Here is a 131,392-nt window from a genome sequence, read left to right on the forward strand (position 1 = left end):
TGTGTATATTTTTGGCTTGGAAAAGCCTTCTCTTAAAGATGTTTGTGGTTATCCTTGCAACAAGCAAAAACTAAATTAATAAATAAATAAATAAACTTCCTCGAAACCAAATCTATGAAGTATTGGTATCAGTTCTCGGTATCGGCTAGAACATAAATTAAAATACTCATATCGTTTTATAAAAAAATGGTATCGGTGCATCCCTAATAATCACTCAGTTTTCTAAAACACATACTGTAAATGACGCACTGTAAGCAGATCTAATCTCTAATTGAAATATGTAATTTTAAATCATATATTAAAAATACAGGTTAATGTTTAGATTTCACGGGGGAGAAACCAGGAAATAGTCACAAATCAATCTCGCACTTCCTAACCCCTCTGGCCGTGGATGACTGACCAGGTCCTGTGGCAGACACAGCAGATATTAGAGAGGAAACACTACGTTTCAGCTAAGTAATATTTTTTACTTGAATTATTTTTAAGATATCAATGCCTGATTTGTACTTAAACCCATGTAATCTGTGTGTGGATATATTTAATCCACATTGTTGGTGATAATGTTTTAGCTGTTTGCTGTGGGAGAACAGATTCATGGCCACATAACACTGGGTCAGTTGTAAGAATAAAAGCTAATAACTTGCTCGTAACGTCGGTGAAATGTTTCCACCAACCCCAAGCAGATTCAAAAATGTCTTTATATGATTTAATTTCAGTATTCCTATAGCTCTTTAAAGAGAAAGTCAAAAGTAGTTTGAGCTCAGTGTTTGAACTCTGTGGGCTCATGAAGGCTGCAAACACAAATAGTGTTCAATTGTTGAATCTGATGCACATTTTATTCAGCTTTGAAACACAGAGACACAAATTATATTGAAAGCTCAATGCTGAATGAAAAGCTTTCAAATCCATTTTTTAGGTCTTAATTCTTATTTTATAATGTTAAATTACCCAAATAACCCAAACTGTGGGCTGAATTGTACATTTCACTCCTCCTGTTTGAAACTAAAAAGAGTTCACGATTTCTGTATGCGCTGAAAATTAACTTATATGCAATTTAATAGCAGACACTTGTAAAGTAAGATCTTAAAGATCTGTAGAGAAATATAATAGAAGCACAACTATCCCTGGTCTCCCCCATTCAAATATATCATATGTACATGCAATTTGGTTTGTATATGATATGAATATGATGACATAAATTTATGAGGCCCGAGCTACATTTCCAGGTTTTGACGAATATAGGCTCCTATATGCTAATACTTTACCTTTAAGTACAGCATTTATTTATTTTTTTACTTTTTACGAATGGTAATGATTTTAATTAACTTAATTTAAACACATTTTATATAGGCATAGGTCGTACTTCGAGAGACAAATTCTTTCTAAAGTGAAAAAGTTTGAGAACCACTTATCTATACTTAACAACACCCCTTTCATCCTGGAAGGACTTCCATCGATGCAGCCGTCCATCTGTTTTTCCATTTCCAGTCGTTGCTGTGGTGTGTAATTTTCCTTTTTTTCTCCATGTGGTCCCTTCTGATCTGCAAAATACAATTAAAAAAGATGTCAAGTCCTTAATTAAACTTAACACCATTCTTTGAAGGTTTCATCTACCATTGTCTCCAGTCTGATTCTGTTCTAACTAATATTTCGCAGCTATAAGTAAATACTCTACTAGATGACAATCTATGAACTTATAATAAATAAATGTGTTACAATAATTAGTAAAGCTGTAAATAAAAGAAATAACAATCAAAAGCTACAAATGTTGAACAGGCCGCCGACATAAATTACAATTAAATAAAACAGTAAATAAATACAGCAGTAATATGGAATATGTGTTAAAGCTGACAGCATACAAATACATTATAACAGATCAATTAATCTGATGATATAACAAATAACAATCTGCAAATTTTAAATAGCAATATACAAATGAAGCATACAAACAAACAAAAATGTTTTATCTATCGGTTTACCAACTTGACAACATAACAAAAATCATTCTACGATAATGAATAAGCTGCTAAAGAAGACAACAGAATACACAAACTAGAAAAATAGATATATTCAAATGCCTAAAATTGACAAGTCGCCAAAATAAGTTAAGAAGGCAATCTCACATTCCAACCAACATTCAGTACAATCCACAGAGTAACTAGACAGAGAAATAGTAAAATCTTTGTCCGTCACCAAAAGCACGTAGAAACAACCAAATATAACAACTTAAAATGATACTTTTAGAAAGATCTTTACATACCGCTAATGTCAGCGATGGTCAGACACTTAATGCAGCTCACACTTTCTCAACGTCATCGACGGCTTTTCGAACACATTCTTTTTTAGAACGTCACTGATTATAGTAACCACAGCAACGCCACCGCGCCACCAAATGCAATTACCCTGATTAAACGTGCAGTGTATGATTTCCGTGAAGCACTGTAGAATATAATAATAATAATAATAATAATTCTGTTAGGATTTGGGTCCCTGTAACGCCATCTTTTAAGTATATAAGCAATGGCAATTTAATCATATCTTAATGTTAAAACGACTTCCATTATAAAATCAATATGTGGACCTTTTTGGATTCCTGGGAGCTAATTAAAAATGTAATCCAGGAAAGAATGAGAACCATTGTTGTTGTTTACGTCCCTCAATCGGTATCTAAGCTGTGTCTCTAATTTATATTTATTTATGTGTGTGTGTGTGTGTGTGTGTAAATACAGTTTAAGTCACCAGAGAACAATATAGTCACAACTTATAGACCATTTGTGTTGATATAACAGTAAATAAGCGTTTAACCTTTGAATAAATTGCAAACAGCATACATGTTCTACATTGCAAATAATCAAACAAAGGACACAATAAATAACAAAAAAAACATTTATTGATTAAACAAGTATTAAACAAATAATAATAAAATTGAATACATGTTGTACTGCTCAAGAATTAAAAATTTCAATAAAGCAATAACAATGAAGCTGCAGAATAATGACACATTATAAACAAATTTAAGTAAACAGGAAGATTTTTTAAAAATTCTGAAATTGCACATGCACAAAAGTTTCCAAATAGACTGTAAAAAAAAAGCTTAGAAACTGCACAAAATTAAAAAAAGGAAACAACTTAAAATACCCATGTAAAAATCTATGAAATTGCACAAGACATCTTAAAACAGCTATTTTTTTTATAAAAAACCTGAACAGAAACCAGTTTAAGAAATAGCAAATATAGTATAATATATATATATATATATATATATATATATATATATATATATATATATATATATATATATATATATATATATATATATGTTTGTATATATAAAGAAATAGCATGAATATATATAGCCAATATATATGAATATAGCATGAATATACTTTCTCTATATATAGAGAGAAAGTGAAAGAAACAAATTGCCCAAGTATCAGGGACCATCTTAATACACTTAAAATGTTGTTATAAAATAAAATAATTAAAAAAAATAAAGTGATTTAGACATTTGACACATTAGCTGCTCTCTTTCCTTCCTTCCATCAACCCTATCAGGATTTCTCCACCTCTTCATCAGTGGCGCTATTGGTATGGACATTTGTCCTCACTGCATCTGTGATTAAAAGATAAACAGATGATTTGTTGTGAACAAGTACAAATGTTAATCGAAAAAAAAAAAACAGATTCATGTTTGCTCTCACATAAGTACAACCTAAATGGGACTTAAAATCACATTATATAAAGATTCTTTGTTCCTCTGGTGATTTAAATACACATTCAGCATAAAAGGTATTTTGGCACAGATGAATAACAGCCTCTAAATGTATTGAAATGTATATTTAAAATCAACTTACTGACTACGACAGTCCTTAGGGTGAGTGCACGAAAAGCCACTTTTTGGTTTGCCCCACTCCAGTTCATTTGTTTAGCCAAGGAAAGCTTTCCTAGGATACGCCACACTGCTTCTTTAGTGGAAAACCTACCAATAAGTAAAATAAACTAACAAACAAAAAATAAATTAAAATAAAAAAAAAAATCTATGAAATACAAAAGAGCTTGAACTTACCACTTTCTTCCTTTGTTCGGGCTGCTCCTTTAGTTGATGTTCAAGCTTTTCTAAATCAAATAAATTGGACAAAGGAAGGTCAAATGTGCTTGCATCTGGAGTTTCATCCCGCTGCAGAGTACTGCTTTGTTTTTGCTGATTTTTGAGAATCAGGTCCAGTTGCTGCTTTATGACCTCTTGTGATTTTATAAGTTCAGTCAGTAATGCTAAAAAACACAAATAATGAATTAGTATAACATCTCATATATCTCAACAGTGGGATAGATACTGCTGTTGTTCTCTAGTTAATCTTTACTTTCTAGCTTTACATTAAGCCTTTACAAATTTACTGATGTTTTGAATTCTTACAAAGACATGACGAGTTGCAATAAGTTCTGTCTTGATCTCCAACTGCACTGGAACAAGGACTGTAAATGTTCCTAGGGGTACTGGAACGTAAAGTAACTGTGCATCTTGATGGTGTTCTTAAGGATTCTGCCATAGTCATTGGTGGTGATGGTACTTGCGGTGCTGCATCAATTTCTGAAAGATCCTCCATTCTGCCTTTCTTTTCCAGTCTCTTTTTTCCAAATAAATTTTCATCATCACAGTCACTATAGTTGTATCTGTTATGTCCCCTGATCAGATACATTTACAACACACAACATTTTAGTACAGTGCCAAGTTTTTACGCAGCGGATGCCCTTCCAGCCGCAACCCATCTCTGGGAAACATCCACACACACATTCACACACACACTCATACACTACGGACAATTTAGCCTACCCAATTCACCTGTACCTCATGTCTTTGGACTGTAGGGGAAACTGGAGCACCCGGAGGAAACCCACACAAAGGCAGGGAGAACATGCAAACTCCACACAGAAACCCCAACTGAGCCGAGGTTCGAACCAGCGACCTTCTTGCAGTGAGGCGACAGCACTACCTACTGCACCACTGCCTCGCCTGCCTAGCATGATGATTGGTCATTTTCTTAAAAAAATGTAAATACTTTTTTAGGATTTGCCATTTCCAGCAAAATGAAACAAGAAATTATTTGATGACACCTCAAACTTCAGATGCTCATCACATCTGCTGACCAATCAAATGCTCTTCTGGTATTTGATTTGTCCCACCCCATTCAAGATGCTGAAACTGGCCATTGTCTTCCTGTTTCAGAATAAAACTGCACATTTTAAAGCATTGCACATTACCGACCCAGTGTTTAAAGTGATAGAACTGCTCAATATGAGTAATGCTGTATGTGATGCATGATATTATAAATTCCCTTAATTGATCATCATTTATTGACGACTCATCAAACTTAATAACCATGAAATGTGTCTATTGCAGTGGCACACTGTCAGGAGGTGAGTACATTATCTGTAACGTTTTATTCTGGAAGTGAACTAATCATTTAAAGGGCACCTATTATTCACTTATTTTATTTTTGGTGTCCCCAGAATGTGTCTGTGAAATTTCAGCTTTAAATACTCTACATATCTTTATTTATATACATTGTTTTTGTTTTAAACTGTTGAAAATGTCAGTTGTTTTTTCAGATTAAAAAGTGCTGTTTCTGTGTATGTGCCTTAAATACAAATGAGTTGTCTCTCTGTGCCTCGTATTGGAAATAAAGTAGTGTTTGGACATGTCAACTACTGGTCCACAGTGACAGGCAATCACCCAGACACTGATGAAGCAGAGACCCAGTCTGAAATAACAATGTTACGGGACCTACAGTATTATGCCCCTTTTTACAAGATCTAAAATAAGTCTCCGATGACCCTGGGGTGTGTATGTGACGTTTCAGCTCAAAATACCATACAAAATTATTTTATAACTCTTTGAAACTGCCCCTTAAAGGTCTCTATTTTATCAATCTAAGCATAAAGTCTAAAGTGCATGGAACAAAAGCATTAAGACCATGTCCGAATCCAATTTTGCTATTTTAAGGACAGGAAAATATGTTCTGTGCTCTGGCGCATGGTCCGACAGGGTTGTGCTTATTCTCTTCATGAGTTATGGGTGTGTTTTCAGCAAAATGTGCATTAAACCAATCAGAGTCTCATCTTTAACCGTATGTTCACACCGAAAGCGGCGACAGCGCCAAAGTAGCCGGAATTCATTCATTTTCAATGAAAGTCGGCAGTGAGGAGTAGTGCAGCGCGCCTTCACCGGTGTGGGCGTCGAAGAGAGTTGAAATCAAGTTAACTTTTTGGTAATGAGCTATGATGTGGTTCGGCAGCAAGCAATCAGAATGTAGAAGTCTGCCGCACGAGAGCAGTCCAGAGAACACAGCCACAGTGAACTTTGGTTCTGACCACAGTTGTTTCCACAGGTTTGATTATTGCGGTCACTGGATTTCCAATTATTTGCAATGTTTTCTCACAGGAACATACATTAAAAAGTTACTGGTGAGTTACTCATGTGAATTAATGTTATATATATTTTCTCAGCACAAAACAGTATTGCTGCTTCAGAATATTTCAGACATATAGACACATTAGATAATTAAGTGCAGCAAAGCCACACCACATGCAACTTGATCTTCCATTGTTAAATAAATTTGATAAAAAGTGTGCAACATTTTCACGCTTGAAAGCATGTTTTATGTGGTAATGTGACTGATATGCTGCAACGGCCCCTTTAAATACAAGATCAATGTAGCGAATTTTGACGCTCTTGCCGCCAAAGGTGAAGGCAGACAGCGTTGTCACCAGGGCGCCCAAAGCGACCTTTGACGCTCTTGATGCTTTCGGTGTGAACGTGTAGTAAGAGTCAGCTGTGTTGCACCATGGCTCATTTTCTATATACATGGTGGACTTTGTAAGTGGAAAAACTAAACGCTTCACTAGTGAGAAAACAGTTAGACAAATCATCTGTTCGAGGATGAAGACTGAGCCTCCTCCAGTCGGCCTCTTTAATTTCTCTTTGCTTTACTTTTACTCTTTAACTTTAGCTAACGCTCTGCACAGGACTTTAAACCAGCATTCATCTGGTCAATAGCGTGGCCTATTTCAGTTCCTCAAAATAGCAATGCGCCAACAATACGCCTTAACACACCACATTTTTAGACCAGAACACCCATGAGTCCACAAAGTGGCACAAATGGATTTGCTATTTAAACAACGTGGTGCAAAGCATGAAAATTACAGTTGTGCTGATCTGAAAATAGCAACTAATCACGCCATACACACCTTGCACCTTATTGCGGTGAGTGTGTGATAGGGCCCTTAGGCTTTGATCCTAATTGTGTCATTTTGGTGACTGTTGCTTTGAAGATAATGTGAAATTAAAATATATTTTTTACATGTCAGCGAGTGACAGAATTTGTCTTTAGAAGATATAAAACTGATATAAGCATCCAAAGCTTGCAGTTTCTCACTTTCATCTAATTGGATCAATGATTTTTTCCCCATCACCTCATACTTCAGTTTCTCATCAAATCTTGATCATTCAAATGCTCTCTAGTATCTGACATAACCCGCCATTTTCAAGACGCTTCCCATTTGCTTTTCATTTGATGCGCTTGAGCTCAACCACCCTCACTGGCAGAGCTGTGATATGTGATATTGATATAAATACAATATTGGCTGATTGTTTTTTTTGTCTAATCTTTCCCACCCTCTCTCCATGTTTCAGTTGAGATTACGTCAAACATAGAATTAAAATGCTAAATTGAATCATCCAACTATGATGGAAAGACATTTACTGAAATAAATTCCAACATGCGCATCAAAGAAAGTCATGTAATTTTGTTTTAACAGATTATGTGATAACTAGGAGTGATGGTACAGCATTAGACAAACAAGTGGACCGACCACAATGTAGAGCATCTGACATGTTGTTTTGGTCATTCTAAAATCATTCAGCCAAAGTTCATCCTTAGACTGGTTCAGTATTATTATCTCCAGGCGCAAGTCATTTATTATATAAGAGAAAGGACCAGTGTCTTCTCCTACCACAGCAAATTCCCTTTTTCTTTTTTATATTTGGTGCCGGTTTATCAGGAAGTGACCAGTTTTGTTCTCTTAGATGGAAACAGTGCTTTATTCACAAATGTCTTATGCAATATTCCAGTTTTGTGGATAAATCTCTTTGGATGGAAACACAGCTAATGATAACTAGGTGTAAGTCTTCTTGCCGAACACACACTTGTCATCGTGGCTTTAATGTCCTTAGGAGACATCCAAATTCCAACTGCGCCAAGAAAGTTAAATAAATAAACTGACCCAAGTGTTTCTAATCCCGCTGAGAGTGGACTGATGGATGTTGAGACAATCCCTCAGATCCTGCTCTTTCTGACCAGCGACAGGTAAACCAGGAACAGGAGCCATTGGTCAGTCAGTGGAAGGCATTGGCTCTGGTGCGGAGCAGGAGTCTTCATGACAAAAATGATGATCATTACCTGGTAAAGTTAACAGACATTAACATCTCTGGTGTATTTTGTAAATAAAACATGACTTCAGATGAACAACAAATTCCACTGTATCTCACATTTCACAGTTTTATGGTCAAACCTTATTAACATCATTATAAACATTTCTCAAGTAACATCTAATCACAAATATAAAATATATCCCAAGTAAATAACTCAAAAATGAAATTACAAACATGTAAACACTTTAAGGAAATAAACAGTTGTTTTCCCCTTTAAAATACAAATATTACATTTCTTGTATAAAAATTTGTATGAATAAACTTTGTGATCCTTTTTGTTGAAAATATAAAGTAGTGATGAACAATATATTGTTTGAGCATCGATATCGCAATGTGCGTATTTGCAATAGTCACAATGCAGGATTAATTTTAATAATGATTAAAAGATAAAGATATTATTAAATTTGACATTATTTATCCAATGATGACCATGTTATTTTACATTTGATTGTCTTGTTTCTGTACTTGAATACTGTTCCACTCCCCAGAAAAGCATAAAGCACTGTTTATTTATTTATTATTGCTTGTAATTTGTTATAATTAATGCAGATGAACTGCATAGAAAAAGTCTTTTTCATCCAAGTCGATCTAAATTAATAAAAGCTTTCCAAATATAGCTATTCAAATCATCTGGTGAAATTATATTCCTATCGCAATGTGAGCTAACTACACCTACATTTCGAAATATAAACAGAATAGAAAACTCTTTTTCAGTACACATTTGATTCCACGGTAATGATATATACATCATACCATCCAGCCCCACTGCATTTATTTATTGCCATATTTATAGCAGAAATAATACCTGGTCATTTATGTCACGGAAACACATATGTATATTTATTATCAGTGTGTTACTGAAATGCAACATGATTATTTATTAACTGTACTCTGTTAGCCCTTACTGTAGTTTATTATAAAGCAGATGTTTGTAAACATGCTTTGTAACCCTTGTCATGAACTGATCAAAGTAACAAATTGTAAACATTTGGAGTAAGATATTGTAACTGAATGTTTAGTGTTTACTTTAGAATGGTTTTCTATGGGAAAGTGCTAAGCATGTAGTTTAGCATCTTGTGCTTGTATTCTAGCAACACTTATTTGCTGTATAAAGCATGTATTATATCAATAAATAATTTGATCTGTGTTTCCATTTCTCTTAAAGAATCATACTGATAGTGAGTGAGTCTCTGTTAATTTTAAAGTCCCCGTTAACTTATGACAAAATTAACAAGATTTTGTTAGCTCACATTGCTAGTGTTGTGGTGAACTATTTATCTGTGCATGTCATTAAAAAACAAAACTTGTTTGCCCTTAAAATCTTAATTGAAATACAAAAATGCCCTTCCTGTTTGTTTTTCTGTTAAATTGTCAGATTACGTATATCTTAGGAATTGGGGATGACTAACATATTTAACCACGCTGCTCCAACTGTCAGTTTTGACACTAAGCAGAAATGGTGAGCAGGATGTGTCTGTTAGGTTGTAATATCTTTGGCCAAACACTTTTCCCAATCTTACTAAATGAAATGCCTACTTTACTACATCCAATCAGCTCACAGTACAAAAAACAAGCCACACCCACTGTTGTGTCATTTAATATTAGGCTCGCTTGAGGTGCGCCTCGCCTTGACTGCATTGTAAACGAGAGCAGGCGTGTGCAGTAAGAGGAGGGCTCAAAAATTACATCAGAAGTCGGACACCTGCTGAATCTCGCTGTTTAGCTACCTGGAAACGTCACCAGTGGCGGAGATCTCGTTCGCGGTTTTTATCGCAGACGAATGACCTCATGAAAAAATACTATGGTGATTTATAGTAAATATTATTGCATTTTGAACATGCTTTTTCAGTATTGGGTTGTGTTTATAGTTGTTGTGATACCAGAGCAACTATACAATTTAAATAGACTATTTTATAACATGGTTCAAAAGCACTACAGTATACATTACTATAGTATTTTTAATATGGGAGTGGATGCAATAGAAATATCACAGTTTTTACAAAAAAAATGGTTCAGAATTACAGAAGATGAACAGCTCATTAACTAAAAGGGTGTATTTAAAATGTAATTCTGTATATTCAACAAACGTTAAAAGAATAACAAAATAAACAGCTTATACAGCAAGAAAACGTTCAAGAAACCTAATTTGGCTACATTATAAATGAAGTAGCCATAGATGCTTTTGAGTGACGGGTCATGACAAATGTTTGTTTGACAAATAAATTCTTAGGGGGTTAATTACATTGACATGCTTATTAGGTTTATATAAACTGATATTACTCCAGCCAGACTAAAATAAACAGCCCAAGACTTTCTTCAGAATAAAAACTATTAGACTGTAGGAAAAACTGTGAAAATATTCTTGGTCTATTAAACATTACTTTTGACTTCACATACACACACACACACACACACACACACACACATACATATATATATATATATATATATACATACATACATATGTGTGTGTGTCTTGTTTACTACACCTTTTTCACTTCTCATATGAAACCACACAAAGATGAGGCATAATGACAAAACAGTCTGATTTCCTTTGTATGTCTGAATATATGTATATATTGGATTGACTTTCATTGAATAACGCTGCATAAAAATTACTATACAAAATTCACACAAACATACAAAAAGTGAAAATGACAACAAACAGGACTTAAAACTGAGAGAGAAATAAAATACAGCACACACACATCCTAATGATGTATTAGCTACATTTAGTTATATTGGATAGGTCACGTTATGTTTTACAAAGATGTGTTTTGTTTTTGTTTGCGTGTAAATCTAAATAAATAACCATATTTAATGCTCTTTATGACTTTTTTTTTAATTATCAACGAAAATACAAAAAAAGGTATTAAACAAATCCAGGTATAAAGCTTAGTAAAACAAGATAATAAAGTGTAATGTGTCAGTCTTATCCAATCAGCATTAAGCTGTGTCGTTAGCCAGTCGTTTCCCATCATGCTTTTGGTAACGCAGTCTTTTGAGAGCAACTGCGGCCGACTGCTCTATCCGAGGTACCCGCCTCGCGATCGCGAGAGTTTTTTGGCGCACGTCAGCGTGACATCAGAGCGAGGCGAAGGCAAGGCGGACACATTTCTAACCGGCATGCATCTTGCGGTGATCACCGGTGATCCATTCTGCGCAGATTTTGGCCAAGTCAAACGAGCCTATTCAGTTTCTCTAGGAACTGTGTCACAATACAAAAAAAAGTCGCAACTTCAAGTTCATGCAAACTTTAAACATTTTGTTAACTGGAGAAGAAAAATGTTTAAGATTTATATTTTATTGAAAAGAGTAAAGACTCTTTTTTTTGGGTTATTGGGTATAAAATCTATTTTATTGTTCATTTTCTTTGAAAAGGACAGAATTCTTGTACAGAATATAAACAACCATTTTTAATTATGACAAACATTTAGATTACTCTTGGCTTGTTTTAATAATTTATATTATATATTTGTTTCATTGCATAGTCTCATTTTAAAAACACATACTAGTTTGCACTCTGAGCTGGTGTGTGTGCAGGTGTGTGTGTGTGTGTGTGTGTGTGTGTGTGTGTGTGTGTGTGTGTGTGTGTGTGTGTGTGTCTTCAGCTCGTACAGCTTCACACAGAGCCTTACAGATGCAGCAGAGGAAGCTCAGGATCAGGATCTGTTCTCCTCAGTTCCTCTGCCCCTCCTGCTCTCCTTCTACAAATCATTGACAGCGTTTATCTACACTGAACCTGACAATGCAACCCAAGCCATGACTGCTGGATTCAGATAAGTGTAATGTTACTGGCCACCTGTGCAGTGCAACCAGGGATGGCTCTTAAGATCAGCTAAACTGGGTCGATCAGCCGGTGCTGCACTGAGACACCAGCGAATCAGCTGACGGCACTCTGTTACACACAACACCGTCTTCAGAAACACACAACAACACACTTCTGCTCGCTCGCCAGGCTATCTCTGAATGTGTCTGAATCTCTTACCTGTTGACAAGCTCCTAGGGAAGGTCAGTCTGCTCTACACACATACGGACAATTTAGCTTACCCAATTCACCTATAGCACACGTCCTTGGACTTGTGGGGGAAACCGGAGCACCTGGAGGAAACTAACGTGAATGAGGGGAGAACATGCAAACTCCACACAGAAATGCCAACTGGCCCAGCCGGGACTCGATCCAGCGACCTTCTTACTGTGAGGCGACAATGCTAACCACTGAGTCACTGTGTTGCCCCAGCGTGTATATCAATTAAGAAAGATGTATACAAGCATTTAAATATCTACTGACTAATTTAACTTTTCTCTTTCGTCAGATGGGTTCAGGTAGTGCCTCTGTCCTGCTGCGCTTCAGGAAAATTCAGCATCACAAGCAAAATGACCACCTTGTGTCATATAACATATATTGATCAATCAGCACGGTTGTCAAGGCAGAATCTCAAGCACAACTAATCATTTTAAATGACATGGTGAATCATTTAAAGAAATTTAAATGTTAAGTTCAGAGAACTTACAATATGAATTAAATGTTTGTTGTTGCCTAATGAGTAAGTTAAACACACCTTTGATGCCAAAACTTGGTATTTTTATTAATGAAAAGTTATATTATCCGCTTAGGGCCCCAAGAAAGTCTGGAGGCCCACAATAAATACTAATAATGTAATTTTCTGTCATATTTTGTAGGATAAAGCTTTAACAAATACATTTTACCTTAAATAGCATGTGTGCAATTGTGTCCCCCCACCCCCAATCATGGATCAGTCCAGCAGTCAAATCAGATGAAAATTTAGTTTCAGAAAACAAATAGTTTGTTCATTAATTTTAGTTGTGAACTAATTTTAAGCAAACAAATCTTTTAAAATGTAGATATTGTGTTAAGATAAAAATATAGAAAGCAAGACAGAGTGATATAAGATAAAGACAGCTAAATAAATAAGCAAATATGAAAAGTGCTTATTACTGAAGGACTTCCGGGTCTCATGACTCGAATTGCTTAGGGCCCCCAAATCACCTAATCCAGCCCTGCTCATAACAAACAATCATCATGATCACGGTACAAAGTGTAGAGTAAACAATGTTATTAACACTATGAGCTGTATTTGTTAAAATAAATGTTAAATTATAGTGTGTTTCATTAGACAAACTGTTGAGATGATGAAAAACACGCAGTCTTATACGTTTTAGTTAAATTGTGATTCTCTGTGCTGAACATTGCCCCCTTGTGTTGTCTATGATCACTTACTGAGGAGAGACGTGACCCTGCACCACAAAAGCACTTTTTTACTTCTTTTAGTTTGAGCACATGCTTTTTAAAATGATTGAGCTGTTGAAACTTTGACCTACACATGAAAAAAAACATATTGTTTAAATAAAGTTATTTTTTAAATTATAATTGTATTCTAACCTGAAACTGAAGATCGTCCTAAAAAGAGATTTATTGCACTATATTGGGATAATTTGTAATTTGATGTGCACAAAAGAAGAAAAACACAGAAGTGTTTACTTTAAATTCTCGTAAGAAGTTTAGTATTTGTATTTTTTCTAACTTGGAATTGAAGATTAAATCAAAAAACTATTCAGCACTCTTCAATGTTGAAATTTTGTAGTTCAATGTCCACAAAAACACAATATTGTTCATTTTAAATTCTCATAGAAACTTTTCTTTTTTACTTAAATTGAAGATCACTCAAAATAAAAAAAAAACATTTGTTAAATATCAGCATGCGTGTATGGACATTTACTGAGTTTATTATCGACAGATCTGTGTTTAAGTAAAACAATTCGGCTAGTTTAGATTTTTATGATTTAAATTCAGACATCAAATATTGCAAATAAAGTTTTGGTCTAGTTAGTTCAGCACACTACAGACAGCATGATCATATCTGACTGAACAGAGTCTCCTAATTCCTCCAGTGTCTGTGTTACTTCATTCATTTTCCTTCAGCTTAGTCCCTTTATTCATCAGGGGTCGCCACAGGGGAATGAACCGCCAAAATATCCAGCATATGTTTTACACAGCAGATGCCCATCCAGCTGCAACCCAGTACTGAGAAACATCCACACACTCTCACATGCACAAACACACTATGGCCAATTTAGTTTATTCAATTCACATAAACCACATGTCATTGAACTGTGGGGGAAACCCATGCCAACACATGGAGAACATTCAAACTCCACACAGAAATGTCAACTGGCCCTGCTGGTACTCGAACCAGCGACCTTCTTGCTGTGAAGTTACAGTGCTAACCACTGAGTCACTGTGCTGCCCTTGGTTTGAACATTTACATTTTAGTGAAACCAGTAAAGACAAAAAAAACTGCTGTAATTGCGTATAAAATAACTTTATTGTTTATGATTTATTTAACACCTTCCCCTGTTTTTCTCTAAGTGGTCTAGAAACTGTACATTTGTCAACTGTAGACTAGCTTTTGTGTGTGTGTGTGTGTGTGTGTGTGTGTCTTCAGCTCGTACAGCTTCACACAGAGCCTCACAGATGCAGCAGAGGAAGCTCAGGATCAGGATCTGTTCTCCTCAGTTCCTCTGCCCCTCCTGCTCTCCTTCTACAAATCATTGACAGCGTTTATCTACACTGAACCTGACAATGCAACCCAAGCCATGACTGCTGGATTCAGATAAGTGTAATGTTACTGGCCACCTGTGCAGTGCAACCAGGGATGGCTCTCAATGTCAGCTAAACTGGGTCGATCAGCCGGTGCTGCACTGAGACACCAGCGAATCAGCTGACGGCACTCTGTTACACACAACACCGTCTTCAGAAACACGCAACAACACACTTCTGCTCGCTCGCCAGGCTATCTCTGAATGTGTCTGAATCTCTTACCTGTTGACAAGCTCCTAGGGAAGGTCAGTCTGCTTCTGGACGTGACCCTCTGTGCGCCTCTGAATGGGAAACGGTCACACAGGATGTTGTAGAGCGTCACTCCTACTGACCAGACTGTAGCTGGAGTCGCATGGTAGCGATGTCTACGAAACCACTCAGGAGGAGCGTATGCAGGAGTGCCTGAGAGACATAAGAAGACCACAAACATCTGCTCAACATGCTCCAGTACAGACAAATTCCCTTTAGTGGATCAGCAGAAGTTCACAAACATCAACAGAACGTTTCCTTCTGTAACTCAAACTCACCAGCAAAGTATTTGTAGGCCGATCGCTTCAGCACATCTCCACAGCCGAAGTCCAGCAGCTTGATGTCCTGGGACTCTGTGGAGATCAGGAGGTTTTCTGGTTTGACGTCCCGGTGCAGGACGCCGCGGCTCTCGCAGTGTTTAAGGGCCGCAATCAGCTGCACCAGCACTTTCTTTGCAAGACGCTCATCCAGACAGCCGTTCTCCTCACAGAAGCTCTGGAGATCTTGGCAAGGATCCGGTCGCTCCAGGATCAGGATGTAGCGCCTGGGACGGTCAAACCAGTCCAGCAGCTGCAGGACACTGGGGCAGGCAGGAGCTGATGTGACACGGGTCATCAATGCCACCTCCAGCGGCAGCCGACCCTGACCATCCTGCAGGACAAACCCTCCATTATATCCAGAACTCAATCAAACACAGCAAACACAACAGATTCACATCAAAACATACAACTTTCAGTCGCTCGGGGGTCCGGTCCTTCGACACGTACTTGATGGCCACCTGCAGACAGGAAAAGCAGAGTAAATCACACCTGCCTGATTGTGACACATGACATTTAATGACAGCAACATTTCTAAAGCATGTCTGAACAAAGGAGGGAAGAAAATCTCTTACTGGCAGTCCATCAGACCTGCGCATCCCAGCAAACACAGAGCCGAATCCACCTCGTCCCAGCAACGGGCCCTTCTGGTACAAGTCTGCAACACAGAAGAGCACAAGAAATGAAGAAAAGAGAGAAAGAGAAAACATGCTGCTGTCTCTTCAATGACAAATCATTTCCTAACTGAGCCATAAGATCTAGAAGATGAGCTGTGCTGACCTCTGCGAGAGCGTTTGGCTGGTCTGCTGGACGAGGTGGACGCTGTTTGCTGGCTGCTGCTCTGCCTTTTCCTCTTGCTGTTCCTCTGGTCTGTGGATGCAGAATCAGCCAAATGTGAAGGCAGAGGAGCCAAAAAACCAGGAAGCTCAGTGGTGCAGTCCCGTGTATCTTCTGTATATCAAGACATTTTTAATGAATCTTTTTTGTTAACTTCTGTAATCCTTTTCATATTAGTCAAACATCATACAGCATCATACAGTGATATACAATGACAAACAAATGAAAGATTAAAAACACTCACCTCCTCTTTCTTCACCCATGTGGGACATGGACAATCTCCTCCAACCTGCAATAAAACAGACAAATACAGACAAATATAAAAAATAAATGTAAAACAAAGTAAAGAAGAAGAAGAAGAAGAAGAAGAAGAAGAAGAAGAAGAAGAAGAAGAAGAAGAAGAAGAAGAAGAAGGAATGAAAAAAAGAGCAACAAAAATGTGTTTAAAAAAATATTCAGAAAAATAACTAAAATAAAGATGATTAGAGAATTTGTGCTCTTTAAAATAAGTCTTTTTCTCTCAGAAATCGCACAGAAATGCTCTGCAAAGTCGCCTCGTCTCTCAACCAACAGATTGCGATGGGTTTGATTGTTTTTATATGCGGTCAGAAATCATACAATAACACGCGTTGCTATAGCAACTAATAATGGCGTGACCTTGCGTGCCTGAGATATTTTTTTATTTTCATGAATACAATTCATGCAGTTATTCGATTTCCTAAATCTTAATTATTAATAATAATTAATTAAAAGCTCTTGTTATAAAATTAAATAACTATCATTTTAATTGGCCTATCAGCTTTGAGTAAAACTTGATAGCGTCACCACCGACATTAGCAGCAGAGAAATCTTTAACGAAAATCACACAGAAATTCAAGAATAAAGTTTTTAATAAACATTACCAAACAAACGAGCTCTTCTATAAATGTAACTTACTATAATGAAGAAGTGGACAAAGATGAAATTGTTCTCCATTCGGGAGATCTACAGGAATCATAAACTGTTTTCAGAAAAATTATTGTATTATTTTCTGAGGAACACATTTCTAGGAGTTTTTTTACGCTAAATTTTATGTTATTGCCGAATCACGCTGAAGCAGGGCATTAAGAAAGGTCATGTGACTGACGTCCCTGACGTCACTACTTGCGTAGTGAATGTATGGCCAACGCACAATTTAGGTATATTAATGAATTATATTTTTAAATAAAATAAATTGTATAATAAACAACAATAATATTAAATTAAATAAGGCTTTTAGCATTTCATTTCATTTAATTTCGATAGCTTAATCAGTGTATGTTGATGACGCAGTATTGATGAAAGCTGATTGGCCTATTGAAAATTATCCCGGAAATTAAATTTTTATACATTTTTAATTTAATAACAAGAGCTTTTAATTAGAACTAATCGGATTTATACCCCTTTTTGGCTATTTGTATTTTACAATTTTAGTTGCTATAGCAACGCGTGTTATGATATGAATTCTGACTGCATATAAAAAACAATCAAACCTATCGCAATCTGTTGGTTGAGAGACGAGGCGACTTTGCAGAGCATTTCTGTGCGATTCCTGAGATTTCTGAAGCTTTTGGAGGATTTCTGAGAGAAAAAGACTTATTTTAAAGAGCACAATTTCTCTAATCATCTTTTTTTCGTTATTTTTCTGATTATTTTTTTAATACAATTTTGTTGCTGTTTTTTCATTCCTTCTTCTTCTTCTTCTTCTTCTTCTCCTTCTTCTTCTTCTTTACTTTGTTTTACATTTATTTTCATATTTGTCTGTTTTTGTCTGTTTTATTGCAGGTTGGAGGAGATTGTCCATGTCCCACATGGGTGAAGAAAGAGGAGGTGAGTATTTTTAATCTTTCATTTGTTTGTCATTGTATATCACTGTATGATGCTGTATGGTGTTTGACTAAATGAAAAGGATTACAGAAGTTAACAAAAGAGATTTATTAAAAATGTTTTGATATACAGAAGATACACGGGACAGCACCACTGAGCTTCCTGGTTTTTTGGCTCCTCTGCCTTCACATTTGGCTGATTCTGCATCCACAGACCAGAGGAACGGCAAGAGGAAAAGGCAGAGCAGCAGCCAGCAAACACTGTCCACCTCGTCCAGCAGACCAGCCAAACGCTCTCGCAGAGGTCAGCACAGCTCATCTTCTAGATCTTATGGCTCAGAAATGAAATGATTTGTCATTGATGAGACCGCAGCATGTTTTCTCTTTCTCTCTTTTCTTCATTTCTTGTGCTCTTCTGTGTTGCAGACTTGTACCAGAAGGGCCCGTTGCTGGGACGAGGTGGATTCGGCTCTGTGTTTGCTGGGATGCGCAGGTCTGATGGACTGCCAGTAAGAGATTTTCTTCCCTCCTTTGTTCAGACATGCTTTAGAAATGTTGCTGTCAGTAAATGTCATGTGTCACAATCAGGCAGGTGTGATTTACTCTGCTTTTCCTGTCTGCAGGTGGCCATCAAGTATGTGTCAAAGGACCGGACCCCCGAGCGACTGAAAGTTGTATGTTTTGATGTGAATCTGTTGTGTTTGCTGTGTTTGATTGAGTTCTGGATATAATGGAGGGTTTGTCCTGCAGGATGGTCAGGGTCGGCTGCCGCTGGAGGTGGCATTGATGACCCGTGTCACGTCAGCTCCTGCCTGCCCCAGTGTCCTGCAGCTGCTGGACTGGTTTGACCGTCCCAGACGCTACATCCTGATCCTGGAGCGACCGGATCCTTGCCAAGATCTCCAGAGCTTCTGTGAGGAGAACGGCTGTCTGGATGAGCGTCTGGCCAAGAAAGTGCTGGTGCAGCTGATCGTGGCCCTAAAACACTGCGAGAGCCGCGGCGTCCTGCACCGGGACGTCAAACCAGAAAACCTGCTGATCTCCACAGAATCCCAGGACATCAAGCTGCTGGACTTCGGCTGTGGAGATCTGCTGAAGCACTCGGCCTACAAATACTTTGCAGGTGAGTGTGAGTTACAGAAGGAAACGTTCTGTTGATGTTTGTGAACTTCTGCTGATCCACTAAAGGGAATTTGTCTGTACTGGAGCATGTTGAGCAGATGTTTGTGGTCTTCTTATGTCTCTCAGGCACTCCTGCATACGCTCCTCCTGAGTGGTTTCGTAGACATCGCTACCATGCGACTCCAGCTACAGTCTGGTCAGTAGGAGTGACGCTCTACAACATCCTGTGTGACCGTTTCCCATTCAGAGGCGCACAGAGGGTCACGTCCAGAAGCAGACTGACCTTCCCCAGGAGCTTGTCAACAGGTAAGAGATTCAGACACATTCAGAGATAGCCTGGCGAGCGAGCAGAAGTGTGTTGTTGTGTGTTTCTGAAGACGGTGTTGTGTGTAACAGAGTGCCGTCAGCTGATTCGCTGGTGTCTCAGTGCAGCACCGGCTGATCGACCCAGTTTAGATGACATTGAGAGCCATCCCTGGTTGCACTGCACAGGTGGCCAGTAACATTACACTTATCTGAATCCAGCAGTCATGGCTTGGGTTGCATTGTCAGGTTCAGTGTAGATAAACGCTGTCAATGATTTGTAGAAGGAGAGCAGAGGAACTGAGGAGAACAGATCCTGATCCTGAGCTTCCTCTGCTGCATCTGTGAGGCTCTGTGTGAAGCTGTACGAGCTGAAGACACACACACACACACACACACACACGCACACACACACAAGCTAGTCTACAGTAGACAAATGTACAGTTTCTAGACCTCTTAGAGAAAAACGGGGACAGATGTTAAATAAATCATGAACAATAAAGTTATTTTATTCGCAATTACAGCAGTTTTTTTTCTTTACTGGTTTCACTAAAATGTAAATGTTTAAACCAAGGGCAGCACGGTGACTTAGTGGTTAGCACTGTAACCTCACAGCAAGGTTCACTGTGTAAAACATATGCTGGATATTTTGGCGGTTCATTCCCCTGTGGCGACCCCTGATAAATAAAGGGACTAAGCTGAAGGAAAATGAATGAATGAACACAGACACTGGAGGAATCAGGAGACTGTTCAGTCAGATATGATCATGCTGTCTGTAGTGTGCTGAACTAACTAGACCAAACCTTTATTTGCAAAATTTGATGTCTGAATTTAAAACATAAAAATCTAAACTAGCCGAATTGTTTTACTTAAACACAGATCTGTCGATAATAAACTCAATAAATGTCCATACACGCATGCTGATATTTAACAAATGTTTTTTATTTTGAATGATCTTCAATTTTAGGTAAAAAACAAAAGTTTCTATGAGAATTTGAAATGAACAATATTGTGTTTTTGTGGACATTGAACTACAAAATTTCAACATTGAAGCGTGCTGAATAGTTTTTTGATATAATCTTCAATTCAAAGTTAGAAAAAATACAAATACTAAACTTCTTACGAGAATTTAAAGTAAACACTACTGTGTTTTTCTTCTTTGTGCACATCAAATTGCAAATTATCCCAATATAGTGCAATAAATCTCTTTTTAGGACGATCTTCAGTTTCAGGTTAGAATACAATTATAATTTTGAAAATAATTTAAAATGTACATATTGTTTTTTTCATGTGTAGGTCAAAGTTTCAACAGCTCAATCATTTTAAAAAGCATGTGCTCAAACCAAAAGAAGTAAAAAAGTGCTTTTGTGGTGCAGGGTCACGTCTCTCCTCAGTAAGTGATCATAGACAACACAAGGGGGCAATGTTCAGCACAGAGAATCACAATTTAACTAAAACGTATAAGACTGCGTGTTTTTCATCATCTCAACAGTTTGTCTAATGAAACACACAATAATTTAACATTTATTTTAACAAATACAGCTCATAGTGTTAATAACATTGTTTACTCTACACTTTGTACCGTGATCATGATGATTGTTTGTTATGAGCAGGGCTGGATTAGGTGATTTGGGGGCCCTAAGCAATTCGAGTCATGAGACCCGGAAGTCCTTCAGTAATGAGCACTTTTCATATTTACTTATTTATTTAGCTGTCTTTATCTTATATCACTCTGTCTTGCTTTCTATATTTTTACCTTTACACAATCTCTACATTTTAAAAGATTTGTGTGCTTAAAGTGAGTTCACAACTAAAAATAATGAACAAACTATTTGTTTTCTAAAACTAAATTTTCATCTGATTTGACTGCTGGACTGATCCATGATTGGGGGTGGGGGGACACAATTGCACACATACTAATTAAGATAAAATGTATTTGTTAGAGCCTTGTCCTACAAAATATGACAGGAAATGACTTTATTAGTATTTATTGTCTGCCTCCAGACTTCCTTGGGGCCCTAAGCGACTGCTCTCTGAACTTAACATTTAAATTTCTTTAAATGATTCACCATGTCATTTAAAATGATTGGTTGTGCTTGAGATTCTGCCTTGACAACCGCGCTGATTTTTCAATATATGTTATTTGACTCAAGGTGGTCATTTTGCTTGTGATGCTGAATTCTCCTGAAGAGCAGCAGGACAGAGGCACTACCTGAACCCATCTGACGAAAGAGAAAAGTTAAATTAGTCAGTAGATATTTAAATGCTGATATATTTTTTTCTTAATTGATATACACGCTGGGGCAACACAGTGACTCCGTGGTTAGCATTGTCGCCTCACAGTAAGAAGGTCGCTGGTTCGAGTCCCGGCTGGGCCAGTTGGCATTTCTGTGTGGAGTTTGCATGTTCTCCCCTCGTTCACGTTGGTTTCCTCCAGGTGCTCCAGTTTTCCCCACAAGTCCAAGGACATGCGCTATAGGTGAATTGGGTAAGCTAAATTGTCCGTATGTGTGTATGTCCTGGTCCTCCAGGTTGAGGGTTAATCGTTGGGCTAACAACCCACCTCGTAAACATATTCAAGTATAAATCACTGGCGCAGAAAACAAACAAAACCTACGTGAGACCAAGAGACTTTATTGAAAGAAAAATCATGAAATGAAGTCATACAATGCGTCATTCAGCAGCAATCATAACTTAAAGATTGTAGTCAGTTCTTGTTTTCTAAGACCTTAAATAAATGATTATCTTTGCAAAACGCATGATCTATTTTGTATATGGTGACATAACCTGTTATATGATGTTATACTGGATAAAGACTGCCAAGGGTGTTAAGACATTCAGAATAACACTATTTTAGACTCAGAAGAATATAGATATGATTATACATTTATAAGTCACTGGAGCAAAATTAACTGTCTTTAGAAATAGATATGACAGAAGCAAATACATATTCATTTTTTACCTTCATAAGTATCCTTGCAATGACGTGAAAATTAGATCGCAATGAAAAAAAGAGATTTTATGTCATATTATTAATCACATAAAATCTTACAGCAGTCAACACTGAAATCCATACATAATACATTACGTTTGAATGAATCCCATTTCTGTGATATAAATAATAAACATTCTGAACAGAGAACTGTAACATTGAGCAAATACAGCAGAGATACAATAGAACTCACAATGTAGTCACTATCTATTGAAACCAAGTTTGGAAAAAAAAGAACTTAAATATATTTATTGATGCTGTAAGCTGTTTGTTTCAACTGAGTGAACATTTGACAAATTTAACAGCAAATGACCTGTTAAAAAGTCACAACATTACATTCAAATCAGCTTCTGTTACTTGCTGCTTTACTTTAATCACAGTTGCGTTGCTCTAAAGGTTCAGTTCTTAAATGATTAAATGAATCTTTATTAAGTATGTCTGGACGAATGTGACACTGTCACACTTTCAGATCCAAGTCAATGCAGCACATCACAGTAATAAACAAAGATGTAAACAAAGTACATTGCTTTATGAACTATTACAATTACTTGAAGCACAGTCAACATTAATGAAGTTGAGCCAAGTAAAAATGTCAAAGATTAAACAATCAGGCCCTTCTGAAGGCTGAAATAAATCATTAAACACTGACTATCATCTGGTTTGTAATCAACAACTATTTTCAGACCAAAGAATATCATGTGCTGAATGAAACAAACTGTGTTACTAAGAGTAAATCAAGAATAAATGTCACCTTCAAATGTAAAACATCATTTTGTTTCCTATAAAAAGCGATTAGTTACTTTAATGAAGGGATCAAAAACGCTGCCTTAAAAGTGACCAATTGACTTCCCTTAAAAATATGAGGACCTATTAAGTTGACTTAACTTACCTATTTATAGTCAACTAATTGCTTTTTACAGCATAATTAAAATGAGATTTTATTTTCTCAAAATCACAACATTTATGACTGCCCGTTTCGCCACTTACAAATTTAAATGAAGCATAATTTCATACAATTTATTGCTCACATTACATGTATGATAACTTAAATACATTTGAATATACTGTATAATATGAATAAAACAATTAGTTTGAAATAAATTAGAGTAATAACCGCTAGACATTCAGCATGCTAAGTTTCTGTGCTAATACTCTAAACTAGATTTAATTAAGAAGACGATGCATCATATTCTTGAACACAGACACGATTCCAAAACTGCCTAAATAATGCTTATTAGAATAATTTCAATGCAGACAATAGTAAATACAGTATATGCACAGAGATTTGTTTGTTTTGTGATGGAATGATTGATTTTAATCGGGTGAATTACAGTAAATGCGATTTCAGTAATCCTGAGAAACAATCTTCAGACTATATCCCAGATCAAGAGAATTGATGAGGCCCAAATAGTTCAAAGAGAGAGCAGAACATCTTCGATAAATAGAGCATAATGTGACTTCAGGAGGTGGTCATGGTTGAAGGGTCCGTCCACATGGCTGCCACATCTCTGAACCTGCACAGTAGAAAAAACACAGTTAAGCATGTAGAGCATAATGATCAGTGACTGACAAATAAGAGTGTTCACAGTCAAGAAAAGCCATTTTAAACACTCAATTATTACACTCCTCTGATTTTAAGAATGTAATGTCAGTTTTAATCCCATCCCCCACCTTTCTTATGAGAAACATTATTTTTAACAAAATGAAAATGTCGTAACTATAAGATTCAGTGCTTCCCACAGCTATAGGAGAGCTCTAAAATCTGCCAGGACTGAGCACCTCCACAAACCGATAGAAAATAATCATAACAGTCTTAGATTTTTATTTAACACCATTGCTAAATTAACAAATAATCAGTCATCTTTGGAACAAAATGTCCCACCGCAAATTAGTAGTGATGATTTTTTTAGTGATGAAATAAAAGCCTTCAGACAGAAAATAGCAGACGCTAAACTTTCTGCACCGCCTTATACTTCTCAACATTCCACTGCATCTAGATAATTTACAGTGCTTCAAAATCACAGAACAGGAAGGACGAGCTAGATAAAATGATAAATGGTTCTAAACCAGCTAAATGCATGTTGGACCCAATTCCAACAAAATTAGTGAAAGAGCTGCTGCCTGTAATAGTAGAAGCTCTTCTTAATTAAACAGTTTTCAATAAATGAGTTAAATGCAGCTTCATGTGCTGTTTGGGCTCATTAAACTATTGTAGACATGGTGTGAACTACTCTTTCATTCACTGTAACTGATCTCCAGAAAATCTAGAAACAGGGACTCAGCAGCTGGTCTAAAACGGGATGGGGAGCAGATCAAATCAAATTATATGTATTACCTAAAGACTAAATGAAGAAAAAATATATATGGAGCGGTACAGGAGCGGGAGTCATTTTAAATAGGAGCGGGATGGGACAGGATCATTTTTTAAACTTTGGTCTGGGAGTGGGACGGGAAAAGATTTCTTTCTGTGAGAGTGGGAACGGGACAGAAGTGAAAATTCCCTCCCATGTCATCCTCTATTCAGACACGGCTGTGTCTTTTGTCTGACAAAAGCCGAAAAAAGACTTTTGTACTAAACCTGTAATGGCAGTTTCTGTTTCTACTAATAAGCACTGCCCACTAACTTGTGTATTTAACTGAGTGTCAGCTGCAGTAGTTGAGAGATTTTCTTGATGAATCACAGCAACGGCGAGTTCTTATTAAAGGATTCTGCTCTGAAGATACCCAAAAAATCCTCCTGGTTTGTCTCGTCTTTAAATTCACAACATATTCATGAAGAAAAAGTCAGTCACAGAGATATTACAGATGATACATTTGTAAATAATGTTCACTTTGTTGCACAGAGAGAGATTCCTTTGCTTCATAAGACCTCAGTGCATCGTCAGGACTTGAGTGTATCATTACACCCCTATCTTTGATACAGTTTCCCCAAAAACTGGCTCTCAAAGTTCATGAGTACTGGCCTGTGAACTGGCATCCACACCTATTAACAGAACAAATGCAGGAGAACTGAGAAATACAGAGAACATTGAACACAACATTAAGCTTGGTTAAACTGTGCAACTGTCCAAATCTGTTATAAAACACAAATAAATCTAATGGAGAATTTCCTGATTTACAGTAAAATACTGTTCATTTTTACAAAGCGACTGACATTCCAGCAGTTTCTAATGGCACTTCACATTTAACTCTTTATTCACTTTTATTTACTGATTGTTCTTAATTGTTCTTATTATAAACAGGTTCATGTTAAATTCTGTTATTAATTTTAGGTTTTTGTTGCATGTCTCAGGGATGTCAATGGGAAGCACCAAGGAATGTCATGCAGCTCACAATCCCAGGAAAGTGCCAACTTCACCCTAAAGTACTCCAGCTGATATGGGGGTGTTTTGGAGAAACTCGGGTTTACCTGTTTGCTTTAGCCAAGACCGGCCACTGCTCCGCTCAGCACAGATGCACTGGCTCACTGCTGGATTCGGACATGTGTATCAGGCAAGTTTGCGTTTCCCTAGTGAGTCTTCTTGTACAGACCCTGTGCAAGGTCAGGGAGGACGAGGAGCAGATCTTGCTGGTTACACCACACTGGCCCACCCAGACCTGGTTTCCAGAACTCACACTCCTCGGGACAGACCCTCCCTGACAGACTCTCCTGAGGAAGGACCTTCTTTCTCAAGGAGGTTTTCTATCTGGCACTTACGTCCAGATCAGAAAAAGGAGAAGGTAGTTGGAATTTTTATAGATTTAAAGAAGGCATTTGATACAATAAATGATAATATATTGGTAAATAAATAGATAACTTACATTCAAGCACATTCAGGGCAGCACGATCATGAGAGATGTAATTCATTGTTAGTATTATTGTCATCATTAATATTTAATAATGATTAGACATACATTTTGGAATTATTGTACACAAATATCAATAAGTCATCTCAGCATTATTAGATAGTTGTTTCTGGTTTTTGTTAGTCCTAATTGATGTTGTTTTCAAATACAATCAATCCCTTAAAATACAAAAAAGTCATTAGACTGATGGAAAATGTGGGCTATTTGGAACATACAAATCCTTTATAAATAAAACGAGAAAGGTATGATGACATTTTAATTATTTGCAGTGTATTTTTTACAAGGCAAGGCAAGGCAAGGCAAGTTTATTTATATAGCACATTTCATACACAATGGCAATTCAAAGTGCTTTACATAAAGAAGAATAAAAGAAACAAGTAAAATAAAAATAAAAACAAATAATAAAAATGCATAAAAACAAAACAAAACATAAATACAGGTAAAATGTGATATAAAGAATGAAGAAGAAGAGAAAAACATGATAGTGCAATCTGTCGGACGCAGCACAGTGCTCATTCAGTAAAGGCACAGCTAAACAGATGTGTTTTCAGTCTTGATTTGAATGTGCCTAATGTTGGAGCACATCTGATCACTTCTGGAAGCTGATTCCAGCAGCGAGGGGCATAGTGGCTAAAAGCCGATTCACCCTGCTTTGACTGAACTCTTGGAACTTCTAGTTTATATGATCCTAATGATCTGAGTGATCTGTTAGGTCTGTATTCAGTGAGCATATCTGTAATGTATTGAGGTCCTAGGCCATTTAGTGATTTATAGACCAGTAATAATACTTTAAAATCTATTCTGAATGTAACTGGGAGCCAGTGTAAAGACCTGAGGACAGGTGTGATGTGCTCTGATTTTCTGGTTCTAGTTAGAATTCTGGCTGCAGCGTTCTGGATGAGCTGCAACTGTCTGACTGTCTTTTTAGGAAGACCAGTGAGGAGTCCATTACAGTAATCCACCCTGCTGCTGATAAAAGCATGAACAAGTTTTTCTAGATCTTCACTAGAAACAAAGCATCTGATTCTTGCTATGTTTTTGAGATGATAGTATGCTGATTTACTGACTGCTTTGACATGACTGTTGAAACTCAGATCTGACTCCAGAGTCACACCAAGATTCTTGACCTTATTTTTTGTCATTTGACCTTTAGTGCCAAGGTACGCATTTACCTTGAGAACCTCATCTTTGTTTCCAAACACAATAATTTCAGTTTTCTCTTTGTTTAACTGAAGAAAGTTTTGGCACATCCAATTGCTCATTTCATCAATGCATTGGCAGAGGGTGTCAATGGGGCTGTAGTCATTAGGCAGTAAGGCTAAGTAGATCTGAGTGTCATCAGCATAGCTGTGGTAGGAGATTTGGTTCTTTCTCATTATTTGGCTCAGAGGGAGCATGTAAAGGTTGAACAGGAGAGGTGCCAGAATCGAGCCTTGTGGGACTCCACACGTCATGGGTGTCCACCTCGACCTATGGTCACCTATACTGACATGGTAACCTCTACCTTCTAGGTAAGATCTAAACCATTTGAGGACCGTGCCAGATAGCCCAACCCAGTTTTCCAGCCTATCCAGAAGTATGCTGTGATCGACAGTGTCAAATGCAGCACTGAGATCCAACAATACCAGCACTGTTATTTTACCTGAATCTGTATTTAGGCGTATATCATTGATTATCTTTATAAGAGCGCTCTCTGTACTGTGATGTGCTCTGAACCCCGATTGAAAATTGTCTAAACACCCCCTGAAGTTTAAGAACTTGTTGACCTGGTTAAAAACAACTGGAATCAAACATATAATTTGTCAAAGATATCAAAAGGATAAAATATATTTTATGAAAAAGAAGAGATCAGTAAAAGAAGAAATCAGTTTAAGTAATAGACGAATGATGTGTGTGGTAATGAAGTGGGAAAATAATAAGCTTGTGCTTCATCCCACTCCATTTTCCACCATGTTGAAATGTATTTTTTGTTAATGATGTTTTATGTATGATATTTCTGTTTGAAAATAAATAAATCAAATCAAATCTCTGAAACCTTCATGTGTGATCTATAGACATGACATAGAAACCTTAAGTGACCTGCCAGCATCGTTAGCTGACCTCTCATGACCTTTTGGGATCACTCTGTGGTCCTCTGCGCACTGCAAAGAGAGCCGCTTGATTCAGTATCTTTAAGTTTTCTATTCTTGAAGACAGCTCTGCTCATCACACTGGCTTCTATTAACAGAGTCCGGGACCTGGAGGCATTTTCTGTCAGCAAATCATGCTTGGAATTTGGGCCAGCTAACTCTCACATAGTCTTGAGACTCTGGCCTGGCTATGTGCCCAAGGTTCCTACCACTTCATTTCCAGATAAGGTAGTGAGACTTCAACCATTGACCATGGAGGAGGCTTACTTAACCCCTCCATTGCTGTGATGAGGTCGCACACTGGGTGTTTACGTGGCCCAAACAGAGCATTCTCTAGTCTGTTTTTTTTCTTTTTCTTTTTGTTTTATTTTGCTTTGTGTCTGTTTTGGCAGTCGGCAGAAGGAAAGTGCCATATCAAGCAGAGGCTGGCACACTGGGTTGTGGATGCCATCACCCTTGTGTATCATACCCAAATCAAGGTGTGTCCTCAGGGATAAGTGCACACTCAGCTAGAAGTCCCGCATCCTCCTGGGCATTAGCAAGCAGAGCCTCTCTAACAGACAACTGTAGAGCTGCGGGCTGGGCAACACTTAAAACATTTGTGAGATGATTTGAAACTATTTAAAATTATTTATTTTTTTCACATTGTCATTATGGGGTATTGTGTGTAGAATTTAGAGGTAATAAATGAATTTGACTCATTTTGAATTAAGGTTGTAACATAAAAATGTGGTTAAAGTGAAGCGCTATGAAAACTTTCCAGATGCTCTGACTGTACTGATACTTTACATTTGTCCATGACAGGGTTGACACAATGTGAGGTTTGTTTACTGTTTTTCTACTTGCAGATTATTTGTAAAAAGTGCAGGAGCTTCACCAACATTCATTTCTTACAGTCCAAGGCAGGTGTGGGCAAACTTGATCCTGGAGGGCCAGTGTCCTGCATAGTTTAGCTCCAACCCTATTCAAACAGACTTCCCTATAGAGTTCAAGTGATCTTGAAGACACTGATTAGTTTGTTCAGGTCTGTTTGATTAGGGTTGGAACAAAACTCTGCAGGGACACCGGCCCTCGGGGATCAAGTTTGCCCATCCCTGGAATAAGGTCTAATTAAAACAACTGTGGTTAAATCAAAGCTCTCAAACAATTTTGTTTTATAATTTTGATGTCTCGAAGGCACTTTATTGTGAGAATGACCCTTATACAATTATATATATCCGGGTGAGTAATATGTAAGGTAGAGTAAAATGTCATGTGTAGTTAAAGGTATGTAAGTGTATATATTTACCACCACCTACTGGAAGTTTTAGATTTTTATTTTGAAGACTATGGTGTGGTCCAGAATCTTCTGCTGTCCAGAATCAGGTGGTTTGTCTTGGTTGGGCATCTCAGCTGAGACCTCTCCACAATGGGTGACCCCACAGTAGCTGTGAAGTACCAGTGGCGTGTACCATTTGGGTGAACTCATTTTTTAAATGTGATCTTGAGATTTTTTTAAAGTTTTTTTTGTTCACAGTTTTGACTTTGATACTGACTGATCTAATGTTTATGTACGATTATTAAAATAAAACATTCTGCAGACAATATTAATTTAAGAGAGATCTTTGAGGAGTGTTTATGCATATATATGCTTCAGTGTTAGAAAAGCTAGTCTGCTTGCATGACCATTGCCAGGTCTGGGCTGTTTTATTATTAATGTAATATTAAATTAAATTGTTAATATCAGTTAATGTCCTGTGAGTTCACGTGAATTAACAATGAAACTTTATTTACATTAACCAATGTTAACAAATAATAAATACTGTAATAAATGTATTAGATCTTACCAGGTTTGACTTTTTTTTACAGTGGAATACTGGCAACAGTGTTAGTCAGTGTAACAGAGCAGTAGCGGAAACTAACAGGAAACTGCTTACAGTTAATTACTGTACTGTAGTTCTGTACTCACAGCATAATCGCTACTGCACACACATTAATGGTAAATCATATATACAGTAGTTATTGTAGTTTGACTCAAATTAATCAGTTTTCTGAACTGTTCTCAAAAATAAAAAAGCAAATCAATTCTTCAGACAAATGTATTTTATTGTTTTGGCAGCAAACAAACATACAACAGAAAATGTCTGACAAAATTAAACAAATCAGCAGGTTTGAAGACATTTTCTATTTACAATGAAACAAAAAGGTTCAATAATGAACAACACATGCAGTGTATATACAGTAGGACTTGTGTGTTGAAGTAGGGGGGGGAACTCCAGGAACTGAGTTTGACATCGATGGTTACAGTGTTGGGGGTAACGCATTACAAGTAACACAAGTTATGAAATAATATGACATTTCTAAGTAACAAGTAACACATTAACAAATTAAGGAGTATTCAAGTTACTTCTTAGTTTAATTAATTCTCTTTTAAAAAATAAATTGTTGAATTAATAATAATAATAATAATAATTTTCTCCCAGCAGAAACAAACAGAACCCAAGATGGCAGAGCCTTACATTTCTGCACTGAAAGTATTGTCATTTTTCTGAACACATGGAGGACAAGTAAACGGGGATTGTTTGTGTCAAATGCTCATTTTACTTCACTAATAAGACTAAAAGTACAAAAGCATCAAACACATTGCTTAAAACTGTCATTAATCTCTAAACAGTATACGGCATATAGAGCTCTGGCCTCAGGAAGTTCTCAGAAGATAACATTCTCCTTAATCATTATTATCTGATGTGTTTTTAGAGGTAAATAAAGGTTATAGAGTGTGTTGTTAATTGCAGAGCTCCTCTATTTAAAAAAAAGAAGGAAAAAACCTGCAAGTTCTGAAAGAGATCAAGCCTCAGCCTGGTATAAAAAAAGGATTTTTTCTCAAAGGTAACATAGCACATTATTTTCCATAATAAGTATAAGTAACACAGCTTTACATTATAACGTTACTTTTTTGGGGGAGTAACTCAATATTGTATTGCATTACTTTTAAAATATCTTTCCCCAACACTGATGGTATACGGCACATTGTCAAAGCAACTGGCAACATTTATCTCAATCACACATATAATAATAATGATTAAAAAAAACTTTACTGTCATTTATTCTTTGCATGACACAATTTCATACAAATCCTGCTGGTTTTACAGTAAAATACTGTTTCCTTTCATTACAGCAGAACACTGGCTATTTTAGAGTTATTTACCGCATAATCTACAGCAAGGGTTAACAGTAAACAATTTAAATAACTGCCACAGAGAAGACATCTAACAATCTATGCCCACCTCCACCCCCTTCCTTTTGGAAGGACATCTATTTTTAATCCATCCATCCATCCATCCATCCATCCATCCATCCATCCATCCATCCATCCACCTATTCATCCATTCAGGAAACACCTAACCTCTAGCCATCAGTGTCCAGTCATTGCTGAGGTGTGTAATTTCTATTTTACTGCACATGCTGCACTCCAGTCTGTAAAGACAAAGACACGACTAACAGAGCTCTACTTGTTGCTGAACTCCAGCAATGCACAAGATAATCTCCAGTGTTCTTTAGATAAATCTCCACTGATGCTCTTGTGAGTTTCCTTTTTCTGCCTGTTGTGTGTCCATTACTTGAACACCTGCCAAAGACGAGACATCTAGCTAACTATCTAAGCCCACCACCACCCCCTTCCTCTTGGAAGGACATCTATTTTTCATTCATTTATCCACCTATCTATTCAGTAAAATGACTAACCAGACCATCAGTTTCTAGTCATTGCTGAGGTGTGAGTCCCGTTTCTCCACATGCCCCAGTGTAATCTGACATACAAGACAAAAACAAGACTAACAAAACTCTACATGCTGCTGATCTCCAGCAATAAACAAAGTTTTCTCCAGTGCTCTTCAGATATATCTCAACTGTTGCCTTGTGACTCTTCTCCTTCTGCTTCACTCCAATCTGCAAAAGACTAAGACAGCACCAACAGAGCCCTAACTGATGGCTGAGCTCCTGCAATGCACATGCTGTTCTCCGGCAATTTAAAAAAAATCTCCACTGATGCTCTTGTGAGTCTCTGTCTTCTCCCTGCTGTATGTCCATTACCTACAATAAATAACAGCCACAGAGAAGACATCTAGCTAACAATCTATGTCCACCACTACCCTCTTCTTCTTGGAAGGACATTCATGCCATGCAGCTATCCACCTGTTTTTGAAGGATACTCCTGACCATCAGTGTCCAGTCATTGCTGAGGTATGTGATTCCTATATTTCTCCACAAGCTGCACTCCAGACTGTAAAAGACAAAGACACGACTGACAGAGCTCTACATGCTTGCTGAACTCCTGCAGTGCACTAAATGTTCTCCAGCGTTCCTTAGACAAATCTCCACTGATGCTCTTGTGAGTTTCCTTCTTCTGTCTGTTGTGTGTCCACTACCTGAAAAAGAAACGCCTGCCGCAGAGAATACATCTATCTATCTAAAGCTGAGCTCAGACTACAGAAGTTTTAGTCCAATTTATTTTGACCTCCCGAGAATCGGAGATGAAATCTTGTCGAGGACTTTGATCGGTTCTCAGCGCAGATTATCTGGTAATGTGAGCCGTTTAAAGATAGAATCTTGCACCTCGCCATCTTGAACACAAATCGCAGCCTCCCTGATCATAACAGACATGATTGAAATCCAGAAATTCAAATCGGGCTGATCACAGCAGTTCAAACCTATTCAGTATTAACAAAGCCATGAGCTGGAGAGAATCATGTTGCTTTCAATAAATAAATAAATATATCATTTTTTTGAATAAGCTTGAATTATCCTTTATTATTAGCCAGATTTTACGTTATTCTTATTGTGGTGTGCAGATATTGATGACACGTGTAGCCGGGCACTAGAACATTGCCAGTTATCTCCAAAACCCAAAATGATTCAACATATTACAGTTTTTCTCAGTGGCTTTGGTGCATTTCTCACAACACTATTTACATTTGCACAACAGTTAATGCATTTCTCAAAACAATTAGTCATTTGTGCACATCATAGTAGCAGTTTCTCATTCCTTTCAACAAATTGCGAATGCTTTTGGACATGTATCAATTGCTTTCATACAACTCTTTGCTGTTAAAATTATTATTCGCTTATGTCATGTCAGTCAAAATTAACTAAACTTGTGAATGCTGAAAAGTCATTCCAATTTAAAACTAATAGTCCTCATTTCATTACTTGAGTCATTACATACAAAAATGTTGAACTAGTTGCCGAAATCTGACAAGCAAATTATATTAAAATTTTTACATCTTTATTTTCCAGAAAATGTCTTCTAAATTGAACAATTTCATGAATGATTTACAGACGTGTGTATGTTGTAGGTTCAGTTGCAATATGTACTTAATGTTTGAAAGTTGAGCACAGCACACATTGTTTACAGTTGTGCACAGCTCTGCCCAAAGGGAGTTTATGTTTGATGTAAATAAGAGTGTATTTATTCTTTTGCCCAATGCTGTGAATAAATTAGAATTGCAAAGAGCATCTGCAGTAAAAATGTGAAACATACATATTCAGTGTCTTGTAATCAGATTCCTCACTAAATGCAGTGATGTCTAACTTTACTGTAGTTTTCAAATGGCTGAGCAAATAGTATATAGTGCTGTCTTGAGCATTTTCAGAAAGTGTCACCAAAATCGAACTTTATTACATTGAAAAAAATAGACAAAGCCATTTGACTATCTTGTGAATAGACAATGGTGTCAGGACTTTTCCTCTCGATGACACTGACACTCTCATTGACATCAATACTTGCTTTTGAGGAATGAGCTATCCATTTTTTAGGAGGTGACTCACTTTTAAAGAGGCTCTAGCAATCTAAAAGCTGAGCTATTGCCAGTCAAACACAGCACAGCCATCGCAGCAAGACGGAGAGATTTCAATTATTGTCATAAATAGTAATATCATTGTGACAGGGTGGCTCAGTGGTTAGCACTGTCGCCTTACAGCAAGAAGGTCGTTGGATTGAGTCCCAGCTGGGTCAGTTGGCATTACTGTGTGGAGTTTGCAAGTTCTCCCTGTGTTCGTGTGGTTTTCCCCTGGGTGCTCTGGTTTCCCCCACAGTCCAAAGACATTCGATATAGGTGAACTGAATAAACTAAATTGGCCATAGTGTATGTGTGTGAATGTGAGAGTGTATGGGTGTGTGAATAATTGATATAATTATAATTGAACTTTCGTTTAGACATATCAAATCAACATTTCTTCATTCTGCTGTCCACTGCCTGCATGTCAGACCCTTATAAACATCCCAATTGCCAAATATTATTAGCCATATATAATACGCATTTATGAAATAAATGTTTGTGTGTGAGAGCAAATTAAAAAGACACTTGCGGCTCAACTTGCGTGTGTTAACTAAATTTTACAGGCTAACTGCATGAACAGCTACGCAAACTGAGACGTAGCGTAGCCTATTTCGAGTGCAGGATATTAGTGTTTTCCTGTAGTGGCAGTTGGTCAAATATTACTAAATTAATAATAAGCAATTAAAAAAGTGAGTTATTCCGTTTGTGGATAGGACAACGACCTCCTTATAATAAGCTTAAATGATCAGTTTTCATTAGCCACTAACGTTATTCTGTGTGTGAATATTTATGAGCCAGATGTAGCTGGGTAGCTATGCCTACTAAATTGCCAGTTATCTCCAAAAAACAAAAAGCTTAAACATTAAAATGTGCTTTTAGAAATCACAGATATATCTTTTCTGTGAGGGCTGTGTTTAGGATAGGGGATAGATTAGTGCTATGTACAGTATAAAAAAAATCCTTAGGCCTGTGTCTAGTGCCGTAAACCGACATAGAGTAGCTCTATATGATATAACAGATTATTTTTCCACACAATATAGGCAGTACAACAGGTAACAATTTAGCTTTTGAGCAAGAAAGCACAGCACATCGTGGCATGATGGAGAGATTATAAGTCTATTATTATTATTAGACATTTGTCTGGGCATTAGGGACGGGGAGTCGACTCCTCGACTCTCAATGAACCTAGTACTGAAATCGACTTCAGGACAGGAATATGAGAGTTGAGTCTGTTTTTTTCAAATCCTCCTGAATGAAGCTGTTTTAAGCTGCAGTTATAATGCTCATTCTCGAGCACGATGAACTCTGAAGGCAATTATAAATTTAGTGCTGCAGACAAAGTTTGCTTTCACTTTTAAATACCTATGAAACACAACTTTGTGCAATTTGGTTTTAAAGATGATCTGCCTGCGATGTCAAGTTTGCTGTGTTATCAATACAATTTAGCTCTAATATTTGGGCTATTCTTCTTGTTTATTTTGTAAATAACTACAAATTAAATACATTAAAATTAAAATACAATTAATAACAAACGAAATTCATTTCAAAAAGAGGATTTTTAAATACAAATAGAGACAAGGCTAAGTTCAAAAACAGCTCTGACTCACTTCTTTTCTTCCGGCGTATGCTGTCCCATAAACAAACCCTTATTTAACTACAATGAACAAATTGCACAAAACAAACAGTGATATTTAAAAGTAAAGTAATAGGCTGTTTAAAAGAACACATAAAAAAATAAAAATTTACAAGAGAGAGCAATATGATATGTTTTGAGGCACAGCTGATTTTATTTATTATTTTAGGTTTGTTATGAATTTCGTGTAGGGGGTTAATATTTAATCGGTCATTAAATCAAATTGAAATCTAGCTATATTGTTTATTGATCAGTTAGAGCAGGCATGTCCAAGCTCGGTCCTGGAGGGGCAGTGTCCTCCAAAGTTTAGTTCCAACCCCAATCAGACTGTAGGGATAGTTTACAGTTTAACCCAAAGAATGACCAGTCTGGTAAATGAAGAAGAGCCGGAGTCAGAGATTTAAATAAATAAATCAAGTTTACTGAAGATAGTTTGCAGTTTCATCCGCAGAACCCAGCTTCAACACTCGCAATGAGTTCCTAGGCCACTCTGCTTACAATCACCAATCAATAACAATTATACTCTCACATAACGTCATTAACTGCGTCATACATAAAGGTGTTCTAACCTGATTGGTTAAAACACAGATAGACTAGGAACATTTCCACGTGAGGTTCGTGCGTACAATTCTGAACAATATCTAAGCATAAACGTCAGACACCCTTTAGACTGATTAGAGCTGACTCCAGACCTGTGAAACGGATCAACAATCAAATGGAACACACACACTTTAAGTATAATCTGTTTCTTATCCAAGGCTGAGTGTACCGTCCGCCGTCTTTATCAAAACTGGTTAAAAACTGGTATAATCTACATTCAGGCAGTTATATTCTTACTACACAAAGTCTATCTTGAATAAAAAGTAGAATCACTTTAAAAGATTTAACCGTAAAACTATAGCAAAATCACTTTAGACATTTTAGACAGTATTAACTCCTAGAAATAACAATAGAAACAGTTGCTTCCAGTCCTCAGTTCCACTCAAGATCTCAATTCATTAATTAAAATCAATTCACAGTTAAATATTGAGAAACAGGATGATGAAAACGATAAACGTTGGTCCATGATGAGATGGACTGGAAAGCAGAAATCCGAATCCTTCAAGACACACCTGGGCTAGCTAATCAAGCTCTTACCAGGCTTTCTAGAAACATCTTTGCAGGTGTGTTGAGGCAAGTTGGAGCTAAAATCTGCAGGACACCGGCCCTCCAGGACCGAGTTTGGACACCCCTGAGTTAGAGCATCTGTTGCCTATAAAACAAATATAGTACTAAACAACCTCAGACTGTTCACTACTCCAGATTATTTTGTTCACTCATACTCTGTATTCATGTATCAAACATTTATATTAAGAAGATATTAAGGGTATTTCATGATTTTTATTTAAGCGTTGTTTGGGCTCAATTGGGGTATTTTTTAATTTTTTATTGAACTGCTGCTACACATCTTTTCATTAAATATTTTGATAATAAATTGAGGTTTTAACTTTCTGTCTCTAAGATTGCAATGTAATTTTCTAAATTAAAAAAAGTATAGGCTGATTATTATTTTATTTTGACTGCAGATGATTTAAAATGCTGATTTTGTCTGACCACAGGAGAACTTCTTGTATAAAGAAAGATATGATACAGCATGTTTAATCCTTGCGCTATTTTAAGTGAATGTAAAAGGTGTCGATTCTTGAGTCGATTCTACTGACTCCAAAATTAAGAGTCAAGAATAGCTGTCGACCCCGAAAAACCCAGAACCGAACCACCGCATAATTTAATAATCTAATATTAGTAAAAAAAAAAAAAAGCGTAATTTTTGACAAAGAGAGTGATGTGCTCCATCGGTCAGGATAACCTTAACATCTTGTGTGCTGTGGCGCAGTTTTCATATTTTGTACTTTGCACATATTTAAGATTTGAGGTGGGCTAATAAATTTGCCAAAGATTCTCCTCATGTGTTCACAGCAACCAGATTTCATTATCGGTTAGGTTTTTAAAACTCCTATAGTCTGAGCCCAGCTCAAGCCCACCACCGCCCCCCTTCCTCTTAAACATCTTTTGGTGATACTGTAGGTGATACCTGACCAGCAGTTTCTTATCATTTCTGAGATGTGATTCCCTAAATTCTCTACTCCACTCTGTAAAAGACAAAGAAAACATCAACAGAGCTCTACCTGCTTGTTCAATACTATCTATCCGTTCGTCCGTCCGTCCATCCAAAGAAAATACCCGACTATCACTCTGTGAAAATATAAATATGTAAATTAAAATGTTTGATGAAGTTAATTTGATTCAACTTAAAAATGTAAGGCTGTACCTAATTTATTATGATGCACTTGTGATTACTGAGGTGTGTTTCCCTGTTCTTCCACATGCTTCGTACAAATCTGCCAAAGAGAAAGATATCAGGTCTATAATTAATCTCAATAAATTTCTTTGGAAACTAACTCCATTTTTCAGTCTGTTCAAGCAGTTCTACCTCTTTGCCGAGCTCCAGGTCTTCCAGTTTATCTCCACTGTTCCCCTTGTTAGTCTCAGGGGTAAAGCTCTACTGGGCCACGAGCCCCCCTCAACTGCACCCCACCCAAAAAAAAAAACATTTATTTACCCATATATAAATAGCTATACTGAATATTTTAAATCAAAATTTGAATTATATTATAAATAAAACTATTATTATTATTTAATATTTGTATTATAATAATACTTTTTTCTCTAAATAATTAACATAATTAAATCATTCCAGTTGTGTCTTTACATTTGATTGATTTAAGATACTTTTGCTGCCACAAAGAAGACATCTTTCCAACTATCTGGAGCTGTAATTAGAAACATTGTTCCTGACTGTGTTCTATTCTCAGTTATCCCCCTATGCCCTATTCATTTAGAACATTTTAACATTCAAAGTTGCAATTATTAAAAAATAAAAAAATATTAAAGTCATCTCTCTTAGGTGTAATTTGCATTCAAACTATTTTTACAGTTTAGTTTTCGTGATCTTACAGATCTTACAGTTTACAACTGTGCTCCCTTCGCAGTGCACTTTGAAAACATTGATGTCATTTTGTACACAGCCTCATGGTGAAAGCTATAGGTGACCTGTTATTTAAAAGCGGAATTTATGTTACGTCTCCAAAGCTTGTGAAAACAAAAAGCATACGGTAATTCTTTTCATTTATATTGAGTCATTTATTAAGTATCTGTACTGTATATGACATGGGCCTGCCAGTTAGAACTTTCTAAAGTGGTTTACATGTGTTAAATTGTAAAAGTAGATTTTAAAAAATAATAAATAAATAAATATCCTTCTTAATATTAATAAGAATCATCATCATCACCATCATTAATATTATTATTAAAGTATCATTTTTTCATTTCTAATAAATAAAAAATATTACATTTCATTTTATAATAAATAGCCATTATTATTTATTTATTTTTATGATTTATATGATATTAGAATACGTGTTAGCTTTTGTAAGTGATATGTTTTAGAATAGAATGTGTAATGTTCAACTTCTCAATAATATTAGTAAAGCAAACATTAGCCCTATATGTGTCATTTACATATATTTCAGTTATTATAGAAAGCGAGTGCATATTTTTACCAAATCTAATATTGAATTCTATTGTAAATGCGTGTGCGTGTATAATTTGCACAAATAAATTAAGTTTCTTTACTCTAAAGAAGTAGTTTAGAGCATCATTACGGGCATTTTATCATAATTATAACTAATCTGGTTTAAGCGATAAATCTGCGACAGAGAAACTACAGGTTTTGGAAAACACTCGTCACTACATCATTCTTTTCTCAAACGATGCATCAGACTTTTATAGTTTAGCCGTGAGTTACTTCGTTGTTTGGGAAACGCAGCCCAGACCATCAGTTTCCAGTCATGCTGAGGTGCGAGTCCCATTTCTCCACAGGCCCCAGTCTAATCTGCAAAAGACAAAAACAAGACTAACAAAGCTCTACTTGCTGGATGATCTGCATCAATAAACCAAACGTTCTCCAGTGTTCCTCAGATAAATATTCACCATTTTGCTTGTGAGTCTGACTCTTCTGTCTGTTGAAGTTGTAAATAATAGCCACAGACAATACATATATCTAACAATCTATGCCCACCACCACCCCCTTCCACTTGGAAGGACATCCATCCATGCACCTATTCATCTACCTTTAAAGGATATTCCTGACCATTAGTGTCCATTGCTGAGGTGTGTGATTCCTATTTGTCTCCACATGCTGCACTCCAGCCTGGAAAAGATAAAGACACAACTAACAGAGCTCTACATGCTTGCTGAACTCCAGAAATGCATAAACTGTTAACCAGCGGTTTTCAGACAAATCTCCACCGATGCTCTTGTGAGTCTCCTTCTTCTGTCTGTTGTGTGTCCATTACAGGAAAAAGAAACACCTGCCGCAAACAAGACATTTATCTGGCTTAAAGAGATTCCAGACAATCATCTAGTATGTACAAATGAAAGTATATGATTTTAAATGTTTTATAAAGTTAATTTGATTCAACCTAAAAAAGTGTAAGTCTGTATCTAATTTATTACGATGCACTTGTCATTACTAAGGTGCGTTTCCCTGTTCCTCCACATGCTCCATGCCAACCTGTCAAAGAGAAAGATATCAGGTCGTTATTTTATCTCAATGGATTTCTTTGAAAGCAAACTCCAATTTTCAGTCTGTTCAAGCAGTTCTACCTGCTTCCTGAGCTCCAGGTCTTGCAGTATATCTCCACCATTCCGCTTGTGAGTCTCCTTCTTCTGCTCCACTCCAATCTGCAAACAAACAAAGACAGCCTCAAGTGCACAGTCCACACTTCTTTTAAACGGTTAAATAAGAGCATCATCCGTGAATTTAAAGTGAACTTAATCTTTTTAAAATAAAAGAATATTGTCAGCGCAATAGCCTTGTGGTCAATGCGCTGACATATGCTGCAGTAGCACAATAGGGCGTCCCGAGTTCGAAACCCAGCTCAAAGACAATTCCCAACCCTACACCCTTCTCTCTCTCCCACTTCGTTTCCTGTCTCATTACTGTCCTATCAAATAAAGGCAAAAAAGCCGAAAAAAAAGAATATTTCAGTGTGAACACACTACTTACACCATTTACACTACAAAATGGCATAGAATAGTGTACAAGTATGTGATTTGGAACGCACCCATAGACAGTACTGACAGAGCCCTACCTGCTGTTCTCCAGCATTTTCTAGATAAATGTCCACCGATGCTCTTTTGAGTCTCCCTCTTCTGCCTGCCCTCCATTAGCTGAAAAAGGAAAAACCTGACACAGACAAGGCCTAACTATCTATCTATACCAGTGGTTCTCAAATTGTGGTACGCAGGCTTTCTTCTAGAGGTGCACGGAGGAATCACAGAATAATAATTAAAAATATATTATATATATTTAAAAAAAAAAATGTATATATATATCTATATATATAAAAAAAAATATAACGCCCTTTTACCCTTTGATGCGTATGATAACACAGATGTGATCAGCATTGGTTGTTCCCTGTACTGTATGATCACACTGTTATTATTAGTATGTTTAGTGCATCATGTCATCAGATGCTAAGATTGAAAAAAACTGTGGAGCTCTCGAGCAGATACGCACTAGTGAAGTGCTTTTCAGTTACTGCAAACTCAGGAGTTTCTACAAGCTGCATCATTGGTGAAATAATTATCACAAACGTGTTAAAATTTTCATAGTTGTGTAAAATAATGTGTGTTTTCGATGTATAGCCGATACATATTTCGATATATATTTGTTTTGTAAATAGCCTAGCGGTGTGGCTTTTGATTTAGTTTGTTAAATGGTGCAGGTCGCAGAACAGATTAAAGCCAATTTTACCATGTTTGAACCTTGAAAAAACACAAAATGGAAGTTTGTGCACAGACGGAGCACCTGCAAACCTTACCCAAGTCGACCTGAAAAACGGTGGTCGGATGCACAGTTTACACAAACTCCGCGGTTTACTTATGATATGATCTCAATTCCACCAAATCATGGAAATGCTGCATGTATGAATTGATAAATCACCTATGAATTGGTCAGTGTATTTATAATCACTCACTTTTCTGAAACACATACTGTAAATGACGCGCTGTAAGCAGATCTAATCTCTAATTTAAATTGTAAATGTGAATCATATAATTCAAATACAAGTTAATGTTTTGGGCCCTATCATACACCCGGCGCAATGTGATGCAAGGCGCGGCGCAAAAGTCTTTTGCTAGTTTCAGCTTGGCGCAAGAGTGGTTTTGAGGCGTTGCGATACGCTGTTTGAATAGCAAATGCATTTGCGCTCATTTGTGCGCCCATAGGCGTTCTGGTCTAAAAAGGAAGGTGTTCTGAGGCACACTGCTGGCGCGTTGCTATTTTGCGAAACTAAAATAGATTTTTCATTAGACCAAAACAAACCCGGTCTAAACTCCAGCGCAGAGTTGCACCTCGCCTACACACTGCTTAATACGCACAAGAGAGCAATAGGCAAATCTTTACATATGAAAAAACTTAAATATTAGGGATATAGAATATAATAAGAATAGATATAGGATATAAATATAAAGGATTAAAATATTACAAAACATATTATTTTCTAGCCTACATGAATATGAAAAATCACTGCTTTTATGTCTTCTTCATCTCAGAGGGCTTTTTCAGTTAATTTATAACAATTTGCTTTTGTATAATGTTATTATTATTAGCAGTATTATTTATTATCTCCATATTTATATTTGTTTTATGAAATACAAGCTTAGATTTGCCCACCTGTCAGGTTTTAGACCATATGGGGCACAGCATGTGTATTAGGATATAACTCAGGTTTTTGACCACACTTCGTTATTATTGTTCATTTATTTGTTTGCTGGAAATTAGAACTGAATTTAGAAATAGTTTTGAAACAAATATTTGCGCTTAACAAACAAAATTAATTATTTATAGGCTAATTGATGTCTGTGCGTAAAGGTTTCCCTATCTAAGAGCGAAAGTGAAAGTAGATCGATTATCTCTCATTCTCATGCAGTAGATGCTCTGTTTAACAGTTTTCTGTTTAAAAAAACTGTTAACTGTTTGCTAGTGAAATGCTTTCCACTTAGACTTACTTTACGTCCTGTAAATAGCGAATGCGCTTATGGCGCGACGCAGCTGGCTCTTAAAGGGAATGGGAGATGAGACTCTAATTGGTTTATTCTCAAAACACACCTATAACTCTTAAGAAAATAAACTCAACCCTTGAAAGTGGATTTTCCCATCTTTAAATTAGCAAAAATGTGTTCTGACACGCCCTGAAAGCGTTTGCGCCCTGCGTTTTGCGCTCTGCGCATGGACCGTCAAAAAAAAGCCCTTAGATTTAAAGAGAGAGAGCGGGGATAGTTGTAACACTTACAATCTCTACAACAAGGAACTAGTTACAAATCAGCTGATTCACTTCACACATGCTCATTTTAGTCCTCATACCACATATGAAAAAGTCCTGTGACAGACACAGCAGATATTAGACAGAAAAACTACACTTCAGCTAAGATTAGCTAATTAATTATTTTTAAGATATCATTGCCTGATTTGTAGTTAAACCCATGTAATCTGTGTGTCTGATTGTGGATATACTTAATCCACATTGTTGGTGATAATGTTTTAGCTGTTAGCTGTAGGAGAACAGATTCATGGCCACATAATGCTGGGTCAGTTGAAACAACAAAAGCTAGTAACTTGTTAGTCACATCAGTGAAATGTTACCACCAACCTCAAGCAGATTTAAAACTGTATTTATATGATTTAATTTCAGTATTGCTATAGCTTATAAAAGAGAAAGTCAAAAGTAGTTTGAGTTCAGTGTTTGACCTCTGTGGGCTCATGAAGCCTGCAAACACAAATAGTGTTCAATTGTTGAAGCTGATGCACATTTGCACATTTCATTCAGCTTTGTAACACAGAGACACACAAACTATACTGAAAGCTCAATGCTGAATAAAAAGCTTTCAAATCCATTTTTATGTCATAATTCTCATTTTATGATGTTACAACTAACCCAGACAGTGGGCTGAATTGTAACATTTCACTCCTCCTGTTTGAGGGCTTACTCACACTATTTACAGTTGCCTTGAACCGGGCCGAAGCACATTTGTCCCCCCTCCCGTCTCACCTGACGGCCCGCACTCACATCGCATTTGGGACTGAGCATGCTTACGTCATCAATGATGCACAGTTCAGTAAGAAGCGCTCTCACTCAGCACAGTGGAAATTTCTTTAGTTATATCGTTTTCAAGAGTTCACACTTAGCTGATGACTGATTATAAGCAAGTTTAGCATGCTGTCCCGGGAGAGAGACCTGAGCTCAAAAGGTCCTTGAGCCCTGGGCTCCCTCCCGTTTGCCTCAGGTAGATCTCGACAACTCCCCCCATGATATGAGCTGATGACTAAAATAAATGCTATGAAGAGATATGCTGCTGAATGAGAGTTTGAATGTAGTGCTAAATTTAGATTGATCAATTCACTTGTAGTACATGTTTTTGGAATGTGGGAGGAAACCGGAGAACCCAGGGAAAACCCATGCGAGCACGGGAAGAACATGCAAACTATGCACAGAAATGACAGTCAGCCTGTTAAAGGACTAGAACCGGTGACGCTCTTGCTGTGAGGCTGCATTGCTACCCACTGGGCCACCGTGCCACCCTATGAAGGGAAAGCTGGAGAGGTAGGGGTGGAAGGGGTGACACGCAGTTAATTATTTCGCTGAACAGATCAGCCACTTTTGACGCTCATAAACAATTATAAAGTCATCGCGCTGCAGGAATTAAGAGGTTTGCTACAGGTGCAGCTGTCATGTAGTGAGGTGTTTGCGTCTTTAATAATCTACGACAGTTTGCATTTCATTGAACAGTATGAATGATTAATAAATCCATATAAAACAGTTCCTTAAATGTCACGTCTCGTCTTCAGTTTCCAGCCCAAGTGAATCGCGCGCTGGCACACCTCTTCCAACCAGGCCAGGGCCGCCAAAGTGTACCGCACCTGAGCCAGATTCGGAGCACTCACACTTCTCAAACGTTATGGGCCTGGGCACGGTACTGATAGCATAGTGTGAGTACGCCCTGAAACTAAAAAGTGTTCACATTTACTGTTTACGCTGCAAAAATTACTTATTTGGCCATTTAATAGCAGACACTTGTAACTCAAGATCTCAAAGATATATAAAGAAATATAATAGAAGTACAACTATCCCCGGTCTCCCCCATACAAATATATCATAGGTACATACAACTTATATTTCAAAATGTATGAAAAATAATTTATAATACTTATGCTCTTGTGAGTGTCTCTCTTCCGCCTGTTGAGAATTCATTATCTACAATGTAAATAACAGCCACAGACAAAACATCTATTTAACAATCTATGCCCACCACCACCCCCTTCCACTTGGAAGGACATCTATCCATGCACCCATACTTCTGCATTAAAAGGATATTCTTGACCATCAGTGTCCAGTCACCACTGAGGTGTGTGATTCCTATTGGTCTCCACATGCTCCACTCCAGTCTGTAAAAGACAAAGACACGACTAACAGAGCTCTACATGCTTGCTGAACTCCAGCAATGCACAAGCTGCTCTCCAGCGTTCTTCAGATAAATCTCCACTGATGCTCTTGTGAGTCTCCTTCTTCTGTTTGTTGTGTGTCCATTACCTGAAAAAGAAACACCTGCGGCAGACAAGACATCTATCTAACTATTTACTGTATCTGAAGGAAATACCCAATCATCACTTAGTCTTTACAAATTAAAGTATATAATTTAAAAATGTTTTATTAAGTTAATTTGATTCAACTAAAAATGTAAGTCTATACCTAATTTATTACGATGTACTTGTCAATACTGATGTGTGGTTCGCTGTTTCTCCACATGCTCCATGCCAACCTGTCAAAGAGAAAGATATCAGGTCTTTAATCTCAATATATTTCTTTGGAAACAAACTCCATTGTTTAGTCTGTTCAAGCAGTTCTACCTGTTTCCTGAGCCCCAGATTTTCAAGTATATTTCCACTGTTCCTGTGACTCTTCTACTTCTGCTCCACTCCAACCTACAAATGACAAAAGCTGCGTCCCAAATGGCACGCTATACACTATGAACTTATACACTATGTACTTATGCACTTACACACTCAACAGCATAGTATATGAATGTAGTGTCCCAAATAGAACACAATCGGTTATTTACTAACCGCAAATTCAGCTGTCGTGCATTGAGAAGTTTGCGTATTTAATAAACTACGGCAGTTTGCGTTCAATGAACAGTAAGAATGATTAATAAATCCATATGAAACAGTCCCTTAAAAGTCACGTGTCGCTTTCAGTTTCGGGCCCAAGTGAACCGCACTCAGACCCACCTCTTCCAACCGGGCCAGGGCCGGCCAAGTGAACCGTGCTTGAGCCTGATTCAGCGCACTCACACTTCTCAAACGATCCGGGAAACGGGCTTGGGCACGGTACGGATGGCATAGTGTGAGTAGGCCCTTAGTGAAACAAATGACCAAACTGTCAAATAATACTTGCCATGAGTATAATCACTTTCACCATCAGGAAGCAGCATAATCACTCTTGTTGGAGAATTTTGCTTTCATAATCCAAAATAAAGTAATCAAACTTAGGCTCCTGATAGCTCCACTGATGCTCTTGTGAGTCTCCCTCTTCTGCCTGCTCTCTCTCCATTACCTGAAAAAGAAAAACCTGACAAAGACAAGGCCTAATTACTATCTACAACAACCAGCACTCCTTCATCTTGGAAGGACGTCCATCGATTCACACGTCCACCTAATTAAAAAAAAAATTAAATTCCTGACCATCCAGTCGTTGCTGAGGTGTGTGATTCCTTCTTTTCTCCATGTGGTGCCATCTGATCTGTAAAATACAATAGAAAGATGTCAAGTCATTCATTAATCTAATACCATTCTTTGGAAGTTTCATCTACCATTGTCTCCAGTCTGGTTCTGTTCTAAAACTAACAAATAATATTTCACACCTATAAGTAAATACTCTACTAGATGACAATCTATAAACTTAGAAGAGATAAATGTGCTACAATAATTAGTAAAACTGTAAATAAAACAAAAAACAATCAAAAGCTACAAATGTTGAACAGGCCAACAGCATAAATTACTAATAAATAATACAACAGCCAGACAATCTATCTGACAACAGACGTGCAGTAATATTCAATGTGGTAACTCTGACAGCATACAAATAAATTAGAACAGATCAATTTATCCGATCATATAACAAATAACAATCTGCAAATGTTAAGTTAGATAGCGATATACAATTGAATCATACAAACAAACAAAAATATTGTATCTATTTCTGTCTATCTGAAGGAAATATCTGACAACCACTTACTGCCCCATTAAGACCAGGTTTTCCACTCACTGAAGCACCACAAGCACATCTCCTGTGAGTTCCAGTGTCTCTCCTAGTGAGGTGTCTCCTGGTTCCTCGTTTAGTCTTCATCCTGTTTGCTGTCTGTGGTATCCGTCTCCAGTCTCCAAGCCTGCATAATCAAATATCCAATTCAGGTTAATGGACTTATTATCTGCATCAATAAACTCACCTGCTTATACTCACCTGACGTCCTGTTATATTACTGAACTGAATGTCGTCCCTTCTGTGACACTTACTCTGTAAAAATGTAATTGTATAAGTTTAAAATGTTTTATAAAGTTCAGTTGACTCAACTTAAAGTTTAAGGCTGTACCTAATTTATTACGATGCACTTGTCATTACAGTGTGTTTCCCTGTTCCTTCACATGCTCCATGCCAACCTGTCAAAGAGAAAGATATCAGGTCTTTAACTAATCTTAATACATTTCTTTTGAAACTAACTCCATTGTTTAGTCTGTTCAAGCAGCACTACCTGCTTCATGAGCTCCAGGTCTTCAAGTATATCTCCACCGTTCTCCTTCTTCTGCTCCACTCCAATCTGCAAATAAACAAAGACAGCCCCAACAAAACCCCAACTGCTGTTCTCCAGCATTTTTTAGAGAAATCTCCACCGATGCTCTTGTGAGTCTCCCTCTTTTGCCTGCTCTCCAATACCTGAAAAAAGGAAAAACCTGACACAGACAAGGCCTAACCACCCATCTATACCAGTGGTTCTCAAAGTGTTGTACGCGGGTTTCCTTCTAGTGGTATGCAGAGAAATCACTGAATAATAATTAAAAATATATGAACGCCCTTTTACCCTTTGATGCAAACGATAACAGATGTGATCAGCATTGGCTGTTCCCTGTTCTGTACGATCACACTGTTATGATTAGTATGTTTAGTGCATCATGTCATCAGATGCTAAGAATCTAAAAAAAACTGTGGAGGGCTTAAGCAGATACATGTTAGAGAGGTGCTTTTACAGACAAGTCCTGTTGGCATTTCAGTTACTTCAGTGCAAACTCAGGAGAATTATTGGTAAAATAATTATCACTAATGTGTTAACATGTGTTAGTAGTTGTGTAAAAAAATCCATTTATGATTTATAGCCTGAAGTCATTTGTTATGTAAATAGTTTAGCGGTGTGGCTTTCGATTTAGTTTGTTGCCTCAGATTTAAATTAATCTGGATGTGATTCAAATGGTGCGGAACCTTACCCGAGTCGGCCTGAAAACGGTGGTCAGTTGCACAGTTTACACAAACTCTATGGGCTCTATTTTGACAGTCCATGCGCAGAGCGCAAAACCCAGGGCGCAAACGCTTTCAGGGTGTGTCAGAATGCATCTTTGCTAATTTAAGGACAGAAAAATCTGCTTTGCGCCGTGGCGCATGGTCTAAAAGGTTTGAGTTTATTTTCTTATTGAGTTATAGATGTGTTTTAAGAATAAACCAATCAGAGTCTCATCTCCCATTCCCTTTAAGAGCCAGCTGCGTCGCGCCATAAGCGCATTCGCTATTTACAGGATGTAAAGTAAGTCTAAGTGGAAAAACTCAGCATTTTACAAGCAAACAGTTAAAAGTTTTTTTTAACAGAAAACTGTTAAACAGAGCATTTACTGCGTGAGAATGAGAGATAATCGATCTACTTTCACTTTCGCTCTTAGATAGGGAAACCTTTACACACACACATTAATTAGCCTATAAATAATTAATTTTGTTTGTTAAGCGCAAATATTCGTTTCAAAACTATTTCTAAATTCAGTTCTAATTTCCAGCAAACGAATAAATGAACAATAACAACAAAGTGTGCTTAAAAACCTGAGTTATATCCTAATACACATGCTGTGCCCCATATGGTCTAAAACCTGCAGGTGGGCAAATCTAAGCTTGTTTTTAATAAAACAAATATAAATATGGAGATAATAAATAATACTGCTAATAATAATAACATTATACAAAAGCAAATTTTTATAAATGAACTGAAAAAGCCTCCCGAGATGAAGAAGAAATAAAAGCAGTGATTTTTCATATTTATTTATGCTAGAAAATAACATGATTTGTAATATTTTAATCCTTTATACTTATTTCCTATATTTATATTCTTATTATATCCTATATATATCCTTAATATTTAAATTTTTTTCATATGTAAAGATATTTGCGTATTGCTCTACATCTTGTGTGTAGGCTATTAAGCAGTCTGTAAGCGAGGCGCAACTCTGCGCTGGAGTTTAGACCGGGTTTGTTTTGGTCTAATGAAAAATCTATTATAGTTTCTCAAAATAGCAACGTGCCAGCAGTGCGCCTCAGAACACTTTGCTTTTCAGACCAGAACGCCTATGGGCGCACATATAAGTGCAAATGCATTTGCTATTTAAACAACGTGGTGCAAAACAGCAAAACAACACTTGCGTCAAGGTGAAACTAGCAAATAACATTTGCGCCGCGCCTTGCGCTGCATTGCGCCGGGTGTATGATAGGGCCCTATGTTTTACTTAAGATATGATCTCACTTCCACCAAATTATGGAAATGCTGAATCTATGAATTGATACATCACGCATGAATTGGTCAAACAGTGTATTTATAATCACTAGGGATGCACCGATTCCAATACCAGTATCGGGGCGACACTTAAAATACTCATACTCATATCGTACATAAAAAGGCAGATACCACGCACAGATCCCACTCAACAGTAATTTACTACATGGATGTGATTTGTTATCCTACCTGACCATTGTCTTAATAATTAGCCTAATGTATTATATATTTATAGCTTAGTCCTTATAAACAATCCTTTTAAAAATACATTATTAATGAATCTATCGGCTACTGAAGAATAAACCGAACATGAAATATGATCCTTGCATAATGATCACAGCAAAACAAGCTAGCACTCATGTTAATATAAACTATAAATAAAAAAAACGAAAGAAATTTTAAGTAATGGAACATTATGTAAAAAATCTAAAGACTACAGGGTAAATAAAAGCACCTCATCAGAGCTGAACATTACTGCGGTCACTGCGCCCGTCTCAGTTTACAGCTTCTGTAAAGATCAGACAGCCTATACAGATCACACAATCTCAATAAATACCATGTAAGTGTATGAATATTTTGATAAGTATTGTTAATAGAATATTTATAATGATATGATTTTGCTTGTGATTATATCGATACTTGCACTGAGCTCTCACGGGCACGCTCTCTCTCACCAGTGGCAGTTGACATGCGCCGCATAAGGGCGCTATACACACCACGCAGCATACACTGGCAAGATGACAAGTGCTGAACTCCAAGGGACCAGTTTTACTTGTTGCCGATTTGTGTGTTGTTCCTTTTTTTAAAAGGCCTTTTATTTTTAAAATCTCTCAAGTTAATAATGGCTATCGGGTCACATAATCTCCCTCAGAGATATTTGAGCTCAATAACGTGGTGCGCAGTATGACTATTGACCAACATCGCCCTGTAAGTGTAGGCCTACAGCTCTGGTGTGTAATGAATTGCATGTTTTAAATGACAGCGAGACATGCTACATATAGTTTTAGTTTAGTTAGTTAATTTTGCTAACCGACAACTGCCGCTCAATAATCGGTTATTAACGGTTAACTGGTCAGATTACTATTAATTTTATATTAAACAAATTGACATGTCTATTTTGTGTCTGACACTTTAAATATTGCATAAAATACTGATTTATTTTTATATGCTAGCATATTAATAATAGAACAATACAACAGAGCATTTTCACGTACCTGCAGTGTTTAGCACAGAAGAACAGAATAATCTAAATAAAATGAATAAAATAAATAGGACTGCCCTAAATTATTTTGCACTTAAATAAGTAATTTATATTACAAATCGAAAACACTGACTGATTTTTTTCCAATCATATTTTTGTCTTCCGTCAAATAAAATAGCTGACTTCCTCAAATCGCTCGCTCCACGGAAAATATGCATTTAGTTAATGCCCCGCTGTTATTATTATAATCACAAAACCTTTTTACATTTTTAATAGAAATCATTATTTTAAAGATTATGTCTTGCTATGGTTTCCTTTCTCTCCATCGCGGCTCAAGTGCGCGCGCTGCGTGATGAAAAGACGACAACAACGCGCGCATATGTTGACTTTTTGTAAACAGTTTTTTTGTTTAAATATGATATTGCATTAATGTGCATACATGCTTTATATTATAAAAGGTAAAGCCTATTTGTTGCGTTTATGATGCAGATCCAGGTCAACATCAGCGCTTTTTTTGGCATCAACACGTCTGTTTGAAGCAATATTCTTCTTCAATTTTGCTTCTTTGGCAAATGTGTCTGTAGGCACGGGTTATACATTATCGTCTCGCAAGTTAAGTATGTCTTGCAGTTGAACAAGTGGCCGAGCACAGCTAACGTGCTTTTTTCATTCCAAAAACGCGAGGCGCACCTCACTGCCTTTATGTTGACAAGGAAAAAAGAAGAGAAGAAGCGCGGTCCTCTTATGAAACGACTGAATCAGCTGGGTATCAATTGTGCAAAAGTGTTGCTGTCTATGTTGATAAAATTGTAATATTTAATAATATTATGATATTCAAGATTTGTACATTCATACAGCTCTGGATAACTTAAAACAGCGATTAGACCTTCAGAGCGGTGTTAATGCGTCCTGAAGTAAAGCGAAACGGCCATAAACGCCAGCAAGATAGAGTGATTATATGTAGAGTCATACTTTATCTATAAATAAAGTATAACTATAGAAACTGTTCATCTTAACTGAAAGCTTCTGCGTGTTTGCTGGCCTCACGCATCGCGCACCTGTCAGTCATTCAGTCAGTCAGCACGTAACCCCAAAGGATTAAACAATAGCGCACAGCACTATATGGTTACAAAAAAGTTTGCGCTGTTATAATTCACTTACCTTTTAATACGTTTTGTTGCGATTATAATCCGCTATTAAAAACAACAACAACAATAACTGAATGTTTTGAATGGGTAATGTAGCCGTGGCGGGATGCATTTTGGTCCCCGCCATGGAAGAATGAATGTAGCGGAAACCAAGCTCTTTAAAAGTTCTCTGTAGTTGTCTTGACAACACAAACTGCTGCTCTGGGATGAGCCGCGTGCAAAAGATGCCCCTCTAAACGCAAAGGCGCATTCAATCGGCCGCTTATGCAGCCAAACTAAAAATATATAAAATAATAATTTTAATCGTTTAACTGATAGCATTAATCGGTCACAAACGCACCCTTTCGGTTAACGGTTAATCGATTATTTTGAGCATCCCTAATTCTAACCCAGTACACAATAAAATAATATTTTTTGAATGGCTTGCCTATTGGCAGTATATATAACCGTTAAGCTTAAATAGGCTAAACACATTTAATTAATATTACAACACATTAATACAAACTAGCCACCCTTTGTATATTTTTTAGCAAACGAAAAATGCAATGAATTATTTATTTTGATTTTCTTTTTTATTAAAATTAATATAATTATTAGGCTACACAATTTCTACATAACATTGGCTCTGATTGCGTTTTTACAGATATCCTACTGATAGACTTTTTGGGTCAAAGACATTTATGCCTGTTCATTTCAGTGCTGTATTTGACAGATTTCGCAAAGGCTTCAGCTATTCTACCTGTCAGCTGGTACCAGCCTCAGTTTTGCGACATGACTTGTGTGGTGTCTACGTATCAATGTCTGGATGACAGCGAGAGAGAGATGAGAACAGACCTCAGATTCGATGTGTGGCCGCACGTCACAGTTACTTTACTGCAATTTTTGAATATTGGCTCATCTAAATTAACTTTTCATTAGATAAAGCTGAAATATTGCCAGAGAGACAAAGCAACTTTTAGTTTTGAAAAAGGGCAGCTTCAGTGATAAAACGCACAAACGCAGGATACACTCTATTCATTATTGATTTTTTTAACATTGAACGCATAATAATCAAATGCAAAAAAGAACAGCTGAAATTCAGAAAAAGGTTGCCGCGATAGTTGCTTTGTTTGATCTGCAGTTGGCTTGTCAGTGGCGCGGCATTGCTAAATCACTCGTTTTAATAAAAATAAGATTATTATTAAACATTGTGAGATGATGGTCGCATGATTTTTAAAATGAGAGTATGCTTTGAGTAATTATGGCTATTGATCTTATCTAGCCGTGACCCACCTATAGTTAAACTTAAAGTATAGCATCAAGTATAGCCTACTTTATACCTGACCTGCGGATTAACGGCAGGACTCGTAAATATGAAAAAAATCGCCCATAACAGGGTTTTATGCTTCCCGAATATGCAGTGTAAGAGAGTGACTTCAAAAGTTAACGTACACTGCACACACTTTATGTAATGTGTGAAGTCGTGGAGGGATGTCAGCGCAAGGATAACTCATCATTTAAATGTCCACAGTTAATCTTTAATAGATAAGGTCTGGATTTGCAGGTTTATCAACAATGTGTGTATATTTTTGGCTTGGAAAAGCCTTCTCTTAAAGATGTTTGTGGTTATCCTTGCAACAAGCAAAAACTAAATTAATAAATAAATAAATAAACTTCCTCGAAACCAAATCTATGAAGTATTGGTATCAGTTCTCGGTATCGGCTAGAACATAAATTAAAATACTCATATCGTTTTATAAAAAAATGGTATCGGTGCATCCCTAATAATCACTCAGTTTTCTAAAACACATACTGTAAATGACGCACTGTAAGCAGATCTAATCTCTAATTGAAATATGTAATTTTAAATCATATATTAAAAATACAGGTTAATGTTTAGATTTCACGGGGGAGAAACCAGGAAATAGTCACAAATCAATCTCGCACTTCCTAACCCCTCTGGCCGTGGATGACTGACCAGGTCCTGTGGCAGACACAGCAGATATTAGAGAGGAAACACTACGTTTCAGCTAAGTAATATTTTTTACTTGAATTATTTTTAAGATATCAATGCCTGATTTGTACTTAAACCCATGTAATCTGTGTGTGGATATATTTAATCCACATTGTTGGTGATAATGTTTTAGCTGTTTGCTGTGGGAGAACAGATTCATGGCCACATAACACTGGGTCAGTTGTAAGAATAAAAGCTAATAACTTGCTCGTAACGTCGGTGAAATGTTTCCACCAACCCCAAGCAGATTCAAAAATGTCTTTATATGATTTAATTTCAGTATTCCTATAGCTCTTTAAAGAGAAAGTCAAAAGTAGTTTGAGCTCAGTGTTTGAACTCTGTGGGCTCATGAAGGCTGCAAACACAAATAGTGTTTAATTGTTGAATCTGATGCACATTTTATTCAGCTTTGAAACACAGAGACACAAATTATATTGAAAGCTCAATGCTGAATGAAAAGCTTTCAAATCCATTTTTTAGGTCTTAATTCTTATTTTATAATGTTAAATTACCCAAATAACCCAAACTGTGGGCTGAATTGTACATTTCACTCCTCCTGTTTGAAACTAAAAAGAGTTCACGATTTCTGTATGCGCTGAAAATTAACTTATATGCAATTTAATAGCAGACACTTGTAAAGTAAGATCTTAAAGATCTGTAGAGAAATATAATAGAAGCACAACTATCCCTGGTCTCCCCCATTCAAATATATCATATGTACATGCAATTTGGTTTGTATATGATATGAATATGATGACATAAATTTATGAGGCCCGAGCTACATTTCCAGGTTTTGACGAATATAGGCTCCTATATGCTAATACTTTACCTTTAAGTACAGCATTTATTTATTTTTTTACTTTTTACGAATGGTAATGATTTTAATTAACTTAATTTAAACACATTTTATATAGGCATAGGTCGTACTTCGAGAGACAAATTCTTTCTAAAGTGAAAAAGTTTGAGAACCACTTATCTATACTTAACAACACCCCTTTCATCCTGGAAGGACTTCCATCGATGCAGCCGTCCATCTGTTTTTCCATTTCCAGTCGTTGCTGTGGTGTGTAATTTTCCTTTTTTTCTCCATGTGGTCCCTTCTGATCTGCAAAATACAATTAAAAAAGATGTCAAGTCCTTAATTAAACTTAACACCATTCTTTGAAGGTTTCATCTACCATTGTCTCCAGTCTGATTCTGTTCTAACTAATATTTCGCAGCTATAAGTAAATACTCTACTAGATGACAATCTATGAACTTATAATAAATAAATGTGTTACAATAATTAGTAAAGCTGTAAATAAAAGAAATAACAATCAAAAGCTACAAATGTTGAACAGGCCGCCGACATAAATTACAATTAAATAAAACAGTAAATAAATACAGCAGTAATATGGAATATGTGTTAAAGCTGACAGCATACAAATACATTATAACAGATCAATTAATCTGATGATATAACAAATAACAATCTGCAAATTTTAAATAGCAATATACAAATGAAGCATACAAACAAACAAAAATGTTTTATCTATCGGTTTACCAACTTGACAACATAACAAAAATCATTCTACGATAATGAATAAGCTGCTAAAGAAGACAACAGAATACACAAACTAGAAAAATAGATATATTCAAATGCCTAAAATTGACAAGTCGCCAAAATAAGTTAAGAAGGCAATCTCACATTCCAACCAACATTCAGTACAATCCACAGAGTAACTAGACAGAGAAATAGTAAAATCTTTGTCCGTCACCAAAAGCACGTAGAAACAACCAAATATAACAACTTAAAATGATACTTTTAGAAAGATCTTTACATACCGCTAATGTCAGCGATGGTCAGACACTTAATGCAGCTCACACTTTCTCAACGTCATCGACGGCTTTTCGAACACATTCTTTTTTAGAACGTCACTGATTATAGTAACCACAGCAACGCCACCGCGCCTCCAAATGCAATTACCCTGATTAAACGTGCAGTGTATGATTTCCGTGAAGCACTGTAGAATATAATAATAATAATAATAATAATTCTGTTAGGATTTGGGTCCCTGTAACGCCATCTTTTAAGTATATAAGCAATGGCAATTTAATCATATCTTAATGTTAAAACGACTTCCATTATAAAATCAATATGTGGACCTTTTTGGATTCCTGGGAGCTAATTAAAAATGTAATCCAGGAAAGAATGAGAACCATTGTTGTTGTTTACGTCCCTCAATCGGTATCTAAGCTGTGTCTCTAATTTATATTTATTTATGTGTGTGTGTGTGTGTGTGTGTAAATACAGTTTAAGTCACCAGAGAACAATATAGTCACAACTTATAGACCATTTGTGTTGATATAACAGTAAATAAGCGTTTAACCTTTGAATAAATTGCAAACAGCATACATGTTCTACATTGCAAATAATCAAACAAAGGACACAATAAATAACAAAAAAAACATTTATTGATTAAACAAGTATTAAACAAATAATAATAAAATTGAATACATGTTGTACTGCTCAAGAATTAAAAATTTCAATAAAGCAATAACAATGAAGCTGCAGAATAATGACACATTATAAACAAATTTAAGTAAACAGGAAGATTTTTTAAAAATTCTGAAATTGCACATGCACAAAAGTTTCCAAATAGACTGTAAAAAAAAAGCTTAGAAACTGCACAAAATTAAAAAAAGGAAACAACTTAAAATACCCATGTAAAAATCTATGAAATTGCACAAGACATCTTAAAACAGCTATTTTTTTTTATAAAAAACCTGAACAGAAACCAGTTTAAGAAATAGCAAATATAGTATAATATATATATATATATATATATATATATATATATATATATATATATATATATATATATATATATATATATATATATATATATATATATATATATATGTTTGTATATATAAAGAAATAGCATGAATATATATAGCCAATATATATGAATATAGCATGAATATACTTTCTCTATATATAGAGAGAAAGTGAAAGAAACAAATTGCCCAAGTATCAGGGACCATCTTAATACACTTAAAATGTTGTTATAAAATAAAATAATTAAAAAAAATAAAGTGATTTAGACATTTGACACATTAGCTGCTCTCTTTCCTTCCTTCCATCAACCCTATCAGGATTTCTCCACCTCTTCATCAGTGGCGCTATTGGTATGGACATTTGTCCTCACTGCATCTGTGATTAAAAGATAAACAGATGATTTGTTGTGAACAAGTACAAATGTTAATCGAAAAAAAAAAAACAGATTCATGTTTGCTCTCACATAAGTACAACCTAAATGGGACTTAAAATCACATTATATAAAGATTCTTTGTTCCTCTGGTGATTTAAATACACATTCAGCATAAAAGGTATTTTGGCACAGATGAATAACAGCCTCTAAATGTATTGAAATGTATATTTAAAATCAACTTACTGACTACGACAGTCCTTAGGGTGAGTGCACGAAAAGCCACTTTTTGGTTTGCCCCACTCCAGTTCATTTGTTTAGCCAAGGAAAGCTTTCCTAGGATACGCCACACTGCTTCTTTAGTGGAAAACCTACCAATAAGTAAAATAAACTAACAAACAAAAAATAAATTAAAATAAAAAAAAAATCTATGAAATACAAAAGAGCTTGAACTTACCACTTTCTTCCTTTGTTCGGGCTGCTCCTTTAGTTGATGTTCAAGCTTTTCTAAATCAAATAAATTGGACAAAGGAAGGTCAAATGTGCTTGCATCTGGAGTTTCATCCCGCTGCAGAGTACTGCTTTGTTTTTGCTGATTTTTGAGAATCAGGTCCAGTTGCTGCTTTATGACCTCTTGTGATTTTATAAGTTCAGTCAGTAATGCTAAAAAACACAAATAATGAATTAGTATAACATCTCATATATCTCAACAGTGGGATAGATACTGCTGTTGTTCTCTAGTTAATCTTTACTTTCTAGCTTTACATTAAGCCTTTACAAATTTACTGATGTTTTGAATTCTTACAAAGACATGACGAGTTGCAATAAGTTCTGTCTTGATCTCCAACTGCACTGGAACAAGGACTGTAAATGTTCCTAGGGGTACTGGAACGTAAAGTAACTGTGCATCTTGATGGTGTTCTTAAGGATTCTGCCATAGTCATTGGTGGTGATGGTACTTGCGGTGCTGCATCAATTTCTGAAAGATCCTCCATTCTGCCTTTCTTTTCCAGTCTCTTTTTTCCAAATAAATTTTCATCATCACAGTCACTATAGTTGTATCTGTTATGTCCCCTGATCAGATACATTTACAACACACAACATTTTAGTACAGTGCCAAGTTTTTACGCAGCGGATGCCCTTCCAGCCGCAACCCATCTCTGGGAAACATCCACACACACATTCACACACACACTCATACACTACGGACAATTTAGCCTACCCAATTCACCTGTACCTCATGTCTTTGGACTGTAGGGGAAACTGGAGCACCCGGAGGAAACCCACACAAAGGCAGGGAGAACATGCAAACTCCACACAGAAACCCCAACTGAGCCGAGGTTCGAACCAGCGACCTTCTTGCAGTGAGGCGACAGCACTACCTACTGCACCACTGCCTCGCCTGCCTAGCATGATGATTGGTCATTTTCTTAAAAAAATGTAAATACTTTTTTAGGATTTGCCATTTCCAGCAAAATGAAACAAGAAATTATTTGATGACACCTCAAACTTCAGATGCTCATCACATCTGCTGACCAATCAAATGCTCTTCTGGTATTTGATTTGTCCCACCCCATTCAAGATGCTGAAACTGGCCATTGTCTTCCTGTTTCAGAATAAAACTGCACATTTTAAAGCATTGCACATTACCGACCCAGTGTTTAAAGTGATAGAACTGCTCAATATGAGTAATGCTGTATGTGATGCATGATATTATAAATTCCCTTAATTGATCATCATTTATTGACGACTCATCAAACTTAATAACCATGAAATGTGTCTATTGCAGTGGCACACTGTCAGGAGGTGAGTACATTATCTGTAACGTTTTATTCTGGAAGTGAACTAATCATTTAAAGGGCACCTATTATTCACTTATTTTATTTTTGGTGTCCCCAGAATGTGTCTGTGAAATTTCAGCTTTAAATACTCTACATATCTTTATTTATATACATTGTTTTTGTTTTAAACTGTTGAAAATGTCAGTTGTTTTTTCAGATTAAAAAGTGCTGTTTCTGTGTATGTGCCTTAAATACAAATGAGTTGTCTCTCTGTGCCTCGTATTGGAAATAAAGTAGTGTTTGGACATGTCAACTACTGGTCCACAGTGACAGGCAATCACCCAGACACTGATGAAGCAGAGACCCAGTCTGAAATAACAATGTTACGGGACCTACAGTATTATGCCCCTTTTTACAAGATCTAAAATAAGTCTCCGATGACCCTGGGGTGTGTATGTGACGTTTCAGCTCAAAATACCATACAAAATTATTTTATAACTCTTTGAAACTGCCCCTTAAAGGTCTCTATTTTATCAATCTAAGCATAAAGTCTAAAGTGCATGGAACAAAAGCATTAAGACCATGTCCGAATCCAATTTTGCTATTTTAAGGACAGGAAAATATGTTCTGTGCTCTGGCGCATGGTCCGACAGGGTTGTGCTTATTCTCTTCATGAGTTATGGGTGTGTTTTCAGCAAAATGTGCATTAAACCAATCAGAGTCTCATCTTTAACCGTATGTTCACACCGAAAGCGGCGACAGCGCCAAAGTAGCCGGAATTCATTCATTTTCAATGAAAGTCGGCAGTGAGGAGTAGTGCAGCGCGCCTTCACCGGTGTGGGCGTCGAAGAGAGTTGAAATCAAGTTAACTTTTTGGTAATGAGCTATGATGTGGTTCGGCAGCAAGCAATCAGAATGTAGAAGTCTGCCGCACGAGAGCAGTCCAGAGAACACAGCCACAGTGAACTTTGGTTCTGACCACAGTTGTTTCCACAGGTTTGATTATTGCGGTCACTGGATTTCCAATTATTTGCAATGTTTTCTCACAGGAACATACATTAAAAAGTTACTGGTGAGTTACTCATGTGAATTAATGTTATATATATTTTCTCAGCACAAAACAGTATTGCTGCTTCAGAATATTTCAGACATATAGACACATTAGATAATTAAGTGCAGCAAAGCCACACCACATGCAACTTGATCTTCCATTGTTAAATAAATTTGATAAAAAGTGTGCAACATTTTCACGCTTGAAAGCATGTTTTATGTGGTAATGTGACTGATATGCTGCAACGGCCCCTTTAAATACAAGATCAATGTAGCGAATTTTGACGCTCTTGCCGCCAAAGGTGAAGGCAGACAGCGTTGTCACCAGGGCGCCCAAAGCGACCTTTGACGCTCTTGATGCTTTCGGTGTGAACGTGTAGTAAGAGTCAGCTGTGTTGCACCATGGCTCATTTTCTATATACATGGTGGACTTTGTAAGTGGAAAAACTAAACGCTTCACTAGTGAGAAAACAGTTAGACAAATCATCTGTTCGAGGATGAAGACTGAGCCTCCTCCAGTCGGCCTCTTTAATTTCTCTTTGCTTTACTTTTACTCTTTAACTTTAGCTAACGCTCTGCACAGGACTTTAAACCAGCATTCATCTGGTCAATAGCGTGGCCTATTTCAGTTCCTCAAAATAGCAATGCGCCAACAATACGCCTTAACACACCACATTTTTAGACCAGAACACCCATGAGTCCACAAAGTGGCACAAATGGATTTGCTATTTAAACAACGTGGTGCAAAGCATGAAAATTACAGTTGTGCTGATCTGAAAATAGCAACTAATCACGCCATACACACCTTGCACCTTATTGCGGTGAGTGTGTGATAGGGCCCTTAGGCTTTGATCCTAATTGTGTCATTTTGGTGACTGTTGCTTTGAAGATAATGTGAAATTAAAATATATTTTTTACATGTCAGCGAGTGACAGAATTTGTCTTTAGAAGATATAAAACTGATATAAGCATCCAAAGCTTGCAGTTTCTCACTTTCATCTAATTGGATCAATGATTTTTTCCCCATCACCTCATACTTCAGTTTCTCATCAAATCTTGATCATTCAAATGCTCTCTAGTATCTGACATAACCCGCCATTTTCAAGACGCTTCCCATTTGCTTTTCATTTGATGCGCTTGAGCTCAACCACCCTCACTGGCAGAGCTGTGATATGTGATATTGATATAAATACAATATTGGCTGATTGTTTTTTTTGTCTAATCTTTCCCACCCTCTCTCCATGTTTCAGTTGAGATTACGTCAAACATAGAATTAAAATGCTAAATTGAATCATCCAACTATGATGGAAAGACATTTACTGAAATAAATTCCAACATGCGCATCAAAGAAAGTCATGTAATTTTGTTTTAACAGATTATGTGATAACTAGGAGTGATGGTACAGCATTAGACAAACAAGTGGACCGACCACAATGTAGAGCATCTGACATGTTGTTTTGGTCATTCTAAAATCATTCAGCCAAAGTTCATCCTTAGACTGGTTCAGTATTATTATCTCCAGGCGCAAGTCATTTATTATATAAGAGAAAGGACCAGTGTCTTCTCCTACCACAGCAAATTCCCTTTTTCTTTTTTATATTTGGTGCCGGTTTATCAGGAAGTGACCAGTTTTGTTCTCTTAGATGGAAACAGTGCTTTATTCACAAATGTCTTATGCAATATTCCAGTTTTGTGGATAAATCTCTTTGGATGGAAACACAGCTAATGATAACTAGGTGTAAGTCTTCTTGCCGAACACACACTTGTCATCGTGGCTTTAATGTCCTTAGGAGACATCCAAATTCCAACTGCGCCAAGAAAGTTAAATAAATAAACTGACCCAAGTGTTTCTAATCCCGCTGAGAGTGGACTGATGGATGTTGAGACAATCCCTCAGATCCTGCTCTTTCTGACCAGCGACAGGTAAACCAGGAACAGGAGCCATTGGTCAGTCAGTGGAAGGCATTGGCTCTGGTGCGGAGCAGGAGTCTTCATGACAAAAATGATGATCATTACCTGGTAAAGTTAACAGACATTAACATCTCTGGTGTATTTTGTAAATAAAACATGACTTCAGATGAACAACAAATTCCACTGTATCTCACATTTCACAGTTTTATGGTCAAACCTTATTAACATCATTATAAACATTTCTCAAGTAACATCTAATCACAAATATAAAATATATCCCAAGTAAATAACTCAAAAATGAAATTACAAACATGTAAACACTTTAAGGAAATAAACAGTTGTTTTCCCCTTTAAAATACAAATATTACATTTCTTGTATAAAAATTTGTATGAATAAACTTTGTGATCCTTTTTGTTGAAAATATAAAGTAGTGATGAACAATATATTGTTTGAGCATCGATATCGCAATGTGCGTATTTGCAATAGTCACAATGCAGGATTAATTTTAATAATGATTAAAAGATAAAGATATTATTAAATTTGACATTATTTATCCAATGATGACCATGTTATTTTACATTTGATTGTCTTGTTTCTGTACTTGAATACTGTTCCACTCCCCAGAAAAGCATAAAGCACTGTTTATTTATTTATTATTGCTTGTAATTTGTTATAATTAATGCAGATGAACTGCATAGAAAAAGTCTTTTTCATCCAAGTCGATCTAAATTAATAAAAGCTTTCCAAATATAGCTATTCAAATCATCTGGTGAAATTATATTCCTATCGCAATGTGAGCTAACTACACCTACATTTCGAAATATAAACAGAATAGAAAACTCTTTTTCAGTACACATTTGATTCCACGGTAATGATATATACATCATACCATCCAGCCCCACTGCATTTATTTATTGCCATATTTATAGCAGAAATAATACCTGGTCATTTATGTCACGGAAACACATATGTATATTTATTATCAGTGTGTTACTGAAATGCAACATGATTATTTATTAACTGTACTCTGTTAGCCCTTACTGTAGTTTATTATAAAGCAGATGTTTGTAAACATGCTTTGTAACCCTTGTCATGAACTGATCAAAGTAACAAATTGTAAACATTTGGAGTAAGATATTGTAACTGAATGTTTAGTGTTTACTTTAGAATGGTTTTCTATGGGAAAGTGCTAAGCATGTAGTTTAGCATCTTGTGCTTGTATTCTAGCAACACTTATTTGCTGTATAAAGCATGTATTATATCAATAAATAATTTGATCTGTGTTTCCATTTCTCTTAAAGAATCATACTGATAGTGAGTGAGTCTCTGTTAATTTTAAAGTCCCCGTTAACTTATGACAAAATTAACAAGATTTTGTTAGCTCACATTGCTAGTGTTGTGGTGAACTATTTATCTGTGCATGTCATTAAAAAACAAAACTTGTTTGCCCTTAAAATCTTAATTGAAATACAAAAATGCCCTTCCTGTTTGTTTTTCTGTTAAATTGTCAGATTACGTATATCTTAGGAATTGGGGATGACTAACATATTTAACCACGCTGCTCCAACTGTCAGTTTTGACACTAAGCAGAAATGGTGAGCAGGATGTGTCTGTTAGGTTGTAATATCTTTGGCCAAACACTTTTCCCAATCTTACTAAATGAAATGCCTACTTTACTACATCCAATCAGCTCACAGTACAAAAAACAAGCCACACCCACTGTTGTGTCATTTAATATTAGGCTCGCTTGAGGTGCGCCTCGCCTTGACTGCATTGTAAACGAGAGCAGGCGTGTGCAGTAAGAGGAGGGCTCAAAAATTACATCAGAAGTCGGACACCTGCTGAATCTCGCTGTTTAGCTACCTGGAAACGTCACCAGTGGCGGAGATCTCGTTCGCGGTTTTTATCGCAGACGAATGACCTCATGAAAAAATACTATGGTGATTTATAGTAAATATTATTGCATTTTGAACATGCTTTTTCAGTATTGGGTTGTGTTTATAGTTGTTGTGATACCAGAGCAACTATACAATTTAAATAGACTATTTTATAACATGGTTCAAAAGCACTACAGTATACATTACTATAGTATTTTTAATATGGGAGTGGATGCAATAGAAATATCACAGTTTTTACAAAAAAAATGGTTCAGAATTACAGAAGATGAACAGCTCATTAACTAAAAGGGTGTATTTAAAATGTAATTCTGTATATTCAACAAACGTTAAAAGAATAACAAAATAAACAGCTTATACAGCAAGAAAACGTTCAAGAAACCTAATTTGGCTACATTATAAATGAAGTAGCCATAGATGCTTTTGAGTGACGGGTCATGACAAATGTTTGTTTGACAAATAAATTCTTAGGGGGTTAATTACATTGACATGCTTATTAGGTTTATATAAACTGATATTACTCCAGCCAGACTAAAATAAACAGCCCAAGACTTTCTTCAGAATAAAAACTATTAGACTGTAGGAAAAACTGTGAAAATATTCTTGGTCTATTAAACATTACTTTTGACTTCACATACACACACACACACACACACACACACATACATATATATATATATATATATATACATACATACATATGTGTGTGTGTCTTGTTTACTACACCTTTTTCACTTCTCATATGAAACCACACAAAGATGAGGCATAATGACAAAACAGTCTGATTTCCTTTGTATGTCTGAATATATGTATATATTGGATTGACTTTCATTGAATAACGCTGCATAAAAATTACTATACAAAATTCACACAAACATACAAAAAGTGAAAATGACAACAAACAGGACTTAAAACTGAGAGAGAAATAAAATACAGCACACACACATCCTAATGATGTATTAGCTACATTTAGTTATATTGGATAGGTCACGTTATGTTTTACAAAGATGTGTTTTGTTTTTGTTTGCGTGTAAATCTAAATAAATAACCATATTTAATGCTCTTTATGACTTTTTTTTTAATTATCAACGAAAATACAAAAAAAGGTATTAAACAAATCCAGGTATAAAGCTTAGTAAAACAAGATAATAAAGTGTAATGTGTCAGTCTTATCCAATCAGCATTAAGCTGTGTCGTTAGCCAGTCGTTTCCCATCATGCTTTTGGTAACGCAGTCTTTTGAGAGCAACTGCGGCCGACTGCTCTATCCGAGGTACCCGCCTCGCGATCGCGAGAGTTTTTTGGCGCACGTCAGCGTGACATCAGAGCGAGGCGAAGGCAAGGCGGACACATTTCTAACCGGCATGCATCTTGCGGTGATCACCGGTGATCCATTCTGCGCAGATTTTGGCCAAGTCAAACGAGCCTATTCAGTTTCTCTAGGAACTGTGTCACAATACAAAAAAAAGTCGCAACTTCAAGTTCATGCAAACTTTAAACATTTTGTTAACTGGAGAAGAAAAATGTTTAAGATTTATATTTTATTGAAAAGAGTAAAGACTCTTTTTTTTGGGTTATTGGGTATAAAATCTATTTTATTGTTCATTTTCTTTGAAAAGGACAGAATTCTTGTACAGAATATAAACAACCATTTTTAATTATGACAAACATTTAGATTACTCTTGGCTTGTTTTAATAATTTATATTATATATTTGTTTCATTGCATAGTCTCATTTTAAAAACACATACTAGTTTGCACTCTGAGCTGGTGTGTGTGCAGGTGTGTGTGTGTGTGTGTGTGTGTGTGTGTGTGTGTGTGTGTGTGTGTGTGTGTGTGTGTGTGTGTGTCTTCAGCTCGTACAGCTTCACACAGAGCCTTACAGATGCAGCAGAGGAAGCTCAGGATCAGGATCTGTTCTCCTCAGTTCCTCTGCCCCTCCTGCTCTCCTTCTACAAATCATTGACAGCGTTTATCTACACTGAACCTGACAATGCAACCCAAGCCATGACTGCTGGATTCAGATAAGTGTAATGTTACTGGCCACCTGTGCAGTGCAACCAGGGATGGCTCTTAAGATCAGCTAAACTGGGTCGATCAGCCGGTGCTGCACTGAGACACCAGCGAATCAGCTGACGGCACTCTGTTACACACAACACCGTCTTCAGAAACACACAACAACACACTTCTGCTCGCTCGCCAGGCTATCTCTGAATGTGTCTGAATCTCTTACCTGTTGACAAGCTCCTAGGGAAGGTCAGTCTGCTCTACACACATACGGACAATTTAGCTTACCCAATTCACCTATAGCACACGTCCTTGGACTTGTGGGGGAAACCGGAGCACCTGGAGGAAACTAACGTGAATGAGGGGAGAACATGCAAACTCCACACAGAAATGCCAACTGGCCCAGCCGGGACTCGATCCAGCGACCTTCTTACTGTGAGGCGACAATGCTAACCACTGAGTCACTGTGTTGCCCCAGCGTGTATATCAATTAAGAAAGATGTATACAAGCATTTAAATATCTACTGACTAATTTAACTTTTCTCTTTCGTCAGATGGGTTCAGGTAGTGCCTCTGTCCTGCTGCGCTTCAGGAAAATTCAGCATCACAAGCAAAATGACCACCTTGTGTCATATAACATATATTGATCAATCAGCACGGTTGTCAAGGCAGAATCTCAAGCACAACCAATCATTTTAAATGACATGGTGAATCATTTAAAGAAATTTAAATGTTAAGTTCAGAGAACTTACAATATGAATTAAATGTTTGTTGTTGCCTAATGAGTAAGTTAAACACACCTTTGATGCCAAAACTTGGTATTTTTATTAATGAAAAGTTATATTATCCGCTTAGGGCCCCAAGAAAGTCTGGAGGCCCACAATAACTACTAATAATGTAATTTTCTGTCATATTTTGTAGGATAAAGCTTTAACAAATACATTTTACCTTAAATAGCATGTGTGCAATTGTGTCCCCCCACCCCCAATCATGGATCAGTCCAGCAGTCAAATCAGATGAAAATTTAGTTTCAGAAAACAAATAGTTTGTTCATTAATTTTAGTTGTGAACTCACTTTAAGCAAACAAATCTTTTAAAATGTAGATATTGTGTTAAGATAAAAATATAGAAAGCAAGACAGAGTGATATAAGATAAAGACAGCTAAATAAATAAGCAAATATGAAAAGTGCTTATTACTGAAGGACTTCCGGGTCTCATGACTCGAATTGCTTAGGGCCCCCAAATCACCTAATCCAGCCCTGCTCATAACAAACAATCATCATGATCACGGTACAAAGTGTAGAGTAAACAATGTTATTAACACTATGAGCTGTATTTGTTAAAATAAATGTTAAATTATAGTGTGTTTCATTAGACAAACTGTTGAGATGATGAAAAACACGCAGTCTTATACGTTTTAGTTAAATTGTGATTCTCTGTGCTGAACATTGCCCCCTTGTGTTGTCTATGATCACTTACTGAGGAGAGACGTGACCCTGCACCACAAAAGCACTTTTTTACTTCTTTTAGTTTGAGCACATGCTTTTTAAAATGATTGAGCTGTTGAAACTTTGACCTACACATGAAAAAAAACATATTGTTTAAATAAAGTTATTTTTTAAATTATAATTGTATTCTAACCTGAAACTGAAGATCGTCCTAAAAAGAGATTTATTGCACTATATTGGGATAATTTGTAATTTGATGTGCACAAAAGAAGAAAAACACAGAAGTGTTTACTTTAAATTCTCGTAAGAAGTTTAGTATTTGTATTTTTTCTAACTTGGAATTGAAGATTAAATCAAAAAACTATTCAGCACTCTTCAATGTTGAAATTTTGTAGTTCAATGTCCACAAAAACACAATATTGTTCATTTTAAATTCTCATAGAAACTTTTCTTTTTTACTTAAATTGAAGATCACTCAAAATAAAAAAAAAACATTTGTTAAATATCAGCATGCGTGTATGGACATTTACTGAGTTTATTATCGACAGATCTGTGTTTAAGTAAAACAATTCGGCTAGTTTAGATTTTTATGATTTAAATTCAGACATCAAATATTGCAAATAAAGTTTTGGTCTAGTTAGTTCAGCACACTACAGACAGCATGATCATATCTGACTGAACAGAGTCTCCTAATTCCTCCAGTGTCTGTGTTACTTCATTCATTTTCCTTCAGCTTAGTCCCTTTATTCATCAGGGGTCGCCACAGGGGAATGAACCGCCAAAATATCCAGCATATGTTTTACACAGCAGATGCCCATCCAGCTGCAACCCAGTACTGAGAAACATCCACACACTCTCACATGCACAAACACACTATGGCCAATTTAGTTTATTCAATTCACATAAACCACATGTCATTGAACTGTGGGGGAAACCCATGCCAACACATGGAGAACATTCAAACTCCACACAGAAATGTCAACTGGCCCTGCTGGTACTCGAACCAGCGACCTTCTTGCTGTGAAGTTACAGTGCTAACCACTGAGTCACTGTGCTGCCCTTGGTTTGAACATTTACATTTTAGTGAAACCAGTAAAGACAAAAAAAACTGCTGTAATTGCGTATAAAATAACTTTATTGTTTATGATTTATTTAACACCTTCCCCTGTTTTTCTCTAAGTGGTCTAGAAACTGTACATTTGTCAACTGTAGACTAGCTTTTGTGTGTGTGTGTGTGTGTGTGTGTGTGTCTTCAGCTCGTACAGCTTCACACAGAGCCTCACAGATGCAGCAGAGGAAGCTCAGGATCAGGATCTGTTCTCCTCAGTTCCTCTGCCCCTCCTGCTCTCCTTCTACAAATCATTGACAGCGTTTATCTACACTGAACCTGACAATGCAACCCAAGCCATGACTGCTGGATTCAGATAAGTGTAATGTTACTGGCCACCTGTGCAGTGCAACCAGGGATGGCTCTCAATGTCAGCTAAACTGGGTCGATCAGCCGGTGCTGCACTGAGACACCAGCGAATCAGCTGACGGCACTCTGTTACACACAACACCGTCTTCAGAAACACGCAACAACACACTTCTGCTCGCTCGCCAGGCTATCTCTGAATGTGTCTGAATCTCTTACCTGTTGACAAGCTCCTAGGGAAGGTCAGTCTGCTTCTGGACGTGACCCTCTGTGCGCCTCTGAATGGGAAACGGTCACACAGGATGTTGTAGAGCGTCACTCCTACTGACCAGACTGTAGCTGGAGTCGCATGGTAGCGATGTCTACGAAACCACTCAGGAGGAGCGTATGCAGGAGTGCCTGAGAGACATAAGAAGACCACAAACATCTGCTCAACATGCTCCAGTACAGACAAATTCCCTTTAGTGGATCAGCAGAAGTTCACAAACATCAACAGAACGTTTCCTTCTGTAACTCAAACTCACCAGCAAAGTATTTGTAGGCCGATCGCTTCAGCACATCTCCACAGCCGAAGTCCAGCAGCTTGATGTCCTGGGACTCTGTGGAGATCAGGAGGTTTTCTGGTTTGACGTCCCGGTGCAGGACGCCGCGGCTCTCGCAGTGTTTAAGGGCCGCAATCAGCTGCACCAGCACTTTCTTTGCAAGACGCTCATCCAGACAGCCGTTCTCCTCACAGAAGCTCTGGAGATCTTGGCAAGGATCCGGTCGCTCCAGGATCAGGATGTAGCGCCTGGGACGGTCAAACCAGTCCAGCAGCTGCAGGACACTGGGGCAGGCAGGAGCTGATGTGACACGGGTCATCAATGCCACCTCCAGCGGCAGCCGACCCTGACCATCCTGCAGGACAAACCCTCCATTATATCCAGAACTCAATCAAACACAGCAAACACAACAGATTCACATCAAAACATACAACTTTCAGTCGCTCGGGGGTCCGGTCCTTCGACACGTACTTGATGGCCACCTGCAGACAGGAAAAGCAGAGTAAATCACACCTGCCTGATTGTGACACATGACATTTAATGACAGCAACATTTCTAAAGCATGTCTGAACAAAGGAGGGAAGAAAATCTCTTACTGGCAGTCCATCAGACCTGCGCATCCCAGCAAACACAGAGCCGAATCCACCTCGTCCCAGCAACGGGCCCTTCTGGTACAAGTCTGCAACACAGAAGAGCACAAGAAATGAAGAAAAGAGAGAAAGAGAAAACATGCTGCTGTCTCTTCAATGACAAATCATTTCCTAACTGAGCCATAAGATCTAGAAGATGAGCTGTGCTGACCTCTGCGAGAGCGTTTGGCTGGTCTGCTGGACGAGGTGGACGCTGTTTGCTGGCTGCTGCTCTGCCTTTTCCTCTTGCTGTTCCTCTGGTCTGTGGATGCAGAATCAGCCAAATGTGAAGACAGAGGAGCCAAAAAACCAGGAAGCTCAGTGGTGCAGTCCCGTGTATCTTCTGTATATCAAGACATTTTTAATGAATCTTTTTTGTTAACTTCTGTAATCCTTTTCATATTAGTCAAACATCATACAGCATCATACAGTGATATACAATGACAAACAAATGAAAGATTAAAAACACTCACCTCCTCTTTCTTCACCCATGTGGGACATGGACAATCTCCTCCAACCTGCAATAAAACAGACAAATACAGACAAATATAAAAAATAAATGTAAAACAAAGTAAAGAAGAAGAAGAAGAAGAAGAAGAAGAAGAAGAAGAAGAAGAAGAAGAAGAAGAAGAAGGAATGAAAAAAAGAGCAACAAAAATGTGTTTAAAAAAATATTCAGAAAAATAACTAAAATAAAGATGATTAGAGAATTTGTGCTCTTTAAAATAAGTCTTTTTCTCTCAGAAATCGCACAGAAATGCTCTGCAAAGTCGCCTCGTCTCTCAACCAACAGATTGCGATGGGTTTGATTGTTTTTATATGCGGTCAGAAATCATACAATAACACGCGTTGCTATAGCAACTAATAATGGCGTGACCTTGCGTGCCTGAGATATTTTTTTATTTTCATGAATACAATTCATGCAGTTATTCGATTTCCTAAATCTTAATTATTAATAATAATTAATTAAAAGCTCTTGTTATAAAATTAAATAACTATCATTTTAATTGGCCTATCAGCTTTGAGTAAAACTTGATAGCGTCACCACCGACATTAGCAGCAGAGAAATCTTTAACGAAAATCACACAGAAATTCAAGAATAAAGTTTTTAATAAACATTACCAAACAAACGAGCTCTTCTATAAATGTAACTTACTATAATGAAGAAGTGGACAAAGATGAAATTGTTCTCCATTCGGGAGATCTACAGGAATCATAAACTGTTTTCAGAAAAATTATTGTATTATTTTCTGAGGAACACATTTCTAGGAGTTTTTTTACGCTAAATTTTATGTTATTGCCGAATCACGCTGAAGCAGGGCATTAAGAAAGGTCATGTGACTGACGTCCCTGACGTCACTACTTGCGTAGTGAATGTATGGCCAACGCACAATTTAGGTATATTAATGAATTATATTTTTAAATAAAATAAATTGTATAATAAACAACAATAATATTAAATTAAATAAGGCTTTTAGCATTTCATTTCATTTAATTTCGATAGCTTAATCAGTGTATGTTGATGACGCAGTATTGATGAAAGCTGATTGGCCTATTGAAAATTATCCCGGAAATTAAATTTTTATACATTTTTAATTTAATAACAAGAGCTTTTAATTAGAACTAATCGGATTTATACCCCTTTTTGGCTATTTGTATTTTACAATTTTAGTTGCTAGCAACGCGTGTTATGATATGAATTCTGACTGCATATAAAAAACAATCAAACCTATCGCAATCTGTTGGTTGAGAGACGAGGCGACTTTGCAGAGCATTTCTGTGCGATTCCTGAGATTTCTGAAGCTGTTGGAGGATTTCTGAGAGAAAAAGACTTATTTTAAAGAGCACAATTTCTCTAATCATCTTTTTTTCGTTATTTTTCTGATTATTTTTTTAATACAATTTTGTTGCTGTTTTTTCATTCCTTCTTCTTCTTCTTCTTCTTCTTCTCCTTCTTCTTCTTCTTTACTTTGTTTTACATTTATTTTCATATTTGTCTGTTTTTGTCTGTTTTATTGCAGGTTGGAGGAGATTGTCCATGTCCCACATGGGTGAAGAAAGAGGAGGTGAGTATTTTTAATCTTTCATTTGTTTGTCATTGTATATCACTGTATGATGCTGTATGGTGTTTGACTAAATGAAAAGGATTACAGAAGTTAACAAAAGAGATTTATTAAAAATGTTTTGATATACAGAAGATACACGGGACAGCACCACTGAGCTTCCTGGTTTTTTGGCTCCTCTGCCTTCACATTTGGCTGATTCTGCATCCACAGACCAGAGGAACGGCAAGAGGAAAAGGCAGAGCAGCAGCCAGCAAACACTGTCCACCTCGTCCAGCAGACCAGCCAAACGCTCTCGCAGAGGTCAGCACAGCTCATCTTCTAGATCTTATGGCTCAGAAATGAAATGATTTGTCATTGATGAGACCGCAGCATGTTTTCTCTTTCTCTCTTTTCTTCATTTCTTGTGCTCTTCTGTGTTGCAGACTTGTACCAGAAGGGCCCGTTGCTGGGACGAGGTGGATTCGGCTCTGTGTTTGCTGGGATGCGCAGGTCTGATGGACTGCCAGTAAGAGATTTTCTTCCCTCCTTTGTTCAGACATGCTTTAGAAATGTTGCTGTCAGTAAATGTCATGTGTCACAATCAGGCAGGTGTGATTTACTCTGCTTTTCCTGTCTGCAGGTGGCCATCAAGTATGTGTCAAAGGACCGGACCCCCGAGCGACTGAAAGTTGTATGTTTTGATGTGAATCTGTAGTGTTTGCTGTGTTTGATTGAGTTCTGGATATAATGGAGGGTTTGTCCTGCAGGATGGTCAGGGTCGGCTGCCGCTGGAGGTGGCATTGATGACCCGTGTCACGTCAGCTCCTGCCTGCCCCAGTGTCCTGCAGCTGCTGGACTGGTTTGACCGTCCCAGACGCTACATCCTGATCCTGGAGCGACCGGATCCTTGCCAAGATCTCCAGAGCTTCTGTGAGGAGAACGGCTGTCTGGATGAGCGTCTGGCCAAGAAAGTGCTGGTGCAGCTGATCGTGGCCCTAAAACACTGCGAGAGCCGCGGCGTCCTGCACCGGGACGTCAAACCAGAAAACCTGCTGATCTCCACAGAATCCCAGGACATCAAGCTGCTGGACTTCGGCTGTGGAGATCTGCTGAAGCACTCGGCCTACAAATACTTTGCAGGTGAGTGTGAGTTACAGAAGGAAACGTTCTGTTGATGTTTGTGAACTTCTGCTGATCCACTAAAGGGAATTTGTCTGTACTGGAGCATGTTGAGCAGATGTTTGTGGTCTTCTTATGTCTCTCAGGCACTCCTGCATACGCTCCTCCTGAGTGGTTTCGTAGACATCGCTACCATGCGACTCCAGCTACAGTCTGGTCAGTAGGAGTGACGCTCTACAACATCCTGTGTGACCGTTTCCCATTCAGAGGCGCACAGAGGGTCACGTCCAGAAGCAGACTGACCTTCCCCAGGAGCTTGTCAACAGGTAAGAGATTCAGACACATTCAGAGATAGCCTGGCGAGCGAGCAGAAGTGTGTTGTTGTGTGTTTCTGAAGACGGTGTTGTGTGTAACAGAGTGCCGTCAGCTGATTCGCTGGTGTCTCAGTGCAGCACCGGCTGATCGACCCAGTTTAGATGACATTGAGAGCCATCCCTGGTTGCACTGCACAGGTGGCCAGTAACATTACACTTATCTGAATCCAGCAGTCATGGCTTGGGTTGCATTGTCAGGTTCAGTGTAGATAAACGCTGTCAATGATTTGTAGAAGGAGAGCAGAGGAACTGAGGAGAACAGATCCTGATCCTGAGCTTCCTCTGCTGCATCTGTGAGGCTCTGTGTGAAGCTGTACGAGCTGAAGACACACACACACACACACACACACGCACACACACACAAGCTAGTCTACAGTAGACAAATGTACAGTTTCTAGACCTCTTAGAGAAAAACGGGGACAGATGTTAAATAAATCATGAACAATAAAGTTATTTTATTCGCAATTACAGCAGTTTTTTTTCTTTACTGGTTTCACTAAAATGTAAATGTTTAAACCAAGGGCAGCACGGTGACTTAGTGGTTAGCACTGTAACCTCACAGCAAGGTTCACTGTGTAAAACATATGCTGGATATTTTGGCGGTTCATTCCCCTGTGGCGACCCCTGATGAATAAAGGGACTAAGCTGAAGGAAAATGAATGAATGAACACAGACACTGGAGGAATCAGGAGACTGTTCAGTCAGATATGATCATGCTGTCTGTAGTGTGCTGAACTAACTAGACCAAACCTTTATTTGCAAAATTTGATGTCTGAATTTAAAACATAAAAATCTAAACTAGCCGAATTGTTTTACTTAAACACAGATCTGTCGATAATAAACTCAATAAATGTCCATACACGCATGCTGATATTTAACAAATGTTTTTTATTTTGAATGATCTTCAATTTTAGGTAAAAAACAAAAGTTTCTATGAGAATTTGAAATGAACAATATTGTGTTTTTGTGGACATTGAACTACAAAATTTCAACATTGAAGAGTGCTGAATAGTTTTTTGATATAATCTTCAATTCAAAGTTAGAAAAAATACAAATACTAAACTTCTTACGAGAATTTAAAGTAAACACTACTGTGTTTTTCTTCTTTGTGCACATCAAATTGCAAATTATCCCAATATAGTGCAATAAATCTCTTTTTAGGACGATCTTCAGTTTCAGGTTAGAATACAATTATAATTTTGAAAATAATTTAAAATGTACATATTGTTTTTTTCATGTGTAGGTCAAAGTTTCAACAGCTCAATCATTTTAAAAAGCATGTGCTCAAACCAAAAGAAGTAAAAAAGTGCTTTTGTGGTGCAGGGTCACGTCTCTCCTCAGTAAGTGATCATAGACAACACAAGGGGGCAATGTTCAGCACAGAGAATCACAATTTAACTAAAACGTATAAGACTGCGTGTTTTTCATCATCTCAACAGTTTGTCTAATGAAACACACAATAATTTAACATTTATTTTAACAAATACAGCTCATAGTGTTAATAACATTGTTTACTCTACACTTTGTACCGTGATCATGATGATTGTTTGTTATGAGCAGGGCTGGATTAGGTGATTTGGGGGCCCTAAGCAATTCGAGTCATGAGACCCGGAAGTCCTTCAGTAATGAGCACTTTTCATATTTACTTATTTATTTAGCTGTCTTTATCTTATATCACTCTGTCTTGCTTTCTATATTTTTACCTTTACACAATCTCTACATTTTAAAAGATTTGTGTGCTTAAAGTGAGTTCACAACTAAAAATAATGAACAAACTATTTGTTTTCTAAAACTAAATTTTCATCTGATTTGACTGCTGGACTGATCCATGATTGGGGGTGGGGGGACACAATTGCACACATACTAATTAAGATAAAATGTATTTGTTAGAGCCTTGTCCTACAAAATATGACAGGAAATGACTTTATTAGTATTTATTGTCTGCCTCCAGACTTCCTTGGGGCCCTAAGCGACTGCTCTCTGAACTTAACATTTAAATTTCTTTAAATGATTCACCATGTCATTTAAAATGATTGGTTGTGCTTGAGATTCTGCCTTGACAACCGCGCTGATTTTTCAATATATGTTATTTGACTCAAGGTGGTCATTTTGCTTGTGATGCTGAATTCTCCTGAAGAGCAGCAGGACAGAGGCACTACCTGAACCCATCTGACGAAAGAGAAAAGTTAAATTAGTCAGTAGATATTTAAATGCTGATATATTTTTTTCTTAATTGATATACACGCTGGGGCAACACAGTGACTCCGTGGTTAGCATTGTCGCCTCACAGTAAGAAGGTCGCTGGTTCGAGTCCCGGCTGGGCCAGTTGGCATTTCTGTGTGGAGTTTGCATGTTCTCCCCTTGTTTACGTTGGTTTCCTCCAGGTGCTCCAGTTTTCCCCACAAGTCCAAGGACATGCGCTATAGGTGAATTGGGTAAGCTAAATTGTCCGTATGTGTGTATGTCCTGGTCCTCCAGGTTGAGGGTTAATCGTTGGGCTAACAACCCACCTCGTAAACATATTCAAGTATAAATCACTGGCGCAGAAAACAAACAAAACCTACGTGAGACCAAGAGACTTTATTGAAAGAAAAATCATGAAATGAAGTCATACAATGCGTCATTCAGCAGCAATCATAACTTAAAGATTGTAGTCAGTTCTTGTTTTCTAAGACCTTAAATAAATGATTATCTTTGCAAAACGCATGATCTATTTTGTATATGGTGACATAACCTGTTATATGATGTTATACTGGATAAAGACTGCCAAGGGTGTTAAGACATTCAGAATAACACTATTTTAGACTCAGAAGAATATAGATATGATTATACATTTATAAGTCACTGGAGCAAAATTAACTGTCTTTAGAAATAGATATGACAGAAGCAAATACATATTCATTTTTTACCTTCATAAGTATCCTTGCAATGACGTGAAAATTAGATCGCAATGAAAAAAAGAGATTTTATGTCATATTATTAATCACATAAAATCTTACAGCAGTCAACACTGAAATCCATACATAATACATTACGTTTGAATGAATCCCATTTCTGTGATATAAATAATAAACATTCTGAACAGAGAACTGTAACATTGAGCAAATACAGCAGAGATACAATAGAACTCACAATGTAGTCACTATCTATTGAAACCAAGTTTGGAAAAAAAAGAACTTAAATATATTTATTGATGCTGTAAGCTGTTTGTTTCAACTGAGTGAACATTTGACAAATTTAACAGCAAATGACCTGTTAAAAAGTCACAACATTACATTCAAATCAGCTTCTGTTACTTGCTGCTTTACTTTAATCACAGTTGCGTTGCTCTAAAGGTTCAGTTCTTAAATGATTAAATGAATCTTTATTAAGTATGTCTGGACGAATGTGACACTGTCACACTTTCAGATCCAAGTCAATGCAGCACATCACAGTAATAAACAAAGATGTAAACAAAGTACATTGCTTTATGAACTATTACAATTACTTGAAGCACAGTCAACATTAATGAAGTTGAGCCAAGTAAAAATGTCAAAGATTAAACAATCAGGCCCTTCTGAAGGCTGAAATAAATCATTAAACACTGACTATCATCTGGTTTGTAATCAACAACTATTTTCAGACCAAAGAATATCATGTGCTGAATGAAACAAACTGTGTTACTAAGAGTAAATCAAGAATAAATGTCACCTTCAAATGTAAAACATCATTTTGTTTCCTATAAAAAGCGATTAGTTACTTTAATGAAGGGATCAAAAACGCTGCCTTAAAAGTGACCAATTGACTTCCCTTAAAAATATGAGGACCTATTAAGTTGACTTAACTTACCTATTTATAGTCAACTAATTGCTTTTTACAGCATAATTAAAATGAGATTTTATTTTCTCAAAATCACAACATTTATGACTGCCCGTTTCGCCACTTACAAATTTAAATGAAGCATAATTTCATACAATTTATTGCTCACATTACATGTATGATAACTTAAATACATTTGAATATACTGTATAATATGAATAAAACAATTAGTTTGAAATAAATTAGAGTAATAACCGCTAGACATTCAGCATGCTAAGTTTCTGTGCTAATACTCTAAACTAGATTTAATTAAGAAGACGATGCATCATATTCTTGAACACAGACACGATTCCAAAACTGCCTAAATAATGCTTATTAGAATAATTTCAATGCAGACAATAGTAAATACAGTATATGCACAGAGATTTGTTTGTTTTGTGATGGAATGATTGATTTTAATCGGGTGAATTACAGTAAATGCGATTTCAGTAATCCTGAGAAACAATCTTCAGACTATATCCCAGATCAAGAGAATTGATGAGGCCCAAATAGTTCAAAGAGAGAGCAGAACATCTTCGATAAATAGAGCATAATGTGACTTCAGGAGGTGGTCATGGTTGAAGGGTCCGTCCACATGGCTGCCACATCTCTGAACCTGCACAGTAGAAAAAACACAGTTAAGCATGTAGAGCATAATGATCAGTGACTGACAAATAAGAGTGTTCACAGTCAAGAAAAGCCATTTTAAACACTCAATTATTACACTCCTCTGATTTTAAGAATGTAATGTCAGTTTTAATCCCATCCCCCACCTTTCTTATGAGAAACATTATTTTTAACAAAATGAAAATGTCGTAACTATAAGATTCAGTGCTTCCCACAGCTATAGGAGAGCTCTAAAATCTGCCAGGACTGAGCACCTCCACAAACCGATAGAAAATAATCATAACAGTCTTAGATTTTTATTTAACACCATTGCTAAATTAACAAATAATCAGTCATCTTTGGAACAAAATGTCCCACCGCAAATTAGTAGTGATGATTTTTTTAGTGATGAAATAAAAGCCTTCAGACAGAAAATAGCAGACGCTAAACTTTCTGCACCGCCTTATACTTCTCAACATTCCACTGCATCTAGATAATTTACAGTGCTTCAAAATCACAGAACAGGAAGGACGAGCTAGATAAAATGATAAATGGTTCTAAACCAGCTAAATGCATGTTGGACCCAATTCCAACAAAATTAGTGAAAGAGCTGCTGCCTGTAATAGTAGAAGCTCTTCTTAATTAAACAGTTTTCAATAAATGAGTTAAATGCAGCTTCATGTGCTGTTTGGGCTCATTAAACTATTGTAGACATGGTGTGAACTACTCTTTCATTCACTGTAACTGATCTCCAGAAAATCTAGAAACAGGGACTCAGCAGCTGGTCTAAAACGGGATGGGGAGCAGATCAAATCAAATTATATGTATTACCTAAAGACTAAATGAAGAAAAAATATATATGGAGCGGTACAGGAGCGGGAGTCATTTTAAATAGGAGCGGGATGGGACAGGATCATTTTTTAAACTTTGGTCTGGGAGTGGGACGGGAAAAGATTTCTTTCTGTGAGAGTGGGAACGGGACAGAAGTGAAAATTCCCTCCCATGTCATCCTCTATTCAGACACGGCTGTGTCTTTTGTCTGACAAAAGCCGAAAAAAGACTTTTGTACTAAACCTGTAATGGCAGTTTCTGTTTCTACTAATAAGCACTGCCCACTAACTTGTGTATTTAACTGAGTGTCAGCTGCAGTAGTTGAGAGATTTTCTTGATGAATCACAGCAACGGCGAGTTCTTATTAAAGGATTCTGCTCTGAAGATACCCAAAAAATCCTCCTGGTTTGTCTCGTCTTTAAATTCACAACATATTCATGAAGAAAAAGTCAGTCACAGAGATATTACAGATGATACATTTGTAAATAATGTTCACTTTGTTGCACAGAGAGAGATTCCTTTGCTTCATAAGACCTCAGTGCATCGTCAGGACTTGAGTGTATCATTACACCCCTATCTTTGATACAGTTTCCCCAAAAACTGGCTCTCAAAGTTCATGAGTACTGGCCTGTGAACTGGCATCCACACCTATTAACAGAACAAATGCAGGAGAACTGAGAAATACAGAGAACATTGAACACAACATTAAGCTTGGTTAAACTGTGCAACTGTCCAAATCTGTTATAAAACACAAATAAATCTAATGGAGAATTTCCTGATTTACAGTAAAATACTGTTCATTTTTACAAAGCGACTGACATTCCAGCAGTTTCTAATGGCACTTCACATTTAACTCTTTATTCACTTTTATTTACTGATTGTTCTTAATTGTTCTTATTATAAACAGGTTCATGTTAAATTCTGTTATTAATTTTAGGTTTTTGTTGCATGTCTCAGGGATGTCAATGGGAAGCACCAAGGAATGTCATGCAGCTCACAATCCCAGGAAAGTGCCAACTTCACCCTAAAGTACTCCAGCTGATATGGGGGTGTTTTGGAGAAACTCGGGTTTACCTGTTTGCTTTAGCCAAGACCGGCCACTGCTCCGCTCAGCACAGATGCACTGGCTCACTGCTGGATTCGGACATGTGTATCAGGCAAGTTTGCGTTTCCCTAGTGAGTCTTCTTGTACAGACCCTGTGCAAGGTCAGGGAGGACGAGGAGCAGATCTTGCTGGTTACACCACACTGGCCCACCCAGACCTGGTTTCCAGAACTCACACTCCTCGGGACAGACCCTCCCTGACAGACTCTCCTGAGGAAGGACCTTCTTTCTCAAGGAGGTTTTCTATCTGGCACTTACGTCCAGATCAGAAAAAGGAGAAGGTAGTTGGAATTTTTATAGATTTAAAGAAGGCATTTGATACAATAAATGATAATATATTGGTAAATAAATAGATAACTTACATTCAAGCACATTCAGGGCAGCACGATCATGAGAGATGTAATTCATTGTTAGTATTATTGTCATCATTAATATTTAATAATGATTAGACATACATTTTGGAATTATTGTACACAAATATCAATAAGTCATCTCAGCATTATTAGATAGTTGTTTCTGGTTTTTGTTAGTCCTAATTGATGTTGTTTTCAAATACAATCAATCCCTTAAAATACAAAAAAGTCATTAGACTGATGGAAAATGTGGGCTATTTGGAACATACAAATCCTTTATAAATAAAACGAGAAAGGTATGATGACATTTTAATTATTTGCAGTGTATTTTTTACAAGGCAAGGCAAGGCAAGGCAAGTTTATTTATATAGCACATTTCATACACAATGGCAATTCAAAGTGCTTTACATAAAGAAGAATAAAAGAAACAAGTAAAATAAAAATAAAAACAAATAATAAAAATGCATAAAAACAAAACAAAACATAAATACAGGTAAAATGTGATATAAAGAATGAAGAAGAAGAGAAAAACATGATAGTGCAATCTGTCGGACGCAGCACAGTGCTCATTCAGTAAAGGCACAGCTAAACAGATGTGTTTTCAGTCTTGATTTGAATGTGCCTAATGTTGGAGCACATCTGATCACTTCTGGAAGCTGATTCCAGCAGCGAGGGGCATAGTGGCTAAAAGCCGATTCACCCTGCTTTGACTGAACTCTTGGAACTTCTAGTTTATATGATCCTAATGATCTGAGTGATCTGTTAGGTCTGTATTCAGTGAGCATATCTGTAATGTATTGAGGTCCTAGGCCATTTAGTGATTTATAGACCAGTAATAATACTTTAAAATCTATTCTGAATGTAACTGGGAGCCAGTGTAAAGACCTGAGGACAGGTGTGATGTGCTCTGATTTTCTGGTTCTAGTTAGAATTCTGGCTGCAGCGTTCTGGATGAGCTGCAACTGTCTGACTGTCTTTTTAGGAAGACCAGTGAGGAGTCCATTACAGTAATCCACCCTGCTGCTGATAAAAGCATGAACAAGTTTTTCTAGATCTTCACTAGAAACAAAGCATCTGATTCTTGCTATGTTTTTGAGATGATAGTATGCTGATTTACTGACTGCTTTGACATGACTGTTGAAACTCAGATCTGACTCCAGAGTCACACCAAGATTCTTGACCTTATTTTTTGTCATTTGACCTTTAGTGCCAAGGTACGCATTTACCTTGAGAACCTCATCTTTGTTTCCAAACACAATAATTTCAGTTTTCTCTTTGTTTAACTGAAGAAAGTTTTGGCACATCCAATTGCTCATTTCATCAATGCATTGGCAGAGGGTGTCAATGGGGCTGTAGTCATTAGGCAGTAAGGCTAAGTAGATCTGAGTGTCATCAGCATAGCTGTGGTAGGAGATTTGGTTCTTTCTCATTATTTGGCTCAGAGGGAGCATGTAAAGGTTGAACAGGAGAGGTGCCAGAATCGAGCCTTGTGGGACTCCACACGTCATGGGTGTCCACCTCGACCTATGGTCACCTATACTGACATGGTAACCTCTACCTTCTAGGTAAGATCTAAACCATTTGAGGACCGTGCCAGATAGCCCAACCCAGTTTTCCAGCCTATCCAGAAGTATGCTGTGATCGACAGTGTCAAATGCAGCACTGAGATCCAACAATACCAGCACTGTTATTTTACCTGAATCTGTATTTAGGCGTATATCATTGATTATCTTTATAAGAGCGCTCTCTGTACTGTGATGTGCTCTGAACCCCGATTGAAAATTGTCTAAACACCCCCTGAAGTTTAAGAACTTGTTGACCTGGTTAAAAACAACTGGAATCAAACATATAATTTGTCAAAGATATCAAAAGGATAAAATATATTTTATGAAAAAGAAGAGATCAGTAAAAGAAGAAATCAGTTTAAGTAATAGACGAATGATGTGTGTGGTAATGAAGTGGGAAAATAATAAGCTTGTGCTTCATCCCACTCCATTTTCCACCATGTTGAAATGTATTTTTTGTTAATGATGTTTTATGTATGATATTTCTGTTTGAAAATAAATAAATCAAATCAAATCTCTGAAACCTTCATGTGTGATCTATAGACATGACATAGAAACCTTAAGTGACCTGCCAGCATCGTTAGCTGACCTCTCATGACCTTTTGGGATCACTCTGTGGTCCTCTGCGCACTGCAAAGAGAGCCGCTTGATTCAGTATCTTTAAGTTTTCTATTCTTGAAGACAGCTCTGCTCATCACACTGGCTTCTATTAACAGAGTCCGGGACCTGGAGGCATTTTCTGTCAGCAAATCATGCTTGGAATTTGGGCCAGCTAACTCTCACATAGTCTTGAGACTCTGGCCTGGCTATGTGCCCAAGGTTCCTACCACTTCATTTCCAGATAAGGTAGTGAGACTTCAACCATTGACCATGGAGGAGGCTTACTTAACCCCTCCATTGCTGTGATGAGGTCGCACACTGGGTGTTTACGTGGCCCAAACAGAGCATTCTCTAGTCTGTTTTTTTTCTTTTTCTTTTTGTTTTATTTTGCTTTGTGTCTGTTTTGGCAGTCGGCAGAAGGAAAGTGCCATATCAAGCAGAGGCTGGCACACTGGGTTGTGGATGCCATCACCCTTGTGTATCATACCCAAATCAAGGTGTGTCCTCAGGGATAAGTGCACACTCAGCTAGAAGTCCCGCATCCTCCTGGGCATTAGCAAGCAGAGCCTCTCTAACAGACAACTGTAGAGCTGCGGGCTGGGCAACACTTAAAACATTTGTGAGATGATTTGAAACTATTTAAAATTATTTATTTTTTTCACATTGTCATTATGGGGTATTGTGTGTAGAATTTAGAGGTAATAAATGAATTTGACTCATTTTGAATTAAGGTTGTAACATAAAAATGTGGTTAAAGTGAAGCGCTATGAAAACTTTCCAGATGCTCTGACTGTACTGATACTTTACATTTGTCCATGACAGGGTTGACACAATGTGAGGTTTGTTTACTGTTTTTCTACTTGCAGATTATTTGTAAAAAGTGCAGGAGCTTCACCAACATTCATTTCTTACAGTCCAAGGCAGGTGTGGGCAAACTTGATCCTGGAGGGCCAGTGTCCTGCATAGTTTAGCTCCAACCCTATTCAAACAGACTTCCCTATAGAGTTCAAGTGATCTTGAAGACACTGATTAGTTTGTTCAGGTCTGTTTGATTAGGGTTGGAACAAAACTCTGCAGGGACACCGGCCCTCGGGGATCAAGTTTGCCCATCCCTGGAATAAGGTCTAATTAAAACAACTGTGGTTAAATCAAAGCTCTCAAACAATTTTGTTTTATAATTTTGATGTCTCGAAGGCACTTTATTGTGAGAATGACCCTTATACAATTATATATATCCGGGTGAGTAATATGTAAGGTAGAGTAAAATGTCATGTGTAGTTAAAGGTATGTAAGTGTATATATTTACCACCACCTACTGGAAGTTTTAGATTTTTATTTTGAAGACTATGGTGTGGTCCAGAATCTTCTGCTGTCCAGAATCAGGTGGTTTGTCTTGGTTGGGCATCTCAGCTGAGACCTCTCCACAATGGGTGACCCCACAGTAGCTGTGAAGTACCAGTGGCGTGTACCATTTGGGTGAACTCATTTTTTAAATGTGATCTTGAGATTTTTTTAAAGTTTTTTTTGTTCACAGTTTTGACTTTGATACTGACTGATCTAATGTTTATGTACGATTATTAAAATAAAACATTCTGCAGACAATATTAATTTAAGAGAGATCTTTGAGGAGTGTTTATGCATATATATGCTTCAGTGTTAGAAAAGCTAGTCTGCTTGCATGACCATTGCCAGGTCTGGGCTGTTTTATTATTAATGTAATATTAAATTAAATTGTTAATATCAGTTAATGTCCTGTGAGTTCACGTGAATTAACAATGAAACTTTATTTACATTAACCAATGTTAACAAATAATAAATACTGTAATAAATGTATTAGATCTTACCAGGTTTGACTTTTTTTTACAGTGGAATACTGGCAACAGTGTTAGTCAGTGTAACAGAGCAGTAGCGGAAACTAACAGGAAACTGCTTACAGTTAATTACTGTACTGTAGTTCTGTACTCACAGCATAATCGCTACTGCACACACATTAATGGTAAATCATATATACAGTAGTTATTGTAGTTTGACTCAAATTAATCAGTTTTCTGAACTGTTCTCAAAAATAAAAAAGCAAATCAATTCTTCAGACAAATGTATTTTATTGTTTTGGCAGCAAACAAACATACAACAGAAAATGTCTGACAAAATTAAACAAATCAGCAGGTTTGAAGACATTTTCTATTTACAATGAAACAAAAAGGTTCAATAATGAACAACACATGCAGTGTATATACAGTAGGACTTGTGTGTTGAAGTAGGGGGGGGAACTCCAGGAACTGAGTTTGACATCGATGGTTACAGTGTTGGGGGTAACGCATTACAAGTAACACAAGTTATGAAATAATATGACATTTCTAAGTAACAAGTAACACATTAACAAATTAAGGAGTATTCAAGTTACTTCTTAGTTTAATTAATTCTCTTTTAAAAAATAAATTGTTGAATTAATAATAATAATAATAATAATTTTCTCCCAGCAGAAACAAACAGAACCCAAGATGGCAGAGCCTTACATTTCTGCACTGAAAGTATTGTCATTTTTCTGAACACATGGAGGACAAGTAAACGGGGATTGTTTGTGTCAAATGCTCATTTTACTTCACTAATAAGACTAAAAGTACAAAAGCATCAAACACATTGCTTAAAACTGTCATTAATCTCTAAACAGTATACGGCATATAGAGCTCTGGCCTCAGGAAGTTCTCAGAAGATAACATTCTCCTTAATCATTATTATCTGATGTGTTTTTAGAGGTAAATAAAGGTTATAGAGTGTGTTGTTAATTGCAGAGCTCCTCTATTTAAAAAAAAGAAGGAAAAAACCTGCAAGTTCTGAAAGAGATCAAGCCTCAGCCTGGTATAAAAAAAGGATTTTTTCTCAAAGGTAACATAGCACATTATTTTCCATAATAAGTATAAGTAACACAGCTTTACATTATAACGTTACTTTTTTGGGGGAGTAACTCAATATTGTATTGCATTACTTTTAAAATATCTTTCCCCAACACTGATGGTATACGGCACATTGTCAAAGCAACTGGCAACATTTATCTCAATCACACATATAATAATAATGATTAAAAAAAACTTTACTGTCATTTATTCTTTGCATGACACAATTTCATACAAATCCTGCTGGTTTTACAGTAAAATACTGTTTCCTTTCATTACAGCAGAACACTGGCTATTTTAGAGTTATTTACCGCATAATCTACAGCAAGGGTTAACAGTAAACAATTTAAATAACTGCCACAGAGAAGACATCTAACAATCTATGCCCACCTCCACCCCCTTCCTTTTGGAAGGACATCTATTTTTAATCCATCCATCCATCCATCCATCCATCCATCCATCCATCCATCCATCCATCCACCTATTCATCCATTCAGGAAACACCTAACCTCTAGCCATCAGTGTCCAGTCATTGCTGAGGTGTGTAATTTCTATTTTACTGCACATGCTGCACTCCAGTCTGTAAAGACAAAGACACGACTAACAGAGCTCTACTTGTTGCTGAACTCCAGCAATGCACAAGATAATCTCCAGTGTTCTTTAGATAAATCTCCACTGATGCTCTTGTGAGTTTCCTTTTTCTGCCTGTTGTGTGTCCATTACTTGAACACCTGCCAAAGACGAGACATCTAGCTAACTATCTAAGCCCACCACCACCCCCTTCCTCTTGGAAGGACATCTATTTTTCATTCATTTATCCACCTATCTATTCAGTAAAATGACTAACCAGACCATCAGTTTCTAGTCATTGCTGAGGTGTGAGTCCCGTTTCTCCACATGCCCCAGTGTAATCTGACATACAAGACAAAAACAAGACTAACAAAACTCTACATGCTGCTGATCTCCAGCAATAAACAAAGTTTTCTCCAGTGCTCTTCAGATATATCTCAACTGTTGCCTTGTGACTCTTCTCCTTCTGCTTCACTCCAATCTGCAAAAGACTAAGACAGCACCAACAGAGCCCTAACTGATGGCTGAGCTCCTGCAATGCACATGCTGTTCTCCGGCAATTTAAAAAAAATCTCCACTGATGCTCTTGTGAGTCTCTGTCTTCTCCCTGCTGTATGTCCATTACCTACAATAAATAACAGCCACAGAGAAGACATCTAGCTAACAATCTATGTCCACCACTACCCTCTTCTTCTTGGAAGGACATTCATGCCATGCAGCTATCCACCTGTTTTTGAAGGATACTCCTGACCATCAGTGTCCAGTCATTGCTGAGGTATGTGATTCCTATATTTCTCCACAAGCTGCACTCCAGACTGTAAAAGACAAAGACACGACTGACAGAGCTCTACATGCTTGCTGAACTCCTGCAGTGCACTAAATGTTCTCCAGCGTTCCTTAGACAAATCTCCACTGATGCTCTTGTGAGTTTCCTTCTTCTGTCTGTTGTGTGTCCACTACCTGAAAAAGAAACGCCTGCCGCAGAGAATACATCTATCTATCTAAAGCTGAGCTCAGACTACAGAAGTTTTAGTCCAATTTATTTTGACCTCCCGAGAATCGGAGATGAAATCTTGTCGAGGACTTTGATCGGTTCTCAGCGCAGATTATCTGGTAATGTGAGCCGTTTAAAGATAGAATCTTGCACCTCGCCATCTTGAACACAAATCGCAGCCTCCCTGATCATAACAGACATGATTGAAATCCAGAAATTCAAATCGGGCTGATCACAGCAGTTCAAACCTATTCAGTATTAACAAAGCCATGAGCTGGAGAGAATCATGTTGCTTTCAATAAATAAATAAATATATCATTTTTTTGAATAAGCTTGAATTATCCTTTATTATTAGCCAGATTTTACGTTATTCTTATTGTGGTGTGCAGATATTGATGACACGTGTAGCCGGGCACTAGAACATTGCCAGTTATCTCCAAAACCCAAAATGATTCAACATATTACAGTTTTTCTCAGTGGCTTTGGTGCATTTCTCACAACACTATTTACATTTGCACAACAGTTAATGCATTTCTCAAAACAATTAGTCATTTGTGCACATCATAGTAGCAGTTTCTCATTCCTTTCAACAAATTGCGAATGCTTTTGGACATGTATCAATTGCTTTCATACAACTCTTTGCTGTTAAAATTATTATTCGCTTATGTCATGTCAGTCAAAATTAACTAAACTTGTGAATGCTGAAAAGTCATTCCAATTTAAAACTAATAGTCCTCATTTCATTACTTGAGTCATTACATACAAAAATGTTGAACTAGTTGCCGAAATCTGACAAGCAAATTATATTAAAATTTTTACATCTTTATTTTCCAGAAAATGTCTTCTAAATTGAACAATTTCATGAATGATTTACAGACGTGTGTATGTTGTAGGTTCAGTTGCAATATGTACTTAATGTTTGAAAGTTGAGCACAGCACACATTGTTTACAGTTGTGCACAGCTCTGCCCAAAGGGAGTTTATGTTTGATGTAAATAAGAGTGTATTTATTCTTTTGCCCAATGCTGTGAATAAATTAGAATTGCAAAGAGCATCTGCAGTAAAAATGTGAAACATACATATTCAGTGTCTTGTAATCAGATTCCTCACTAAATGCAGTGATGTCTAACTTTACTGTAGTTTTCAAATGGCTGAGCAAATAGTATATAGTGCTGTCTTGAGCATTTTCAGAAAGTGTCACCAAAATCGAACTTTATTACATTGAAAAAAATAGACAAAGCCATTTGACTATCTTGTGAATAGACAATGGTGTCAGGACTTTTCCTCTCGATGACACTGACACTCTCATTGACATCAATACTTGCTTTTGAGGAATGAGCTATCCATTTTTTAGGAGGTGACTCACTTTTAAAGAGGCTCTAGCAATCTAAAAGCTGAGCTATTGCCAGTCAAACACAGCACAGCCATCGCAGCAAGACGGAGAGATTTCAATTATTGTCATAAATAGTAATATCATTGTGACAGGGTGGCTCAGTGGTTAGCACTGTCGCCTTACAGCAAGAAGGTCGTTGGATTGAGTCCCAGCTGGGTCAGTTGGCATTACTGTGTGGAGTTTGCAAGTTCTCCCTGTGTTCGTGTGGTTTTCCCCTGGGTGCTCTGGTTTCCCCCACAGTCCAAAGACATTCGATATAGGTGAACTGAATAAACTAAATTGGCCATAGTGTATGTGTGTGAATGTGAGAGTGTATGGGTGTGTGAATAATTGATATAATTATAATTGAACTTTCGTTTAGACATATCAAATCAACATTTCTTCATTCTGCTGTCCACTGCGTGCATGTCAGACCCTTATAAACATCCCAATTGCCAAATATTATTAGCCATATATAATACGCATTTATGAAATAAATGTTTGTGTGTGAGAGCAAATTAAAAAGACACTTGCGGCTCAACTTGCGTGTGTTAACTAAATTTTACAGGCTAACTGCATGAACAGCTACGCAAACTGAGACGTAGTGTAGCCTATTTCGAGTGCAGGATATTAGTGTTTTCCTGTAGTGGCAGTTGGTCAAATATTACTAAATTAATAATAAGCAATTAAAAAAGTGAGTTATTCCGTTTGTGGATAGGACAACGACCTCCTTATAATAAGCTTAAATGATCAGTTTTCATTAGCCACTAACGTTATTCTGTGTGTGAATATTTATGAGCCAGATGTAGCTGGGTAGCTATGCCTACTAAATTGCCAGTTATCTCCAAAAAACAAAAAGCTTAAACATTAAAATGTGCTTTTAGAAATCACAGATATATCTTTTCTGTGAGGGCTGTGTTTAGGATAGGGGATAGATTAGTGCTATGTACAGTATAAAAAAAATCCTTAGGCCTGTGTCTAGTGCCGTAAACCGACATAGAGTAGCTCTATATGATATAACAGATTATTTTTCCACACAATATAGGCAGTGCAACAGGTAACAATTTAGCTTTTGAGCAAGAAAGCACAGCACATCGTGGCATGATGGAGAGATTATAAGTGTATTATTATTATTAGACATTTGTCTGGGCATTAGGGACGGGGAGTCGACTCCTCGACTCTCAATGAACCTAGTACTGAAATCGACTTCAGGACAGGAATATGAGAGTTGAGTCTGTTTTTTTCAAATCCTCCTGAATGAAGCTGTTTTAAGCTGCAGTTATAATGCTCATTCTCGAGCACGATGAACTCTGAAGGCAATTATAAATTTAGTGCTGCAGACAAAGTTTGCTTTCACTTTTAAATACCTATGAAACACAACTTTGTGCAATTTGGTTTTAAAGATGATCTGCCTGCGATGTCAAGTTTGCTGTGTTATCAATACAATTTAGCTCTAATATTTGGGCTATTCTTCTTGTTTATTTTGTAAATAACTACAAATTAAATACATTAAAATTAAAATACAATTAATAACAAACGAAATTCATTTCAAAAAGAGGATTTTTAAATACAAATAGAGACAAGGCTAAGTTCAAAAACAGCTCTGACTCACTTCTTTTCTTCCGGCGTATGCTGTCCCATAAACAAACCCTTATTTAACTACAATGAACAAATTGCACAAAACAAACAGTGATATTTAAAAGTAAAGTAATAGGCTGTTTAAAAGAACACATAAAAAAATAAAAATTTACAAGAGAGAGCAATATGATATGTTTTGAGGCACAGCTGATTTTATTTATTATTTTAGGTTTGTTATGAATTTCGTGTAGGGGGTTAATATTTAATCGGTCATTAAATCAAATTGAAATCTAGCTATATTGTTTATTGATCAGTTAGAGCAGGCATGTCCAAGCTCGGTCCTGGAGGGGCAGTGTCCTCCAAAGTTTAGTTCCAACCCCAATCAGACTGTAGGGATAGTTTACAGTTTAACCCAAAGAATGACCAGTCTGGTAAATGAAGAAGAGCCGGAGTCAGAGATTTAAATAAATAAATCAAGTTTACTGAAGATAGTTTGCAGTTTCATCCGCAGAACCCAGCTTCAACACTCGCAATGAGTTCCTAGGCCACTCTGCTTACAATCACCAATCAATAACAATTATACTCTCACATAACGTCATTAACTGCGTCATACATAAAGGTGTTCTAACCTGATTGGTTAAAACACAGATAGACTAGGAACATTTCCACGTGAGGTTCGTGCGTACAATTCTGAACAATATCTAAGCATAAACGTCAGACACCCTTTAGACTGATTAGAGCTGACTCCAGACCTGTGAAACGGATCAACAATCAAATGGAACACACACACTTTAAGTATAATCTGTTTCTTATCCAAGGCTGAGTGTACCGTCCGCCGTCTTTATCAAAACTGGTTAAAAACTGGTATAATCTACATTCAGGCAGTTATATTCTTACTACACAAAGTCTATCTTGAATAAAAAGTAGAATCACTTTAAAAGATTTAACCGTAAAACTATAGCAAAATCACTTTAGACATTTTAGACAGTATTAACTCCTAGAAATAACAATAGAAACAGTTGCTTCCAGTCCTCAGTTCCACTCAAGATCTCAATTCATTAATTAAAATCAATTCACAGTTAAATATTGAGAAACAGGATGATGAAAACGATAAACGTTGGTCCATGATGAGATGGACTGGAAAGCAGAAATCCGAATCCTTCAAGACACACCTGGGCTAGCTAATCAAGCTCTTACCAGGCTTTCTAGAAACATCTTTGCAGGTGTGTTGAGGCAAGTTGGAGCTAAAATCTGCAGGACACCGGCCCTCCAGGACCGAGTTTGGACACCCCTGAGTTAGAGCATCTGTTGCCTATAAAACAAATATAGTACTAAACAACCTCAGACTGTTCACTACTCCAGATTATTTTGTTCACTCATACTCTGTATTCATGTATCAAACATTTATATTAAGAAGATATTAAGGGTATTTCATGATTTTTATTTAAGCGTTGTTTGGGCTCAATTGGGGTATTTTTTAATTTTTTATTGAACTGCTGCTACACATCTTTTCATTAAATATTTTGATAATAAATTGAGGTTTTAACTTTCTGTCTCTAAGATTGCAATGTAATTTTCTAAATTAAAAAAAGTATAGGCTGATTATTATTTTATTTTGACTGCAGATGATTTAAAATGCTGATTTTGTCTGACCACAGGAGAACTTCTTGTATAAAGAAAGATATGATACAGCATGTTTAATCCTTGCGCTATTTTAAGTGAATGTAAAAGGTGTCGATTCTTGAGTCGATTCTACTGACTCCAAAATTAAGAGTCAAGAATAGCTGTCGACCCCGAAAAACCCAGAACCGAACCACCGCATAATTTAATAATCTAATATTAGTAAAAAAAAAAAAAAGCGTAATTTTTGACAAAGAGAGTGATGTGCTCCATCGGTCAGGATAACCTTAACATCTTGTGTGCTGTGGCGCAGTTTTCATATTTTGTACTTTGCACATATTTAAGATTTGAGGTGGGCTAATAAATTTGCCAAAGATTCTCCTCATGTGTTCACAGCAACCAGATTTCATTATCGGTTAGGTTTTTAAAACTCCTATAGTCTGAGCCCAGCTCAAGCCCACCACCGCCCCCCTTCCTCTTAAACATCTTTTGGTGATACTGTAGGTGATACCTGACCAGCAGTTTCTTATCATTTCTGAGATGTGATTCCCTAAATTCTCTACTCCACTCTGTAAAAGACAAAGAAAACATCAACAGAGCTCTACCTGCTTGTTCAATACTATCTATCCGTTCGTCCGTCCGTCCATCCAAAGAAAATACCCGACTATCACTCTGTGAAAATATAAATATGTAAATTAAAATGTTTGATGAAGTTAATTTGATTCAACTTAAAAATGTAAGGCTGTACCTAATTTATTATGATGCACTTGTGATTACTGAGGTGTGTTTCCCTGTTCTTCCACATGCTTCGTACAAATCTGCCAAAGAGAAAGATATCAGGTCTATAATTAATCTCAATAAATTTCTTTGGAAACTAACTCCATTTTTCAGTCTGTTCAAGCAGTTCTACCTCTTTGCCGAGCTCCAGGTCTTCCAGTTTATCTCCACTGTTCCCCTTGTTAGTCTCAGGGGTAAAGCTCTACTGGGCCACGAGCCCCCCTCAACTGCACCCCACCCAAAAAAAAAAACATTTATTTACCCATATATAAATAGCTATACTGAATATTTTAAATCAAAATTTGAATTATATTATAAATAAAACTATTATTATTATTTAATATTTGTATTATAATAATACTTTTTTCTCTAAATAATTAACATAATTAAATCATTCCAGTTGTGTCTTTACATTTGATTGATTTAAGATACTTTTGCTGCCACAAAGAAGACATCTTTCCAACTATCTGGAGCTGTAATTAGAAACATTGTTCCTGACTGTGTTCTATTCTCAGTTATCCCCCTATGCCCTATTCATTTAGAACATTTTAACATTCAAAGTTGCAATTATTAAAAAATAAAAAAATATTAAAGTCATCTCTCTTAGGTGTAATTTGCATTCAAACTATTTTTACAGTTTAGTTTTCGTGATCTTACAGATCTTACAGTTTACAACTGTGCTCCCTTCGCAGTGCACTTTGAAAACATTGATGTCATTTTGTACACAGCCTCATGGTGAAAGCTATAGGTGACCTGTTATTTAAAAGCGGAATTTATGTTACGTCTCCAAAGCTTGTGAAAACAAAAAGCATACGGTAATTCTTTTCATTTATATTGAGTCATTTATTAAGTATCTGTACTGTATATGACATGGGCCTGCCAGTTAGAACTTTCTAAAGTGGTTTACATGTGTTAAATTGTAAAAGTAGATTTTAAAAAATAATAAATAAATAAATATCCTTCTTAATATTAATAAGAATCATCATCATCACCATCATTAATATTATTATTAAAGTATCATTTTTTCATTTCTAATAAATAAAAAATATTACATTTCATTTTATAATAAATAGCCATTATTATTTATTTATTTTTATGATTTATATGATATTAGAATACGTGTTAGCTTTTGTAAGTGATATGTTTTAGAATAGAATGTGTAATGTTCAACTTCTCAATAATATTAGTAAAGCAAACATTAGCCCTATATGTGTCATTTACATATATTTCAGTTATTATAGAAAGCGAGTGCATATTTTTACCAAATCTAATATTGAATTCTATTGTAAATGCGTGTGCGTGTATAATTTGCACAAATAAATTAAGTTTCTTTACTCTAAAGAAGTAGTTTAGAGCATCATTACGGGCATTTTATCATAATTATAACTAATCTGGTTTAAGCGATAAATCTGCGACAGAGAAACTACAGGTTTTGGAAAACACTCGTCACTACATCATTCTTTTCTCAAACGATGCATCAGACTTTTATAGTTTAGCCGTGAGTTACTTCGTTGTTTGGGAAACGCAGCCCAGACCATCAGTTTCCAGTCATGCTGAGGTGCGAGTCCCATTTCTCCACAGGCCCCAGTCTAATCTGCAAAAGACAAAAACAAGACTAACAAAGCTCTACTTGCTGGATGATCTGCATCAATAAACCAAACGTTCTCCAGTGTTCCTCAGATAAATATTCACCATTTTGCTTGTGAGTCTGACTCTTCTGTCTGTTGAAGTTGTAAATAATAGCCACAGACAATACATATATCTAACAATCTATGCCCACCACCACCCCCTTCCACTTGGAAGGACATCCATCCATGCACCTATTCATCTACCTTTAAAGGATATTCCTGACCATTAGTGTCCATTGCTGAGGTGTGTGATTCCTATTTGTCTCCACATGCTGCACTCCAGCCTGGAAAAGATAAAGACACAACTAACAGAGCTCTACATGCTTGCTGAACTCCAGAAATGCATAAACTGTTAACCAGCGGTTTTCAGACAAATCTCCACCGATGCTCTTGTGAGTCTCCTTCTTCTGTCTGTTGTGTGTCCATTACAGGAAAAAGAAACACCTGCCGCAAACAAGACATTTATCTGGCTTAAAGAGATTCCAGACAATCATCTAGTATGTACAAATGAAAGTATATGATTTTAAATGTTTTATAAAGTTAATTTGATTCAACCTAAAAAAGTGTAAGTCTGTATCTAATTTATTACGATGCACTTGTCATTACTAAGGTGCGTTTCCCTGTTCCTCCACATGCTCCATGCCAACCTGTCAAAGAGAAAGATATCAGGTCGTTATTTTATCTCAATGGATTTCTTTGAAAGCAAACTCCAATTTTCAGTCTGTTCAAGCAGTTCTACCTGCTTCCTGAGCTCCAGGTCTTGCAGTATATCTCCACCATTCCGCTTGTGAGTCTCCTTCTTCTGCTCCACTCCAATCTGCAAACAAACAAAGACAGCCTCAAGTGCACAGTCCACACTTCTTTTAAACGGTTAAATAAGAGCATCATCCGTGAATTTAAAGTGAACTTAATCTTTTTAAAATAAAAGAATATTGTCAGCGCAATAGCCTTGTGGTCAATGCGCTGACATATGCTGCAGTAGCACAATAGGGCGTCCCGAGTTCGAAACCCAGCTCAAAGACAATTCCCAACCCTACACCCTTCTCTCTCTCCCACTTCGTTTCCTGTCTCATTACTGTCCTATCAAATAAAGGCAAAAAAGCCGAAAAAAAAGAATATTTCAGTGTGAACACACTACTTACACCATTTACACTACAAAATGGCATAGAATAGTGTACAAGTATGTGATTTGGAACGCACCCATAGACAGTACTGACAGAGCCCTACCTGCTGTTCTCCAGCATTTTCTAGATAAATGTCCACCGATGCTCTTTTGAGTCTCCCTCTTCTGCCTGCCCTCCATTAGCTGAAAAAGGAAAAACCTGACACAGACAAGGCCTAACTATCTATCTATACCAGTGGTTCTCAAATTGTGGTACGCAGGCTTTCTTCTAGAGGTGCACGGAGGAATCACAGAATAATAATTAAAAATATATTATATATATTTAAAAAAAAAATGTATATATATATCTATATATATAAAAAAAAATATAACGCCCTTTTACCCTTTGATGCGTATGATAACACAGATGTGATCAGCATTGGTTGTTCCCTGTACTGTATGATCACACTGTTATTATTAGTATGTTTAGTGCATCATGTCATCAGATGCTAAGATTGAAAAAAACTGTGGAGCTCTCGAGCAGATACGCACTAGTGAAGTGCTTTTCAGTTACTGCAAACTCAGGAGTTTCTACAAGCTGCATCATTGGTGAAATAATTATCACAAACGTGTTAAAATTTTCATAGTTGTGTAAAATAATGTGTGTTTTCGATGTATAGCCGATACATATTTCGATATATATTTGTTTTGTAAATAGCCTAGCGGTGTGGCTTTTGATTTAGTTTGTTAAATGGTGCAGGTCGCAGAACAGATTAAAGCCAATTTTACCATGTTTGAACCTTGAAAAAACACAAAATGGAAGTTTGTGCACAGACGGAGCACCTGCAAACCTTACCCAAGTCGACCTGAAAAACGGTGGTCGGATGCACAGTTTACACAAACTCCGCGGTTTACTTATGATATGATCTCAATTCCACCAAATCATGGAAATGCTGCATGTATGAATTGATAAATCACCTATGAATTGGTCAGTGTATTTATAATCACTCACTTTTCTGAAACACATACTGTAAATGACGCGCTGTAAGCAGATCTAATCTCTAATTTAAATTGTAAATGTGAATCATATAATTCAAATACAAGTTAATGTTTTGGGCCCTATCATACACCCGGCGCAATGTGATGCAAGGCGCGGCGCAAAAGTCTTTTGCTAGTTTCAGCTTGGCGCAAGAGTGGTTTTGAGGCGTTGCGATACGCTGTTTGAATAGCAAATGCATTTGCGCTCATTTGTGCGCCCATAGGCGTTCTGGTCTAAAAAGGAAGGTGTTCTGAGGCACACTGCTGGCGCGTTGCTATTTTGCGAAACTAAAATAGATTTTTCATTAGACCAAAACAAACCCGGTCTAAACTCCAGCGCAGAGTTGCACCTCGCCTACACACTGCTTAATACGCACAAGAGAGCAATAGGCAAATCTTTACATATGAAAAAACTTAAATATTAGGGATATAGAATATAATAAGAATAGATATAGGATATAAATATAAAGGATTAAAATATTACAAAACATATTATTTTCTAGCCTACATGAATATGAAAAATCACTGCTTTTATGTCTTCTTCATCTCAGAGGGCTTTTTCAGTTAATTTATAACAATTTGCTTTTGTATAATGTTATTATTATTAGCAGTATTATTTATTATCTCCATATTTATATTTGTTTTATGAAATACAAGCTTAGATTTGCCCACCTGTCAGGTTTTAGACCATATGGGGCACAGCATGTGTATTAGGATATAACTCAGGTTTTTGACCACACTTCGTTATTATTGTTCATTTATTTGTTTGCTGGAAATTAGAACTGAATTTAGAAATAGTTTTGAAACAAATATTTGCGCTTAACAAACAAAATTAATTATTTATAGGCTAATTGATGTCTGTGCGTAAAGGTTTCCCTATCTAAGAGCGAAAGTGAAAGTAGATCGATTATCTCTCATTCTCATGCAGTAGATGCTCTGTTTAACAGTTTTCTGTTTAAAAAAACTGTTAACTGTTTGCTAGTGAAATGCTTTCCACTTAGACTTACTTTACGTCCTGTAAATAGCGAATGCGCTTATGGCGCGACGCAGCTGGCTCTTAAAGGGAATGGGAGATGAGACTCTAATTGGTTTATTCTCAAAACACACCTATAACTCTTAAGAAAATAAACTCAACCCTTGAAAGTGGATTTTCCCATCTTTAAATTAGCAAAAATTCGTTCTGACACGCCCTGAAAGCGTTTGCGCCCTGCGTTTTGCGCTCTGCGCATGGACCGTCAAAAAAAAGCCCTTAGATTTAAAGAGAGAGAGCGGGGATAGTTGTAACACTTACAATCTCTACAACAAGGAACTAGTTACAAATCAGCTGATTCACTTCACACATGCTCATTTTAGTCCTCATACCACATATGAAAAAGTCCTGTGACAGACACAGCAGATATTAGACAGAAAAACTACACTTCAGCTAAGATTAGCTAATTAATTATTTTTAAGATATCATTGCCTGATTTGTAGTTAAACCCATGTAATCTGTGTGTCTGATTGTGGATATACTTAATCCACATTGTTGGTGATAATGTTTTAGCTGTTAGCTGTAGGAGAACAGATTCATGGCCACATAATGCTGGGTCAGTTGAAACAACAAAAGCTAGTAACTTGTTAGTCACATCAGTGAAATGTTACCACCAACCTCAAGCAGATTTAAAACTGTATTTATATGATTTAATTTCAGTATTGCTATAGCTTATAAAAGAGAAAGTCAAAAGTAGTTTGAGTTCAGTGTTTGACCTCTGTGGGCTCATGAAGCCTGCAAACACAAATAGTGTTCAATTGTTGAAGCTGATGCACATTTGCACATTTCATTCAGCTTTGTAACACAGAGACACACAAACTATACTGAAAGCTCAATGCTGAATAAAAAGCTTTCAAATCCATTTTTATGTCATAATTCTCATTTTATGATGTTACAACTAACCCAGACAGTGGGCTGAATTGTAACATTTCACTCCTCCTGTTTGAGGGCTTACTCACACTATTTACAGTTGCCTTGAACCGGGCCGAAGCACATTTGTCCCCCCTCCCGTCTCACCTGACGGCCCGCACTCACATCGCATTTGGGACTGAGCATGCTTACGTCATCAATGATGCACAGTTCAGTAAGAAGCGCTCTCACTCAGCACAGTGGAAATTTCTTTAGTTATATCGTTTTCAAGAGTTCACACTTAGCTGATGACTGATTATAAGCAAGTTTAGCATGCTGTCCCGGGAGAGAGACCTGAGCTCAAAAGGTCCTTGAGCCCTGGGCTCCCTCCCGTTTGCCTCAGGTAGATCTCGACAACTCCCCCCATGATATGAGCTGATGACTAAAATAAATGCTATGAAGAGATATGCTGCTGAATGAGAGTTTGAATGTAGTGCTAAATTTAGATTGATCAATTCACTTGTAGTACATGTTTTTGGAATGTGGGAGGAAACCGGAGAACCCAGGGAAAACCCATGCGAGCACGGGAAGAACATGCAAACTATGCACAGAAATGACAGTCAGCCTGTTAAAGGACTAGAACCGGTGACGCTCTTGCTGTGAGGCTGCATTGCTACCCACTGGGCCACCGTGCCACCCTATGAAGGGAAAGCTGGAGAGGTAGGGGTGGAAGGGGTGACACGCAGTTAATTATTTCGCTGAACAGATCAGCCACTTTTGACGCTCATAAACAATTATAAAGTCATCGCGCTGCAGGAATTAAGAGGTTTGCTACAGGTGCAGCTGTCATGTAGTGAGGTGTTTGCGTCTTTAATAATCTACGACAGTTTGCATTTCATTGAACAGTATGAATGATTAATAAATCCATATAAAACAGTTCCTTAAATGTCACGTCTCGTCTTCAGTTTCCAGCCCAAGTGAATCGCGCGCTGGCACACCTCTTCCAACCAGGCCAGGGCCGCCAAAGTGTACCGCACCTGAGCCAGATTCGGAGCACTCACACTTCTCAAACGTTATGGGCCTGGGCACGGTACTGATAGCATAGTGTGAGTACGCCCTGAAACTAAAAAGTGTTCACATTTACTGTTTACGCTGCAAAAATTACTTATTTGGCCATTTAATAGCAGACACTTGTAACTCAAGATCTCAAAGATATATAAAGAAATATAATAGAAGTACAACTATCCCCGGTCTCCCCCATACAAATATATCATAGGTACATACAACTTATATTTCAAAATGTATGAAAAATAATTTATAATACTTATGCTCTTGTGAGTGTCTCTCTTCCGCCTGTTGAGAATTCATTATCTACAATGTAAATAACAGCCACAGACAAAACATCTATTTAACAATCTATGCCCACCACCACCCCCTTCCACTTGGAAGGACATCTATCCATGCACCCATACTTCTGCATTAAAAGGATATTCTTGACCATCAGTGTCCAGTCACCACTGAGGTGTGTGATTCCTATTGGTCTCCACATGCTCCACTCCAGTCTGTAAAAGACAAAGACACGACTAACAGAGCTCTACATGCTTGCTGAACTCCAGCAATGCACAAGCTGCTCTCCAGCGTTCTTCAGATAAATCTCCACTGATGCTCTTGTGAGTCTCCTTCTTCTGTTTGTTGTGTGTCCATTACCTGAAAAAGAAACACCTGCGGCAGACAAGACATCTATCTAACTATTTACTGTATCTGAAGGAAATACCCAATCATCACTTAGTCTTTACAAATTAAAGTATATAATTTAAAAATGTTTTATTAAGTTAATTTGATTCAACTAAAAATGTAAGTCTATACCTAATTTATTACGATGTACTTGTCAATACTGATGTGTGGTTCGCTGTTTCTCCACATGCTCCATGCCAACCTGTCAAAGAGAAAGATATCAGGTCTTTAATCTCAATATATTTCTTTGGAAACAAACTCCATTGTTTAGTCTGTTCAAGCAGTTCTACCTGTTTCCTGAGCCCCAGATTTTCAAGTATATTTCCACTGTTCCTGTGACTCTTCTACTTCTGCTCCACTCCAACCTACAAATGACAAAAGCTGCGTCCCAAATGGCACGCTATACACTATGAACTTATACACTATGTACTTATGCACTTACACACTCAACAGCATAGTATATGAATGTAGTGTCCCAAATAGAACACAATCGGTTATTTACTAACCGCAAATTCAGCTGTCGTGCATTGAGAAGTTTGCGTATTTAATAAACTACGGCAGTTTGCGTTCAATGAACAGTAAGAATGATTAATAAATCCATATGAAACAGTCCCTTAAAAGTCACGTGTCGCTTTCAGTTTCGGGCCCAAGTGAACCGCACTCAGACCCACCTCTTCCAACCGGGCCAGGGCCGGCCAAGTGAACCGTGCTTGAGCCTGATTCAGCGCACTCACACTTCTCAAACGATCCGGGAAACGGGCTTGGGCACGGTACGGATGGCATAGTGTGAGTAGGCCCTTAGTGAAACAAATGACCAAACTGTCAAATAATACTTGCCATGAGTATAATCACTTTCACCATCAGGAAGCAGCATAATCACTCTTGTTGGAGAATTTTGCTTTCATAATCCAAAATAAAGTAATCAAACTTAGGCTCCTGATAGCTCCACTGATGCTCTTGTGAGTCTCCCTCTTCTGCCTGCTCTCTCTCCATTACCTGAAAAAGAAAAACCTGACAAAGACAAGGCCTAATTACTATCTACAACAACCAGCACTCCTTCATCTTGGAAGGACGTCCATCGATTCACACGTCCACCTAATTAAAAAAAAAATTAAATTCCTGACCATCCAGTCGTTGCTGAGGTGTGTGATTCCTTCTTTTCTCCATGTGGTGCCATCTGATCTGTAAAATACAATAGAAAGATGTCAAGTCATTCATTAATCTAATACCATTCTTTGGAAGTTTCATCTACCATTGTCTCCAGTCTGGTTCTGTTCTAAAACTAACAAATAATATTTCACACCTATAAGTAAATACTCTACTAGATGACAATCTATAAACTTAGAAGAGATAAATGTGCTACAATAATTAGTAAAACTGTAAATAAAACAAAAAACAATCAAAAGCTACAAATGTTGAACAGGCCAACAGCATAAATTACTAATAAATAATACAACAGCCAGACAATCTATCTGACAACAGACGTGCAGTAATATTCAATGTGGTAACTCTGACAGCATACAAATAAATTAGAACAGATCAATTTATCCGATCATATAACAAATAACAATCTGCAAATGTTAAGTTAGATAGCGATATACAATTGAATCATACAAACAAACAAAAATATTGTATCTATTTCTGTCTATCTGAAGGAAATATCTGACAACCACTTACTGCCCCATTAAGACCAGGTTTTCCACTCACTGAAGCACCACAAGCACATCTCCTGTGAGTTCCAGTGTCTCTCCTAGTGAGGTGTCTCCTGGTTCCTCGTTTAGTCTTCATCCTGTTTGCTGTCTGTGGTATCCGTCTCCAGTCTCCAAGCCTGCATAATCAAATATCCAATTCAGGTTAATGGACTTATTATCTGCATCAATAAACTCACCTGCTTATACTCACCTGACGTCCTGTTATATTACTGAACTGAATGTCGTCCCTTCTGTGACACTTACTCTGTAAAAATGTAATTGTATAAGTTTAAAATGTTTTATAAAGTTCAGTTGACTCAACTTAAAGTTTAAGGCTGTACCTAATTTATTACGATGCACTTGTCATTACAGTGTGTTTCCCTGTTCCTTCACATGCTCCATGCCAACCTGTCAAAGAGAAAGATATCAGGTCTTTAACTAATCTTAATACATTTCTTTTGAAACTAACTCCATTGTTTAGTCTGTTCAAGCAGCACTACCTGCTTCATGAGCTCCAGGTCTTCAAGTATATCTCCACCGTTCTCCTTCTTCTGCTCCACTCCAATCTGCAAATAAACAAAGACAGCCCCAACAAAACCCCAACTGCTGTTCTCCAGCATTTTTTAGAGAAATCTCCACCGATGCTCTTGTGAGTCTCCCTCTTTTGCCTGCTCTCCAATACCTGAAAAAAGGAAAAACCTGACACAGACAAGGCCTAACCACCCATCTATACCAGTGGTTCTCAAAGTGTTGTACGCGGGTTTCCTTCTAGTGGTATGCAGAGAAATCACTGAATAATAATTAAAAATATATGAACGCCCTTTTACCCTTTGATGCAAACGATAACAGATGTGATCAGCATTGGCTGTTCCCTGTTCTGTACGATCACACTGTTATGATTAGTATGTTTAGTGCATCATGTCATCAGATGCTAAGAATCTAAAAAAAACTGTGGAGGGCTTAAGCAGATACATGTTAGAGAGGTGCTTTTACAGACAAGTCCTGTTGGCATTTCAGTTACTTCAGTGCAAACTCAGGAGAATTATTGGTAAAATAATTATCACTAATGTGTTAACATGTGTTAGTAGTTGTGTAAAAAAATCCATTTATGATTTATAGCCTGAAGTCATTTGTTATGTAAATAGTTTAGCGGTGTGGCTTTCGATTTAGTTTGTTGCCTCAGATTTAAATTAATCTGGATGTGATTCAAATGGTGCGGAACCTTACCCGAGTCGGCCTGAAAACGGTGGTCAGTTGCACAGTTTACACAAACTCTATGGGCTCTATTTTGACAGTCCATGCGCAGAGCGCAAAACCCAGGGCGCAAACGCTTTCAGGGTGTGTCAGAATGCATCTTTGCTAATTTAAGGACAGAAAAATCTGCTTTGCGCCGTGGCGCATGGTCTAAAAGGTTTGAGTTTATTTTCTTATTGAGTTATAGATGTGTTTTAAGAATAAACCAATCAGAGTCTCATCTCCCATTCCCTTTAAGAGCCAGCTGCGTCGCGCCATAAGCGCATTCGCTATTTACAGGATGTAAAGTAAGTCTAAGTGGAAAAACTCAGCATTTTACAAGCAAACAGTTAAAAGTTTTTTTTAACAGAAAACTGTTAAACAGAGCATTTACTGCGTGAGAATGAGAGATAATCGATCTACTTTCACTTTCGCTCTTAGATAGGGAAACCTTTACACACACACATTAATTAGCCTATAAATAATTAATTTTGTTTGTTAAGCGCAAATATTCGTTTCAAAACTATTTCTAAATTCAGTTCTAATTTCCAGCAAACGAATAAATGAACAATAACAACAAAGTGTGCTTAAAAACCTGAGTTATATCCTAATACACATGCTGTGCCCCATATGGTCTAAAACCTGCAGGTGGGCAAATCTAAGCTTGTTTTTAATAAAACAAATATAAATATGGAGATAATAAATAATACTGCTAATAATAATAACATTATACAAAAGCAAATTTTTATAAATGAACTGAAAAAGCCTCCCGAGATGAAGAAGAAATAAAAGCAGTGATTTTTCATATTTATTTATGCTAGAAAATAACATGATTTGTAATATTTTAATCCTTTATACTTATTTCCTATATTTATATTCTTATTATATCCTATATATATCCTTAATATTTAAATTTTTTCATATGTAAAGATATTTGCGTATTGCTCTACATCTTGTGTGTAGGCTATTAAGCAGTCTGTAAGCGAGGCGCAACTCTGCGCTGGAGTTTAGACCGGGTTTGTTTTGGTCTAATGAAAAATCTATTATAGTTTCTCAAAATAGCAACGTGCCAGCAGTGCGCCTCAGAACACTTTGCTTTTCAGACCAGAACGCCTATGGGCGCACATATAAGTGCAAATGCATTTGCTATTTAAACAACGTGGTGCAAAACAGCAAAACAACACTTGCGTCAAGGTGAAACTAGCAAATAACATTTGCGCCGCGCCTTGCGCTGCATTGCGCCGGGTGTATGATAGGGCCCTATGTTTTACTTAAGATATGATCTCACTTCCACCAAATTATGGAAATGCTGAATCTATGAATTGATACATCACGCATGAATTGGTCAAACAGTGTATTTATAATCACTAGGGATGCACCGATTCCAATACCAGTATCGGGGCGACACTTAAAATACTCATACTCATATCGTACATAAAAAGGCAGATACCACGCACAGATCCCACTCAACAGTAATTTACTACATGGATGTGATTTGTTATCCTACCTGACCATTGTCTTAATAATTAGCCTAATGTATTATATATTTATAGCTTAGTCCTTATAAACAATCCTTTTAAAAATACATTATTAATGAATCTATCGGCTACTGAAGAATAAACCGAACATGAAATATGATCCTTGCATAATGATCACAGCAAAACAAGCTAGCACTCATGTTAATATAAACTATAAATAAAAAAAACGAAAGAAATTTTAAGTAATGGAACATTATGTAAAAAATCTAAAGACTACAGGGTAAATAAAAGCACCTCATCAGAGCTGAACATTACTGCGGTCACTGCGCCCGTCTCAGTTTACAGCTTCTGTAAAGATCAGACAGCCTATACAGATCACACAATCTCAATAAATACCATGTAAGTGTATGAATATTTTGATAAGTATTGTTAATAGAATATTTATAATGATATGATTTTGCTTGTGATTATATCGATACTTGCACTGAGCTCTCACGGGCACGCTCTCTCTCACCAGTGGCAGTTGACATGCGCCGCATAAGGGCGCTATACACACCACGCAGCATACACTGGCAAGATGACAAGTGCTGAACTCCAAGGGACCAGTTTTACTTGTTGCCGATTTGTGTGTTGTTCCTTTTTTTAAAAGGCCTTTTATTTTTAAAATCTCTCAAGTTAATAATGGCTATCGGGTCACATAATCTCCCTCAGAGATATTTGAGCTCAATAACGTGGTGCGCAGTATGACTATTGACCAACATCGCCCTGTAAGTGTAGGCCTACAGCTCTGGTGTGTAATGAATTGCATGTTTTAAATGACAGCGAGACATGCTACATATAGTTTTAGTTTAGTTAGTTAATTTTGCTAACCGACAACTGCCGCTCAATAATCGGTTATTAACGGTTAACTGGTCAGATTACTATTAATTTTATATTAAACAAATTGACATGTCTATTTTGTGTCTGACACTTTAAATATTGCATAAAATACTGATTTATTTTTATATGCTAGCATATTAATAATAGAACAATACAACAGAGCATTTTCACGTACCTGCAGTGTTTAGCACAGAAGAACAGAATAATCTAAATAAAATGAATAAAATAAATAGGACTGCCCTAAATTATTTTGCACTTAAATAAGTAATTTATATTACAAATCGAAAACACTGACTGATTTTTTTCCAATCATATTTTTGTCTTCCGTCAAATAAAATAGCTGACTTCCTCAAATCGCTCGCTCCACGGAAAATATGCATTTAGTTAATGCCCCGCTGTTATTATTATAATCACAAAACCTTTTTACATTTTTAATAGAAATCATTATTTTAAAGATTATGTCTTGCTATGGTTTCCTTTCTCTCCATCGCGGCTCAAGTGCGCGCGCTGCGTGATGAAAAGACGACAACAACGCGCGCATATGTTGACTTTTTGTAAACAGTTTTTTTGTTTAAATATGATATTGCATTAATGTGCATACATGCTTTATATTATAAAAGGTAAAGCCTATTTGTTGCGTTTATGATGCAGATCCAGGTCAACATCAGCGCTTTTTTTGGCATCAACACGTCTGTTTGAAGCAATATTCTTCTTCAATTTTGCTTCTTTGGCAAATGTGTCTGTAGGCACGGGTTATACATTATCGTCTCGCAAGTTAAGTATGTCTTGCAGTTGAACAAGTGGCCGAGCACAGCTAACGTGCTTTTTTCATTCCAAAAACGCGAGGCGCACCTCACTGCCTTTATGTTGACAAGGAAAAAAGAAGAGAAGAAGCGCGGTCCTCTTATGAAACGACTGAATCAGCTGGGTATCAATTGTGCAAAAGTGTTGCTGTCTATGTTGATAAAATTGTAATATTTAATAATATTATGATATTCAAGATTTGTACATTCATACAGCTCTGGATAACTTAAAACAGCGATTAGACCTTCAGAGCGGTGTTAATGCGTCCTGAAGTAAAGCGAAACGGCCATAAACGCCAGCAAGATAGAGTGATTATATGTAGAGTCATACTTTATCTATAAATAAAGTATAACTATAGAAACTGTTCATCTTAACTGAAAGCTTCTGCGTGTTTGCTGGCCTCACGCATCGCGCACCTGTCAGTCATTCAGTCAGTCAGCACGTAACCCCAAAGGATTAAACAATAGCGCACAGCACTATATGGTTACAAAAAAGTTTGCGCTGTTATAATTCACTTACCTTTTAATACGTTTTGTTGCGATTATAATCCGCTATTAAAAACAACAACAACAATAACTGAATGTTTTGAATGGGTAATGTAGCCGTGGCGGGATGCATTTTGGTCCCCGCCATGGAAGAATGAATGTAGCGGAAACCAAGCTCTTTAAAAGTTCTCTGTAGTTGTCTTGACAACACAAACTGCTGCTCTGGGATGAGCCGCGTGCAAAAGATGCCCCTCTAAACGCAAAGGCGCATTCAATCGGCCGCTTATGCAGCCAAACTAAAAATATATAAAATAATAATTTTAATCGTTTAACTGATAGCATTAATCGGTCACAAACGCACCCTTTCGGTTAACGGTTAATCGATTATTTTGAGCATCCCTAATTCTAACCCAGTACACAATAAAATAATATTTTTTGAATGGCTTGCCTATTGGCAGTATATATAACCGTTAAGCTTAAATAGGCTAAACACATTTAATTAATATTACAACACATTAATACAAACTAGCCACCCTTTGTATATTTTTTAGCAAACGAAAAATGCAATGAATTATTTATTTTGATTTTCTTTTTTATTAAAATTAATATAATTATTAGGCTACACAATTTCTACATAACATTGGCTCTGATTGCGTTTTTACAGATATCCTACTGATAGACTTTTTGGGTCAAAGACATTTATGCCTGTTCATTTCAGTGCTGTATTTGACAGATTTCGCAAAGGCTTCAGCTATTCTACCTGTCAGCTGGTACCAGCCTCAGTTTTGCGACATGACTTGTGTGGTGTCTACGTATCAATGTCTGGATGACAGCGAGAGAGAGATGAGAACAGACCTCAGATTCGATGTGTGGCCGCACGTCACAGTTACTTTACTGCAATTTTTGAATATTGGCTCATCTAAATTAACTTTTCATTAGATAAAGCTGAAATATTGCCAGAGAGACAAAGCAACTTTTAGTTTTGAAAAAGGGCAGCTTCAGTGATAAAACGCACAAACGCAGGATACACTCTATTCATTATTGATTTTTTTAACATTGAACGCATAATAATCAAATGCAAAAAAGAACAGCTGAAATTCAGAAAAAGGTTGCCGCGATAGTTGCTTTGTTTGATCTGCAGTTGGCTTGTCAGTGGCGCGGCATTGCTAAATCACTCGTTTTAATAAAAATAAGATTATTATTAAACATTGTGAGATGATGGTCGCATGATTTTTAAAATGAGAGTATGCTTTGAGTAATTATGGCTATTGATCTTATCTAGCCGTGACCCACCTATAGTTAAACTTAAAGTATAGCATCAAGTATAGCCTACTTTATACCTGACCTGCGGATTAACGGCAGGACTCGTAAATATGAAAAAAATCGCCCATAACAGGGTTTTATGCTTCCCGAATATGCAGTGTAAGAGAGTGACTTCAAAAGTTAACGTACACTGCACACACTTTATGTAATGTGTGAAGTCGTGGAGGGATGTCAGCGCAAGGATAACTCATCATTTAAATGTCCACAGTTAATCTTTAATAGATAAGGTCTGGATTTGCAGGTTTATCAACAATGTGTGTATATTTTTGGCTTGGAAAAGCCTTCTCTTAAAGATGTTTGTGGTTATCCTTGCAACAAGCAAAAACTAAATTAATAAATAAATAAATAAACTTCCTCGAAACCAAATCTATGAAGTATTGGTATCAGTTCTCGGTATCGGCTAGAACATAAATTAAAATACTCATATCGTTTTATAAAAAAATGGTATCGGTGCATCCCTAATAATCACTCAGTTTTCTAAAACACATACTGTAAATGACGCACTGTAAGCAGATCTAATCTCTAATTGAAATATGTAATTTTAAATCATATATTAAAAATACAGGTTAATGTTTAGATTTCACGGGGGAGAAACCAGGAAATAGTCACAAATCAATCTCGCACTTCCTAACCCCTCTGGCCGTGGATGACTGACCAGGTCCTGTGGCAGACACAGCAGATATTAGAGAGGAAACACTACGTTTCAGCTAAGTAATATTTTTTACTTGAATTATTTTTAAGATATCAATGCCTGATTTGTACTTAAACCCATGTAATCTGTGTGTGGATATATTTAATCCACATTGTTGGTGATAATGTTTTAGCTGTTTGCTGTGGGAGAACAGATTCATGGCCACATAACACTGGGTCAGTTGTAAGAATAAAAGCTAATAACTTGCTCGTAACGTCGGTGAAATGTTTCCACCAACCCCAAGCAGATTCAAAAATGTCTTTATATGATTTAATTTCAGTATTCCTATAGCTCTTTAAAGAGAAAGTCAAAAGTAGTTTGAGCTCAGTGTTTGAACTCTGTGGGCTCATGAAGGCTGCAAACACAAATAGTGTTCAATTGTTGAATCTGATGCACATTTTATTCAGCTTTGAAACACAGAGACACAAATTATATTGAAAGCTCAATGCTGAATGAAAAGCTTTCAAATCCATTTTTTAGGTCTTAATTCTTATTTTATAATGTTAAATTACCCAAATAACCCAAACTGTGGGCTGAATTGTACATTTCACTCCTCCTGTTTGAAACTAAAAAGAGTTCACGATTTCTGTATGCGCTGAAAATTAACTTATATGCAATTTAATAGCAGACACTTGTAAAGTAAGATCTTAAAGATCTGTAGAGAAATATAATAGAAGCACAACTATCCCTGGTCTCCCCCATTCAAATATATCATATGTACATGCAATTTGGTTTGTATATGATATGAATATGATGACATAAATTTATGAGGCCCGAGCTACATTTCCAGGTTTTGACGAATATAGGCTCCTATATGCTAATACTTTACCTTTAAGTACAGCATTTATTTATTTTTTTACTTTTTACGAATGGTAATGATTTTAATTAACTTAATTTAAACACATTTTATATAGGCATAGGTCGTACTTCGAGAGACAAATTCTTTCTAAAGTGAAAAAGTTTGAGAACCACTTATCTATACTTAACAACACCCCTTTCATCCTGGAAGGACTTCCATCGATGCAGCCGTCCATCTGTTTTTCCATTTCCAGTCGTTGCTGTGGTGTGTAATTTTCCTTTTTTTCTCCATGTGGTCCCTTCTGATCTGCAAAATACAATTAAAAAAGATGTCAAGTCCTTAATTAAACTTAACACCATTCTTTGAAGGTTTCATCTACCATTGTCTCCAGTCTGATTCTGTTCTAACTAATATTTCGCAGCTATAAGTAAATACTCTACTAGATGACAATCTATGAACTTATAATAAATAAATGTGTTACAATAATTAGTAAAGCTGTAAATAAAAGAAATAACAATCAAAAGCTACAAATGTTGAACAGGCCGCCGACATAAATTACAATTAAATAAAACAGTAAATAAATACAGCAGTAATATGGAATATGTGTTAAAGCTGACAGCATACAAATACATTATAACAGATCAATTAATCTGATGATATAACAAATAACAATCTGCAAATTTTAAATAGCAATATACAAATGAAGCATACAAACAAACAAAAATGTTTTATCTATCGGTTTACCAACTTGACAACATAACAAAAATCATTCTACGATAATGAATAAGCTGCTAAAGAAGACAACAGAATACACAAACTAGAAAAATAGATATATTCAAATGCCTAAAATTGACAAGTCGCCAAAATAAGTTAAGAAGGCAATCTCACATTCCAACCAACATTCAGTACAATCCACAGAGTAACTAGACAGAGAAATAGTAAAATCTTTGTCCGTCACCAAAAGCACGTAGAAACAACCAAATATAACAACTTAAAATGATACTTTTAGAAAGATCTTTACATACCGCTAATGTCAGCGATGGTCAGACACTTAATGCAGCTCACACTTTCTCAACGTCATCGACGGCTTTTCGAACACATTCTTTTTTAGAACGTCACTGATTATAGTAACCACAGCAACGCCACCGCGCCACCAAATGCAATTACCCTGATTAAACGTGCAGTGTATGATTTCCGTGAAGCACTGTAGAATATAATAATAATAATAATAATAATTCTGTTAGGATTTGGGTCCCTGTAACGCCATCTTTTAAGTATATAAGCAATGGCAATTTAATCATATCTTAATGTTAAAACGACTTCCATTATAAAATCAATATGTGGACCTTTTTGGATTCCTGGGAGCTAATTAAAAATGTAATCCAGGAAAGAATGAGAACCATTGTTGTTGTTTACGTCCCTCAATCGGTATCTAAGCTGTGTCTCTAATTTATATTTATTTATGTGTGTGTGTGTGTGTGTGTGTAAATACAGTTTAAGTCACCAGAGAACAATATAGTCACAACTTATAGACCATTTGTGTTGATATAACAGTAAATAAGCGTTTAACCTTTGAATAAATTGCAAACAGCATACATGTTCTACATTGCAAATAATCAAACAAAGGACACAATAAATAACAAAAAAAACATTTATTGATTAAACAAGTATTAAACAAATAATAATAAAATTGAATACATGTTGTACTGCTCAAGAATTAAAAATTTCAATAAAGCAATAACAATGAAGCTGCAGAATAATGACACATTATAAACAAATTTAAGTAAACAGGAAGATTTTTTAAAAATTCTGAAATTGCACATGCACAAAAGTTTCCAAATAGACTGTAAAAAAAAAGCTTAGAAACTGCACAAAATTAAAAAAAGGAAACAACTTAAAATACCCATGTAAAAATCTATGAAATTGCACAAGACATCTTAAAACAGCTATTTTTTTTATAAAAAACCTGAACAGAAACCAGTTTAAGAAATAGCAAATATAGTATAATATATATATATATATATATATATATATATATATATATATATATATATATATATATATATATATATATATATATATATATATATATATATATATATGTTTGTATATATAAAGAAATAGCATGAATATATATAGCCAATATATATGAATATAGCATGAATATACTTTCTCTATATATAGAGAGAAAGTGAAAGAAACAAATTGCCCAAGTATCAGGGACCATCTTAATACACTTAAAATGTTGTTATAAAATAAAATAATTAAAAAAAATAAAGTGATTTAGACATTTGACACATTAGCTGCTCTCTTTCCTTCCTTCCATCAACCCTATCAGGATTTCTCCACCTCTTCATCAGTGGCGCTATTGGTATGGACATTTGTCCTCACTGCATCTGTGATTAAAAGATAAACAGATGATTTGTTGTGAACAAGTACAAATGTTAATCGAAAAAAAAAAAACAGATTCATGTTTGCTCTCACATAAGTACAACCTAAATGGGACTTAAAATCACATTATATAAAGATTCTTTGTTCCTCTGGTGATTTAAATACACATTCAGCATAAAAGGTATTTTGGCACAGATGAATAACAGCCTCTAAATGTATTGAAATGTATATTTAAAATCAACTTACTGACTACGACAGTCCTTAGGGTGAGTGCACGAAAAGCCACTTTTTGGTTTGCCCCACTCCAGTTCATTTGTTTAGCCAAGGAAAGCTTTCCTAGGATACGCCACACTGCTTCTTTAGTGGAAAACCTACCAATAAGTAAAATAAACTAACAAACAAAAAATAAATTAAAATAAAAAAAAAATCTATGAAATACAAAAGAGCTTGAACTTACCACTTTCTTCCTTTGTTCGGGCTGCTCCTTTAGTTGATGTTCAAGCTTTTCTAAATCAAATAAATTGGACAAAGGAAGGTCAAATGTGCTTGCATCTGGAGTTTCATCCCGCTGCAGAGTACTGCTTTGTTTTTGCTGATTTTTGAGAATCAGGTCCAGTTGCTGCTTTATGACCTCTTGTGATTTTATAAGTTCAGTCAGTAATGCTAAAAAACACAAATAATGAATTAGTATAACATCTCATATATCTCAACAGTGGGATAGATACTGCTGTTGTTCTCTAGTTAATCTTTACTTTCTAGCTTTACATTAAGCCTTTACAAATTTACTGATGTTTTGAATTCTTACAAAGACATGACGAGTTGCAATAAGTTCTGTCTTGATCTCCAACTGCACTGGAACAAGGACTGTAAATGTTCCTAGGGGTACTGGAACGTAAAGTAACTGTGCATCTTGATGGTGTTCTTAAGGATTCTGCCATAGTCATTGGTGGTGATGGTACTTGCGGTGCTGCATCAATTTCTGAAAGATCCTCCATTCTGCCTTTCTTTTCCAGTCTCTTTTTTCCAAATAAATTTTCATCATCACAGTCACTATAGTTGTATCTGTTATGTCCCCTGATCAGATACATTTACAACACACAACATTTTAGTACAGTGCCAAGTTTTTACGCAGCGGATGCCCTTCCAGCCGCAACCCATCTCTGGGAAACATCCACACACACATTCACACACACACTCATACACTACGGACAATTTAGCCTACCCAATTCACCTGTACCTCATGTCTTTGGACTGTAGGGGAAACTGGAGCACCCGGAGGAAACCCACACAAAGGCAGGGAGAACATGCAAACTCCACACAGAAACCCCAACTGAGCCGAGGTTCGAACCAGCGACCTTCTTGCAGTGAGGCGACAGCACTACCTACTGCACCACTGCCTCGCCTGCCTAGCATGATGATTGGTCATTTTCTTAAAAAAATGTAAATACTTTTTTAGGATTTGCCATTTCCAGCAAAATGAAACAAGAAATTATTTGATGACACCTCAAACTTCAGATGCTCATCACATCTGCTGACCAATCAAATGCTCTTCTGGTATTTGATTTGTCCCACCCCATTCAAGATGCTGAAACTGGCCATTGTCTTCCTGTTTCAGAATAAAACTGCACATTTTAAAGCATTGCACATTACCGACCCAGTGTTTAAAGTGATAGAACTGCTCAATATGAGTAATGCTGTATGTGATGCATGATATTATAAATTCCCTTAATTGATCATCATTTATTGACGACTCATCAAACTTAATAACCATGAAATGTGTCTATTGCAGTGGCACACTGTCAGGAGGTGAGTACATTATCTGTAACGTTTTATTCTGGAAGTGAACTAATCATTTAAAGGGCACCTATTATTCACTTATTTTATTTTTGGTGTCCCCAGAATGTGTCTGTGAAATTTCAGCTTTAAATACTCTACATATCTTTATTTATATACATTGTTTTTGTTTTAAACTGTTGAAAATGTCAGTTGTTTTTTCAGATTAAAAAGTGCTGTTTCTGTGTATGTGCCTTAAATACAAATGAGTTGTCTCTCTGTGCCTCGTATTGGAAATAAAGTAGTGTTTGGACATGTCAACTACTGGTCCACAGTGACAGGCAATCACCCAGACACTGATGAAGCAGAGACCCAGTCTGAAATAACAATGTTACGGGACCTACAGTATTATGCCCCTTTTTACAAGATCTAAAATAAGTCTCCGATGACCCTGGGGTGTGTATGTGACGTTTCAGCTCAAAATACCATACAAAATTATTTTATAACTCTTTGAAACTGCCCCTTAAAGGTCTCTATTTTATCAATCTAAGCATAAAGTCTAAAGTGCATGGAACAAAAGCATTAAGACCATGTCCGAATCCAATTTTGCTATTTTAAGGACAGGAAAATATGTTCTGTGCTCTGGCGCATGGTCCGACAGGGTTGTGCTTATTCTCTTCATGAGTTATGGGTGTGTTTTCAGCAAAATGTGCATTAAACCAATCAGAGTCTCATCTTTAACCGTATGTTCACACCGAAAGCGGCGACAGCGCCAAAGTAGCCGGAATTCATTCATTTTCAATGAAAGTCGGCAGTGAGGAGTAGTGCAGCGCGCCTTCACCGGTGTGGGCGTCGAAGAGAGTTGAAATCAAGTTAACTTTTTGGTAATGAGCTATGATGTGGTTCGGCAGCAAGCAATCAGAATGTAGAAGTCTGCCGCACGAGAGCAGTCCAGAGAACACAGCCACAGTGAACTTTGGTTCTGACCACAGTTGTTTCCACAGGTTTGATTATTGCGGTCACTGGATTTCCAATTATTTGCAATGTTTTCTCACAGGAACATACATTAAAAAGTTACTGGTGAGTTACTCATGTGAATTAATGTTATATATATTTTCTCAGCACAAAACAGTATTGCTGCTTCAGAATATTTCAGACATATAGACACATTAGATAATTAAGTGCAGCAAAGCCACACCACATGCAACTTGATCTTCCATTGTTAAATAAATTTGATAAAAAGTGTGCAACATTTTCACGCTTGAAAGCATGTTTTATGTGGTAATGTGACTGATATGCTGCAACGGCCCCTTTAAATACAAGATCAATGTAGCGAATTTTGACGCTCTTGCCGCCAAAGGTGAAGGCAGACAGCGTTGTCACCAGGGCGCCCAAAGCGACCTTTGACGCTCTTGATGCTTTCGGTGTGAACGTGTAGTAAGAGTCAGCTGTGTTGCACCATGGCTCATTTTCTATATACATGGTGGACTTTGTAAGTGGAAAAACTAAACGCTTCACTAGTGAGAAAACAGTTAGACAAATCATCTGTTCGAGGATGAAGACTGAGCCTCCTCCAGTCGGCCTCTTTAATTTCTCTTTGCTTTACTTTTACTCTTTAACTTTAGCTAACGCTCTGCACAGGACTTTAAACCAGCATTCATCTGGTCAATAGCGTGGCCTATTTCAGTTCCTCAAAATAGCAATGCGCCAACAATACGCCTTAACACACCACATTTTTAGACCAGAACACCCATGAGTCCACAAAGTGGCACAAATGGATTTGCTATTTAAACAACGTGGTGCAAAGCATGAAAATTACAGTTGTGCTGATCTGAAAATAGCAACTAATCACGCCATACACACCTTGCACCTTATTGCGGTGAGTGTGTGATAGGGCCCTTAGGCTTTGATCCTAATTGTGTCATTTTGGTGACTGTTGCTTTGAAGATAATGTGAAATTAAAATATATTTTTTACATGTCAGCGAGTGACAGAATTTGTCTTTAGAAGATATAAAACTGATATAAGCATCCAAAGCTTGCAGTTTCTCACTTTCATCTAATTGGATCAATGATTTTTTCCCCATCACCTCATACTTCAGTTTCTCATCAAATCTTGATCATTCAAATGCTCTCTAGTATCTGACATAACCCGCCATTTTCAAGACGCTTCCCATTTGCTTTTCATTTGATGCGCTTGAGCTCAACCACCCTCACTGGCAGAGCTGTGATATGTGATATTGATATAAATACAATATTGGCTGATTGTTTTTTTTGTCTAATCTTTCCCACCCTCTCTCCATGTTTCAGTTGAGATTACGTCAAACATAGAATTAAAATGCTAAATTGAATCATCCAACTATGATGGAAAGACATTTACTGAAATAAATTCCAACATGCGCATCAAAGAAAGTCATGTAATTTTGTTTTAACAGATTATGTGATAACTAGGAGTGATGGTACAGCATTAGACAAACAAGTGGACCGACCACAATGTAGAGCATCTGACATGTTGTTTTGGTCATTCTAAAATCATTCAGCCAAAGTTCATCCTTAGACTGGTTCAGTATTATTATCTCCAGGCGCAAGTCATTTATTATATAAGAGAAAGGACCAGTGTCTTCTCCTACCACAGCAAATTCCCTTTTTCTTTTTTATATTTGGTGCCGGTTTATCAGGAAGTGACCAGTTTTGTTCTCTTAGATGGAAACAGTGCTTTATTCACAAATGTCTTATGCAATATTCCAGTTTTGTGGATAAATCTCTTTGGATGGAAACACAGCTAATGATAACTAGGTGTAAGTCTTCTTGCCGAACACACACTTGTCATCGTGGCTTTAATGTCCTTAGGAGACATCCAAATTCCAACTGCGCCAAGAAAGTTAAATAAATAAACTGACCCAAGTGTTTCTAATCCCGCTGAGAGTGGACTGATGGATGTTGAGACAATCCCTCAGATCCTGCTCTTTCTGACCAGCGACAGGTAAACCAGGAACAGGAGCCATTGGTCAGTCAGTGGAAGGCATTGGCTCTGGTGCGGAGCAGGAGTCTTCATGACAAAAATGATGATCATTACCTGGTAAAGTTAACAGACATTAACATCTCTGGTGTATTTTGTAAATAAAACATGACTTCAGATGAACAACAAATTCCACTGTATCTCACATTTCACAGTTTTATGGTCAAACCTTATTAACATCATTATAAACATTTCTCAAGTAACATCTAATCACAAATATAAAATATATCCCAAGTAAATAACTCAAAAATGAAATTACAAACATGTAAACACTTTAAGGAAATAAACAGTTGTTTTCCCCTTTAAAATACAAATATTACATTTCTTGTATAAAAATTTGTATGAATAAACTTTGTGATCCTTTTTGTTGAAAATATAAAGTAGTGATGAACAATATATTGTTTTAGCATCGATATCGCAATGTGCGTATTTGCAATAGTCACAATGCAGGATTAATTTTAATAATGATTAAAAGATAAAGATATTATTAAATTTGACATTATTTATCCAATGATGACCATGTTATTTTACATTTGATTGTCTTGTTTCTGTACTTGAATACTGTTCCACTCCCCAGAAAAGCATAAAGCACTGTTTATTTATTTATTATTGCTTGTAATTTGTTATAATTAATGCAGATGAACTGCATAGAAAAAGTCTTTTTCATCCAAGTCGATCTAAATTAATAAAAGCTTTCCAAATATAGCTATTCAAATCATCTGGTGAAATTATATTCCTATCGCAATGTGAGCTAACTACACCTACATTTCGAAATATAAACAGAATAGAAAACTCTTTTTCAGTACACATTTGATTCCACGGTAATGATATATACATCATACCATCCAGCCCCACTGCATTTATTTATTGCCATATTTATAGCAGAAATAATACCTGGTCATTTATGTCACGGAAACACATATGTATATTTATTATCAGTGTGTTACTGAAATGCAACATGATTATTTATTAACTGTACTCTGTTAGCCCTTACTGTAGTTTATTATAAAGCAGATGTTTGTAAACATGCTTTGTAACCCTTGTCATGAACTGATCAAAGTAACAAATTGTAAACATTTGGAGTAAGATATTGTAACTGAATGTTTAGTGTTTACTTTAGAATGGTTTTCTATGGGAAAGTGCTAAGCATGTAGTTTAGCATCTTGTGCTTGTATTCTAGCAACACTTATTTGCTGTATAAAGCATGTATTATATCAATAAATAATTTGATCTGTGTTTCCATTTCTCTTAAAGAATCATACTGATAGTGAGTGAGTCTCTGTTAATTTTAAAGTCCCCGTTAACTTATGACAAAATTAACAAGATTTTGTTAGCTCACATTGCTAGTGTTGTGGTGAACTATTTATCTGTGCATGTCATTAAAAAACAAAACTTGTTTGCCCTTAAAATCTTAATTGAAATACAAAAATGCCCTTCCTGTTTGTTTTTCTGTTAAATTGTCAGATTACGTATATCTTAGGAATTGGGGATGACTAACATATTTAACCACGCTGCTCCAACTGTCAGTTTTGACACTAAGCAGAAATGGTGAGCAGGATGTGTCTGTTAGGTTGTAATATCTTTGGCCAAACACTTTTCCCAATCTTACTAAATGAAATGCCTACTTTACTACATCCAATCAGCTCACAGTACAAAAAACAAGCCACACCCACTGTTGTGTCATTTAATATTAGGCTCGCTTGAGGTGCGCCTCGCCTTGACTGCATTGTAAACGAGAGCAGGCGTGTGCAGTAAGAGGAGGGCTCAAAAATTACATCAGAAGTCGGACACCTGCTGAATCTCGCTGTTTAGCTACCTGGAAACGTCACCAGTGGCGGAGATCTCGTTCGCGGTTTTTATCGCAGACGAATGACCTCATGAAAAAATACTATGGTGATTTATAGTAAATATTATTGCATTTTGAACATGCTTTTTCAGTATTGGGTTGTGTTTATAGTTGTTGTGATACCAGAGCAACTATACAATTTAAATAGACTATTTTATAACATGGTTCAAAAGCACTACAGTATACATTACTATAGTATTTTTAATATGGGAGTGGATGCAATAGAAATATCACAGTTTTTACAAAAAAAATGGTTCAGAATTACAGAAGATGAACAGCTCATTAACTAAAAGGGTGTATTTAAAATGTAATTCTGTATATTCAACAAACGTTAAAAGAATAACAAAATAAGTGAAGTTTTTAAACTAATTTCGAGAGGAGCACGTGATATAATTGACAGCAGCTGGCCACCTATCTACACTCATTAGTTAGCCAATCAGATCTATCCTAACCCACTATAAGTAGCCTAGCTAGACATTACTCCCTTATCTTCGTTTTCCGAAGAAACAAACGACAGGTCCGCTCTAGCTCCTCCAAAAGTTACTCACGGACAAAACGGATCCTCCACATCTCCTACTATTCTTCAACTACAATACCACACCACCTTTAATACCATCGTCAGCAACTACAAAAAATGACAAAAACAACAACAACAGCGACGGCGGCTGAGATCACAACAGCATCAGCGCAGCTACATACAAGAAAGAAAGCTCCGGGCTCCCTGAAACACCAGCCCCGTCTTAACAACACCCAGCCCAGCATGAAAGTCAGCTCGAGACCGAGGCTCCAACGAGAGGCCGTAGGCCTATCCACTCCAGCCAGATCACAATGCAATCCCCAGCTCCGCTACGTACCTTCTCCAGCATCATCATGCGTCTCTCATATCCAACAACGACTGTCACTGAACTCCTCCAAACTCCTAGACGCCGGGACCATAATTCAAAGCCGCTGCATTAAACCCAAAACACTTGCGAATCCACGTCTTCACCGCCACCCCCAGGACATAACACGCTCCTGCCACACCCCCTATCCTAAACCGACATTAAACCCGCAATCTCTCCGCCTCCCCGGAGAATCAAGGAAAGGATTAAAAAGCAATATTGGATTTGGACATATTGCAGCAATCATAATTCTAAACACGGATAAAACCTATCTCCCGGACAATAAAGCAACTCTTGGGAATCCCACCTCACCTCTTCCATCCTGCAGCTCCCGATTCCAGTGCACACTCCAGTCCTCCTCTTTCAGCGATCCTTACCACCTACGCACCCCGCCCCTCTACCTTGCGTATCATTGCTTTTTCCCCCTCTCATTTTTACAAGCTCGCAGCTACTGCTGATTATTTTCTATTATAAAATAGAAATTACTTGTCGACTTTTGTCAATTTGTTTATGCTTTTACTGAATTACGTTTGTAACTGACCTAATTTTCTGAATTTCTCATTCCAGGTTTCGTCTACTGAAGCACAGCCGATCTCGGCGCTCCCTCCCACAACCTCACTAGCCGTCCACCAACGCTACACCAGAAATCACAGAGCAATTCCCTGTTAAGCACATCCATACCAGCCCTACTGAAATGGACATTAGAACGTTTCTAAAAACGTCTAATAACGGCTCTTTCATCTCCTCATAATTCTGCCTTTTTCAGCTTTAACAGCATGATTCTGCCAGATGAATATGCTTAAATTATCACGTTATAAACCAAGCAATCTCTCTAATCTAGACGGCTGCAACGCTCGGTTGCAATCAACATTACACCCGCCACCCGATTTCTGGCAATCGGAGGTCACAATTACATTTCGTAGTCCGTTTAACATTCGGATGCAAAAGTAGCCCACACATTTATGCTTAAAAACGATCCGCTGGATTTCGCCAATAACTACGGTGTTTGCACGTAATTCACCTACAAGTTCCCGTTTCTCTCTCCCTAATATCCCCCAGCTAAACTAGTGACCGGTTTTCTAATATTTGCATTCTCATTGCGGAAGAACCTCCGGCTTAAGCACTTCTATAGAATTCTTAAGCATCAATTTGGAGTGATAGAATTTCAAGCATTAATAAGCTACTTGAATAAATCGACAATCAGTCCCCTTTTATATTCTGGAAGAAAAATATCACGCTAAGCATAAACTGCTCTCCATCTAGAACATCAAACACACATGCGCATTATCCCGCAGGGATGCCTTTTCGTCACTCACCAACTTCATCTCGCAGCAGCAATCTCCGGAATAGAAGAGAAATGATCTAAATCCGATCTTGGCCGTAACAAACTCTGCCTGAAGGGCGTCGCGCACCAGAGGCGCCGACGGCGCGGTGACGCGACGCACTTACGACAGAGAATAGTAGATTAATGCGCACCAGACTCAAGCATTCATACTTTATCAAATAAACTAATCAATTATACAAATAGCGCTCCGCGGCGCGGCAGAATACGAAGTGTCCTGAATTGTGGCTGGGCACTACGGACAGCCGCATTGACTTCCTTATTATTTATTCCTTCCTGTGAAAGTCAATGGTTACAGGTTTTCAGCTTTCTTCAAAATGTTGTCTTTAGCGTTTAACACGGGAGTCACTAACCTCTGAAACTATAAGAGCTACTTTCGGGCACCGATTAACGTGAAGGGCTACCAGTTGGATAAACACTTCTCAAATAACAAATTGCTCAAATTACTTATAATTATAATTTAAGTTTTTGGTTATTTTTTAATAATGAATAATATTCATCCAGGTGTAGTCACTGATCATGTTATGATTCTCTCAAAGTTACCAACAATGATTTAACAGGGTAGGAAATACCCCGTAATTAATATATCAACGTGCAACACTATTTTATTTATCTTTGCAAATATTTACATTTTTAAATGATTACTTCCATATTAGAGAAAGCTTACTTGTAAGTGGTGTTATGGTGAGCTATTTTAGAACAGGCCTGTGAGCAACACACGAGAGCCTCGTGAGCTATCTGGTGCCCATCGGTACCATATTTGGTGACTCCTGGTTTAACAGAAATGAAATTCATAAAGGTTCGTAACCATCAGGTAGCGCTTAAAGCATGCGACCTGCTTATGCTTCCTTCCTTAAGCGCTGGAATAGAAGCCATTCATTTATTAGCTATCCAATTTCATCCTCAGTATATCCTTTTTACACAGATGCTGCCCCCTTCGTGGGGTATATTATCGGGGCCGCCAATGCGCTTCTAACTGGCAATAAAGTCAATACATTCTGAAAAAAAAAAATAAATAAATAAATAAATAAATAAATAAAAAAAAAAAAAAAAAAAAAAATAATAATAATAATAATAATAAAAAAAAAAAAAAAAAAAAAAAAAAACTTCTGTACATGTTCCTAGTTGCATAGGAAATCGCTGACTCTCTTTTGCTTTATTTTCAGAAACTGGTATCAGAAGCAGAGCCGCAGCTGACTCCATCTCTCCTTTTAAGATGATAATCCCATAACCACAGCATACACAATTTGCGTCAGCATTCATTTATACATTTTAAGTTACCCCAGAACACCTCATCAGTTTCTCACTGCTCAACACATCCACACATTCCGTTCAATAACATTTTTGGTTTCATAACACCTTAAAGTCATAGGACCATTCAGGCTTCCCACCAGATTCATAATCCAGTCACTCATTCAGAATTGGAGCCACCACCACAGCAGCACACAAGGGCTATCGTAACAACACATACAAACACTAGGAAAGTAGTCTCCCGACGCCTTCAAATCTTATATCTGACTCAGCCACAGCCATCTCAGGGAAGCTCAGAGGACCCTCACCAGCAGACGCAGTAATCCCAGCGGCCAAGGGCATGGGCCTAGTCCAGGGAGAGAATACGACCCAACCATACCAGCTTCCTGAGGGCAGAGGAACTACCCAGTCTCCCAAGGGCGCGGGCATGACCCAGCCATCTAGCTTCCTTTCTTCCTTCCAGCTGATTTGCACTCAGCCTTCTCCCCCTTTTCACTCACCTAACTCCAGTAGGAGTTCTCTCCCTGCCCAGGCCCCCTTGTCACCCCCGCCCCCCCCGGCCGCTGCCACAGAAGTTTTCACTGCCCCCCAACTTTTCTAACTTCTGTAGGACCCCGCCCCCCCCATGGCTCTGGCCCCCGCAGGGGCGTTACCCCGAGCTTCGATTCCCGCAGGAATCATCTCACTGCCCTGGCCTTAGCTTTTTATATTATGTCATTCCATAATGACATATAGTATAGCACTATTTATTTTTCTCTCTGTTTGATTTTATTTATATAAATTTATATCTATATGCACCCACGCATATAAATATGAATTTATATATAGTGCTGTCACCCTCACGCTCTGTTCCCGCAGGAACAACCCCAGAGCACCTATACCGCCCGTCACCCTCCAGTAAGAAGTCTTCACCTCCCCCTCATCTTTCCCGACTCCTACTGGAGCAGCTAAATAGCTCACCCAACCCCGAGCTGTGACACGAGTCATGTCACCGACCCTCCCCGGCCCTAGCTTTTATTTATGTTTATTTTTGTTTATTTCTCACACTTATCTTTTATTTTTTAAATTTATTTATATATATGTATATATATATGCACCCACGCATATAAATATATATTTATATATAGTGCTGTCACCCTCAAGCTCTAACTCCCGCGGAGTTAATCCCGAGCACCGGACCCCCGCAGGGGTCATCGCCCAACTGCCATTTCCCCCTTCAGCTGGGGCTTCACCGACCATTCCTTTTCCCGACTCCAGCTGGAGATGGCACATACAGCTCTCTCTCCCGCAGGAGAGCCAAGAGCTTCGACTCTCGCAAGAGTCAGTAAAAACGCCCCCCCCAAGGCCCTAGATTACCCCATTATATATTTATATATCTATATGTTTCATATAAATATATAATTATATATAGTGCTGCCACCTCCCAGCTCAATCTCCGCAAGGAGTGTTCCTCGAGCAAATTACTCCTTTGGAGTCCCCGCCCCCCTTCACCCCCCTCTCCAGCCGGAGTCCTTCACTCCCCTTCCCTTGTAATGACTCCAGCAGGATTCCCGCCCACCCCATGGCTCTGACCCCCGCAGGGGTCTCCCCGAGTCTCTACTCCAGCAGGAGTATTCACAGCCCAAGCCAACTCTGCTCGGGTTCCCGCAGGAACCTGTTTCACCCTTTGCTCCAAAGGAGCCCTCTTTACCTTTTCTTTTTCAAATAACTATATCCAGCAGCCGGATATAGCATTTCAAGCCTTTTGGGGAGTTTCTTCGAATACACGGCTGCTGTCCCGAGCTTCATGCATTTGGGGAGCTCTCGAGAACCACCTGATCTCGTACTCCCCTCACATGCTCTATGGACCTGGCGGGAGCCCTGGGCTCAACTATCTCCGAGCTCAGGGTTCTCTCCCGGGACAGCATGCCAAACCTGCTTACAGCTGTCAAGCAATATCTAAGTGTGAACTCTTGAAGTGAAGTTTTTAAACTAATTTCGAGAGGAGCACGTGATATAATTGACAGCAGCTGGCCACCTATCTACACTCATTAGTTAGCCAATCAGATCTATCCTAACCCACTATAAGTAGCCTAGCTAGACATTACTCCCTTATCTTCGTTTTCCGAAGAAACCCCCCATCCACCCCTTTCTCCTCCTTTTCTCCTTTACAAAAAGGGGAGCTCTCGAGAACCACCTGATCTCGTACTCCCCTCACATGCTCTATGGACCTGGCGGGAGCCCTGGGCTCAACTATCTCCGAGCTCAGGGTTCTCTCCCGGGACAGCATGCCAAACCTGCTTACAGCTGTCAAGCAATATCTAAGTGTGAACTCTTGAAACAGCTTATACAGCAAGAAAACGTTCAAGAAACCTAATTTGGCTACATTATAAATGAAGTAGCCATAGATGCTTTTGAGTGACGGGTCATGACAAATGTTTGTTTGACAAATAAATTCTTAGGGGGTTAATTACATTGACATGCTTATTAGGTTTATATAAACTGATATTACTCCAGCCAGACTAAAATAAACAGCCCAAGACTTTCTTCAGAATAAAAACTATTAGACTGTAGGAAAAACTGTGAAAATATTCTTGGTCTATTAAACATTACTTTTGACTTCACATACACACACACACACACACACACACACACATACATATATATATATATATATATATATATACATACATACATATGTGTGTGTGTCTTGTTTACTACACCTTTTTCACTTCTCATATGAAACCACACAAAGATGAGGCATAATGACAAAACAGTCTGATTTCCTTTGTATGTCTGAATATATGTATATATTGGATTGACTTTCATTGAATAACGCTGCATAAAAATTACTATACAAAATTCACACAAACATACAAAAAGTGAAAATGACAACAAACAGGACTTAAAACTGAGAGAGAAATAAAATACAGCACACACACATCCTAATGATGTATTAGCTACATTTAGTTATATTGGATAGGTCACGTTATGTTTTACAAAGATGTGTTTTGTTTTTGTTTGCGTGTAAATCTAAATAAATAACCATATTTAATGCTCTTTATGACTTTTTTTTTAATTATCAACGAAAATACAAAAAAAGGTATTAAACAAATCCAGGTATAAAGCTTAGTAAAACAAGATAATAAAGTGTAATGTGTCAGTCTTATCCAATCAGCATTAAGCTGTGTCGTTAGCCAGTCGTTTCCCATCATGCTTTTGGTAACGCAGTCTTTTGAGAGCAACTGCGGCCGACTGCTCTATCCGAGGTACCCGCCTCGCGATCGCGAGAGTTTTTTGGCGCACGTCAGCGTGACATCAGAGCGAGGCGAAGGCAAGGCGGACACATTTCTAACCGGCATGCATCTTGCGGTGATCACCGGTGATCCATTCTGCGCAGATTTTGGCCAAGTCAAACGAGCCTATTCAGTTTCTCTAGGAACTGTGTCACAATACAAAAAAAAGTCGCAACTTCAAGTTCATGCAAACTTTAAACATTTTGTTAACTGGAGAAGAAAAATGTTTAAGATTTATATTTTATTGAAAAGAGTAAAGACTCTTTTTTTTGGGTTATTGGGTATAAAATCTATTTTATTGTTCATTTTCTTTGAAAAGGACAGAATTCTTGTACAGAATATAAACAACCATTTTTAATTATGACAAACATTTAGATTACTCTTGGCTTGTTTTAATAATTTATATTATATATTTGTTTCATTGCATAGTCTCATTTTAAAAACACATACTAGTTTGCACTCTGAGCTGGTGTGTGTGCAGGTGTGTGTGTGTGTGTGTGTGTGTGTGTGTGTGTGTGTGTGTGTGTGTGTGTGTGTGTGTGTGTCTTCAGCTCGTACAGCTTCACACAGAGCCTTACAGATGCAGCAGAGGAAGCTCAGGATCAGGATCTGTTCTCCTCAGTTCCTCTGCCCCTCCTGCTCTCCTTCTACAAATCATTGACAGCGTTTATCTACACTGAACCTGACAATGCAACCCAAGCCATGACTGCTGGATTCAGATAAGTGTAATGTTACTGGCCACCTGTGCAGTGCAACCAGGGATGGCTCTTAAGATCAGCTAAACTGGGTCGATCAGCCGGTGCTGCACTGAGACACCAGCGAATCAGCTGACGGCACTCTGTTACACACAACACCGTCTTCAGAAACACACAACAACACACTTCTGCTCGCTCGCCAGGCTATCTCTGAATGTGTCTGAATCTCTTACCTGTTGACAAGCTCCTAGGGAAGGTCAGTCTGCTCTACACACATACGGACAATTTAGCTTACCCAATTCACCTATAGCACACGTCCTTGGACTTGTGGGGGAAACCGGAGCACCTGGAGGAAACTAACGTGAATGAGGGGAGAACATGCAAACTCCACACAGAAATGCCAACTGGCCCAGCCGGGACTCGATCCAGCGACCTTCTTACTGTGAGGCGACAATGCTAACCACTGAGTCACTGTGTTGCCCCAGCGTGTATATCAATTAAGAAAGATGTATACAAGCATTTAAATATCTACTGACTAATTTAACTTTTCTCTTTCGTCAGATGGGTTCAGGTAGTGCCTCTGTCCTGCTGCGCTTCAGGAAAATTCAGCATCACAAGCAAAATGACCACCTTGTGTCATATAACATATATTGATCAATCAGCACGGTTGTCAAGGCAGAATCTCAAGCACAACCAATCATTTTAAATGACATGGTGAATCATTTAAAGAAATTTAAATGTTAAGTTCAGAGAACTTACAATATGAATTAAATGTTTGTTGTTGCCTAATGAGTAAGTTAAACACACCTTTGATGCCAAAACTTGGTATTTTTATTAATGAAAAGTTATATTATCCGCTTAGGGCCCCAAGAAAGTCTGGAGGCCCACAATAAATACTAATAATGTAATTTTCTGTCATATTTTGTAGGATAAAGCTTTAACAAATACATTTTACCTTAAATAGCATGTGTGCAATTGTGTCCCCCCACCCCCAATCATGGATCAGTCCAGCAGTCAAATCAGATGAAAATTTAGTTTCAGAAAACAAATAGTTTGTTCATTAATTTTAGTTGTGAACTAATTTTAAGCAAACAAATCTTTTAAAATGTAGATATTGTGTTAAGATAAAAATATAGAAAGCAAGACAGAGTGATATAAGATAAAGACAGCTAAATAAATAAGCAAATATGAAAAGTGCTTATTACTGAAGGACTTCCGGGTCTCATGACTCGAATTGCTTAGGGCCCCCAAATCACCTAATCCAGCCCTGCTCATAACAAACAATCATCATGATCACGGTACAAAGTGTAGAGTAAACAATGTTATTAACACTATGAGCTGTATTTGTTAAAATAAATGTTAAATTATAGTGTGTTTCATTAGACAAACTGTTGAGATGATGAAAAACACGCAGTCTTATACGTTTTAGTTAAATTGTGATTCTCTGTGCTGAACATTGCCCCCTTGTGTTGTCTATGATCACTTACTGAGGAGAGACGTGACCCTGCACCACAAAAGCACTTTTTTACTTCTTTTAGTTTGAGCACATGCTTTTTAAAATGATTGAGCTGTTGAAACTTTGACCTACACATGAAAAAAAACATATTGTTTAAATAAAGTTATTTTTTAAATTATAATTGTATTCTAACCTGAAACTGAAGATCGTCCTAAAAAGAGATTTATTGCACTATATTGGGATAATTTGTAATTTGATGTGCACAAAAGAAGAAAAACACAGAAGTGTTTACTTTAAATTCTCGTAAGAAGTTTAGTATTTGTATTTTTTCTAACTTGGAATTGAAGATTAAATCAAAAAACTATTCAGCACTCTTCAATGTTGAAATTTTGTAGTTCAATGTCCACAAAAACACAATATTGTTCATTTTAAATTCTCATAGAAACTTTTCTTTTTTACTTAAATTGAAGATCACTCAAAATAAAAAAAAAACATTTGTTAAATATCAGCATGCGTGTATGGACATTTACTGAGTTTATTATCGACAGATCTGTGTTTAAGTAAAACAATTCGGCTAGTTTAGATTTTTATGATTTAAATTCAGACATCAAATATTGCAAATAAAGTTTTGGTCTAGTTAGTTCAGCACACTACAGACAGCATGATCATATCTGACTGAACAGAGTCTCCTAATTCCTCCAGTGTCTGTGTTACTTCATTCATTTTCCTTCAGCTTAGTCCCTTTATTCATCAGGGGTCGCCACAGGGGAATGAACCGCCAAAATATCCAGCATATGTTTTACACAGCAGATGCCCATCCAGCTGCAACCCAGTACTGAGAAACATCCACACACTCTCACATGCACAAACACACTATGGCCAATTTAGTTTATTCAATTCACATAAACCACATGTCATTGAACTGTGGGGGAAACCCATGCCAACACATGGAGAACATTCAAACTCCACACAGAAATGTCAACTGGCCCTGCTGGTACTCGAACCAGCGACCTTCTTGCTGTGAAGTTACAGTGCTAACCACTGAGTCACTGTGCTGCCCTTGGTTTGAACATTTACATTTTAGTGAAACCAGTAAAGACAAAAAAAACTGCTGTAATTGCGTATAAAATAACTTTATTGTTTATGATTTATTTAACACCTTCCCCTGTTTTTCTCTAAGTGGTCTAGAAACTGTACATTTGTCAACTGTAGACTAGCTTTTGTGTGTGTGTGTGTGTGTGTGTGTGTGTCTTCAGCTCGTACAGCTTCACACAGAGCCTCACAGATGCAGCAGAGGAAGCTCAGGATCAGGATCTGTTCTCCTCAGTTCCTCTGCCCCTCCTGCTCTCCTTCTACAAATCATTGACAGCGTTTATCTACACTGAACCTGACAATGCAACCCAAGCCATGACTGCTGGATTCAGATAAGTGTAATGTTACTGGCCACCTGTGCAGTGCAACCAGGGATGGCTCTCAATGTCAGCTAAACTGGGTCGATCAGCCGGTGCTGCACTGAGACACCAGCGAATCAGCTGACGGCACTCTGTTACACACAACACCGTCTTCAGAAACACGCAACAACACACTTCTGCTCGCTCGCCAGGCTATCTCTGAATGTGTCTGAATCTCTTACCTGTTGACAAGCTCCTAGGGAAGGTCAGTCTGCTTCTGGACGTGACCCTCTGTGCGCCTCTGAATGGGAAACGGTCACACAGGATGTTGTAGAGCGTCACTCCTACTGACCAGACTGTAGCTGGAGTCGCATGGTAGCGATGTCTACGAAACCACTCAGGAGGAGCGTATGCAGGAGTGCCTGAGAGACATAAGAAGACCACAAACATCTGCTCAACATGCTCCAGTACAGACAAATTCCCTTTAGTGGATCAGCAGAAGTTCACAAACATCAACAGAACGTTTCCTTCTGTAACTCAAACTCACCAGCAAAGTATTTGTAGGCCGATCGCTTCAGCACATCTCCACAGCCGAAGTCCAGCAGCTTGATGTCCTGGGACTCTGTGGAGATCAGGAGGTTTTCTGGTTTGACGTCCCGGTGCAGGACGCCGCGGCTCTCGCAGTGTTTAAGGGCCGCAATCAGCTGCACCAGCACTTTCTTTGCAAGACGCTCATCCAGACAGCCGTTCTCCTCACAGAAGCTCTGGAGATCTTGGCAAGGATCCGGTCGCTCCAGGATCAGGATGTAGCGCCTGGGACGGTCAAACCAGTCCAGCAGCTGCAGGACACTGGGGCAGGCAGGAGCTGATGTGACACGGGTCATCAATGCCACCTCCAGCGGCAGCCGACCCTGACCATCCTGCAGGACAAACCCTCCATTATATCCAGAACTCAATCAAACACAGCAAACACAACAGATTCACATCAAAACATACAACTTTCAGTCGCTCGGGGGTCCGGTCCTTCGACACGTACTTGATGGCCACCTGCAGACAGGAAAAGCAGAGTAAATCACACCTGCCTGATTGTGACACATGACATTTAATGACAGCAACATTTCTAAAGCATGTCTGAACAAAGGAGGGAAGAAAATCTCTTACTGGCAGTCCATCAGACCTGCGCATCCCAGCAAACACAGAGCCGAATCCACCTCGTCCCAGCAACGGGCCCTTCTGGTACAAGTCTGCAACACAGAAGAGCACAAGAAATGAAGAAAAGAGAGAAAGAGAAAACATGCTGCTGTCTCTTCAATGACAAATCATTTCCTAACTGAGCCATAAGATCTAGAAGATGAGCTGTGCTGACCTCTGCGAGAGCGTTTGGCTGGTCTGCTGGACGAGGTGGACGCTGTTTGCTGGCTGCTGCTCTGCCTTTTCCTCTTGCTGTTCCTCTGGTCTGTGGATGCAGAATCAGCCAAATGTGAAGGCAGAGGAGCCAAAAAACCAGGAAGCTCAGTGGTGCAGTCCCGTGTATCTTCTGTATATCAAGACATTTTTAATGAATCTTTTTTGTTAACTTCTGTAATCCTTTTCATATTAGTCAAACATCATACAGCATCATACAGTGATATACAATGACAAACAAATGAAAGATTAAAAACACTCACCTCCTCTTTCTTCACCCATGTGGGACATGGACAATCTCCTCCAACCTGCAATAAAACAGACAAATACAGACAAATATAAAAAATAAATGTAAAACAAAGTAAAGAAGAAGAAGAAGAAGAAGAAGAAGAAGAAGAAGAAGAAGAAGAAGGAATGAAAAAAAGAGCAACAAAAATGTGTTTAAAAAAATATTCAGAAAAATAACTAAAATAAAGATGATTAGAGAATTTGTGCTCTTTAAAATAAGTCTTTTTCTCTCAGAAATCGCACAGAAATGCTCTGCAAAGTCGCCTCGTCTCTCAACCAACAGATTGCGATGGGTTTGATTGTTTTTATATGCGGTCAGAAATCATACAATAACACGCGTTGCTATAGCAACTAATAATGGCGTGACCTTGCGTGCCTGAGATATTTTTTTATTTTCATGAATACAATTCATGCAGTTATTCGATTTCCTAAATCTTAATTATTAATAATAATTAATTAAAAGCTCTTGTTATAAAATTAAATAACTATCATTTTAATTGGCCTATCAGCTTTGAGTAAAACTTGATAGCGTCACCACCGACATTAGCAGCAGAGAAATCTTTAACGAAAATCACACAGAAATTCAAGAATAAAGTTTTTAATAAACATTACCAAACAAACGAGCTCTTCTATAAATGTAACTTACTATAATGAAGAAGTGGACAAAGATGAAATTGTTCTCCATTCGGGAGATCTACAGGAATCATAAACTGTTTTCAGAAAAATTATTGTATTATTTTCTGAGGAACACATTTCTAGGAGTTTTTTTACGCTAAATTTTATGTTATTGCCGAATCACGCTGAAGCAGGGCATTAAGAAAGGTCATGTGACTGACGTCCCTGACGTCACTACTTGCGTAGTGAATGTATGGCCAACGCACAATTTAGGTATATTAATGAATTATATTTTTAAATAAAATAAATTGTATAATAAACAACAATAATATTAAATTAAATAAGGCTTTTAGCATTTCATTTCATTTAATTTCGATAGCTTAATCAGTGTATGT

General features: G+C 37.2%; 5 protein-coding genes, 5 long non-coding RNA genes and 2 pseudogenes across 41 annotated transcripts; 2 read left to right on the top strand and 10 right to left on the bottom strand.

Annotated features, from left to right (window-relative positions):
- Positions 1-3,521: 3,521 nt before the first annotated feature.
- On the bottom strand, positions 3,522-4,272 carry LOC141386245 (uncharacterized). Its single transcript, XR_012407905.1, has 3 exons — positions 4,067-4,272; positions 3,855-3,999; positions 3,522-3,613 (listed from the first exon to the last, which is right to left on the bottom strand). It is a non-coding gene; the product is annotated as an uncharacterized lncRNA (long non-coding RNA).
- Positions 4,273-14,815: 10,543 nt separating this feature from the next.
- On the bottom strand, positions 14,816-17,084 carry LOC141386237 (serine/threonine-protein kinase pim-3-like). The gene is made up of 9 exons (XM_073953954.1): positions 17,047-17,084; positions 16,758-16,802; positions 16,457-16,627; positions 16,252-16,334; positions 16,087-16,137; positions 15,638-16,010; positions 15,333-15,512; positions 15,147-15,242; positions 14,816-15,051 (listed from the first exon to the last, which is right to left on the bottom strand). The coding sequence occupies exons 2-9, from the start codon at positions 16,783-16,785 to the stop codon at positions 15,023-15,025; spliced, it is 1,011 nt and encodes a 336-aa protein (XP_073810055.1). The 5' UTR covers positions 16,786-16,802; positions 17,047-17,084; the 3' UTR covers positions 14,816-15,022.
- A 952-nt stretch (positions 17,085-18,036) lies between these two features.
- Positions 18,037-28,654, top strand: LOC137495957 (serine/threonine-protein kinase pim-3-like). 3 transcript variants are annotated; one of them, XR_012407862.1, is made up of 8 exons: positions 18,037-18,361; positions 18,491-18,661; positions 18,784-18,866; positions 18,981-19,031; positions 19,108-19,480; positions 19,606-19,785; positions 26,067-26,494; positions 28,132-28,654. XR_012407862.1 is itself a non-coding variant. In XM_073953963.1 (8 exons), the coding sequence occupies exons 1-8, from the start codon at positions 18,334-18,336 to the stop codon at positions 20,084-20,086; spliced, it is 1,002 nt and encodes a 333-aa protein (XP_073810064.1). In that variant the 5' UTR covers positions 18,037-18,333; the 3' UTR covers positions 20,087-20,298. The 3 variants fall into 3 exon arrangements, 2 of the variants coding, with proteins under 2 accessions (XP_073810064.1, XP_073810065.1); XM_073953963.1 differs by lacking the exons at positions 26,067-26,494; positions 28,132-28,654 and adding exons at positions 19,876-19,971; positions 20,067-20,298; XM_073953964.1 differs by having other exon boundaries at positions 26,067-28,654.
- Positions 28,655-30,813: 2,159 nt separating this feature from the next.
- LOC141386244 (uncharacterized) lies at positions 30,814-35,460 on the bottom strand. The gene is made up of 2 exons (XR_012407904.1): positions 32,923-35,460; positions 30,814-32,820 (listed from the first exon to the last, which is right to left on the bottom strand). It is a non-coding gene; the product is annotated as an uncharacterized lncRNA (long non-coding RNA).
- A 1,137-nt stretch (positions 35,461-36,597) lies between these two features.
- On the bottom strand, positions 36,598-40,464 carry LOC101885085 (uncharacterized). Its single transcript, XR_011015957.2, has 6 exons — positions 40,368-40,464; positions 40,043-40,129; positions 38,669-38,762; positions 38,507-38,576; positions 38,364-38,430; positions 36,598-37,450 (listed from the first exon to the last, which is right to left on the bottom strand). It is a non-coding gene; the product is annotated as an uncharacterized lncRNA (long non-coding RNA).
- A 40-nt stretch (positions 40,465-40,504) lies between these two features.
- On the bottom strand, positions 40,505-41,474 carry LOC141386243 (uncharacterized). Of its 3 annotated transcripts, none has more exons than XR_012407902.1 (3): positions 40,903-41,022; positions 40,770-40,810; positions 40,505-40,607 (listed from the first exon to the last, which is right to left on the bottom strand). It is a non-coding gene; the product is annotated as an uncharacterized lncRNA (long non-coding RNA). The 3 variants fall into 3 exon arrangements; XR_012407903.1 differs by having other exon boundaries at positions 40,521-40,607; positions 40,753-40,810; XR_012407901.1 differs by lacking the exon at positions 40,505-40,607 and adding an exon at positions 41,391-41,474 and having other exon boundaries at positions 40,707-40,810; positions 40,903-40,980.
- Positions 41,475-43,072: 1,598 nt separating this feature from the next.
- On the bottom strand, positions 43,073-52,574 carry LOC137495956 (uncharacterized). 8 transcript variants are annotated; one of them, XR_012407863.1, is made up of 9 exons: positions 48,109-52,574; positions 47,950-48,016; positions 47,820-47,873; positions 47,595-47,745; positions 47,042-47,099; positions 46,755-46,928; positions 46,208-46,298; positions 46,050-46,119; positions 43,073-45,905 (listed from the first exon to the last, which is right to left on the bottom strand). It is a non-coding gene; the product is annotated as an uncharacterized lncRNA (long non-coding RNA). The 8 variants fall into 8 exon arrangements; XR_012407867.1 differs by having other exon boundaries at positions 43,108-45,905; positions 47,625-47,745; XR_012407866.1 differs by having other exon boundaries at positions 43,108-45,905; positions 46,208-46,317; positions 47,625-47,745.
- A 512-nt stretch (positions 52,575-53,086) lies between these two features.
- On the bottom strand, positions 53,087-105,898 carry LOC137495955 (serine/threonine-protein kinase pim-3). Of its 19 annotated transcripts, none has more exons than XR_012407835.1 (9): positions 71,527-71,731; positions 70,844-70,888; positions 70,543-70,713; positions 70,338-70,420; positions 70,173-70,223; positions 69,724-70,096; positions 69,419-69,598; positions 62,365-62,540; positions 53,087-55,607 (listed from the first exon to the last, which is right to left on the bottom strand). XR_012407835.1 is itself a non-coding variant. In XM_073953949.1 (9 exons), exons 1-9 carry the CDS (start codon positions 71,585-71,587, stop codon positions 69,109-69,111), a joined length of 1,089 nt encoding a protein of 362 aa, XP_073810050.1. In that variant the 5' UTR covers positions 71,588-71,722; the 3' UTR covers positions 68,905-69,108. The 19 variants fall into 19 exon arrangements, 4 of the variants coding, with proteins under 4 accessions (XP_073810051.1, XP_073810053.1, XP_073810052.1 ...); XR_012407836.1 differs by having other exon boundaries at positions 55,368-55,602; positions 71,527-71,722; XM_073953949.1 differs by lacking the exons at positions 53,087-55,607; positions 62,365-62,540 and adding exons at positions 68,905-69,137; positions 69,233-69,328 and having other exon boundaries at positions 71,527-71,722.
- On the bottom strand, positions 57,505-60,319 carry LOC141386238 (uncharacterized; annotated as a pseudogene).
- On the top strand, positions 72,112-82,727 carry LOC141386235 (serine/threonine-protein kinase pim-3-like). Of its 3 annotated transcripts, XM_073953947.1 has the most exons (9): positions 72,112-72,436; positions 72,566-72,736; positions 72,859-72,941; positions 73,056-73,106; positions 73,183-73,555; positions 73,681-73,860; positions 73,951-74,046; positions 74,142-74,221; positions 80,140-82,727. In XM_073953947.1, the coding sequence occupies exons 1-8, from the start codon at positions 72,409-72,411 to the stop codon at positions 74,159-74,161; spliced, it is 1,002 nt and encodes a 333-aa protein (XP_073810048.1). In that variant the 5' UTR covers positions 72,112-72,408; the 3' UTR covers positions 74,162-74,221; positions 80,140-82,727. The 3 variants fall into 3 exon arrangements, with proteins under 3 accessions (XP_073810048.1, XP_073810047.1, XP_073810049.1); XM_073953946.1 differs by lacking the exons at positions 73,951-74,046; positions 74,142-74,221 and having other exon boundaries at positions 80,120-82,727; XM_073953948.1 differs by lacking the exons at positions 73,951-74,046; positions 74,142-74,221.
- Positions 105,899-111,574: 5,676 nt separating the features above from the next.
- Positions 111,575-116,479, bottom strand: LOC141386239 (uncharacterized; annotated as a pseudogene).
- An 11,936-nt stretch (positions 116,480-128,415) lies between these two features.
- LOC141386236 (serine/threonine-protein kinase pim-3-like) lies at positions 128,416-130,663 on the bottom strand. Its single transcript, XM_073953953.1, has 9 exons — positions 130,626-130,663; positions 130,358-130,402; positions 130,057-130,227; positions 129,852-129,934; positions 129,687-129,737; positions 129,238-129,610; positions 128,933-129,112; positions 128,747-128,842; positions 128,416-128,651 (listed from the first exon to the last, which is right to left on the bottom strand). The coding sequence occupies exons 2-9, from the start codon at positions 130,383-130,385 to the stop codon at positions 128,623-128,625; spliced, it is 1,011 nt and encodes a 336-aa protein (XP_073810054.1). The 5' UTR covers positions 130,386-130,402; positions 130,626-130,663; the 3' UTR covers positions 128,416-128,622.
- Between the last annotated feature and the right edge of the window lie 729 nt (positions 130,664-131,392).

Source organism: Danio rerio, chromosome 6 (assembly GCF_049306965.1).
Source record: "Danio rerio strain Tuebingen ecotype United States chromosome 6, GRCz12tu, whole genome shotgun sequence".
NCBI classification, from domain to species: domain Eukaryota; kingdom Metazoa; phylum Chordata; class Actinopteri; order Cypriniformes; family Danionidae; genus Danio; species Danio rerio.

Bases quoted from the DNA above. Each gene is read 5' to 3' on its own strand.
- LOC137495957 (XM_073953963.1), top strand. From the start codon at position 18,334: ATGTCCCACATGGGTGAAGAAAGAGGAG. The intron at 19,032-19,107 runs GTATGTTTTGAT...TTTGTCCTGCAG, and splicing joins CCCCCGAGCGACTGAAAGTT to GATGGTCAGGGTCGGCTGCC. The intron at 19,786-19,875 runs GTAAGAGATTCA...TGTGTGTAACAG, and splicing joins CCCCAGGAGCTTGTCAACAG to AGTGCCGTCAGCTGATTCGC.
- LOC141386235 (XM_073953946.1), top strand. From the start codon at position 72,409: ATGTCCCACATGGGTGAAGAAAGAGGAG. The intron at 72,942-73,055 runs GTAAGAGATTTT...TCCTGTCTGCAG, and splicing joins GCAGGTCTGATGGACTGCCA to GTGGCCATCAAGTATGTGTC. The intron at 73,107-73,182 runs GTATGTTTTGAT...TTTGTCCTGCAG, and splicing joins CCCCCGAGCGACTGAAAGTT to GATGGTCAGGGTCGGCTGCC.
- LOC137495955 (XM_073953949.1), bottom strand. From the start codon at position 71,587: ATGATTCCTGTAGATCTCCCGAATGGAGAACAATTTCATCTTTGTCCA. The intron at 70,421-70,542 runs GTCAGCACAGCT...TCTGTGTTGCAG, and splicing joins AGCCAAACGCTCTCGCAGAG to ACTTGTACCAGAAGGGCCCG. The intron at 70,224-70,337 runs GTAAGAGATTTT...TCCTGTCTGCAG, and splicing joins GCAGGTCTGATGGACTGCCA to GTGGCCATCAAGTACGTGTC.
- LOC141386236 (XM_073953953.1), bottom strand. From the start codon at position 130,385: ATGTCCCACATGGGTGAAGAAAGAGGAG. The intron at 129,935-130,056 runs GTCAGCACAGCT...TCTGTGTTGCAG, and splicing joins AGCCAAACGCTCTCGCAGAG to ACTTGTACCAGAAGGGCCCG. The intron at 128,843-128,932 runs GTAAGAGATTCA...TGTGTGTAACAG, and splicing joins CCCTAGGAGCTTGTCAACAG to AGTGCCGTCAGCTGATTCGC.
- LOC141386237 (XM_073953954.1), bottom strand. From the start codon at position 16,785: ATGTCCCACATGGGTGAAGAAAGAGGAG. The intron at 16,335-16,456 runs GTCAGCACAGCT...TCTGTGTTGCAG, and splicing joins AGCCAAACGCTCTCGCAGAG to ACTTGTACCAGAAGGGCCCG. The intron at 16,138-16,251 runs GTAAGAGATTTT...TCCTGTCTGCAG, and splicing joins GCAGGTCTGATGGACTGCCA to GTGGCCATCAAGTACGTGTC.